Source organism: Miniopterus natalensis, chromosome 1 (assembly GCF_054644295.1).
Source record: "Miniopterus natalensis isolate mMinNat1 chromosome 1, mMinNat1.hap1, whole genome shotgun sequence".
Classification (NCBI taxonomy): Eukaryota; Metazoa; Chordata; class Mammalia; order Chiroptera; family Miniopteridae; genus Miniopterus; species Miniopterus natalensis.
Genome location: NC_142081.1, coordinates 47,962,964 through 48,107,142, shown reverse-complemented (window position 1 = coordinate 48,107,142; position 144,179 = coordinate 47,962,964). Strand labels below are relative to the sequence as shown.

Sequence of the window (144,179 nt, the reverse complement as noted above, 5' to 3'; positions counted from 1 at the left end):
TGAAAATACAAAATTGGTCAATATCTCTTCCTCCTTGAAATGCAAGGACTGATTTATGAGCCCCCACCCCCACCCCTTCCATGTTCACTCAGTTTCTTAGCTTCACCTTATTTTTTCCAGTTCTGTAATAGGAATTCTCCCTTTTCTCTTTATATAATCGGATATTAACTTGATTACTCACATTGTTTGCTCATATTATTCATTCAGCCCACCTCTTACTCTGGTTTAGACTTTCTAAAATATATACTTTTATAAATATTCAGTGATCTGATTGTTATAAATTTATTCTTTGCTTGTTGTAATGCCAAAGATCACCAGCTGTAGTGGGGACTTCTAGGGCCAGGGAGGGTCTCGCTAGATCTGGACAATCCGCAGAAAAGCGTGGAGCCAAAGGAGGAGGAGACATTCCCTTTACTCAGCTGATGAACAGGCTGATGTACAGAGAAACAAACCGTCTTCCCCGTGGAGGCCAGCCGGGCATACACGGGGAACACACCGCACCCCAGGGGACAACCCACAAACCCGCACCTCTGAAAGTCCCGGGCCGGTCTCATAGGACCGAGACAATAGCGGCTCTCAGCCAACCATGGGTCAGACATTAGTCAATGCACACAGCATCTGTTAGGACTCTGCTGTGTCATGTTTACATAACTGGGGCTTGGCCAGGAGAAGACGGAGAGAGAGTCTAAGTATTTTCAATTTCCCTGCACTTTAGAAGGGATTTTAAATTCTGCTTATTTTTGAAGACAGTTCGTCTGGGTATAGATTTATAGATTGAGAGTTATTTTTCCTCGATATTTTGAAATTACTATTCTATCATCTTTTGACTGTCAACACACCAAGTCTACTGTCAGTCAGTTGAGTCTTTTGCTAGTATGAATGCACTGTCTTTTCCTCTTTGGTGTCTTCTAAATTTTTCTTTCTGTTTTCTGTACTTTGATGATATTATGTCAACTTCTGCATCACATATGATTTACCCAGGAGGGGACTTGGAGTACCTTCAGTCTGAAATTGTCTTTTCTTTTTTCCCCATGTATTTTCTCTAATTCCAGAAGATTTGCAGCAATTTTTTTCTTCCAATAGTGATGCTCCTCTATTCTTTCCTTGCAGAATTGTTTTGAGGTGTATGTTTGACCTGTTAATTGAACCCTTCATATCTTATAGCCTTTCTTCTGTGTTTTTCAGATTTTTTATCTCAATTCTGTGCAGTATCCAGAGATCTAACTTTCAAGTCACCAATTCTCTTTTTTTACTATTTAAACATTTACTGAGTTTTAAATTCCAATGACTGTGATGACTATATTCATTTATAAAAATTTACTTGGTTCTTTTTAAATTTTGCTTCTTTGTTTTCCCAGTGGCTTTTATTTTTTATTATTGTGATGGCTATTACTTCTTTCATTTCTTTGATCATGTAAACAAATTTATTTTATAGACCTCTTGAGATTGTTGTTACCTCAAGTTCTTAGCTCCTTAGTTCTCTAGTTTTTTATGTCTAATAACTCCTCTTCATGCTAGATCATCTTATGTTGTAATTTTTATTGCTAGCTTAGCTTTAATAAAGGATTTGCTTTATACGTGTGAATTAGTGCATCATGGGTTGCGGAAATGTCTCCACGGAGCAATGGTTTCTTCCTTGCTGGATGCTCCAAATTACTTCAACAATCATAGGTAATTTTAAAATTATATCATGGGGTAGAATAAATTCAGATCCTCTCTACCACCCACAGCACTGGTGGAGTGATCTCAAGGTTTTAATATCTTAGAGGAAAATACACAGCCCCACCCTGACATTCCAAAAAAATCAAGCATATAACCAGCTACTATGCATCTTCTAAAAATTTCATGATTTAAGTTTTCCTAGTCTTCTTTTCATGGAGATAGAAACCCTTTGGGGAGGGGAAGGCTGAGAGAGGTCCTGGCTTTATTCAGGGGCCTCAGTCCCAGCTCCTTATTTGGGCTCAAGGCTATATCCCAAAGTTAGCAAAGTCTCTATAAAGATAGTAAACACAGTAAAAAGACAACCCAGAAAATGGAAGAAAATATTTGCAAATCATATATCTTAAAAGGGGTAAATATAAAGAATATGTAATTAAAGAACTTGTATAACTCAACAACAAAAAACAAACAACTCAATTTCAAAATGGGCAAAGGATTTGAATAGACATTTCTTGAAAGAAAATTAAAAAATAGTCAAGAAGGGCATGAAAAGATGTTCAACATTACTAATCACTAGAGAAATACAACTCAAAATCACAACGAGACACCTCCTAACATCCATTCGGTAGCTACTGTAAAAAACACACAAAAACAACAACACTAGAAAATAACAAGTGTTGACAAGGATGTGGAGAAATTGGAACCCTCATGTACTGTTGGTGGGAATATAAAATGGTACAGCCACTGTGAAATAGTGTTTGGTGCTTCCCATATGATGCAGCAATTTCATGTCTGGGAATATAGCCAATATAATTGAAAGCAAGGTCTTGAAAAGATACCTGTACACATGTGTTCATAGCAGCATTAATCACAAATAGCCCAAAGGTAGAAGCAACCCAAGTATTCATCAATGAGTGAATGGATAAGCAAAATATAGTATATATATATATATACAATGGAATATCATTCACCCTTAAAAGGGAATGAAACTCTAACACATGCTACAACATAGATGAACCTTGAGCAAATTATACTAATTGAAAAAAGGCAGCCTCAAAAAGACAAATGCTGTAAGATTCCACTTGTATGAGGTATTTTGCAGTACTTAAAATCATAGAGACAGAAAGTCCAATGGTGGTTGCCAGGGGCTAGGGAAAGTGGATAATGAGGAGTGACTATTTAATGGGTATAGACTTTCAGTTTTGCAATATAAAGAAAGTTCTGGATATAAATGGCGGTGATGGTTACACAACAATATGAATGCACTGAATAGCTTTGAACTGTACATTTAAAGATAGTTAAGATGGTAAATTTTATGTGATTTTAAAATTTATGTTATGTGGTATTTTACCACAATAAATTTTTTTTTAAATGCATTGGTCATGAATATATGGTTTATTTCTGGACCCTCAAATCTATCCATTGATCTATATGTTTGTCCTTATGCCAGTACCACATTGTTGTGATTATGGAGCTTTGTAGTAAGTTTTGAAATCAGAAAGTGTGAGTCCTCTAACTTTGTTTTTCTTTTTCAAGATTATTTTGAATATTTGGGGCCCCTTGCAATTCCATACAAATTTGAGAATTGGCTTTTCCAATTCTGCAAAGGCCATTGGAGCTTTCTAAGGATTGCATTGAATCTGTAGATCACTTTGGGTAGTACTGTTATCTTTACAATATATGTCTTCCAATCAATAAACACAAGATGTTGTTTCATTCATATAGAACCTCTGTATTAGTCTGTGTTCTCCATATAAACAGAACCAATAGGATACATGAGAGGAGAGAGAGAGATTGATTTACTATAAAATTGGCTCACACAATTATGGAGGGTGGGAAGTCCAAGATCTGCAGGTGGCAAGCTGGAGACTCAGGAGAGCTGATGATATTCTTCCAATTTGAGTCCAAAGGCCTAAGAACCAGGAGAGTCGATGGTGTTAGTTCCAGTCGGAGTCTTAGGATGAAGGAAGAAGATGACCAATGTACAAGTTCTGAGGCAGGCAGAGAGAATGATTTCTTTCTGACTCAACCTTTTATTCTACTCAGGCCTTCAACAGATTAGATAAGGCCCACCCATATTGGGGAGAGCAAGCTGCTTTACCCAGTTTACTGATCAGAAGGTAATCTCGCCTTGGCTGGTGTTGCTCAGTGGTTAGAGCATTGGCCTGAGCACTGAAGGGTCATGGGTTCAATTCCCAGTCAAGGGCATGTATACCTGGGTTGCAGGTTCGTTCCTAGGCCTTGGTTGGGGCTCATGTGGGAGGCAACCAATCCATGTGTCTCTCTCACATCGATGTCTTTCTCTCTCTCCCCCCCCTTCCTTCCACTCAATCCAAAACCAATGGAAAAATATCCTCAGTGAGGATTAAAAAAAAAAAAAAAAGATAATCACAACTAGAAACATCCTCACAGATACACCCCAAAATAGTGTTTAACCAAATATCTGGGCACCATGACCCAATCAAAATAACACATATGCCCAGCCGGGCGTGGCTCAGTGGTTAAGCGTCAATGTAGGATCCAGGTGATCAGGGTTCGATTCCCGGTCAGGGCACATGCCCGGGTTGCGGGCTGCAGCCGATCAACGACTCTCTCATCATTGATGTTTCTATCTCTCTCTCCCTCTCCTTTCCTCTCTCTGAAATTAATAAAGATATATTAAAAATAATAATAATAACACATAAAATTAACCTTCACAATTGGTTCTTACCTGCTGCGAAGGCTGAGAACCACTGCTCTGAGTACTGGAAAGAATGAAATGAAAACCTGCAACTGTCTTCAGGGAGTTCACAGTCATCTCAGTGGTCAAGTGCTTCTCATCATAAGTAGGAATACAAGATTAGAGAACGGCTAAATATGTCAGCTTGGGATGGAGAAATTAGAGGAATAATATTCTAACAGGTTTGCTTTATGTTGATCTAGAAATATATTCACTTTTCCCCCAAATCCCTACACAAGGGAAGCAGATTCTAAATATGTAAGCACGGTTTTTCGAACTCTTTTAAGCAATGAACTACTTCAAAATTCTAATGCAGGTCTGTTGCATTGAACAAGAAAGATGACTTTAATTTTCCAGCGTAATTTGAAAACTTGCCATTTAATTACTAAATATTTAAAAACTTTTCAGTACGTTCCCTCTTGTATTCTTATAAACCTTTTATGAGTTGGGGAAAATCAGCATAGCATTCATGAATAAGTAAGCACAAAGGCTGCACTGATGCAAATTCAATGATCATCACTATTTTGTTTTCTCATTTGGCAGCAAGAATAGACTTAACATCTAAACGTAATCAGCATTGAATTTGTGATGTTTTATTCTACAGCTCCAAATTTCAAAGTACAGAACTTGAATCTGTTTGTCGTCTGGCACCAAAGGCAAACTGATGAGTGTGAATTCTGTTTCTGAGTGGCAAAGTGTGGACCTGTTCTCCATTCAACTAAGCATCTTTGTCACAGCAACTGGGAAAACGTATATAAAGAGACGAGAACAGCCAGCGATGTATTCATATCTCAAAGGCCAATTTCTGACTTCTTTAAGGTTATAAGCAAGCTAAGTTCAGACCTAACCACCCCTGGATGGACAGAAAACAACCTCAGAACAGACTTCGACCACCTGAGCTCTGAACTATATTTTCTTATTCCATATGAATTAGCTAATTTTGAGAATGTTATCAAAGCTCTCCAGGTCTCTTTTTATTAATTTGTACAACAGTTTAAATTTATGATTTGTGCCTAACTCCCCAAATTCTATTAAAATTCTACTACCAGGGTAAAATGACAGTAAATGCATATGCCCTGTTCTCATCAACACCCTTCCTGTCTCTCCAAAGGTAACTACTGTACTGACTTTTTAAAAAAATTACGGTAAAGTACACATAACAAAATTCACCGTCTTTACCATTTTTAAGTGTACGGATCAGTGATATTACACACATTTACACTCTTGAGTAACCTACCTCCAGAACTCTTCATCTTGCAAAACGGAAACTTTATACCCATTAAACGATAACTCCTCAGTATCGCTTCTCCCTAGCCCCTGGCAACCACCTTTTTACTGTCTGTCTTTATGATTTTGAGTGCTCTAAGTACCTTATATAAGTGAAATCATACAGTGTTTGTTGTTTTGAGGCTGATATATTTTACTTAGCATAGTGTCCTCAAGATTCACTCATGTACAGTGGGTGAGAGTTTCATTCTTTTTAAAAAGTGAATAATATTCTATTATATGTATATACAGCAGTTCCTCAAATAACATTGTTTTATTCAATATCATTTCATATAATAAGATGCCATAGGAGCTTAACTATCATTCATAGTAATTAGCCTATGGTAAAATTGGTTTTGTTATACATCGTTTCGCTTACAATCACAAAACCTATCAACACAAAGTGAGGACTGAATGTACCATATTTTGCTTATCCATTCATTTATTGATGGACACTTGGGTTGCTTCCACCTTTTGGCTATTGTGATTAATGCTGATATGAACACGTGTATACAGATATCTTTTCAAGAGCCTGCTTTCAATTATATTGGGTATATTCCCAGACATGAAATTGCTGCATCATATAGTAATTCTATTTTTAATTTTTAAGGAAGCACCAAACACTATTTCACAGTGGCTGTACCATTTTGTATTCTCATCAACAGTGCATGAGGGTTCCAAATTCTCCACATCCTTGTCAATATTTGTTATTTTCTGTGGATTGTGGGGTTTTTCTTGGGGGGGGGGGGCGTTGACAGTAGGTATCCTAATGGATGTCAGGTGGGACCTCATTGTGATTTTGAGTTGCATTTCTCTAATGATTAGTGATGTTGTGCTTCTCATGTGCTTCTTGGTCATTTTTGTCTTCTTTTGATAAATGTCTATTCAAGTCCTTCGCCCATTTTGGAATTGGGTTGTTTTTTGTTGTTGAGTTATACAAGTTTTTAAATTACATATTCTTGATATGTACCCTTTTTCAGATACGTGATTTGCAAATATTTTCTTCCACTCTATGGGTTGCCTTTTTACTGTGATGCTAGTTTCTTTTGACGAACAAAACTAAAATTTTGATGTAGTCCTATTCATCTATTTTTTCTATTGTTCCCTGTGCCTTTGGGGTCATTGACTAAATGAATTTGGAGAAGAGTGTCAAGACCATTCAGTGGGAAAAGAAATATCTTTTCAACAAATGATACTGGGACTTGATATCACACACAAAAGAATGAAGTTGTACCCCTACTTCCCAGCATATACAAAAATTAAAAATTAATTAACTAAATGTAGAGCTAAAATAAAAATATCTTAGACAAAAACATAATAGTGCCCGGCCAATATGGCTTAGAGGTTGAGCATCAACCTATGATCCAGGAGATCCAGGTTCGATTCCCAATCAGGGCACATGCCTGGGTTGCAGGCTCGATCTCCAGTAGGGGGCGTGCAGGAGGCAGCTGATCAATGACTCTCTCATCATTAATGTTTCTCTCTTTCTCTCTCTCTCTCCCCCCCTTTCTCTGAAACCAATAAAGATGTATTTAAAAAAACAAAAAACATAATAGTAAATCTTCATAACCTTGGATTTGGCAATGAATTATTAGATATTACATCAAAAGCACAAGAAACAACAAAAACAGATAAAGTGGACTTCATCAAAATTAAAACCTTTGTGCACCAAATGACATAATCAAAAAGTGAAAAGACAATGAACAGAATAGAAAAGAATATTTGTAAATGATATACCTGACAAGGGACTAGTATCCAGGGTATATAAAAACCTCTTACAACTCAACAACAACAAAAGAGAAAACAACCTTATTTTTCAAATGGCAAAAACTTATATTCACATTTCTCCAAAGAAGACATACAAATGACCAGGGAGCGCATGAAGAGATGCTCAATATCTTTAATCATTAAGGAAATACAAATTAAAACTGCAATGAGGAACCATTTCACACCAGGATGGCAACAACAACGATGTACTATAACCAGTGCTGGTGAGGAAGGTGAGAAATTGGAAACCTTGCACATTGCTGTTAGTAAAGTAAAATGACCCAGTCACTGTGGAACACAGTTTGGTGGTTCCTGGAAAAGTTAAAAGTAGAATTACCATATGACTCCGCAATTCCACTCCTGGATGTATATCCCTCCAAACTGAAAACACATCCTTCAACATGTACACTCATGTCCATAGCAGCACTATTCACAATAATCAAACGGTGGAAGCAACCCAAGTTTCCATGGATGGGTAAATGGATAAACAAATCACGGTATGTACATACAATGAAATATTATTCAGCAATAAAAAGGAATGAAGTACACACTGCTATGCGGATGAACCTCAAAAATCTTATGCTAAGTTAATGAAGCCACCACTTGCATAGAAGCTTCCTCAATCCAGTTATGGATGGTGCAGTGGGTATTATTAGCCCAGGAGGGCAACTATTGTGCCATTGTGAAAAAAATACGTCAGTCCTGCCTTTTTGCTGCATCATCTCAGAGTCTTCACAGAGCATATCTGATTAGCAGAGTCTAACACAAAGGCCCACGTCCAGCTCAAGGGGGTTGGGAAGGCAAATACTTGGCCTTTTCTGCTCATACAGCGAGAGACAGTCCCCGCCTGATTTACTGGGCAAGAAATTCCTCAACAAAGAAATTATTCAGATGGTGAGTAGCCTTTTCCCTCCAAATGGTAAATGGGTACTACATAGTTTGACCTTGTTTTGGAAGTTTTAGGTCATGCAATAAGAAAATACTGGGAGCCCAGCCGGGCGTGGCTCAGAGGTTGAGCATCGACCTAGGATCCAGGTGACCAGGGTTCGATTCCCGGTCAGGGCACATACCCAGGTTGCAGGCTCTATCAATGACTCTCTCATCATTGATGTTTCTATCTCTTTCTCTCCCTCTCCTTTCCTCTCTCTGAAATCAATAAAGATATATTAAAAAAAAAATACTGGGAAAGGAGAAAAATACATTTATTTGCAAATGACATCTCAGTGAAAATATAGAAATGCTAGTGAAAATCTCTGAAAACCATGGAGAAAACTTATTAAAATGGCTGCATACAAGATGAGTATACAAATTCCAGTCACTTTTCTAATTCATTAGAAATGGAAATAGAAAAGTTCCCATTATCATAGCATCAAAAAACAGTACATATATAAGAAAACATCTGATAAAGAATTCTGTAATCTTACTGAAAGACATAAAACAAAGCTTGAACAAACAGATACACCGTATCTATCATCGATGAGAAGAGTTAACGTTTTATAAAACTTCAGTCCTCCCCAAATTAATACATAAAGTGCAATCCAAATCAGAAGGGTTGCTCATGGAAGGAGATAAATGTGCATATGAAAAAGACAAATGGAAACGTTCATATGGAAGAGGAGAAATCTCTAAGAATATCTAAAATGTAGAGTATAGCCAAAATTTTGTGAAAAAAACAATTGCCTTCAGATAGCAAATTTACTAAAAACTACTGTAATTTAAAACAGTTTAGTATAGGCATTAAGGTAGACAGTTAGTCGAACAAATAGAGAGGCAGAAACTTACCTGCATTATAAAGGTGACATTTCAATTTAGTTTTTAAATGGTGGCTTATTTAACAAGTTGTATTTTATGATAGTTGACTACAGAACAATACATATAGTGTGATTCTGTTTGACTAAAACAAAAGTGTGTGTAAATGCAAATCTCTTTGTGTGCTCACACACACATACATACATACAGAAAGCTTGGGAGCATACATGTAAAATTTTAACAGTGATTAATTCCGGGAATTAGGATTTGGAGAGGGAGTAGGGAAAAAATAGGCTTTCATTTTACACTTTCCATGCTCTGAGTTATTAGTGTAGGTTGTATTGTTTTGTATGTGTTTACAAAAGAGTGAAGGCACAGTTTGGAAGAATCGATAGCTTATTGAGCAACAAGCACTGAATTATTCACTGCTCTCTGCTGAAATGTGTCACAGTGGGCCTAATTTGTTTTTTAAATATCTACATTGGAGTGTTGCTTTTTTATAGAATTTAGCAATTCTAGGGCCTCATCGATTGTCTCCAATATCACCTTTCCATTTGGACCAATATATAATTTTTAGGCTCGTTTTCTCCAGTGTTCAATAATCTTAACTAATTTCAGACATTCAACTGGTTTTAGAGTCCTTGGAATAATCAATGTATTATATTTTTAGTCACTGTTTGTTTTCTCTGTCAATCAAGTCTTAATATACATGACATGTCTTCCCTAATAGGTCACCAAATGTTTTTCAATTTAGACTTTGATTTCAACTGCCTATAAAAAACATTCATTTTGGACCTCAGCTTCAGCTGTTCTGAGTTATTTAACGTGTCTAAGCCTTACTTTGCTCATCTCTAAATGATTATACTAGTCATACTTCTAAATAAAATTGTGAGAGATAATGGACATACAATACTTAGTATGATGCTTGGCAAACAGTAATTAGGTAGTAAATAGTATAAGGATCTTTTGTTTTCCAATATCTGAAAAAAAGTTTCTTTGAAATCCTTCCAAACAATAATCTGTTTACTAAAATAAATTAAGCATTAGGCATAAAACAGTAATATATCTGAGATAAAAACAATGGACTAGATTCTAAGAATGTGTTGCAAGAAGAACTTTACCCTTCATTTCCCCATGTACTCGTCCTTCTTAGCACCTCTGCTATATCCAGGCCATGTCTTTTGTATGGGGGATGCAGAGATAAAGTCACTGACCAAAGCTGTTAGCTGGCATAGTAGAAGACTGTTAATTATCCCCAGCAATTTCTCTTCTCTTTCTGGTAGGCACATGGCTGCTGAGATTAAAATTACATTTCCTGGCCCCTGATGCAGCTATGCATGGCCACATGACCAAGTTGCAGGCAATGGGTTGTAAGAAGTGAATGTCACTAAAAGAGGAGTGCTCTTTAGCTGTCTTTTTTGTGGGTTTTTTTTAAAGAATGCACTTTTTTACAGCAGTTGTAGGTTTACAGCATAATTGAGGGAGAAGCACAGAGATTTCCCATATACTTCCAGCTGAAAAACATTTTTAGAAGCTTTTTTTAGCATGAAGAATTAGATTACATTAAAAAAAGATTTAATGACTAATACTCTACCCCTAAGATGATTATTTTTGGTAGTTACATATGAAAACCATAGAATACTTTGACTGAGGCCACATTAACATTTGTTGGATTCTATTACTGAGTTTGAAATAACTTCAAAATTTTCTATTCATAGTTTTTATTGACCTAAACTGGCCACATTTAAGCTGCTAATTGTTCCTTTATTTACCAGATGAAGCAAAGGATGGGAAAATATTTCACTGTGAAATGTGTCATCCTCCAGGAGTTTCATCAGATTGTCTTTGCCCACCAGCTACAATAAAGCTAATGCATCTACTAACATAAAGTAGCGCACTGGCTTTGTTGAGGTTTATTTACTAGTATAATGGTTATTTCTGTAGAGCCAGGGCTCTAAATGACAACCACATGGATAATTACATTGTAATGTGTTTCCTTTTCTTTCTCTTTCTTTTCTTTCTTTCTTTCTTTCTTTCTTTCTTTCTTTCTTTCTTTCTTTCTTTCTTTCTTTCTTTCTTTCTTTCTTCTCTTTCTTTCTTTTGGAGAATGAATCGTCTTTGTTTTTAAATTTTTTAATTTTATTTTTGTGTAAAATATTACAGATGTCCCTTTTTCTCCCCAATGACCCATTCTACCCCATCTCATTCCCCTCTTCAGTCCCTCTCCCCACCATTGTCCGTGTCCTTGGGTTGTGCATATCTGCATATAAATTCTTTGGTTATTCTCTCCCCCTCCACCCACCCGCCCTCCTCCATCCCTCTGACATTCGTCAGTCTCACCTATGCTTTCATGTCATTGAATCTATTCTGTTCATCAGTTTATTAAGTTCTTTAGATTCCATATATAAGCGAGATCATGTGATGTCTGTCTTTCTCTGCCTGGCTTATTTCACTTAGCATAATTTACTCCAGGTCCATCTATACTGTCCCAAAGGGTATGAGATTCTTCTTCTTTACAGCTGCGTAGTATTCCATGGTGTAAATGTCCCACAGCTTTTTTATCCACTCATCTACTGCTGAGCACTTGGGCTGTTTCCAGATCTTAGCTATTGTGAACTGTGCTGCTATGAACACGGGGTACATATATCCTTTCTGATGAATGTTTCAGGATTCTTAGGATACATTCCTAGGAGTGGAATCACTGGGTCAAAACGCAGCTCCATTTTTAATTTTTTGAGGAACCTCCATACTGTTTTCCATAGTGGCTGCACCAGTCTGCATTCCCACCAGCAGTGCACTAGGGTTCCCCTTTTCTCCACACCCTCGCCAGCACATGTTGTTTGTTGATTTGTTGATGGCAGCCATTCTGACAGGTGTGAAGTGATACCTCATTGTGGTTTTAATTTGCATCTCTCTGATGATTAGTGACGTCGAGCATTTCCTCATGTGTCTCTTGGCCATCCGTATGTCCTCTTTGGAGAAGTTGTCTATTCAGGTCCTTTGCCCATTTCTTAATTGGGTTGTTTGTCTTCCTCTTGCTGAGAAATATGAGTTCTTTGTACACTTTGGAAATTAGCCCCTTATCAGATACATCATTGGCAAATATGTTTTCCCAGACTGTGGGGTTCCTTTGTATTTTGAAGCTGTTTTCTTTTGCGGTGTAGAAGCTTTTTAGTTTGATGGAGTCCCATATGTTTATTTCTTCTTTTGTTTCTCGTGCCCTAGGAGATGTATCAGTGAAAATTCCACTACATGGGATGTCTGTGACTTATGCCTATGTTTTCTTCCAGGATTTTTATGATTTCGTGACTTACATTTAAGTCTTTTAATCATTTTGAGTTTATTTTTGTATATGGTGAAAGTTGGTGGTCTAGTTTCTTTTTTTTTGCATGTATCTGTCCAATTTTCCCAGCACCACTTATTGAAGAGACTGTCTTTACTCCATTGGATACTCTTCTCTCCTTTGTCAAATATTAACTGACCATAATGGTGTGGGCCTATTTCTGGGGTCTCTGTTCTGTTCCATCGATCTATATGCCTGTTGTTGTACCAATACCAGGCCGTTTTGATTACAGTGGCTTTGTAATACAGCTTGAAATCCGGTAATGTGATCCCTCCCATCCTGTTCTTTTTTCTCAAGATGGCCGCAGCTATTCGGGGTCTTTTTTGGTTCCATATAAATTTTCGAAATGTTTGTTCTAGGTCTGTGAAATATGCTGTTGGTATTTTCATAGGAATTGCATTGAATTTATAGATTCCTTTGGGTAGAATGGACATTTTAATGATATTAATTCTTCCAATCCATGAGCATGGTATATTCTTCCTCTTGTTTAAATCTTCCTCTATATCTTTTTTCAGTGTCACGTAGTTTTCCAAGTATAGGTCTTTTACATCCTTGGTTAAATTCCTAGGTATCTTAGTTTTTTAGTTGCAATGGTAAATGGCACTGTTTTTTTAGTTTCTCTCTCTGAAAGTTCATTGTTGGTGTATAAGAATGCCATTGATTTCTGGATGTTGATTTTGCATCCAGCTACCTTGCCAAATTCGTTTATCAAATCTAGTAGTACTTTGATGGAGTCTTTAGGGTTTCCTATGTACAATATCATGTCATCTGCAAATAATGACAGTTTTACTTCCTCCTTTCCATTTTGGATACCTTTTATGTTTTCTTCCTGTCTGATAGCTGTGGCTAGGACTTCCAGTACTATGTTGAATAAGAGTGGTGAAAATAGACACCCCTGTCTTGTTCCTGTTTTTAATGGAAATGGTTTTAGTTTTTGCTCATTAAATATGATGTTGGCCGTAGGTCTGTCATATATGGCCTTTATTAGGTTGAAGTATGATCCCTTTAGTCCCACTTTGCTGAGAGTTTTTATCAGAAATGGGTGCTGGATTTTGTTGAATGCTTTTTCTGCGTCTGTTGATATGATCATATGATTTTTGTCCTTCATTTTGTTTATGTAATGTATCACATTTATTGATTTGCGGATGTTGTGCCAGCCTTGCATCCCCGGAATAAATCCCACTTGGTCATGATGTATGACCTTTTTAATGTATTGCTGGATCCGGTTTGCTAGTATTTTAGTGAGGATTTTAGCATCTATGTTCGTCAGGGATATTGGCCTGTAATTTGCTTTCTTTGTAGTATCTTGATCTGGTTTTGGGATTAGGATGATGCTAGCCTTATAAAAAGAGTTTGGGAGTTTTCCCTCCTCTTGAATTTTCTGGAATAGTTTGAATAGAATAGGTGTTAATTCTTCTTTGAATGTTTGGTAAAACTCGCTGGTCCAGGACTTTTGTTTGCTGGGAGTTTTTTGATTACTGCTTCAATTTCATTTGTTGTTATTGGCCTATTCAGGTTTTCTACCTCTTCTTGATTCAGCTTTGTAAGGTTGTATGCTTCTAGGAATTTGTCTATTTCCCCCATGTTGTCCAATTTGTTGGCATATGGTTGCTCATAATATTTTCTTACAATCCTTTGTATTTCTGTTGGGTCAGTTGTTATATCCCCTCTTTCATTTCTGATTTTATTTATTTGGGTCCTCTTTCTTTGTTTCTTAGTGAGTCTGGCTAAAGGTGCATCAACCTTATTTATCTTTGCGAAGAACCAGCTCTTGGTTTCATTGATTTTTTTGTATTGTTTTTTAGTCTCTATGTCATTAACTTCTGCTCTTATTTTTATTATTTCCTTCCTTCTACTTCCTCGGGGGTTTTTTTTGCTGTTCTTGTTCTAGTTCTTTTAGTTGTTGTATTAGATGGTTCATTAGATCTTTTTCTTGTTTCTTGAGATAGGCCTGTAATGCTATGAATTTTCCTCTGAGGCCTGCTTTTGCCGTGTCCCATAGATTTTGGGTTGTTGTCTGTTCATTTTCGTTACTTTCCATGAGGTGTTTGATTTCTTCCTTGATCTCACTGGTAACCCATTCATTGTTTAATAACATGCTACTTAGCCTCCATGTGTTTGAATATTTTTTAGTTTTTTTATAGTGGTGGTTTTCTAGTTTCATGGCATTGTGATCCAAGAAGATGCTTGATATGATTTCAATCTTCTTATATTTGCAGAGACTTGCCTTATGCCCTAACATGCGGTCTGTTTTTGAGAATGTTCTATGTGCACTTGAGAAGAATGTGTATTCTGCTGCTTTGGAGTGAAATGTTCTGTAAATGTCAATTAAATCCATTAGGTCTAGTGAGTCATTTAAGGTCTGTGTTTCCTAGTTGATTTTTTGTCGTGATGATCTGTCCAATACTGACAGTGGGGTGTTAAAGTCCCCACTCTGATTGTGTTGCTATCAATCTCCCCTTCAAAGTCCCCCAAGAAATTTTTTATGTATTTAGGTGCTCCTATATTGGGTGCATAAATGTTTATAAGGGTTATTTCCTCCTGTTGGATTGATCCCTTTAGTATTATGTAGTGACCATCTTTGTCTCTTGTTATGGTCTTTATTTTGAAGTCTATTTTGTCAGAAATAAGAATTGCTACTCCAGCTTTCTTTTCCTTTCCATTTGCATGGAATATTTTACTCAATCCCTTCACTTTTAGCCTGTGTGAGTCTTTTACTCTCAGGTGGGTCTCTTGTAGACAGCATATATTTGGGTTCTGTTTTCTTATCCATTCAGCTACCCTATGTCTTTTGATTGGGCCATTTATTCCGTTTACATTTAAGGCTACTATTGATATAAACTTATTTAATGCCATTTTCCCTCTTTATGCTGATATACCTTTCTCTCACTATTCCTTCTTTTTCTTAAAGCAGTCCTTTTAGCATTTCTTGCAATGCTGGTTTTGTGGTACTGAACTCCTTTAGCCTTTTTTTTTTTTTTTTTTTTGGTCTGGGAAGCTCTTTATTTCACCTTCAATTTTAAATGAAAGCCTTGCTGGATAAAACAATCTTGGTTGCATATTCTTGCTTTTCATTACTTAGAGAGAACTTCATGCCACTCCCTTCTGGCCTGAAGAGTTTCTGTTGAGAAATCAGCTGTCACCCTTATGGGGGTTCCCTTGTAGGTCACTGCATATCTCTCTCTTGCAGCCCTTAATATTTTCTCTTTGTCCTTGACATTTTCCATTATAATTATGATGTGTCTTGGAGTGGGTCTCTTTGGGTCCCTCTTGTTTGGAACCCTCCCTCTGTGCTTCTTGAACTTGTGTGGCTTTCTCCTTCGCCGGCCTAGGGAAATTTTCTATCATTATTTCCTCCACCAAGTTCTCTATTCCTTGCTCTCTTTCCTCCCCCTCTGGCAATCCTATAATGCAAATGTTGTTTTGCTTAATGTTGTCCCAAAGCTCCCTTAGATTGTCCTCATGCTTTTTAAGTGTTTTTTCTTTTTGCTGCTATGATTGATTTTTTTCTACCTTGTCTTCTAAGTCACTTATTCTATCCTCTGCTTCATTGAGCCTGCTTTTAATTCCTTCCAGTGCATTCTTGATATCAGATACAGCATTCTTTATCTCTGTCTGAGTTTTGTTTATGGTATGTATCTTTTTTTTCATGTTTTCACTAAGGTCCTCGATCTTATCATTTAATGTCTTCTTAAGTTCCTTGAACATCTTCATAATCAATACTCTGAACTCTGTTTCTGATAACTTGCTTAACTCCATCTCATCAAAGTCTTTCTCTGGCGATTTTTCCTTTTCTTTAATTTGGGGGTTGTTTCTTTGTCTTCCCATTTTGGTAGGTCTTAGTGTTTGTATCTACATATTAGATATATTTGCTGCCTCCTAGTCTTGTGGGATGGGATATTGTCTTGTGGGTCCAGTGGAGCCCAGACGTGTGTTTTCCTTATACTTCTGAGCTCTTTGCTCTAGGTGTGTCCCTCTTGTGGGTGTCCCTTTTGTGGTTCTTTATGTTCTCCTGTTGTGGTGGGGTCTAGATTGTTGTTGTTCAGTCCTTGGGAGGACCCTCCTCTCAGGTTGGCTAACTGTGTCTCAGCCCCAACCTTGTCTTGCAAACTGTTGTACGGGTGCTGGCAAGGCAGGGCAATATACAACTAAACTTCCAGAAAACAAGGGGTATCTTACAAAATATCTTGACAGTCACAATGAAAACAACCCATGTGAAAACAGAACTGGGAGAGTGAAGGGAGAACACACACACACACACACACACACACACACACACACAAAGCTTAACAAAAAGAAAGAGAGAAAGAAAAGTAACAGAGAGAGAGAGGGATGTATATTGTTGTTAATAGTGGTGAAAATTTAGAAAATAACAATAAACTAAACTGTAAAAAATAAAGAAGCTATTGGGAGATAACAGAAGCAGTGAAAAGATTCTGAAAGAAGGGCCAGAAAAAAATTAAGGGAGAGAATAGGAATAGAATAATAGTTGAAAATGAGAAAACAAAAATACAATAAAGAGAATAAGAGAAACTAACAACAGAACAAAAAGACAGGAAGACAGAAGGGAGGATAACAAAAGAATGAAAGAAAAGTAGAAAAAGAAGAAAAAAAAGTTATGCCAATGGATTGAGAGGAGAGAGAGAGATATAGCCCAGGCCGGGAGGGAGTCTGGTAAGAGATCTGGTGGAAACTATAGAGGAAAGCAGTAAATTTGGTTATAATGATAAAGTCCCAGTTGTTAATCAGGGATATCAAGAAAGTCTTGATAGTAGAAGCAAGGATAAAACAAAACAAAGCAAATAAACAAAACAAAACTAAAAACAAGCTAAGTAAGACAAAATTATTTTAGAAAAAAGGAGAAAAAAATTTAGTTAAAAAATGTTTAAAAAAAATTTTTTTTTTAAATTATTATAAAATTTATAAAAGAAAAAACAAATTTTCTGCCCTTTCTCTTCTTCCTAAGGAAAAAAGAGAAAAAACAAACACACAAACAAAAAACAAACAAAAAACCCCCCAAAACCAAAACCAAACCAAAACAAAAAAACAGAAGGAAAAAAGACAATCAGGTGAGTTTCTTCTGGGCAGCTTATGTTGTCTGAGGGTCACTGTGTTGTGTGCTGATTTCAGTTCTCCTGGGAGGTATTTGTGTATCACCCAATGTGAGGAGCCATCTAGGTTTGGCTCTGGTGTCCTTAGGTAGATGGTTGATCTGAGGCTCTCTGTGGACCACCTCCTCTTGTCAGCTATTTTGCAACCTTGTAGTTGCCTGGACTTACTCCAGAGTCTTCTGTAGAGTCTTTAGGGTGCAGGGTGGCTAGTGTAGCTCAAGGTATCACTCCCCTTACTTTGAGGTTTCTCTGTCAGGCGCTCACTCTGGAGGAGTTAGTCTCTGCTTCACCGCCAACTCCTCAGTCCCTACCCTGTCCTCTGATTCTAGCTCCCCAGGCTCTGTCCTGCTGCAGTTTCAGATTGATTTCAGCCTGTTGCCTTTTCTGTATGGGCTGTTTCAGCGGCCTGAGCTCAGTGGGTTTGATTAAAAAAACATTCTGGTGAGCGCTTTGCCTGCCCAGCCCCCAGCAGGGGTTTTCAGCATTTCCTCCAGTTCCCAAACAGTCCCTGAGAGTCTTGTTCTTGTAACGTCCTCCTGTGAGCTGCTCTCCCTTCCCCCTCAGAACTGTGCCCTGCGGGTGTGTCTGGGGCCTCAGTGAGCGGGACCCGCCCCTTTCCTGTTGGGGGCGGTGCTCCCGGCTGCAGGAGAGGCCGGTGGGCTGCGCCCCTCCCTGCTCAGCTCTGGTTGGCTGGTCGCACCAGGCCCGCCCCTCAGACCACCTACTGTGCAGACCCCAATCCCAGCCTCCGCTGGTCTGTGCGTGCAGTGCACGCTGGGAAGATGGGAGTCAGTTCTGCGATCAAACTCACAAATGCACAAAGCAACACACAGGCAGAGTGTCCACCCTGCAGGGTCCCGCCGCCCTTGCTCCAAGGCACCCAGCGGAAGGGGACCCAAAATCAGCTCCCTGCAGCTGTCCACACCGCTGGTCTCAGCAAAGATGGGGCGGCTTCACGCGCCACCACGGGGCCCCTCAGGGCCAGTCACAGGTCCCAGCCTCTCGGCACTGGGAGCTCAGGGCAGGAGGGCTCCTCCCCTCCCCCGTGACACGCAGAGTCAGCGCTTTCTGGGGCTCAACACAGTGCCCCACAGGGAGTCAGAGGGTCCCTGTGTGCGGGTGCTCAGCGCAGTCCTCTGGTCCCTTACCACTCAGGTGCCACACACTTTGGGACAGCCTTCCCTATGGTCGGCACCCCGAGCACTAGACGCCGGTCGCAGCCGCCACCAGAAGCTTTGTTTAGCTAGGAAGGCGCCGGCCGCCATTAGGGGCTTTGTTTCCCAGGAAGGCGCCATCCCCTCCTTGGGGACTCACCACTCCCCTGGGTCCCCTGCCCTGTGACGGGGCGCTCCTTCCCCTCTCGTTGCTCCGGGTGTGGGGTCCCCGCTTTTGGAGGCCGTCCGCACTCCCGAGGGGAGGGGGCTTTGCAGCCTCCACGCCTCCGGGCTCGGAGCCCAGCACAGGCTTCAGGGGGGATCCCCCTTCCTACGCCCCCCTCTCTTACCGGGCTCCGTGATGTTTCTTCAGGGCTCCCTCCTCGCACCCCGTCCACTCAGGTATGTCTCTGGTTTTTCCAAGCTGGCTCCGTAGGATTTTAGGAGTAAATCGAGTCCGTGGCTGGGGGCGGGGGCCTCTGCCGCTTCTCGCTGCGCCGCCATCTTCCCTCCCTCCTGTTCCGCTTAGTCAGGTTCGGTGCTGTATCTAACAGAACCAGTGCCTTACAAACGTGATTGGTATCATATGAACAAAAAACAAATAATTTATTTATAAAATGTTTGAACGTATTAGTTCTAATACCATCTATTGTGTTCTTTGCAAAGTATTGCTTTATAACATTAATAAATATCAACACATCATTTATTGCTCATTTGATAAATTAACTTTTGTATTTGAGAATGAATATTACAAATTCATTAGAGACTTAGAAAAGGTGAAATTGTTGGCTCTCTTTTCTGCAAACTTTGAGCTCTGTGATTGAAATGGAACTTGATACCTACGAGGGTCACTTGATTGAACTCTTGGTTGTCTTGGATTGACCATTTGAATTATAAAAAATTGTGGCTTGCTTTATCATTCTTTCTGTGGTATCTTTTTTACCAATAGATCTTAATTACAATGTATTCATATTTATCAGTCTTCCTTTATGGTTAGTGCTTTTCCTATTCTGCTTAGGAAAATTTTCTATACCCCAAAGTCATGAAGTCATTTTTCTATATCATCTCTCAAAATTTCATTATTTCATTTAGATTTATAATGCACCTTGAATTGTTTTCATGTATGATGCGAGGTAAGGTTAAGTTCACATTTTCCCATCTGGATGGACTTTCTCTCCACTCTTATCTGCAGTATCACCTTTGTCATTGATCAAGAGTCCACTATAACACAGCTATAGTCATTACATAAGAAATACAATGAATTGCCATCTAATTTGACAATACAGAGTGGGGCAAAAGTAAGTTTACAGTTGTTCATATGGAAAATAATACAATAATTAATAAATAATAATACAAGAATAAACTCTGTTTCACATACTCACAACTAATAAGCCTACTTTTGCCCCACTCTGTATATTCCACACTCCACTGTGCCTTAAAAACATGATATTAGAGTCCATTTTTACCTTCCTTACTTGTACTGACATGATGAGGATGCACTGGTAATAAATAAAATAAAATGTCGCACTATAGCAGTGCACATGACACCTGCGACGCTGCTCAGTTATAACTGCATCACTGTGATGTACAGTGACACCGGCCTGCAGTGTGAAATGATGAGAGTGCTACGTATGATCTCTGTTGCCACTACTCAACTCTTCTGTTGTAAGCAAATGAGTGTGGTTGTGTTCCAATGAAACTTCATGGCAAGCTAACTGAAATTTAAAATCAGGAAGTGCGAGTCGTCCAACTTTTTCTTCTTTTTCAAGATTTGAGGCCCCTTGCAATTCCATACGAATTTGAGAACTGACTTTTCCAGTTCTGGAAAGAAAAAAAATTAACATTTTGCTAGGGACTGCATTAAGTCTGTAGATCACTTTGAGCAGTATCACCATCTTAACAATGTTCAGTGTTCTAATCTGTAATTATAGGATGTCTTTCCATTTTTTAGGTCCTCTTTATTTTGTTTCAAAAATGTTTCGTGGTTTTCAGTGCTCAAGTCTTTCACCTTCTTGGTTTAATGTATTCCTAGGTATTTTATTCTTTTGAATGCCATATAAAACTGTTTTCTTCATTTCCTGTTTTCATTATTCATTGGTAATGTGTAGAAGCAAAACTAATTTTTGTGTTGATCTTGTAGCTTGCAAATTTTCTGAATTTTTATTAGCTCTAGTAGATTTCTTGTAGATTGAGATTTTTTATATACAAGATCATGTCACCTGTGAATAAAATAGTTTTAGTTCTTCCTTTCCAATCTCATGCCTTCTATTTAATGTTCTTGCCTAAATTGCTCTGGCTAGAGCTTCCAGTACAATGCTGAAGAGCAGCTGTAAAATCAGGCATCTGCATCTTGTTCCTGATCTTAGAGAAAAAACTTTCGGTCTTTCAACATTGAGTGTGTTTTGGCTGTGAGATTTTCATAACTATGCTTTCACTTGTTTCCCAAGCCATTTTGCCTATCTGAACAGATTTACTGGGCATTGGCATTTCCAATTCCTGACATATATTACTATTTAGGATGTGAAAATAAGGAATCAGATTTCTGGGAATTCTCAGGAATTCCCAAATTATACAGAATCACTGTGTATTATTCATAACACTATGCTTAATGGATTTTTAAGTAGTTGTGACCATAAATACCTAATCATTTTTGTTATACTAAATATTTCAGAAATTTTGTTCAAAAAGATGATTTTTTTTTTGTGTGAACAAGATTATATATTTCTTTTTTAAATTAAATGTATTGAGTTGACACTGATTAATAAGATCATATGGGTTTCAAGTGTACATTTCTAGGATATATGATCTGTATATTGCATTGTGTGCCCACCACCCAGAGTCAAATCATCTTTCGTCACCATGTATTTGGCCCCCTTTACCCTTTACTACCCTGCCCCCGACTCTTCCCTCTGGTTACCATTATACTGTCGTCTGTGTCTATCAGTTTCAGTTTTATAACCCACATGAATGAAATCACATGGTTCTTAAGCTTTTTCTGTCCGACTTATTTCACTTAGCATGATATTCTCAAGATTCATCTATGTTGCTGCAAATGGCAGGATTTCATCTTTTCTGATAGCTGAGTATTATTCCATTGTATAATTGTATATATGCACTTTTTTTAAAAAAAATTTTTATTAATCCTCACCTGAGGATATGTGTTCATTGATTTTAGAGAAATAGAGAGAGAGAGAAACATCTATATAGGCGTCCCATCAGGAGATGGAACCTGTAGTCTCAATATGTGCCCTGACCAGGAATTGAACCTGCAACCTTTTGGTGTACCGGATGATGCTCCAACCAACTGAACCATCCAACCAGAGCTGCACATCTTCTTTAATCAGTCCTCTATTGAAGGACACTTTGGTTGTCTCCATGTCTTGGCCACTGTGAATAGTGCTGCAATGAACATAGGGGTGCACATGTCTTTGCAAATAAATGTTTTCGAGTTTTTCAGGTAGATACCCAGAAGAGGGATTGCAGGGTCATATGGTAACTCTATTATTAATTTCTTGAGGAACCTCCATACTCCTCTCCATAGCGGCTGTACCAGTTTACATTCCCACCAGCAGTGATGAGGGTTCCCTTTTCTCTACAACCTCTCCAACACTTGTTATTACCTGCTTGATAACAGCCATTCTAATAGGTATGAGGTGTAGTTTTGATTTGCATTTCCCTAATAGCTAGTGAAGTTGAACACCTTTTCATATATCTGTTGGCCATTTGTATGTCTTCTTGGGAGAAGTATATGTTCAGGTCCTCTGCCCATTATATTATTATTTGGATTTTTGTTTGCTGTTGAGTTGTGTGAGTTCTTTATGTATTTTGGATATTAACCCCTTGTCGGAACTGTTGTTTGCAAATATCTTTTCCCATTCAGTTGCCTTTTTGTTTTGCTGGCAGTTACTTTTGCTGTGCAGAAGCTTTTTAGTTTGATGAAGTCCCATTCATTTATTTTTGCCTTTACTTCCCTTGCCTTTGGGGTCAATTCATAAAATCTCTAAGACCAAGTCCATATGTTTAAGATTATATATTTCAATACCACTATCTCTACTTGATGAAGATGTCTGATAACAGAAAACATTATATGAAGTAACATTACTATAAATCCAAAATAAAAATCATTTTAAAAATTGGAAGTACCACAAATATTTAAAAGTTATTCTTAAAATGAAATTTAAAATCACACTATGCATTAAATTGTCCTATCTGGTAGTCTTTATTTTATAACAAATACTTCAGACATAGAAAATTCTCCCATTTTTGCATTAGCAGCAATAGTCAAATAGTCAAAAAGTGAAAAAATAGAAATAGTCAAAACTGTCATAAAAATCTTCAAGTTTGCATTAGGTAACATGTGGCTTCACAGAAACTCTCCCTTTTTTACTGATAAAAATATTTTACCTGTTTGCCCTGATTTTAACTTCCTAGTTGAAACTGCTATTGCTTTTATTTTTTATCTTTATTGTTGAAAGTATTACAGATGTCCTCCTTCCCCCCCCATTGCTCCCCTCCCCCCTGCACTCCCTCTCCCCCCAGGCCTTCCCCACACTATTGTCTGTGTCCATGGGCTATGCATATACGCATGTAAGTTCTTTGATTAATCTCACCCACTTCCCAATCCCTGCCTTCCCTTGAGATTCCTCAGTCTGTTCCATGCTTCTATGTCTCTGGACCTACTTTATTCATCAGTTTATTTTGTTCATTATATTCCACACATGAGTGAGATCATGTGATACTTGTCTTCCTCTGACTGGCTTATTTCACTTAACATAATACTATCCAGTTCCATCCATGCTGTCCCAAAGGGTAAGAGCTCCTTTTTTTTTTTACAGCTTTTGGCAAATAATCATACACTGGGAAATGCCAACAATTTAGTAGTATTTGAATATCGTAGTTCCCCCCTTATCTAAGGAGAATACATTCCAAGACTTTCCGTGGATGCCTGAAACCTCAGATAGTACCAAACTCTATATACTACAGTACCATGTTTTTTCCTATACGTATATACCTTTTCAGTTAAAGGAAGCACTTTACGGGTTTTCTTTGGCATATCCAAATTGCCAGCATCACTATTCTTGCTCTTTGGAACTATTATTAAGTAAAACAAGGGTTACTTGAACACAGCACTGGGATATTGCAAGAGTTGATCTGATAACAGACAACTACTAAGTGACTAATGGGTGGATATACAAGTGTGGATACTCTGGACAAAGGGATGCTTCATGTCTCAATGGGATGGAGCAGGATGGCATGAGATTTCATCACGCTACTCAAAATAGCACACAATTTAAAATTTGTAAGTTGTTTATATCTGGGATTTTCCCTTTAATTTGGATTGCTTTTGACCTCAGGTAACATAAACCGCAGATAAGGGGTGTGGGGGTACTGTAATGTTACAGTTGGATCTCCTATCAAGGATAACAGCACCACACAGAATCACAAGTCAAAATTGTCCATTTAAGGTATTATTTTCCTTCCACATATGTAAATTTTTTGGAACACAACTGATAAAATTTGTAAAAAGTATAGCATGCATATAAACCTTCTAGCACTTATTTTACTTACAAGAATGACTGTTAGCAGCAGATACATGAACATACACTTATAACATGGCAATAGCTAAAAGTTAAGACTGAGAGACTAGACTGTGACCACTTCTCTTTTATGTGTTCGTGTTCCATGTCCTGGAAATGCAGGTCTTACTCTTGGAATCCTCCCGTTAGCATTCCCTGCTTTCTTCTGGGTTTGACTTCAGTGAGTTCCTTCAAACAAGTAATGGTTCTAAACTGATTACTAAGCTTTAATTCTCACAAGAGAGTTCCAATGCTTTTTCCTGTCTCACCAATTTCTTTTTTTTTTTTAAATATATCTTTATTGATTTCAGAGAGGAAGGGAGAGGAAGAGACAGAGATAGAGACATCAATGATGAGAGAGTCATTGATTGGCTGCAGCCTGCAACCTGGGCATGTGCCCTGACCGGGAATCAAACCCCGATCTCCTGGATCCTAGGTCGACACTCAACCGCTGAGCCATGCCCAGCTGAGCTGTCTCACCAATTTCTTGACTGATTTGTCTTTTTGGAAAGATATATAAATTTCCCAAGAAATTCTGTTAATGTATTTCCACAAAGAAATATGATTAGAAGTTTAACCTAACCTAATTAGAAGTTTAACCAATTAGTGTAATGACTGTATTATTGATTGAATTAATCTTAGTTGCTGAAAATCTTTCTCTTTTTACTGGTTGGGGATGAGACGTTGTCTCTTCCAACCCTGCAAGTATCTGAATTTCTGGACTTTTTCTCTTCTCTTTTGTTCCCATCTGCAACCGTATAATTTCTCATCTAAGTTCACTTCTTTCTTAAAATAACTTGTCAAATGCAGTTAATATGTAAACAAACCTTGCTTTTACCATTTTGTTACCCAAACTTCCAAGTGATACAACTTTATTATTATTTGTCTTCGAAATATTGCAAACAAATTTACCAAGTCTTTCACCGCAGCAGGATGTGGGTCACATCAGGTAGCCTAGTCATCTGTCTCCGAAGCCAGTGCAATATAATTTAATTTAGTTGTTTTTTTTAAATTTTTTTATGACAGCATTCTACTTTCAGAATTAATTCCTGTATTGGTTGGGATAAGATTATATTATGCTATAGAAACAAAAAGTTCCTAACTGCATAGCTTAAAACAAAAATTCTTATTTCTTCTTCAAAAATCCTTATTTCCATCATGTCCATGTGAGTAAACAGGGGGGCTTTGATCAAATTCCCTCAGGAACTCAGCCTGATGGAGCATCGCAACCTCAAATGGAAAAGTCACCATGGCAGAGAGAGAGGGGACTTCTAAAGCATCTCAGAACAACAAATGCTCCAAACCAGAAGTTGCTTGCTCTCTCAACTCAGCGGCCAGGAACTAGTTATATGGTCTCACACTAGGAATATTTGGTGAATAACAAAAGTAAAAATCACATTAAATTTTTTTGAAAGTTGATTTTGTTTGTTTGAAAAGTCCAAGAAAAAAATCTAGAGAAATAGACAGTTATTAGAAGTTCATGTTGGGATACGAAACTTTCCATATGTATTATGTGGACCAAAATTTATGAGCCAACAGTTTCACCCTTGTGTTTATAATACTGAAAATAAAAGAACAGTTATAAAATTATGACAGACCCATATAAAAATAAGGACAGGGGTTGGCAAACTTTTTTTTGAAGTGCCAGATTGCAAATCTTTAGGCTTGTGGGCCAGATGGTCTCTGTCGTGCACAACTGTGCTGTTATAGTGCAAAATCTCCAACACACAACATGTAAACAAACAACATGGCTGTTTTCTAATAAAATTTTGTTTAGAAAAAGGTGGCCAACTGTGAGTCATAGTTTGCTAGCCCTCAATGTAGAGCAATTAAAAATATGTTTTTATGGCAGTGGGTAAAATATTTTGAAAGTTTAAAACGATATAGTTCCCAAATTTTCCACACATGGCATGTTTCACTTTAATATTTAAGATGGGGGGCCATTTTTAAGAAGAGGTTGGTGAGCCTGAATAGCCAAAGCGATGCTGAGAAAGAAGAAAACAGCTGAAGGTATCAAACTCCAGTTTCAAACTGTATTACAAACCTATGGTCATCAGAACAGTATGCCATTAGAAAGTTCCATTTTTAACTTTTTGAGGTAATGCCATAGTGCTTTCCACAGTGGCTGCACCAATTCCACCAACAGTGGCCTTTTCTGCACATCCTCACCAGTACTTGCTGTTTGTTGACTTACTGATGATAGACATTCTGACAGGTGTGAGGTGATATCTCATTGTGGCTTTAATTTGCATCTCTCTGATGATTAGTGATGTTGAGCATCTTTTCATATGTCTATTGGTCATGTGTATGTCCTCTTTGGAGAAGTATCTATTTTGGGCCCTCTGCCCATTTTTTAATTGGATTGTTTGTTTTTTGGTGTTGAGTTTTGCAAGTTCTTTACAAATTTGGGATATTAACCCCATATCAAATATATCATTAGAGAATATGTTCTCTCATTCAGTGGGGTTCTCTTTTCATGTTGGTGATGGTTTCCTTTGCTGTACAAGTTTTTAGTTTAATGTAGTCCCATTTGCTTATTTTTTCCTTTTGTTTCCTTTGTTGGAGGAGATATATCAGGAAAAATATTGCTAAGAGAAATACCCGAGATCTTATTGCCTATGTTTTCTTACAGAATTTTTATGGTTTCGAGTCTAACATTTTAAGTGTTTAATCCACTTTGAATTTATTCTTGTGCCAGCAATTCCACTTCTGAGAATTTATACAAGGAAGCCCAAAACACTAATTTGAAAGAATCTATGCACCCCTATGTTCACTGCAGCGTTATTTACAATAGCCAAGATTTGGAAGCAGCCGAAGTGCCCATCAGTAGATGAGTGGATAAAAAAGCTGTGGGACATTTACACCATGGAATACTACTCAGCCATGTAAAAAAAAAAAAAAAAAAAAAAGGAAATCTTACCTTTTGCAACAGCACAGATGGACCTGGAAATTATCATGCTAAGTGAAATAAGCCAGTCAGAGAAAGACAAATACCATATGATCTCACTTATATGTGGAATCTAATGAACAAAATAAACTGATGGACAAATAGATTAGAGGCATGGATACATGGAACAGGCTGACAGCTGTCAGAGGGGGGGCGTGTTGGGGGGCTGGATGAAAGATGATGAAGGGATTAAGCAAAAAACATATATATAACACAGACACAGACACCAGTGTGGTGCTGGCCGGAGAGAAAGGGGGGTGGGTGGGTAGATAGGTAGAAGTGGGCAAGGTGGGGGTGGGGTGGTGGCTGGGGAACTGGGTTGAAGAGAGACTTTGCTTGGGGCAATGGGTGCAGTGTGCAGATGATGTTTTGTTGAGCTGTACACTTGAAATTTGTATGATTTTGTGAACCAATTCACTCTAATAAATTCAATTTACAAAAGTGTGCAAGATCTGAAAAGAGAGATTTTTACAGAGAAGATATACACATGGGCATGGGTACATGAAAAGATGGTCAACATCACAAATCATCATGGAAATGCAAATTAAAATCACAATATAGCCTCACACCTATTAAAATGGCTATTATAAAAAAGAAAAGAAATAACAAGTGTTGGTGAGGATGTGGAGAAAAAGGAACCCTTGCGCTCTATTGGTGGGAATGTAAATTAATGCAGCCACTATGGAAAAAAATATGGAGGTTCCTCAAGAAATTAAAAATAGAGGGACAGATCCAAGATGGGGGCTGATTGAGTGGAAGCTACACTGACGCTCTCCCAGGACCAAACTAGAGTTACAAATATAGAAAAGCCATCCTGAATAATTAACTGCAACTGAAGACTAGCTGGAGAGCACCCTTATAATCAAGGATGAAAAGAAGACGGCATAGACTGGTAGAAAGTGTGGAGGTGCGAGAGGGCTGGCTGGGCTCCCATAGGCAGCAGCTGAAGGTCCAGAGGGATATGTCAGCTGTGGGGGTTCCCACTGAGGACTCTGGGGCCTAAACCCCAGGCTGGGCTTCCCAGCCCAGAACACCAGAACTGAGAAAGATGTCCACATAACATCTGGCTGTGAAAAGCAGCTGGGTTTCTGTCTGCCAGGGACAGATGGCTGGAAATGCAGGCACCCTCTTAAAGAGCCAATGCACAAAGTTTCATGTGCAGTCACTCACCTTGGGCTCCAGTAGAGAGAGGGCAGAGTGGACTAGAGCTGTGTGAGAAGAACCCAGGGGGGCTGGCTGGGGGAATAGAGCTCAGAGGGCACCCATCTGGACCCCGGTGCTAAGTCATTCTCCCATACTGCAGAGGACATCTTTCTCAGACAGACACTTACCTTCTAAGCAGTTTTTGCTTGGGGGAGGGGGGGTGCCCCACCCTCTGGAAAACCTCTGGCCACACCTTGTGGACAGCCTGAGGCTTTTTAAGAGACTTGATAACAACCAGCCTCCCCACCCTGTGGAGTTTCTACAGCCTGAGGCTCATTAAGAGACTGAATAACAGCTTCTGGGTGCTTTGAGTCTTTGCTTGATTTGCTTCTGGACCCAGGGCTTAGAAAAGCAGAACTTGGTGCATATCTTGATCCTGTCCAAACACACACAGTGCCAGAAGAGGAAACCAGAAGCTGTGGAGCGTGGAAAACTTCAAACACGGGACTCAAGGCCAGTCACCAACAGCGTCTGACATTGGTATGCACCAGAGATCACCCAAAAGACTGGAGTCCTAGCACATCTACCTAATACATAGAAACAAATCCAAACGAACAGGCAGCCAAAATGAGGAGACAAAAAACAAGCCCCAAATGAAAGAACAAAAGAATTCTCCAGAAGAGCTAAGTGAAATTGTGATACGTAATCTGTCAGGTATGGAGTTCAGAATACTGATCATAAGGATGCTCAACAGCATGAGAAAAGATATGGAAACTATGAAGGAAATTAAGAATGGCATAGAAATATAAAGAACATAGGAAAGAATGAACAGCAGATTAGGGGAAGCTGAGGATAGGATCAGTGAATTAGAAGACAGGGTAGGAAAAATTCACGCAATCAGAGAACCAAAAAGAAAAAACAATTAAGAAACAGGAGGACAGTTTAAGGGAGCTGTGGGACAACATAAAACGTAACAATATTTGCATCATCGGAGTGCCAGGAGGAGAAAGCAAGGGTTAGAGAACCTGTTTGAAGAAATAATCACATAAAAGTTACCTAATGTCATGAAGGAAAAAGTCACCCAAGTTCAGAAGGCACAGAGTCCCCAGCAAGAAGAACCCAAATAGGCCTGCACCCAGACACATCATAATTAAAATGCCAAAAATTCTGGACAAAGAATCTTAAAGGCAGCAAGAGACAAGAAACCTGTTACCTTCAAAGGAGCTCCCATAAGGCTGTCAGCTGATTTCTCATCAGAAACTCTACAGGCCAGAAGGGAATGGCATGAAGTAATGCCAAACAAGGATATGAAACCGAGACTACTCCATCCTGCAAGGCTATCATTCAAAATAGATGGTGAAATAAAGAGCTCTCCAGACAAAATAAAGCTAAAGGAATTTATCACCACCAAACCAGCATTGCAAGAAATGTTAAAGGGGCTGCTGTAATAAGAAGTTGAAATGGAGAGAATGAGAAACATAAGCATAAAGAAATAAAATGGCAGTAAGTACCTATCAATAATAACCTTAAATGTAAATGGATTAAATGTCCCAATCAAAAGACATAGGGTAGCTGAATGGATAAGAAAACAAGACCCAAATATATGCTGTCTACAAGAGACCCACCTCAGAACAAAAGACTTACACAGGCTGGGGGGGAAAAACACCAAAAACAACTTCTGGAGGACTTTAAAGGAGAGATCAAGAGCGATACAGTCATAGTAGAGGACTTTAACACCCCACTGACTTTACTGAATAGATCTTCCAGACAAAAAAATCAACAAGGAAACAGTGACTCTAAATGACACACTAAATCAGATGGATTCAATTGACATTTATACATTTCACCCCAAAGCTGCAGAATATGCATTCTCCTCAAGTGCACATGGGACATTCTCAAAGACAGACCACATGTTAGGATACAAAACAAGTCTCTACAAGTTCAAGAAGACTGAAATCATATCAAGCATCTTCTCAGACATTTACACAATGGAATACTATGCTGCTGTAAAAATGAAGGATCCCTTATCCTTTGAGACAGCATGGTGGGATCTGGAGAGTATACTACTAAGCGAAATAAGCCAGTCAGAGAAAGTCGAGTGTCACATGATCTTACTCATATATGGAATCTAATGAACAAAATAAACTGATGAACAAAACAGATCCAGGCACATAGAAGAGTGGAACAGTGATGAATCTCAGAGGGAAGGTGGGGGTGGGTTGGTAGAGATTAACATAAGAATTTACATGCATATATGCATAACCCATGGACACAGACAATAGTGGGGTAGAGGGGGATGGGGATAAATAGGGGATAAAAAGGACATTTGTAACACTTTCAACAATAAAGACAAATTTTTTTAAAAATTAAAAATAAAACTACCAGCCCTGGCCAGGTGGCTCAGTTGGTTGTAGTCCCATACACCAAAAAAGGTTGTGGGTTCCAACCCAGTCAGGGCACATATCTAAGTTGCGGGTTTGATCCCCCGTTGGGGCAAATATGGGGGGGGGAAACCAATTGATGTTGCTTTCTCACATCATTGTTTCTCTTTCCCTTCCTGTCTCTTTAAAATTAATAAAAAAGTATACTCAGTGAGGATTAAAAAAAAAAATAGAACTATCATATGATCCAACAATTCCAATTCCGGGTATCTATCTGAAAAGAAAACACTAAAACTTGAAAAAAACACCCCCAAGTTCATTGCAGCATATTTACAATAACCAAGGTATGTCAAAACCTTAGTGCCCACTGATGGATGAACAGCTGAAGAAAATGTGATACATACACACACACTGGAATATTAATCCCCCATTAAAAAGAGTAAAATCTTGTCATTTGCAACAACATGAATAGACCTTGAGGGCAATATGCTAAGTGAAATAATGCAGACAAAGATAAATACCATATGATCTCACTTATATGTGGAATCTAAAAGAAAAAATAGCCCAGCCAGGCGTGGCTCAGCTGTTGAGCATCGACCTAGGATCCAGGAGATTGCAGTTCGATTCCTAGTCAGGGCACATGCCTGGGTTGGAGGTCCATCCCCAGTTCGAAGAGTGCAGGAGGCAGCCGATCAGTGACTCTCTTATCATTGATGTTTCTATCTCTCTCTTCCTCGCTCTCTGAAGTCAACAAAGACATATTTTAAAAATAAATAAAAGAAAAAACAAACAAAATTCCTGGGCTCATGGATATAGAGAACAGATTGGTGGTTGCCTGATGTAAGGACTGGGGGGTGGGTGAAATTGGTAATGGAGGCAGAAGGTACATATTTCCATTTATAAAATGAGTTAGTCATGGGGATGTAATATAATGCATGGTACTAGTATATGGCATATCTGAAAGTAGTGAGGAGAGTGGATCTTGAAAATTCTCATAAGAAAAAAATTTTTATAACTATGTATGATGTTGGATGCTAAGTAGGCTTACTGTGGTGGTCATTTCCAACCAGTGTAATGATATCAAGACATTACACTGTACACCTGAAACTAATGAAATGTTATGTTAATTATACCTCAATTTTTAAAAAAGATTAGATTGGGTAAGTAGTGCAATGAATTTTTCTGTTGTTTTGATCCCAGATATACCTGGGGCATTTTCTGGAAACCAAAATCCATGGTAACTTCTGTGATCAGCAGTTATTTAGGCTATTAATAGCTGCAGCTACAGCTTCATTTATACCTTGATCCAATAATCTTCATAATGATGACACCCTATGTAATCAAAGATGACTAAATTATGCTTAGTATATTCTTTTAAACAATGAAGGATATTTTATAATACATTTAACAATCAATTAAAAGTTATCTTTAGCTAACTGTAGAAGTAATTTCATCTAGGATAACTCAGCCCTTGATGTTGTCACCATTTTTGCTGCAGATGTGTTTAATTTCTTACAAGATAATATGAGTGAAGTATCTTTCAATTTATAGCTTTTAAGTTGAAAATTAAACATTGCCATGACTTTTAAAAAGATGACTATTAATATTGTCTACATGGATCTGCATATGTGCTTCATTTAAAAGAAAAAATTTAAAAAATAAGTGTTTCATTTCTTTGCTGAAAAAAAAGTCTTCCTGTTAGTAATCTAGTAAAAATGAAACGAAATACTTGCAATCCTTTTCTAGTGCCTATATACATAATACAAAAGTCCTATTTCATTGAAGTCAGTAGGAGTGATTGGCACTGGAGTAACAAGTTTGAAGAACAAAAATGTTTGTGTTAACCATGGAGTCAAAAAATGTAATGATGTTAAAACTTCTATAATTATTATATAAAGTATCTTTTTTTCAAAAATGTCTTTATTGATTTTAGAGAAAGAAGAAGGGAGAGGAAGAGACAGAAAGAGAAATATTAACATGAGAGAGAAATGCCAATCTGTGAGAGAGAAATATCAATTGGTACCCACAACCTGGGCATGTGCCATGGCTAGGAATCGAACTGGTGACCTGTTGGTGCACACTGGCCAGGGCTGTAAAGTATTTCTTTAAATTACATGCTGTCTTTCCTATTATTAAAATGATTATCTAACCGCTCCTCTGGGGGTAAAATTCTCCAATTCCTGCTAAAAAAGATCACTAAGTCCTTTTCTTCAGGTCAAGAAGTCCTCCATGCCATATGTATATAATCACTGTATAAATAATATAAAACAAACTATAATTATACCATTAATGGGAGGGTTATTTAAAAAAAAAAAAAAGATTTATTTTAATAGGCAACATTCAATATAAATGCTGAGAACTATAAGTATGACAGAAAACAGTAACTTTAGAATCAGATCAAATTGAGTTCAAATCTTGGCTTTATAACCTTAGGCAAATAATTGCCCATGTATTTGATTTCATCTTTTTACTTATAGCAAAAACAAGGTAATTAATATATCTTACCAATTCCTTTAAAAAAGTGTTTAGAACCTAATATATCTCACCAGTTCCTTTAAAAATATGTTTAGGCCCTAGCCGGTGTGGCTCAGTTGGTCGGGCGTCGACCCATGCACTGAAAGGATGGCTGTTAGATTCCTGGTCAGAGCACACTGCCAGGGTTGTGGGCTTGATCCCCAGTAGGGGCTGTGGAGCTGATCAATGTTTTGCTCTCACATCAATGTTTCTCTTTCTCTCCCTCTCTCTCTAAAAATCAATAAAAGTATTTTTAAAAGATGTTTAGAATAGTTCTTAAAATTTTTTATAGGGTGAAACAATTCTAATTTCATTCCTAAAACAATGAAGAGATGAAAGAGGAAGAAATAATACAAATAAATATGGCATTTAGATTTTCAATGTAAATTAAAAGTACACCCCACAAAATCAATATAATCAAATTAATGTACCTGAACTGTACTTTTAATCTATCATAATTCTATTGCTAGGTAACAGGGAACCATAATATATGAAGACACTAGTCAGTAGTTCTAGGCACGTTGTCACTAAAGTGCATTGCAGGCTTTCATAATCCTATCAAGGGAGTCTAAACACTCTAAAGCAGGCAAACTATGGTATATGGGCCTAATTTAGCTAACATTCTGTTTTTTGTTTTTACATTTACCTATAGTTGCTTTCATGCTACAAGGAAGGACTTGAATAACTGTGACCACATAGCCCACAATTATTTAGCATCTCGTCCCACAACAGAAAAAAGTTTGCTGACCACTGTCCTAAAGCACTGCGCCTTAAAGGTTGGGTTTGCACACCCTATTTGTTCCTGATCAGAAATGAGATAAGGATGCTGTTTGAGAACAGAAACCAATTATGTTACTAAGTACAATGTCTGTATTTCAACTACTTTTTTGTTTTCATTGCCACACTCTCTCAGTGGACAGGTATAAACAGTTCACTGATAAGCTACTTTGAATCCCACTAAAGGAACAGTGGAGGGAGAAGGAACAACTCCAAAGCTCAAAAGGAATTATGGTGTCAGGTGGAACTTACTTTGGCACAGTGCTCTCGGATTTTGTAGCAAAGGCTTGGCAACTAACTGAATGAAATTCAGAAAGTGATCCTTATGTAGACTTTTTTCTACTCCCTGCTCTTCTAAGATTTAAATTACTTCCAAAATCTTTCCTGCTATATATATTTACGTTTCAAGAAGGTGAAGGGTGACAGCTGAAGGGTCTTTTTCTCCCTATCTTTTCTTGGGAGAAGGAAAGATGAAAATATTTGCACCCCTAACCCCCAAATTTTCAAGAAAATAAGTAAATAATATATTTTGCCTATTTAGTCTCTTTAATGTACTGAGCAGACAGAAAACTATAATATTAAATTATGTTTCTCTTGAAGTGAAAGGATTTAGAAAACAAATCCACACTCTGTAAATATTAGCAGTATTTCCCCCTATACTTTAAGAACTAATTTAAAATATATCATACACATCAATTAAAGAATACAGAAAGAAATCCTACCACTAACTTTAACATGAAATTTCCTTGAACGAATATAGTTTCTAAAGGCGCCAAAGGTAATCTGACTCAAGCAGTTTTCTGAAAAATAAAATTATTCAGGGACAGATTTTTATTGCAAATAGTTACTCAAAAACTATTATATACAGCAGAATTTTAATAGACATTTAGAACATTTAATATTCAGTAAAACAAAATTTAAGAATTCAAAGCACATTTTAAGAAGTAAAAATGTAGCGTTTTAAATAAAAGTTTATTAGTACTTCAAAGCAAACTACCGTTATTCATTTACTCATTTCTAGATCAATTATTTTCTAGATGATAAAAAACTGAAAAATCAATTTAGCAGCCATCTTATGGATAAATTAGACTAAATATCCCAAACCAATTTTTACATCACTGCTTTAGGTCCCATCTGAAGTTTCTATTTTACAGTTAAAGAAAAAGTCACTTAAACATGGCTGAATTCATGTCAGGACATGTTTTCAGTTTACTGCTTTACAATATCTACATTATACCATACTTTGGTTTGGTTTCCAGACCATTTTTATGGGTCTATTTCTAAAGATCATTAAAACAATATTAAAAGCATAATGGCTATAGGAGTTTTAACAATGGGTTTCTACTTTATACAACTAGTACATCAAGGGATTTCTGCACAGCTCACACTGACAAAAACACAAATATAAATTTATGTTTTAATAATTTCACTTTCACTGAAAGTTTAATTAAGGTAAGCTTACAGCCTGGCAGGCTAACACTTGTATGGAGGTACATGAATTCAAATATTCTGTTTACATGCTTCTGACAGTCTGGAATGTTATATTAAATCCAAAATTAAGTTTATGTTCATCCAAATTCTTAATAGATTCATTAATTTCACACTCTAAACGTTTACCAGCATCATACCCCAAATAAAGCTTTCATTAACAATGCCAATTAAAATTCCCAAAAGGTATGTAGTTTCCAAATTTCTTCCTTTAATTAAGAAATATATAGGGAATAAGGATTTTTAGCTTAGGACTAGTGGAACTTTCACTGCTTTATAACTAATATTCTAATAATCAATTCATATTGGCAACCAAGTTCCATTTCCTTGAGAACTGTTAAATGAAGCTTTTCTTTTGTAAGTTTAACTTTCATTAAAATCCTAATTCATGTTTTAAAGCCTCCTGGAAATCCATACTAATAGTGCTATTATTGAATTGATTTCTGTAATAACCTAGGTTGCACATACAGATAAAAGGGTATGAATGACCTCCCTCACATTGTACTATTTCTGAACTCTACAACAGAACCACTGAGCTCACCTGATAGCACTGCTCTAAATGCTCTTACCGCTGGTACACTAAAAAGAATTATTTAACTAGTTTCAACTCCTTTCTTTTTCATCTGCCAGGTCGACTGTTGTCTCTGTTGTGCTAGGGCTATTTCCTCCAGGAACATCATCTGTTAGATCAGACACTACTTCATCAGACGTGGCTAAAGGATCACCACTACCTTTCTGAAGAATCTCTGTGGCTTCATACTCAAGTACCTCTGATGGAGTCAAAGGTTCCAGATGACTACTGCCTTGCTCACTACCATCAGAACTAACAGACTCAGGTTCATCTCTTTTTCTCAAAAACTTATCAATGCTAACATCACCAGATGTTAACCGCAAATCTTTAATATTCTTCGAAGAAAACCTAGCTTCATTGGAGTTTTGATCTTTAATCTGACAACATGAAATTATGTTTTCTGAACTTTGGCACATCTTCAACTCTGTTTCCTGATCAACGTGTTCTATTTGCTTTTCCTTTTCCACTTTTTCTTTACCAATATTTGAATCATAACTGAAGACATTCTTTGAGCCAGTTTCCTTGTCCTCAGGACAGGCATCGTTTTCTTTATCTGAAACTATCATTTTTTCTTCACTTTTTGTTGCTGATGAGCCTTCAAATGAATTTAAATCACATCCATTTTTTTCTTCTGAAGAAGCTTTATCACATTTACTGAAAAAATAGAGCCATTTATTATCTACTGCTTCATAATACAATGTTTTTGAACATTATCAAAATAAAGACATGCTGTAAAACTTTTTTTTAAAGCCAAGGCTCACTTGCCCACCAAAAAGGGAAAAAAACCACACAAGTCCATGGTCCTTGCCATGATGTTACAATTTAGGAGGTGGCCATTCTCTTAGGCAAGAGAGTAAAAAACTCCAGAATCACATATTAAAAGTAGACCTGTGAAGTCTATCAACTGGTTTTAGTCCTGGTTATCACTTTCATCTGTTAACATCCACACCTGTTTTTAGTTACAATTTAAGGTTTCTTATTAATTTCTGGGAGTACTTTAAATAAGGAATAAATATATATGGAAAAAAACCCTTTTTCTTTTATGATTTATATATACTCTTATGATTACAGTGTCTTTCCCTATGCAAAATCAGATAAGCATTCACAAATATTTCCCTAATTTTTAACAGCTTAATTTAAGAAAACACAAAAACATGTCTAAAAATTATATATGTAAATATACATGCATATAGACATAAATGTGTGTATGTTTGTATACATATATGTTTGCGTGTGTGTCTGTGTTTACTCTTACCCGGATGTGTTAACAGAAACTAGCTAGTGAATAATAAAACATTAGAAACAGAAGATTTCTAAGAAGATCTCCAGCTCCTTATCTAGATGTGACAATGCTTGTTTTAGCAAAAATTAATTTAATGATAACACATGTCTCATCTCTTACATTAATCTACCTGGAATTTAGACTTTTTCTTAATGAAACAACAAATATCAAAACAATGGTACCAAATATTTATTATTTACTAAAGTATATTTATACGGCGATTTCTCCGCTATGCATTTTGTTCTCATCTGTCTTTATACTATTCTTGAGCCAATACTACACAGTCTTAACAATTATAGATTAACAATGTATTTTATTATCTAAAGGAGCAAACTGCCTACGTTATACTACTCTTCTCCCTAAATTTAATCATTTAAAAATGTAGCCCGGCCGGGCGTGGCTCAGCGATTGAGCGTTGACGTAGGATCCAGGTAATCAGGGTTTGATTCCCGGTCAGTGCACATGCCCGGGTTTCGGGCTAGGCAGCCAATCAATGACTCTCTTATCATTGATGTTTCTCTCTCTCTTCCTCTCTCCTTTCCTCTCTCTGAAATCAATAAAGATATATTTAAAAAAAAAAAGTAAAGGATACTTATATAAGGATGTTCATTAAAATAATGTTTCAGTAGTGAATACAGAAACAACATAATATCTAATAGGGTAATAATTAAATTATGGTATTAATAAATAGAAAAATAGAAATCAAACTTTGTCAGTTTCCAAACCAAATGCCATTGGAATTTTCAACTCAATGTTTATTAAACCCATAAATTAATTTGGAAAATAGCCTATCATGCAACTTATTAATATATTATTTTCTATCTAAGTAAATTTTTGTTTTTCATTTAGATCTTGCGCATTTTTCATTTTTGCTAATATTGTGAATTAACTCTTTTGTCCATTATATTTTGTAATCACATGTTATTGGTATACAGAAAAGATTCTTGGCTCATTTTCTTGGATCTTGTAGGTCAATTACATCATCTGAAAAAAATTATATTTTTCTCATTAAATTTGTTAATTGTTATTTTTGTTCAGCTCTTATTGGACTAACAACAATTTGCAGAAAATGTTAAATAATACAGAAGGAACTAGTCCGCTTTTTCCCTTTAGGTGAATTTTAGTAAATTCTTTCCCCTTCCCTCCAGGATTTTAGGAAAAATGCTAAGTCAAGTCTAAGGAACACCTTCATAAGGCCTTATTCTATAATTAGCTTTTGAGGGGCAAAAGATTAATTAATCTCATAAGATTAACAAACAACCTACTGTAAAATATACAGTATAAAGACAGAAATGGAGAAATCACTTAATTTAAAAGGCAAAATATCTGGAAAAAGTTCTAATTAGAACACTGGAATTCTTTTACTGAAAGATAGTGAAATGTCTTGTGTTCTTTAGTGTGTATTCTACCTGAGCATTAAATTTTTATTAACCAATTCCTAAATTTTGAAACTTTTAAGTTGAGATGCCACCACATAAGTAAGTAGCTTTAGAGCTTTCTGAAAATACTTAAAAAAGACTTTAAAATTACCTATTTGCAATAACTGTCCCCATGTTGTAATTGCAGCATATTGTAATTGTTTTCATTTAACAGGGACAATAAAAATCTGTTAACATTTTAATTACTACCAAGTACTTTAAAAAACTTTAGCAACTTTATACTCTACATGTATAAAGGTATTTCAAAACTAAAGATCTGTAGTATAATCTTGCTGCATTAAAATTTCAAAATTTAATTTTAATTAAAAGCCATTACTGAAAACAATACCATATACAAACATTTAAATAGTCCTTTATTAACTAAAATAACACAACTCAAGTGTCATTTTATATACATACTTGGATTTGAGATTCAGTTTTTCCTTATATTTACCTTTCAGAATTTGATGTTTCTGTTTCTCCTTCAGCCATATTAGGTCTTGCAATTTCCTGAAATGATGAATAATAATTTTCTTTTATATTCATGGATAAATGACTATAAACTACTTTTAATATACTAAACTCTCTGGATAAAAGAAATTTAAGTGTGCAATCTTATATACCAAGGAACTAGAAAAACAGTTTCTTAATCAAAAGTATGTACTAGAATAATTTTCATTAACAAAAGTATAATTTTAAAAATTCTTTTTAAAGAAACCTGTAAGAAATTCTTTGTACCACAAGTTTCTGAATCAAGGTCATGAAACAGTTATCCAGTTATAAGAATACCTGGTTTCCTTAGATTCTGTTTCAAATATGGGTCATAATTACAATAACAGTTCCTTGAACAACACGGGTTTGAACTGTGCGGGTCCACTTATACGCAGATTTTTCTTCAATAAATATACAGTTGGCACTCTGTATCCCTGGGTTTCGCTTCGGCGGATTCAACCGACCTCGGATTAAAAACAGTATTTTCAATCTGCGGTTGGGAATCCACGGATGTGGAAGGCCAACTGTATGCAATGTTTTACACCATTTTATATAAGGGACTTGAACACCCACGGACTTTGGTGTGGGAGTAATGTCCTGGAACCAACCCCCTGCACGTACCTAGGAACAACTGCACTATAGTTAAATTTTGGGTAAGTCTAAAGTTATATATGAATTTTCAACTGAGTGGGGGTCAGTGCCCCTAACTTCCAGGTTGTTCAAGGGTCAACTTTACTTGAATAGAAAACTAGTTAAACACAACTTAAATTTGAACATGTTGCATTCACAGTATTTTTTCTTACACAAACATATTAAATACAGACACTTAAAAACATTTCAGAAATTATTGTTTCATGTTTGGAGTCATGGTAACCCTCCCACGGTCAAACTAAGTAATATTAAATGATAGAAAAATATTTTGCTGATTTCAAATCTTTTATGGGGAGGAAGGAATACAATAAAACCTCAGTTTGCCAGAGGACAGCATAACAGTTTATAACAATTACCAATTACTGAGCACATATGATGCATGTAGTATGTTAAGAACTTTACATTCACTATCTCATTTAATTCTCACATTAGATATATCATAAACTCTTATTTTTACAAATGAAAAATAAGACTGCATAGGTTAAGTAGAGAACCTAAAGGAATGCCACAATAAGTGGTAAAGATTCAAATTCCAATATAGAATTTAACCAGTATAGTGACCGACTCAAACCTGTGATAATAGTGTATTAATCACATACATTTATTTCCTCACTCTCCCAAAACCCTGCTAAAATGAGGGCAAAGAAATAAAACATTTTCACTCATAAAAACCAAGAAACCACCAAAGCAGACTTAATGTCAAAGAGATTTCAACAAATTTTTAAATGGAAAGTTGCTGGAGGAGTGGAAACTGACTTCACAGTGGAGGAAGTTACAACAAAACATCTGAGTGGGAAGTGTTAAGAAGGGAATCAACTTGCCCAGGCAACCTAAGATATCTGGTATTTGGGGGAATTCAGTACAATATTCAAACATAAAAGGTAAAAATGAAGCACACAGACTACTGAGAAATCGGTGTTTTTTCTACACAACAGACCTCTATCCTTACCCTACTACAGTGGCTAAAGGTTAACTCTGAAGTGCAGACAAGGAACAGCAAAGGGCAGGCATGTGATACTGAGAGAGAAAAAAATTAAGAAAAATCTATAAACTGAATAAAAGGACCCACAGTCCCTCTTCCTGCCTGGATCCAAGAATGCCAGCAGCCAGGGGAATCACTCTTCATCCTACCACCTCCAACTGGAATCTAAAAGATTTCCTCTTTGGAGAAAATTACCAGCCCCAAAGAAAAGATTTCCCATAGTGATTTTGAACAGCATATGCCCCATCAAAGAATCAGTCAGCTGAGCACCTGATTTTCTTATGTTCAAGTCTGAACAATTTCCATGCAGGCTGTGAAGGTTGTACAGCTCACTAATCCAGGGGGCAATCTGTACATATATAAATCCATGTCAGCAGTTCTCCAAATGTGGTTCACAGACACCTGGGGCCTCCAAAACACTTTCAGGAGGCACATGAGGTTAAAACAAAAGCAGTGGTGGGTAAAAATGCTGGCATGTTAACACGAATCAAGGGAGTGGCACCAAATCAAAATTGTACCAGTAATATTGTATTCTTTACCAGCACACACCAGCAGTAAACTTTAGTATATATTATATAATTTTATTATATAGCAATCCTTTAGTTTATGTCCTTTTTAATACTCTGTGTGATGAAATATGATGTATGTATAAAGACCTGCTATAGCATACTGAAAATACTTGGGTCTGTGATTGAGCTGTGAACTAAACCTAGCCAAATTTTTTCCATTTAACATCATTTTTACTTTAAAGAATGACTCTCAAACTATGGGCATTTAGACTTTGCTGTTTAGTAGACATTTTCTTGAAAATTGACAAAGTGAACCTGTCACACCAAAGAAAACAATTGATAGTATTTGTTGCCAATAATAAAATTCAAGCAAAAATTAAATTTTAGGAAAACCTGTATCTACCACTGATGAGATTGATAATCTTAATGAATGTGATAATTGATATTATATAATGAAATATGTCAACACTGTAAAGATTTAAGTAACTGAGTGAACCAAGATTTTCCAAATGAGCAATGCCTGACATAAAATCATCCATGGATAAAAGATTCAAAGTGTAAGACAGAATAATGTACTTTAATGTAACAAAGTACAAAAAGCTTAGTTATATGGAGTCAGATTCCACACAACAAATTTTTAAGAAAACTTCTACTTGTTGTTTTTTTTTTTTTAAATATGTCTTTATTGATTTCAGAGAGAGGAAGGGAGAGAAAGAGCGAGAGAGAATCATAAATGATGAGTCACTGATCGGCTGTCTCCTGCACGCCCCCTACTGGGGATCGAATCGAGATCTCCTGGATCATAGGTGGATGCTCAACCTCTGAGCCATGCCGGCCGGGCCCACTTGTCTACTTTTGATGTAATATCAAAGGAGAATAATCAGAATTCTCTGAAAAGATTTTTGAAGTACTGGATGAAGCTGGATATTCTTCATTTATTTCAACCAAAACAATATATCACAACAGACTGCAGAAAAATGAGAATTCAGTTTTCTTCTATTTAACTAGACATTAAAGACGTATGCAAAAGTGGAAAACAATGTCATTCTTTTAAGTTTGTTTTAGGAAATAGTATTTTTCAGAAAATGTATGTTATTTATGTTAACTTATGCAAGTTTATTATTTCTTAAGTAACAATAATTTAAAATTTTCACAATTTTAATTTCTAATATAAGTATCAATATTTTAGAGTACTAAAATAGTGCCCTTTGGAGTTCGGAGTGCACAACATGTATGGCTATACAAAACAGCCCTGTACATCCAAAACCATAGAGTTTTCGATGAACTTTTTAGTGTTTCATTCTTTAATATGTATGAACAGCTAAGGATCACCACACAATGAAGACATCCTTTAATATCAGAAAGATCAAAATCCACAAAAAGGAATGAAGCAGGGGGCTTGGAGACAGGAGAGACATTGCTGAGAACAGAAGAAGATATGTGTTTGTGTATGTGTGTGTATGTATATACACACACATATATATAATTATTAATACACATTTAATATCCCCAGAGAGGTATGAGGTATTGTTACATCCATTAAACAAGGAGAAAAACACTATGAAAACAGAAAGACTGAAAAACAAAAAACTCAGAGCGTTTCAAAATTAAATATATGGCAACTAAAATATTTTAGAAAACATTTTTTTAGAAGACTGAACTAAAAAGACAAAAGATAGAAGGCAAAAAGAAAATATCACACAATTAGAGGAGCTGATGCAGGAAGTACAGTATCAGATCAAAGGAGTTTCAAAAAAAAGAGAGAACAGAGAAAATGACAGTGAAATTTTACCAAAGAAATAATACCAAAAAACTTAACCCCCAAACAGAAATATCCCAATTACAAAGACTTATATAATGCTTGCCATAATGAATGAAAAAGGATGATGGGTGAACATATCACTAAGAAATTTCAAAACACCAGAGATACAGATAATTATTAAAGTTGTCAGAAAAAACAAAAGAACCTACACACAAAGAAACTGGAGCAAGAATGGCATGAGGCTTGCCAAAAACAATACTTTCAAAGCTGCACTGTAAAACTGTTTTCTGTATACTTCAGCCAAATTACCACTCAAGTAAACACAGTTTTAGATATGCAAGGAGTGAAAAAAGATATACCCCTTTAGAGGTACACATTTCATCAAAATAAAAAGTAAGCCAAGAAAAGAACTCATGGTTCAGAAAACAGAACATCCAACACAAGGAAGGAAAATCCTAACACAACAAACTGCATCAGGTTTAGAAAGCAACTAGTTTAACATGAAGCAGGTCTGAGAGGAGATCTACAGTCACTCCAACTTTTGTTTGTTTGTTTGAGTATGTGAACATTTGGAAAGAACACTTCCAAAACATTACCAAATACATACCAACATTTTAAAAAACAGCATTAGGCACACATAAAACTAAACAAATGAAATATACAGTACTTGTCTATAGGCTGCTGTATTTCACTTAGCATAATATCCTCAAGGTTCATCCATGTTGTAGCATATCACAGAATTTGCTCCCTTTTTAAGGGTGAATATTCCATTGCATGTATTTATCACATTTTGCTTATCCATTCATCCATTGATTGACCCATGGTTACTTCCATGTTTTAGCTAGTGTGAATACTGCTGCTATGAAAATGGGTTTACAAACATTTTTTCAAGTCCCTGCCTTGAATTCTTTTGGATATATACCCAGATGTGGAATTGCTGGATCATATAATTTTTTGAGGAACTGCCATACTGTTTTCCATAGTAGCTGTACCATTTTACATTTTCACCAACAGTACATACACAAGGATTCCAACGTCTCAACATCCTCATCAATACCTGTCATATTCTTTTTTATTTTATAGTAGCCACCCTAATGCTGTGAGGTGGTATGTAATTGTAGTTCTGATTTGCAAGTCCCTGATGACTAGTAATCTTGTGCATCTTTTCATGTGTTTAGTGGCCATTTGTATATCTTCTTTGGAGAAATTTCTATTCTAGTTCTTTAGCCTTTTTAAATTAAAATTTCAATTAGAGTTTATATTCAATATTATTTTGTATTAGCTTCAAGTGTACAGAATAGTGGTTAGACAATCATATACTTTTACAAAGTGTCTCCCTGATATTTCTAATAAACCAGGGTTTTGTTGTTGAGTTTGAGTTCTCTATAATTCTGGATCTTAATCCCTTAGCAGATACATGATTTGGAAATATTTTCTCCCATTCCTTGAGTTGCCTTTTTATTGTATGGAGAGTGCATTTTGATATGTAACATTTAATTTTCATGAAGGCCAATTTGTCTATTTCTCTTTTTAAACATATCCTCAAGATTTTATTGTCACATAATAAAACAAAATATAAAGCTTAGAACTGGATCACCTGGTCCTTTCTCTTATCTCCTCCCAGTTCAAAATGCTTGCATCTCTTAATAGCCAGCATTCTCTCAGATCCACAGTTGGGCTAAACACATTCACGCCTCAGTACTATCTTTGTAGTTTTAGCCTTTTTGCAGAAAATCAGCTAGTTTGCTCGCGTTAGGCACTCTGCTTCCTGTCATAACGCCGCTTTCCCTGGGCGTACAGAGAATCCTGGCCCATCTTGTACTGTGTTACTTTGTGGGGTTGATGCTGCCACACTTACTACAGAAAGTCCGGCGAGAGAGCTACTGGCACAGAAAGCCAATTTGTATATTTTTCTTTTGTTATCTGTGCCTTTGGTGTGATACACACACACACAAAAATCACTGCCATATCTAATGCTGTTAAGCATTTGTTCTGTTTTCTTCTATGAGTTTTATTGATTTAGGTCTTACATTTAGATCCTTGATCCATTTTGTGCTAATGTTTATATATGGTGTCAAGTAAGGGTCCAAATTAATTCTTTTGCATGGGAATAACCAGTTTTCCCAGCACCATTTGCTTAAAAGTTGGTCTTGGCTCCCTTGTAAAAAATCATTTGGCCATATATGTGAGGGTTTATTTCTGGGCTCTTTATTCTACTCCATGTGTCTGTTTTAGCCAACAGCACACTATTTTGACTACTATTAACTTTGTAGTAAGTTTTGAAATCAGAAAGTATATTTGTTTTTGTTTTCTTTTTGAAAATTGTTTTGGCTATTTGAGGTCCCTTGAGTTTCCACATAAATTTTAGGATGAGCTTCCCTATTTCTGCAAAATGTATCCCATAAGTTTTAGTATGTTGTGTTTTGTTTTCATTCTTACCTAAGTACTTTCTAATTTCCCTTGTGATTTCTTTGATCCATTGGTTGTTTTAAAGTGTGTTAATTTCCAGAATCTTGTAAATTTTTCTTTTGTTGCTGATTTCTAATTTTATCCTGAGGTGATGAGAGAAGATAGTCTACATATCTGTCTTTTTAAATCTTTTGAGACTTAATTTGTGGCTTCACATACGTTCTACCCTGGAAAATGTCCCATTTGCACTTGAATGTGTATTCTGTTGTTGCAGAGAGTGTCCATGTCTGTTAAATCTAGTTGGTTTATGCTGTTAAGACTTCTATTTCTTAGGTCTAATTGTTCTATTATTATTAGTTGGGTATTGAAATCTCCAACTATTATTGTAGAATAGTGCATTTCCCCCTTCAATTGTCAGTTTTTGTTTCATATATATTGGTGGTCTGCCATTAGGTGCATGTTTATAATTGTCATATATATATCTTCTTGCTGTATTTTAATAATACAGAGGTGGCCAAAAGTAGGTTTATAGTTGTATGTGTTTATTCTTGTATTATTACTTATTATTCTATTATTTGTATTACAACTGTAAACCTACTTTTGCCCACCCCTATATATAATGTCCTTTTTCTTCTCTTGTAAACTCTCTGATTTAACACCTATTTGGTCTGATATTAGTAAAGCCCTGCTCTCTTTTGGTTACTATTTGCATAGAATATCTTTTTCATTCTCTAACTTTTAAGAAAAAATGTTTTATTGACTTCAGAGAGAGGAAGGGAGAGGGAGAGAGAGAAACATCAATGGTAAGAGAGAATCATCAATTGGCTGCATCCTGCATGACCCCTGCTGAGGATCAAGCCTGAAACCCAGACATGTGTCCTGACCAGAATTGAATCATGGCCTCCTGGCTCAACCACTGAACCATACTGGCTGGGCTCATTTCTTTACTTTCAACTTCTGTCTTTGGATCTCAAATGAGCCTTCTGTAGACTGCATATAGTTGGATCAAGTGTTTTTTCCCACCCTCTGTCTTTTATTTGGAGACTTTATTAACATTTCAATTAATTACTGATAGGATGGGACTTACTTATGTCATTGTGCTATTTGTTTTCTATATGCCTTAGAGCTTTTTTGGCTTTCATTTCTTGTATTAACTTCTTTTGTGGTTAGTCGATTTTTTATTTTTTGGTAGTGAAATGTTTAAATTCCTTTCTCCTTTCCCTTTGTGTACACAGTATAGCACTTTTCTTTGTGGTTACCATGGGGATTAATTAGATTTAACATCCTAATGTAATTATTTGAACTTATACCAGCTTACCATCAATAACATACAAAAACTCTGTTGCTTTACAGCTCCATCCCCAACCCTTTCAATTGTTGTCACAAGATTATAGCTTTACACATTAGGTGCCTCAAAACATAGACTAATAATTCCTTTAAACTCATTAGTTTCCTAAATTATGTAGAAAACAAGATCTAGAGATATAAACCAAAGTTATAGTAAAATCAGCTTTGACACTAATAATTTTTTTCTTTAAATGTATTCATATTTTAACCATGTAGAAAACAAAAAATAATTAGAAGCCATTGTTACAATAATACTAGCTTTTATAATTGCCCATGTATTTACCTTTATTGAGATCTTTATTTTTCCACACATCTTTGAGTTAACATGTAGTGTCCTTTCATTTCAACTTGGAATTTCTCCCTTGAGCATTTCCTTCAGGGCAGGTCTAGTAATCACATACTCCCTCAGGTTTTGTTTATGTAAGATTGTCTTAATTTCTCCCTCACTTCTGAAGTACAGTCTTGCCAAATACAGGATTTGACTGAGTTTTTAAAATCACTCTGAATATAATGGTCCACTGCCTCCTGACCTCCATTTATGATGAGAAATCTACTGAAAATCTTATTTAGGATCCCTTATATGTGGTGATTCACTTCTCTCTTGCTGTTTTCAAGGTTCTTTAATATTGGAAAGTTTGATTATAATGTGTCTCAATGTGGGTCTCTGAGCTCACCTTACTTGAAGCTGATTGTGCTTCTTGGATGTTTACATTCACTTCTTTCATCAGCTTTGGAAAGTTTTCAGTCATTTCTTCAAATATGCTCTTGGTCCATTTCTCTTTCTCTTCTTCCTCTGAGTCTCTCATTATGTGTATATTGGTCTGCTTGACAGTGCCTCACAGCTCCCGTAGGCTCTGTTCACGTTTCTTCAATCTGTTTTCTTTCTTTTCCTAAAAGTCAATAATTTCCATTCCTATCTTCGAGTTCGCTGGTTCTTTTTTCTGTCTGCTCAAATTTGCCTTTGAATCCCTCTAGTAAAATTTTCATTATCAGTTATTGTACTTTTCAGCTCCAGCATTTTTTTCTGGTTTCTTCTTAGGTTTTTCTCTTTATTGAGATTTCCATTTTGTTCACACATTGTTTTCTTAATATTTCCCACATATTCCCTTAGTTCTTTGGACACCTTTAAGACAATTGTTTTAATTTCTTTATCTAGTATATCTGCCAGTAGGTCTTTTTCAGGAACAGTTTTTATTGAATTTTTTTCCTTTTGAATGGTCCATACTTGCCTGTTTGCATGCCTTGTGATTTTTTTATTGAACACTGGACATTTGAATCTAACAATGTGGTAACTCTGGAAATCAGATTCTTCTTATTCCCCAGCATTTGCTGTTCTTATTATTTACTGTTTTTGTTGTTGTTGTTATAGGCTGTCTCTACCCACAGGATCAGCCTGAGGTGTAATACTAAGGTCTTCTCAGGTCTTTTCTGAGCCTTTCCCTGGATATATGCAATCACTTTCCAATTTTAACCATATATGCAACAGTTTTTGAATGTCCTAATCTTTAATGTCTGACTCCTAAAAGGGAAAAAAGCAAAAAATAAAGCAGGAGAGGAGCAATGTTCTTTTAAATCCCACAGCAGTCACTTCAGGTGAAGGGGGAGGGGCATGCAACAACGGGGAGGTGCAACAACACTGACTGTCTACCTCTCTTGGTCTGCAATTCTGTGATAAGCAACAATCAGTGATAAGAGCACAGGTCCCCAGTATTTGGAGTACTAGGTCCTTTTTGTCCATTAGTTCTTATAAGCAGTGGACAAGATGATCCAGGAACATGTGCACAACTGTCTGCCATGTGGCCAGAAGTTGGCAACAGGTAGCTGCCACTGTAATTAATGCTTAAATTGACCAAAATTAACTACAATTTTCTGTCCAAGTCTTTCCCTGGAAGTTGCAAGCCTTCAACAGACTTTACTGAGTTCCAAAAATAGTTACATCAGACAGATTCTGCTGGTGCAATTATTGTCTAGTTGATGAGACGGATTTCCTGATACTTCCTACTCTGCCATCTTCCCAGAACCCTAGAAAAAGGCTACTACCCAGAAATTAGTTGAAAAATTGGAAAGCAGGTTTATTGAACTAACAAGAGTAGTTTAACTTTAAAAGTTTTATTTCAGAATTATCACTTTACTTTTCCGGCTTTAATGTAACCAAACACATCAATAATATTTTCAACATCTAACTCTCTATCTAATTTTCAATTTTAAATAACCTTCAGATTACTGACACTTCTTTTGCAGGATGCTGCTGTGGCCAGGATAATTTTATAATTCTGAATACCATTTTGTTAATAAGTTTCAAAAGACCCAAATATAGTGCTCATTTTATATTGCAACTTACTGATATTGTATATATACGTAATTAAATTTTAACAATTTAAATTCTTCCAGTTCATAAGCATGGAATATCTTTCTGTTTGTGACTTCTTCAGTTTCATTAATGTCTTATATCTTTTGGTGTACAGATCTTTCACCTCCTGGTTAATTTTTTCCTACGTATTTTACTCTTTTTGATGCAACTGCAAATGAGATGGTTTTCTTCATTTCTCTTTCTGATAATTCGTTATTAGTATATAGAAACACAACATACTTTTGTATGTTGATTTTGATTTTAAAAATACTTCTTTGTGATTAAAAATTCTTCCAATCTTTGAAACCATTGTCTGAGTTGCAAATATTGGACTCTGTTGTATTATACCTTAAAAGTATGCATGGAAAACAAAATGAAAGCAAGGATTCTTTGGAATAAATGAGCCAATCACAATAAATCATCTCATCATTAGACTATTTTTTAAAGACTCATCTTTTGAAAATCTTTGCTCATCAAGTGACACAGATACCCTAAAATCTGTATTTTGTCATTGGATGGGCCTATGCTCCATTAAAATCATTTTTATTTCATCAGAAATAGGTGGCCATGATAAAAAGAATTACTAAAATTTATTTCAAATAGCATATTATTTTTTTGCTCATGCTTATATTCACTAGCTTCTGAAATTTCTCATTTCAGCTTATTTTTTTTCCTTACAATTAGAAGAAAATTCTTTATTTAACTCCAAATTTTACGGTAATTCTATTCTAACAGTATGAATTGAGGACTTCATCATTTTAAGTAGCTGGAATATTGTGTTTTTCTAGACAAATTTGTTACTTTTGACAAAGTTCTGCCTGCATTTTTCTTCTTCTAAACAATGCACCACTTGGCTTCTTAGGTGTCATATTGGTTCTTAAGAATTCTTAGTATAAATTGTAAATATATATATTTTTAATTAATACATATTTAAATATAATGAACGCTTAATTGATTTATATGCATTAACATAATTCAAATAAATTATAATATTTAACAAATAGATGTACATAAACATTTGATTGAAAAATACAAAAGTAATAATTACAGACAACAGAAAATTAACATACCAAGTTTCCAGACAAATTTGGTAAAAAAAAAAAAAGTAGTGAAAAAATTTTTTTTAATATAAGGAAGTGAAAAACAGCAAACTACAATGGTTTTAAGTGAAGAAAGTACAAAATTTCCTGGTACAAAGTACTTTTTCAGAAAAATTTGATACTGGATCAAATTTCATTTGCCAAAGGTCAAATGTTACAAATAAATTTGTATTGTTTACCTTACTGCTCTTAATAATAATGTAAAAAGTCACACAGACAGGTATATATAATTAAATTGAAATTCCCTTTTACTTAGCAGTACTATGGATTGCAGATACAATGAAAACAACTTGTCAAACTTCCTTCATAACTGAACAAAGGCCATCAGAAAAAATGGCAAGTGAGACATTTTTGTGCCTGTAACCCCTATGTGCATGACTCTTAGGGTCAAAAAGTAGAGTTGGATCCCATTTTAATTTAAATTTTGATGTTGTGTTCATCATGGATTATTTTGCATTAATTTTGATTGTTTAAAATATTAAATAAAAATACTACTTATCTGATTATTGAAATTTTGGAGCCCCTTAAATTTTGTACCAGAGGTGAGGGACTCACTGGTGGTAGGGGAAAAAAGAAAGGAGGGATGATGCTCTAGAGAAGTAAATTTTTAATTGTAAGAAGTCAGTCATTGTGTCAAACAAATGACAAATCAATAAAATAATATATGGTTATATTATTTATAAATATGGAGATAAATATAAGATCAAACTGCTTAAAGAGTTGAAAATGGCTGCCTCTAAAGAGTTTGATGAAAAAGGGTGGAGCAGATTAACAACTGCTTTTATGATAAACATTCTAGCACAACTTTTTAACTTTTAATTTGATTTAAAAAAAAATAAAGTTTACAAATTCTGAAACTCTCAAAAGCCTGAAAAAGTTACAAATCAAAAGAAAGAAAAAAAAAGAACAAAAACAAAACTCTTAGAAATTCTTTATGGAGAATCAATCTCATGTAGTCTTATAAAGACTAAAGCTAATTTGCCATTTCATTAATGAAATAACAGGAAGCCTTTATTCTACATATTTATGTATATGTTTGAATTCACAGACAAATAATAAGAAAAAGAGAGAACATAATAAAGTCACCCTGAAGGGACTCCTGGTATACCTAGTATACCTGAGATACATGGTAATTAATCTTATTGGATTGTAATTCTCTCATGTCTAATTGTCCTCCTAGATTCTGACCACTTTGAGGTTAGGGAAATAATTTTATTAATCTTTATTTTCCAATATGAAGACTCCTGGAACATCACATCCAGTATTCCCTAATAGCTAAGGAAGGAAGCAAGGAAAGAGAAAATCATCTGTACCTACCTCTTCTCTCTTACATCCTACTTAGTTACAATGAAACTAACTAACCATCAGACTGGAGTGGAAGAGTCATGATATATAATGAGTTAAGAAATAAAAGCAGTATACTAGGCTCGATCCCCAGCGGGGATATGCGGGGGGGAGCCGATCAATGACTCTCTCATCGTTGATGTTTCTCTCTCCCTCTCCTTTCCTCTCTCTGAAATCAATAAAAGATATATATATATTATAAAAGCAGTATAATATTGCAGTGTATAGAATATACAGTGTAGCAGAAGAGGGGCTATTTTAGGAGCCACTGTATCATATGAATTCCAAACACTATCTAGCATATGAAAGGAATTAATTTTTAAATGGAAATGAAAAACTATACAAATTAGTGATAATAAGTAAAATATTACCAGAGGAGGACAACACTGATTCCACTACAATGCACCTGATAAAAATCTTGAAGATTTACTCAAGTTATCCAACATATCCCATGTATACTTAAACACCTGGATCTACCCAAGGGACTATTCACATGAGATATATACTTGAAAGAAGTATCAGGACCAACAATGTTCAATATGGCTTCCTTTAGCATAGCCGTTTTTCTTTTAACAAAAAATAAACATAAAGAAATCTGGTCTATGTATGAAATGGTTGGTTTTACTAAACACAGATGAAACATGGCAATAAAAGGATACTAAGAGTTCAATGACTTATTCTAGTCAAGTATGAATGCCTCAGGAAACAAGCAAAGGATGATGTTATGAAATTATGGATTCATAAATTTTCTTCATGTTCACGGCTTTACATATTTGGAAAAAAGAGAGACAAACCCTGTCACCCCATGAGTGTAGGGAATGGCTGTGGCTGCGGATGGAAGGAAAAAATCGTATCTTCAAGATCCAGAGACAATGAGTCATTTTAAGATGAAGCTAATTCAGAACAACAGAGAACATCACCCCATTCCCACTACCCACCATCCGGCTAGTAAACACCAAATAACAAGACAGAACACTACAGATGGAAGGCAGGCAAGAGTGGAGAGAGAGAGATCCTCTGAAGCTCAGTCTCACAGGGAAAGACTGAGAATGGAGCAAGGACATTAAGAAGAAAACCTCCAGCAATATAACGTCCACCCCAAGCACAAATAAATTCTGAGGGAGCTGAACTTTGTGGTACACTGAGGGTAACCACTGCAATAAGAAAATCAAAACCCAGGTCCACTCACTACTGCATGGATCCAAACCCCACACTAATGACCTAACCTAAGAAAAGGCATGCCCATTTTCAGATATAAATGCTTTTATCTGAGTCCTACATATAATGTCTACCTTTCAAACAAACATTATACAACACACAGAAAAGGGGGGGAGGGGGGAGGAGATACACTATCAGGAAACAAAGCAATGGGCAGAATCAAATGAAATATGACCCAGCTGTTGGAACTATCAGGTGGAAAATTTTAAATTACTATGATTAGTATGTTAAATGCTTTGGTAGAAAAAGGACGACAACATGCATGACTAGAATGGGAATTTTAGAATCAATGCTAATGCTAAAAAAACAAATTAAAAAATCCACAATGATAGATATAAAAAATGCCTTTGGCCCCGCCAGTGTGACTCAGTGGTTGAGCACTGACCTAGGATCTAGGAGATACAGTTCAATTCCCAGTCAGGGCACATGCCCAGGTTGCGGGCTCGATCCCCAGTGAGGGGCGTGCAGGAGGCAGTTGATCAATGACTCTCTCATCACTGATGTTTCTATCTCTCTCCTCTCCCTTCTTCTCTCTGAAATCAATAAAGATATACAGTGGTGCCTCGATTTTCCAACGTCTCCGCTGACGAACATTTTGGTTTACAAACACTGTAAACCTGGAAATAAATGCTTCGGTTTTCTAACATACCTCGGAAGTCAAACAAGCCACACGGCTTCCCACTGTGTGCAAGGTCCTGAGGTCTAGTTATGGTCTGTTGATCCCTTGGTTTTTGAACATTTCAGAACTCGAAGGGTCTTCTGGAACGGATTACATTAGAAAACCGAGGTACCACTCTAGTTTAAAAAGAAACAAACCTTTGACGGGCTCATCAGTAGACCTGACACAACTAAAAAATCAATCAATAGGTCCATAGACAGAAATTACCCAAATTGAAATACAAAGAGAAGTGTGTGAGTGTGTGTGTGTGTGTGTGTGTGTGTGTGTGTGTGTGTTGGGGGGAATGAGGGGGAATGGGGTATAGAAACCAGAACGGGCATCTAAGAACAGGGACTAACATCCAATGATATAACACAAGTGAAACTGGAACCCCAGAAATTGAATATACAAAACAGCTCAGAGAACACCAATCAGGACAAATGCAAAAAATAAATACAAAAACAGATAAACATATAAATAAACAAATGAACAAACCAAACTTAAGTCATATCGTGTTTAAACTAATGAAGACTAAAGACAAAATGAAGATAAAATTTTGAGGGCAACAAAAGAAAAATGACGTATTACATACAGATATAGAAACAAAGATAAAAATTACAGTAAGACATCTCATCAGAAAATATGCAAGCCAAGAGACAATAAAATGCCTTCTTTCAATTGCTCAAAAAAAAAGAAACAAAACTATCAACGCTTTATACTCACAAAAAATATCCTTAAAAAGTGGAAAATTTTTTTCATAAAAATAGCATGCAAGAATTATCAGTAGATGTGTAAAGAAATATAGCAAAGGAAGTTCTTTAGGCCAACAGAATATGACACTGGCCAGAAAAGAAGAGCTACATAAAGAAATGAAGACTACTGGAAATAGTAGACATGAAGGTAAATGTAATATTATTTTTAAAAGTTTTTAATTGCTCTACAAAATAAATGACTAAAGCAAAAACAGTAACACTGTATTCTGTCCTTATAAGTAATTTAAAATACATGACAACAAGAGAAAAAAAAGAACACAAAAACTACCAATATCAGGAATGAAAGAGAGGATTAATCACTGCAGAATCCACAGACATTTAAAATAATAAACAATTCTCTACACATAAATTCAACATCTCCGATTAAATGTTCCAATTCCTTAAAAACCACAAACTACCAAAACTACTCAAGAATAAACAGATAACCAAAATATCCTATTATCTATTAACGACATTTATTTGTAGTTAAAAACCTTTCATACAAAAGAAAACTTTCTGTGGTATAATAAAAAGCCACTTGGAAGGAGGCTGCTACTTCTGCCTGGGTTTCACTTATTCACTGTAGAAGACAAATGTTAAACCTGCCTCACTTCCTTATATTCAGGAAAAAAACCCACAAATAATATTAAGTAATATTTTTAAAAAGTAACATCAAGAAAGCAAATACTTGAGCAAAATTATTTCTAACTTTAGAAATTAGAAATTTCTCATTTATTAGACTAGACTGCCCAGTAAATAACATTTAATATGATAACCCTGAATGTTATATTCACAGTACCTCCTAAAGGTAGCTAAAGCATAGTTACTATATATCCAAAATATTTCCATTTAAAAAATTAAATATTTGAGAGTCTAAATTCCCCCCAAAATTATATCATCTGGAAAGATTAATTTTCCAGTGTACCAAATATTTGAGGATTTACTGATTTCAGGATTTTTAAATCATAAACTTACTTTCATTGCACACTAATTGAACTAAACAGGCAAGTGAAATATATAATGTCTTTGTCAAAATAAATCACCTTACAATTTTACTTAGGATTAGATATTATTATATCTAATGAAAATTTTTTAAAATCTCAATTTTTTTCCTGATAGCATGCCAATAATTGTTACCGAAGTATGCACATTGAATTAAAATGTTTTTTCAAATAATACACACCAATAATACTATCCAATGTATAAACTTTTAAGGTATAAAATATGATAAAATTTACCTCAGACACAGGTTTTTGTTCCTTAGTGGGAGCTTCATTTTTTAATCTTGAAAACAAAATAAGTATTGAATTTTTTATAATTACAATGGAAACATATAAAACAATACAATTTAAATAAACAACGTAACATAACTAAAACAATTTCAAAAAAAGATTTACTCTTTAAAAAATAAAAGTAGGCTGTATGGTTAATATATATGATATGCATTAGTATTGACTATTAAAGGACTTAAAAAGTGAGAAAATATATTTTATCTATGGTGAAATTCATTATGATTAGTCCATTTTAGTATCTATTACAATTAACTTACTTTAGAGGTGATAAAATCACAGAAATTTAGAATTTTGTAGGATATATTCTCTTAAAAACCTTGATAAGCATCGCTCAAATATTAACTATAACTTTTTTAAACTTCTTGATTTCTAAAACTATACTAATTGTAACTTATTACATTAACTAAGGCATATGCCACCTATAGAACCTTTTAAAATAATCAGTTCAATATAAAAGCTAACTTTTCAAAACTATTTTTATTTCAGAAACTATGATGAGTAAATATTATTTGCTGATATTATATATTAAAATTTGTATAAGTAGGGGGCCTACCTGATCTGAAATGTCATTAATACAGAGTTGAGTATTTCATAACTTTATGAAGGTTTAGTAGCTATTCTTAAGTATTAATATATTTAACATTAGCAACAACTATACTAACTTAAATTTCACGAATACAAATGAAGACATCTAGTAGGATAGAGTGTCAACCACGCTAAAAGCTACTCTCATAGTATTTGAAATATGGAAGTGGGAAACACCTCCCTTCTTTATCTATTCTCTGAGGGTAAATTTTAAAAATTAGGACTATAAAATGCTAATGCCTTACTAGATATTAATTAAAAATTTAACTGTGTACAATTACTTATCTGTGTTTTAGTTATTACGTGAAATCGCAAATAACTTAAAATAGAGCATATCCTTTTTTGCATAAGCACTATAATGGTAATACATTAAAATAATTAGAACTAAATTACTAAACAAATGTAAACAAATAAAGTCTGTACAGAAAATGAACAAAATGCACAAATGTCAATTGTTTTCAGGTTAAAGATTTATAAATTCTCTCAACAATAATTGTGAACAATAATATGCATAAAGATAAAATAACATCTAGAGTACAGTACAACTTCACTGCTTTAATGATTTTATATGGGAAAATAATAGTTCTAAGAATAACATGTATAAAGTAGTAAAAAAAAACAAAAATTAGTCTGATGAAACAAAAAGAAGGGATTAGGTTAATGAAGTTTTGAAATAAATTTATAAATTACAATTGATTTTTATTTCTAAGCATTTAATAATCTTAAACTCGGTTTGAAAAACTGGAACAAATTGGTCACAAAGCAACTTAAAAGTATTTTATAAAAGCCTTTTCTTTTTCAGCCTACTGTTGAAAATGTTATCAAAGACCTTGTATTCTTAAGAAATATTATCATGCTAACCATTGTGACAGATGGCTATTCTAATAAATTGATTTTATGCAGCAATTAAAATGAAAGCTATTAAGCATGTGTTACTATTACTGATTTCAACTGGAGACATTGAGTTCTTCTAATATCTCTGTAAGGGAGGCTGGTAACAAGACTTATTTTTTTATTATTCTTCATTTTACTGGCTAAGAAACTAATAAATGAGAACAAAATAAATTGTTGAAATAACTAGTATTAAGAGGCTTATCAAAATTGGGATGCCAATTTTGTTTGTGTTTTAACCATACTGGTACACAGTTTAAGGAACAGAATTATAATAACCAGTAAAACATTTAGGAAAATCTAAAAAAAAAAAACCGCATTAGAAAAGTATACTATACAAAATTTCATTGAGTTATCACATTCATCACTAAAATGTGTACAGTACTACATTTCTATAACTATAAAAGCATACTTAAGATTAACAAATTACAATACACTATGAATATATCATTAACATTTTTTGAAAAGAAAAAAGTTTTTACCTGTAATTCTTATTCATTAAAGATACTTGCTGGAATAGTTATCATTTGAGATATTCAGTTGCCTGGTAGAAGACAGTGAAATTTGCTAAGCTCAAAGTTCTGAACTAAGGACCTACCATTACATGGTTACACTTTTTACCTGTGAATGTTGCCATAATATTTTGTAGAAAAACATAGCATAGCATTTAAAACAAACACTACTTAAAACTTCAACATAAAGAAAACAGGACAGGTGATCAATTTCAACAACAAATCATTAGAGATCAAGAATGCAAATAAGTAATTTTTCTACCGTATATAAACCTGCTAAAATAAATCTTTCTGACCTATTTCTCAAGGGCAATCCTTTCCCTCTGAAGCTGAAAATGAAATAAATGTTCCTACTTGCATTATTCTGCAGGTCAGATGACCAATTCAAGGCTACATGTAAAATGAGTATTTTGGGTCAATTACATTAGTGTGTTATTTTGAAGTTTCATTCACACTCTAAACATACCATGGTATGGGGAAAGGAGCTATAAGGGGGGAAATGTTCAGATTCATTTCAGCCAGGCCACACTTTCTTTCCAATCACATTTAAAAGCCAAAAATTTCAATGCTAATTTTCAAAATTTAATTCTCAATTTAAGAATACTTGTAAGCATACTATAAAAAAGCTGGAAAGAGGTTGTACAAGTAGCCAGTAGTAGTCAACCAGTTCTCAATACCCTCCACTTAGACATTCAGGATTAAATTTAAGATACTGACCATCATACTAATAAATAATAGTAAAACATCTAGTACACCATTTCTGATCATTTGTTCTGAGAGGTGTTAATAGGTATTATGTATGGAAAGGGTAGCTGAGCTAAACATTTACCGGGTTGCACATATATCAGGTATTGTGCTAAGAGTTCCAGTCCAAAATTAAGACACAGTCCTTCCTTTCAAGAAGTTCACTGTCAAGAAAACATATTGAAGCAAATGTTTACAGAATTGTAAAGTGCTAGAAAAAAGACATCTCTATGACTCAGTGGCTGTATTAAGAAAGGACTACGCTACTATGAAGGTGAAAGAGGTGAGGAAGCAGTGAAGACACTACAGTGAACTTGGTTTGCAGCAAAAGCAAAGCCCTGGCCGGTGTAGCTAGGTTGGTTGAGTGTTGTCCTGTACACCGAAAGGTCATGGCTTCAATTCCCAGTCAGGGCACAAACCTAGAATGCGGGTTTGATTCCAGTCAGGGTGCAATACGGGACGAGGCAGCCCATCAATGTTTCTGTTTCTTTCTCTTTCCAGCCCCCCTTAACCCCCTCTAACAATCAATGAATATGTCCTCGAGTGAAGATTAAAAAAAACACAAGAGCAAAACAGGGGAAGGGGATTCAAGGCAGAGTAAAGGCAAAGAAATATAAAACAAGATGGCAATGATATGAGACCCTGAGTGATCTCATATGACTGGTATGTAGGGAATAAGGTAGAAAAACTTGAAGATGCAGAGATAGCAGGGGCCACTTCAGAAAAAGTCCTACTTGCCAGGCTAAAGTGTTTATGCTCAGAACTTTATTCTGAGGTTAACAGGAAAGTATGGCCAGATTTGTGCAACAGAAAGAAAAAGGACAGCATTAAAAGAGGGTAGGCCCAGCTGGCATTGCTCAGCAGTTGAGCACTGACCTACGATCCAGGAGATAGAGGTTCGATTCCCAGGCAGGATACATGCCTGGGTTGAGGGCTCGGTCCGCAGTAGGGGGAGTGCAGGAGGCAGCCGATCAATGACTCTCTCATCATTGATGTTTCTATCTCTCTCTTCCTCTCCCTTCCTCTCTCTGAAATCAATAAAAGATATATTTTTTAAAAAGAGGGTAGGCTCTAGTCTGGGTGTACATGTAAGAGACAGTTAATGACTGTCTTAAGTAAAGCAGAAGCAATATCATGGAGAAGACGAAGTTTAGACAGATGATAAATGGTAAAACCAACAGAATATAAGTACCAACTGGATAAACATAAATGAGAAGAGCAAATATGTGCCCCCAAATGTCTTCCTTGAGTCGCAAGAGAAATGGAATTCCTTTAACCAAGATAGAAAATTCAAGGGTAGAAAAGCATATTTTGCAGAAAAAAATGAATTCAGTTTTGGACATACTGAATTTGAGGTGCCTGCAGAACATTCATATGGAAATATTTATCATTCAGACCTGTTCAGTCTTGTATACCTCATCCTTAGAAACAACTCCAACCGTCACTTCTATACAAATAATTCCAAATCATCGTCTAGAGCATGACCCCTCCGAGGTCAAATAAATATTCTCTTCAATATTCACAGACCCGAAAATTCCCACATTAAAGAAACTATTTAACTTTAATTTGCATTTCCTAAGTTTATTTGACCATGGAAACTTTTTCCCTCAGACAATTTATAAATTACTGACATTAGTTCACAAAACAGAATTTGGAAAATACTAACCTAGTTACCTTCTTCTATAGAAATGTGAGAATTACTTTCATAAGAGTATATGTAGAATGTTAAATGTACTGAGGAACAATGTGAATGATTTAATTTTCTCAAGGTCAAAAAGCATCCTTGATTTTGCTACTGGAGATAAGGATATGTGGCATTCTGAATTCATCTTCTCAAAAGAACAAATTAGGACATGTAGGTATAACCACTACTGAATAATAGAATCTCAGAACTCTAGAACAAGTCAGCACTCATCTTTACAAATAGGGAACCAAGGCTCCAAGGGCACCTGAACTCCCTTGGTTTTCCTCCCTTGTCATTAGCCACTCTTCAGTTTCCTCTGACAATTCCTCATTTTCCTAATCTTTTATTATCAGCTTCCCCAGAGCTCAGTCTGTGGATCTTGTCTTCTCTCTAGCTCTACTGTATCTTTTGGTTATCTCACACAGTCCCATGACTTTTTTTATTGAATTTTTTTTTATTTTGGGACAATTGTATACGCACATGCAGCTGTAAGGAGGAATATAAAATTCCATGTACCCTTTGTGCAGTTTCCCCCAATGATAACATCTTACAAAATTATAGTACAATATCATAACCAGGATATTGACAGTGATTCAATACACCAGTATTATTCATGTTTCAACTTTAGTTGTATTCATTCCCATTACATTTAAAAATGCTAAATGATATTTACAGCCTAGAACAGTCCCCTAAACTCATACAGGTCAATGACAATGACATCCCCACTTGGTTTCTAATAGGTATGTCAAACTAAAACATGTCGCAGATCAGTCCTCATCTTCCCTCCCAAATCTATTCCTACAAGCCTTTCCCATTTAATATCAATGCCATCCAGTTGCTCAGACCAGTAAGTGTGGAATAATTCTCAACACTCTCTCTCATACTTCACATCCAAATCATCAACAAATTCAAAATATATCCAAAATCAAACCTCAGATGGCCTACATTGCTAGCAGCTTAGCCCAGGACCCAACCATCTCCTACCTGGATTATTACAACAGCCTCCCTAACTAATCTCTCTGATTCTGCTGTACGTCTTCTACAGTTAATTCTTAAGACAGCAGCTAGAGTAATATAAACACTTTGCTGTATTTAAGGGTTTATTGTTCATTGTGGGTTTTACTGAGTTATAAAACATTTTCTATTCAAAATCCTCTAATGGCTTATCTCAGAGTTAAAAGCCAAATGCCTTACAATGGTCAATAAGGTTCTATAGGACATGGTCCGCATTGCTTTACAGGCCCCATCTCCTACTGGCCTCCTTCTTGTTCAATCAATGCCAGCCAAACCAGTCTCTCTGCAGTTCCTTCAGGTCTTTCCCAAAATAACATCTCTCAGTGAGGTCTTCCCTGACCACAAAATTTTAAATGGCAGCCAACAAGTTCTCACACTGTACTTCCTTATCCCCCTTCCCTAACTTCAGTTTCTCCATAGTATCGGCCACCATTTAACAACTGGCATACTATATCTTTTAGTTACATTTTATTATCTTTCACCACAAAACCATAAGCTTCATGAGGACAGAGATTTCAGTCCATTTCTTTAGCACCTAGAACAGAGCTAGGCACAAAGTAGATGCTCAAGAAATATTCACAGAATAAATAAATGCAATCCAAAGAGGTGAGGTGTTTTACCAGAATGTGACAAAATAGGGCAAGGATCCATGTCTCTGTAGTTCAGGAGTCACTTTTTCTAAGAATGGAGTTGGACTCAAACTGACTCACTCTCACTTTTTATTCAGTGAGAAAAAATATTCAAAAGCACACATGCATGAAATAGCAATTTCTGATCAGGTGAATAAACTATTTAGAAGAACTCGATCAGACTCAAGCTAAAACTTGTTAGTACCAAATTAAAATTCAACCATCTAAAATAAGCAAATTTTGTACTAAGCACCTTAAATGTTTTATTTAAACCATATTTTTAAAAAAGTTATAGATGATATAACTTTAAGAGTTTAAATAAGAAAATAAACTTAAGTGCTAGCCATTTTGGCTCAGAGAATCGGCCTCTGGACTGAAAGGTCCCAGGTTCGATTCCAGCCAAGGACACGTGCCTCAGTTGCAGGCGCAATACCCAGCCCAGGTCAGGGCTAGTGCAGGAGGCAACCAATTGATGTCTCTTTCTAACATTGATGTGTTTTTTTCTATCTCTCCTTTACACTCTCTCCGAAAAGCAATGGAAAAAATGTCCTCAGGTGAGAATTAAAAATAAATAAATAAAAAGAAATTTGATAATACTATAAAATAAAGTCCTATGGAACCTATGGAAGAACACAAAGCAGTACCCTTACACTGTTATATCAAGAATGTATTCCAGCCCGGCCGGGCATGGCTCAGCGGTTGAGCGTCGGCCTAGGATCCAGGCGATCGGGGTTCGATTCCCGGTCAGGGCACATGCCCTGGTTATGGGCTCAATCAATGACTCTCTCATCATTGATGTTTCTATCTCTCTCTCCCTCTCCTTTCCTCTCCCTGAAATCAATAAAGATATATTTAAAAAAAAGAAAAAAAGAATGTATTCCATCTTATTTTTAAATTATAACCAAGGAAGAACAAATATCTGTAAATGAAAAAGGAATTTATGTTAACAATAGAAATATGTTGTTTCTGGGCAAAATTATAACGTATTTATAAAAATTGCATAGATAGAAGGTGAATGATAAAACTTTCCTAGAGAGAGATAAGGAAATAAAGACTAGTATATCACCAAGTCCACCTAAAACCCCTTTTAGAGCTGTTGGAAGATCATTCATATACAGTAGAAATTAGTCTGGAAGTTTAAAATTAATGGATTAAAAATTACTTTATATTTTTATCTTTATTGTTGAAAGTATTACAGGTGTACCATTTTCCTCCCAATTCACCCCCTCCCCCTCACTCCCACCCCCTCCCCAGGCCTTCATCCCATTATTGTCTGTGTTTATGGGTTATGTATATATGAAAAAACTTCTTTGGTTAGTATCTTCTCACCCACCCCTCCTTCCCTCTGAGATACAGCAAACCGTTGCATGCTTCAGTGTCTCTGGGTCTATTTTGTTTGTCACTTTCTTTTGTTCATTAGCAGCTTCTTAAAGAAGACCCTGCAACATTTCATGTAGTACTGGTTTGGCGGTGAATAACTCCGTTAGCTTCTTCTGATCTGTGAAGCTCTTTATCTGACCTTCAATTCTAAATGATAGCTTTGCTGGGTAATCTTGTTGTAGGTTCTTGCTTTTCATTACTTTTGATATTTCTTGCCACTCCCTTCTGGCCTGCAAGGTTTCTGTTGAGCAATCAGCTGACAGTTGTATGGCTGCTCCCTTGTAGGAAACTAACTGCTTCTCTCTTGCTGCTTTTAAGATTCTCTGTCTTTATCCTTTGGCATTTAAATTATGCTGTATCTTGGTGTGGGCGTCTTTGGGTTCATGATGTTTCAGACTCTCTGTGCTTCCTGGACTTGGAAGTCTATTTCTTTCTACAGGTAGGGGAAGTTCTCTGTCATTAATTTTTCAAATAGGTTTTCAATTTCTTGCTCTCTTTCCTCTCCTTCTGGCATCCCCATAATGCAAGTATTGGGACGCTTGAAGTTGTACCAGTGACTCCTTACACTATCTTTGTATTTCTGGACTTTTTTTCCTTTTTGCTATTCTGATAGGGTGGTTTTTGCTTCCCCATATTCCAAATTGATTCTTGGTGTCCCCATATTCCAAATTGATTCAACACCTCTACTGTTGATTCCCTGTAAATTATTCTTCCTTTCAGTTAGTATAGCATTCATTTCTGATTGGTACTTTATTATGTCATCAATGATCTCACTGGTTTCCTTAATAGTCTTACTAACATCCTTGAGCATACTCATACCCATTGTTTTGAACTCTATATTTAATAGCTTGCTTGATTCCACTTCATTTAGTTCTTTTTCTTGAGATTTCTTCTATTCTTTCATTTGTGACATGCTTCTTTTCCTCCACATTTTGGCTGCTTCCTGGTGTTTGTTTCTATGTATTAGGTAGAGCTGCTATGTCTCCTGGAATTGGTAGATGGGCAATGTGTAGTAGGTATCCTGTAGGGTCCAGTGACTCAGCCTCCCCAGTCACCAGAGCTGGACCTTCTAGGTGCTCCTTTGTGTGTGCTGTGTGCACTGTCCTATTGTAGTTGAGCCTTGGTTGCTATCGGCATCACTGGGAGGAAGTGACCCCCAGGCCAATCAGCTGTGAGGACCAGCTATAGCTACAGGCAAAGAGCTGCTGTTCTGGAGACTCCTCTATGGAATAGGATTTACTTCAGTGGAGCTTTGGTGTTCACCCAGTCTGCCCCTTAAGTGTGTCACTTGTGGATGTGGTAGGGTTGTAATCCAGCATGGTCAAAGCTGACCACCCATTGCACTGTCTCTGGGGCTTCCCGAGAGGTGCAAAGTCAGCCTCTGCCTGTGCCCTGCCCAGGGCTACCCAGCATGAGCTACACAACTACTTGTGCTGGGCTTGGAGGTGTCCAGGAGAGGCCAAGCTATGAAACAATGTAGGCTGCCACTAATGCCAGGCCTGGGGCCACTTATCAAGAAGTATGGGGCATGCTAAGGCTTGCTGCTGCTTGGTTGAGAGATTTTAGGAAAGTCCTAAGCCTGAGGCTAGAGAGGCCACTGCATAGAAAAGGCACTGGAAACAGCTTGCATGAGCTTGCAAATAGGGAGCGGCAGGGTCTCAGGGAGTCACCAGGGCTAGACGAAAGGTGTGAGTCAGGTTGATGGAGATTCAGAAAAGGTGCCCACCTACCTGCTCTGGGAGGAAAGGGCTGGTCACAGGAGCAATGGCCTCTGCCAGCTCTTCTGTCTGTGAGAAAGCTGCCCTCCAGCCCTCTCCCTGATTCCAGGCAAGTTAGTTCCTCCCTGAATGTCCCAGGTTCCTTTCAAGCTGCAGCCCTGCACTGGAGCTTAGAGGGAGCACGTCTGAATAAGTCCATGCATGAGTCCTTTAAGAGGAACTGCCTGGGACTCCCACAGCCTCCTCATCCCTCAGCCACAATCTCTGCTGGTTTTTACAGCCTGAAGTTGTGGGACTTCTCTTCCTGGCACTGGAACCCTGGGCTGTGGGGCCTGATGTGGGGCTGGAACCCCTCGCTCCTCAGAGAAACCTCCACCATCAAGATATCCCTCTGGTTTTAGCAAATTTTTTATTATTCATTGCAAGGAACATATTACATAATAAGTAGTCATCTAAATTGGCTTTGAATCTGTTGCAATGTAAAACAGTTCTAATTTTAAAGTCAAAAACACGACTGAGTCATACTTTTAGACTCTGCCTATCCTTATGGCAACTAAGATCACAAAAGGTGTTTTGCTTGTCTTTAAAGTTCAAGAAATCGGTATGAATAGTGACCTTTCACTTGTGCTGGAGGAAAAAATATAAGATGCACTAAGTAGATATACTTGTTAGTTAGCAAGCCAAATAATGAGGCTTCCCTAAAACAAAGCAATGCACCCATTTATATAGTAGATTCTACAGCATTTATATGAAACTATTAATAAATAATTCCTGAGGCATTTAAACAATACAACTTTTAATTAAAAGAAAATAACTTCAAAACTGTTTAGATCTTAATGTGATGTAACTAAAATAAACAAATGCCAATTTTTAAAATACATACAATGTGAAAAAAATATACATAAAAAAACAATTGCATTGTTAGTCCCTATATATTTTTTTCTATTTTTTAAATCCTCACCTGAGAATATGTTCATTGATTTTAGAGAGAAAGGGAGAGAGAGAGAGAGAGAGAGAGAGAGAAATCCATGTGAAAGAGAAATATGGATTGGTTGCCTCACATACACCCCCAACTGGGGATCGAACCCACAACCTAGGTATGTGCCCTGACCAGGAATTGAAACCACAACCTTTTTTGGTGTACAGGATGAAGCTCCAACTAACTGAGCTACCCAGCTGGGGTACCCCCATATTTTTTTAATGTTACCTTTACCCAAAAGAACTACATTAATGGCTAGGTAGATACTATGTGTTAGCCAGACAAACACAGAACTTTAAAACTTGTTTGAAGATCTACAAGAGGTTTTGTTAATTCTTTATACCTTAGAACTCACAATTATTAAGATGTTAATAATAGTAATCCCAAAATAAGACAGAGGATATAATAATGTCTAATGGTCTGAATAATAGCCAAATTAAAAAGCTCTAAGTAGGCAGCTATAGAGAATCTGTAGAAAGTTATCGGGAATCTCTTGGAAGTCTTAGCAAAACAAACAAACACTAAACAGTTTTAAAGCATAGAAAAGAATATAAATATAGACATCATAATATCAGTAAATTTGGAGAACATAAAACAATAAATAAATTTATTTTTAAAAAGCTGAGAATCAGTATTGTTGAAAAACTATAGAGCTACAACTGGTTACTATATTTTAAGTGACAATAAAAATAACTGCAATTTTGGAACATAATTGTAGAGACCTGTTGTTCCAAGGACATGAAAATAACTATTGCTTCCTAACAACCAAAGCGTTTATACTCCTTAGACTGCATTCATGCAAGAGGAAGATTAAAGGGCAGCAGCCAAAATGACTAAACTTCAACTTGGATGTTGAAGCACTGATTTGATGGGCTTTTCTTGGCCACAAGTTTAAGATCAAGAGCCAAAGTCCCCAGTGGAAATTTGTGCTCAATTTGGTGGCCTTTGAGACCATCTCTGGCTAAATTAGCATCAACCTTATGGGAGGCCAGCCATGAAGTAAGGGAGTCTCCCCAAGATCTGATTTCTTGAGACCACAACCTAGAGCAGGTCCCACTGTAAAATTATTCACATTCCTTGGAAAGAGTGAACAGGCACCAGTTGTGTCCATCGAAGGGGGACACTGTCCAGGTGTACCCTGGACATTTTTTGAAATCTCTGGGCTGCTTCTGCATCTGAAAAATAAGAAAAATAGCACAATGACAGACAACGAATGAGGAAAAAGACAATTATTGGGCCTAAACACTTAAGACTTATAAGAAATTAAGAAAGCAGACAAAACAGACAAAAAGACAAACAGCCATATCATCTGAAATGTATTATTCTGAAGGCAAGTACAGCAGAGAAAAACACAAATTATTTTAAGCAAAGTAAGAAATGACTATAGCAACAAAAGTTATTTTGGAAAGAGCCAACTGGAGAAAACAACATATGTTAAGATATGTCAACCTGACACAAAGATAAGGTGGAATAAAGAACCTAGTCCCATTTGAAGCTGAAAAAAGCTGAATAATGAGAGCTAGTGTCATGAACTTGGCTGCTTAACTGCCTTTGTGTAAGAAAACATCTCAGAACTTTGAACTTAGGAAATTCCAACTTGTCTTGCACCAGGTCATGAGCTCCATAGAGCAGGAACCTATTTCAACAAGCAGCTTTAAAAAAAAAAACACAAAAAAATAAAATACTTTAATATTTTTCATTTCTTTTAACTGTACATTTAAAAATGCAATAGTGCTAAAATCCATCAAAGTAAAATGCACCAAATAAAAATTAAACTTACTCAGAAAGATGTTCAGAAGTTGGGATATGAACAGAAACTGAAATCAGAAAAAAAGTTTTATATTTAAAACAGCAGATGAAATATGACGAGAATAACGATTTTATAAAGAACCTATATTGTGGGTGAGAAAAATAGTAAAAAATATATCAAAAATACAAAGTAACACAAATATATATATACACATACCTTTCTCTACCACAACTTGGCAAATATGAGTTTCCTGCTGACTCAAGTGTATAGCCATATTATCTGAGCCAGAGACATCAGCTAGGAAATCACAATTAAGGCACACTAGAGTAATGCCCCTAAAAAAGAAAAAAAAAGAAAATAGTATAAAAGAAAAAGGGTTTTTATCTTTTATGAAAATCCATATATAAGTTCAATAATTATTTTTTCATACTTTGCCTTTTGTGTCAAACTGTCAATCCCATTTTTGTTATATTAACTTGGCATAACAAAAATGATTCTCTAGAAAATGGCATAGCCATATCCAAATTACGTTATCATTTATTTATAGAAACTATTCTTTTTATAAACTTTTATTTTTCAGACCAGGTGCTAAAAGCTAGGAGTCAAGAGACTTAAAGCCCAGTGCTGGCTCCATTAACAACTTGTGTCACTTCAACAAGTCACAATCCACCTGTGCCTCTGCTCATCTGCAATGCAAGGGTATAGTAATCATTCATTCAATATATACTTACTAAGGCTGTCTTTACACACATACTACTACTGTACTGTATTGTGAATATAAATAAATAAAAATACAGTCTATGCTCTCACAAAGCTTACAATCTAGTGATTTAGGTGAGAAAAAAATTAGAAATGTTAAGGTTTTAAATATATAGGTCATGTTGTAGCTGTCATCAATTATGTACTATGTGTTAAAGGTTCTTCCATATATTATTTTGATTCTCATCACAACCACCCAAGTTTGATATTATTCTCATTTAACACTGAATTAATTAAAGTAGATAACTCACTACTAAAGTCAAAAGCTTGAGTTCCTCAGCATCCTTGCTCTGTGTAATGGTTCACTTGCTGGGGTCTAAACTACTCATTTCCTTACCAAACATTGAGTGCTGTAGTTCTTAAATGAAATAGGTAATGATTATAAATTTTTATAAAGCATAGGAAATAATTCCCACAGTCATCAATACTTTCTGTTGTATTCAGGGACAGTTTTTATACTCATTAGTTCAAATTGTGTAGCATTTGAAATATTTACACATAATTGGCATATTACAGTATGAGACAGTAGCCTTAAGATTATCATTAAAAATATGTTTAAACTTTTGATTTTTAGTTGAAAGGTATTTTAAAATATTAAGCTTGCAAAAGTATGAAAATGTTTCAGAAAACTTTAAAAAGCCACAATACGTTTATATTTGCAAGAGTTAAGAATTTGGGAGCTTGTTGAGTTAAGCATCTGAAGTACTGTTGAAAATAAAATATTTGTATAAATGATGTTAAGTTGTTTAAGGGAACTGAGTTGCAAATGAGACTGTTTAAAAAACTTAGTCTGTTCAACTTAAATGAACCTTATCAAACATTAATTAAAGGTCCTCTCAAAAGTGATTAAAATATACTTGATTTCTAAGTGCAATATTTTTAAGTTAAACTTAAAAGCTAAAGGAAAGTTAAGATTTAAATACTTAACTTTAATAACTATATAGTCTTTTCTATTAATAAATTGCCCTCACAGACACTAAAAGCAACCTCAAAAGTAAGTAGTAGCTAAATGCCTATTATACAGGATATAGTTAATTCGACCAGGATGGAATGCCCAACTCAAGTCTTCTCTAAACAGGGATTTGTAATTACAAGTTATAAGTATATAATAAAATTTATTGATCTGAGAAAATGGAGGCTGAGAATACTATGTTTGGGTCATCAATAGAGAGAGCTGGACTGCACAAAGAAAGGAGAATGGAACCCAAGTCTAGAGAAAATAATAAAGATAAGATCCTCCTCCTCAGCGGGTTAGACCAGAGAGAAGCCATGTCAGTAAGTGATGGCTTTCTGTTTCCCATTTTTGTTCTGGCTGTACCTCCTCCTCTTAGGGGTCCACGAGATTCTTTAGAATTCTGCTAATATATTATTTTTGTGTAGGTAAAAAAAAGGAAAAAAAATCATGTAATGCTATCAGTTATTGTCAATTTAACAAAGTATAAATTCATTTTTGAAATTCTCCACATACTTTAAATATTTAAGCATTTTACCAATATACAAATACAAACAAATAACATACCATAGGCTGACTTCTCCCCTGAAGCTCTAGTCTAACAGTCTGCTGTGTTTTTATAACTAGATTTCACACTGGCACATCAAAACTGACCATAAAACTAAAATCGTGTATTTCTTCCCCAAATCAACTCCTTCTGACTTGTCTTTCTTATGATGCTAATTCCTCTAACAACAAAGCTCAAACTACAGTTATCTCTGTATCTCCTTCCTTAAAACAGTCAATATGACAAGCATTTTATAATACTAACAATTTATTGAGTACTTATTCTGTGCCAGGCTAACGAATTTAGACATATCATCTCATCTAAATCTTACAACAACCCAAAAAATGTGCTATAATTCATTACCTTTTTATAGAGGGCAGTTAGCTTAGTATTCTACCAAGGACATAGAGATGGTAAAGGTCAGGACCACGTTTTAAATTGAGCACTCTGATTCCAGAGCTCATATTCTTAAAGATGATGCAATACCACCTCACCATTTTAACTCAAGCCCTTACTAAATCATTTAAAACTCTCACAATAGTCCTAATCTATAGGATTCACACATATCTAACTCACATGACTGCTGAAGGTGAGAAGGGTATCTTCAATTCAACCTTCCTTCAGTATTACAGAATCTTTGATGTAATATTCTCCAGTGCCCTCCAAATTAAGCCCAAACTCCTCAGTCTTATTTTCAATGCTTTCACTGGCTCTCAGCTCAAAACCACTGCCCCAGACTTCAAACTTACTATATGAACTTCATGCTCCATTCATCTGCTACTAGCTATTCAGTCTGTATGACTTCTACTTTTTCATTTCTGCACCTTTATTCATGCTATTTCTTCCAACCTGAATGCCGCTGTGTCTCCTCTATCAGTATAAACAATATTCATCCTTTAGAGCAAAGTATAACTAACACCCATCCAGAACATTCCAAGTAATCTCTCCCTCCTTTTAAATAAATAACCCTCACTGCACTTATTAAAATCTTCCTTGCATTATTAGTAATTTATGTTCACTTATATCCCCCATCCAATGAACTGTATATTCCCTGAAGACTGGTTCTAAGACTTTATCCACTTTCATCTTTATAGGAGCTGTACATTATATGCATGATAAAAGAATAATAAAGAGATAAAGAATGAATAGTCTATTCTAATAAAGAAGTAATTACAAAAATTATTGTTCTACACAATTATAAGTATGCTATATTCCATTCACAGGAATTGACCAATTTTTAATGATACCTATTCAAGTGGAGAAAAAAAATCCCACATCTTTAAAATAATATAGTTTACTTAAAAACAGAACAATTAAGCTTGACAACAGTGAGATAAAAATCAAACTAAAATCTCATCTTTTGAGTGCAAAATTCTTTTAAGCCTTATAAAAATTTTCAGCTGTCTAATATAGCTTAATCTACTTCATTGAACTTGGTAAATGTTTTAAAATTAGCACTAAAATACTTTTTAAACTGAATCAAATTTTATTTCCCTGTAAGCTACTGGCCCAACATCACAGATGGGACCTACTGTCCACATAAATCATTTTCAACATATACTATAATTTATTCAACAAATATTTACTGAGTGAACTCATCAATGCACGGAATAGACAAAAATCCATACCACACAGATTCTAGTATGAGGACACAGAAAATAAAAAAAGTAAAGTATAAAATATACCAGATGATGAAAGATGATGTAGAGAAAAATAAAGCGAAAATGGAGGTAGGGAGTGCTGCAGTGAAGCACAGGGAAAAGAATACAATTTTAAATTTTTGTTCTTTTACAAAGTAAATGTATGATGACTTCATCTTGACACTACTTGTTGCCACTGAAACAAATCTAGCAAGAGAATAAAGGCTAGCCATACCCCTAGTCTAAGGATATAATAAATGGAACTAGGTAATATCCAGTAGCAATCATTTAGATTTCCAAACTGGACATCCCAACATCAGGTTAAAAAAAAGTTATAACAAATCACAATGAGTTAACACTTTATGCCCATTAGGGTAGCTATAAATCAAAATGAGATAACAAATATAGGCAAAGAAGTGGAGAAGCTGGAACCCTCATATGCTACTGATGGGAACATAAAATAGTTGAGGTACTTTGTAAAACAGCCTGGCAGATCCTCCAAGGCTCAACACAGTTACCATATAACCCAGCAATTCCAAGCCCAGATATATACTAAAGAGAAATGAAAAGACATGCCCGGACAAAAACTTGTACACAAATGTTCATAGCAGCATTATTTATAATGGCTTCAAAGTTAAAATAACCTAAATGAATAAACAAACTATGGTATAGCCAGACAATGAAATATTATTTAGCAATAAAAAAATGAAGTACTGATATACATATATGAACATGAAAAACATGCTAAATGGAAGAAGCCAATCACAAAAGATCACATATTGTATCATTCCATTTATATGAAATGTCCAAAATAGGCAAATCTATAGATACAGAAGATTAGTGGTTACTTAGGGATTGGTAAAGTTGGAAGGAAACAGGGATGGCCTTAATGGGTACAGAGTTTCTCCTTGGAGTGATAAAAATGTACTAATATTACCTGTGGTGATGGCTGCACAACTTGGTAAATAGACTAAAAACTATTAATTGTACAATTTAAGTATGTGAATTGCATAGTATATGAATTATACCTCATTAAGGATATTATATAAAAAATGTTAAGTCATAAAATCTTTCAACAGAAAGAATAAAAATAAAATCAACTAGTTACCTGAGATTTTCTGAATGCTTCTTAAAAATACAAAACCTTTTACTTGGACGATTACTGTGAAAGCTGGAGAGACAAAACAGATTTTATTAATTTTATTCTACAGTAGTCACATTAACTTATAGCTATATGTCAAGTCTAAACTTAAATTTAAGTTTCTAGTTTTGAGTAAAAGATCATGACATAAATAAAATAATATTTGTCATTCCTTGTAATTCAGAATTTTATCTTATATTCCATTTTATCTATTTATTTTCTAATAACACAAATTTCCCTAAACATTTGCCTATATGATTAGTACTCTCATCATCACACAAAAGGAAATATTAAAGTTTTCTAAAAATTAAAAAACAAATTTTTTAATCTGCTAAAGAGTTGAAAACAATTTTAATTTTTTGCTACTATTTTTGCTATAATATAAAAGGTTATCATGAATAATCATTTTTTAAATCATTTCCCAATCTTAACATCCTCACGTTAGGGAAGGGGGATAGAATCTAAATGATCTTGGGAGTAAACAGTACTCAAACTAAATGCCACTGTTTACCACTTATAAAATCAAACACTTAAGGAGTTCTTTGCAGTTACTAGCAAGGGTTTAAAAAAAAAACTTAAAGCAGAACTCATGAACTAAAACAGTGCTTCCCCTAAGCACAGAACAGAAAACCACTAAAGAAGCTTTGTAACCAATCATAGCTTTTATATACCCTTTTAAGTCTGGTAAGGAAAGCTACCCTGTACTAGAGAAAGACAGGGTTAGTTTAACACAATGTAACTAAAAGTGGAGTCATGGATTTAAAATCAGCATCACCTGGGAGTTTATTTCGAAATGCAAAGTCTTGTGTTCCCTCACACACCTATGAATTAATCTCTGGCAGTGGAGCCCAGGAATATGTTTTAACAAGCTTTTTCAGTAATTCTTATGCAAGCTAAAATCTGAGAGGCAGTAGCCCTAGCTTGCACTGACAGCCTCTCCCACTCCACCTTGACCCCTGCCAAGTAGCCAAGTAACCAGGTCACTTTCAGATACAAGGTAACTATTACCAACACAGCATGTATGTATGAGAAAAGAAATACTGACTAGCTATAATCCCCAGAAAATATGCTCACATATCTAAGTCATTTCTTCAATTGCGGATAGCTACTATTAAGAGTATACAAATTTAAGACAACATCACAGAAATAATTAAATAGTATTTTTAGAAGAAAACATCATGGTGTTGGTAAACACACCACTGTGTTTCCTCAGAGTAATGAGTCCAACATTTTATCTGACTGCCAAAGAATGTGAGCCGAAATAAGTTATTTTTTTAAAAACAGCGATTTCTTCGTTCTCAAACTCAGACTGTTTTGGTTTACTTACTATGGGAGGGGAAGGGAGGGGAGATTACATTTTAGGGCTTTTATGATGTTTTCCATTTCTGTCTGTAACTTGTACCTTATTAAAACATTGGTACTTTTAAAATTTGTTGTCTGAATCCAGTTTTAATTTAGCTCCCTATCTATAAAAAGAGACATAATGCACCTCTTTATTTGTATTTATTACATGAATTGCATACTTACAACTTCGTGTATAATAGGAATGAATCTCTAGCTAAGAAATAAAAACTACCCTTCTTACAATTAGATCTGTATAAAGTTACTAACAATATACAAATAAATCTAAAGAAGAGAGAAAAAACGTTAGGCTTTTTATTACAATGTAGTTAAAAAACATGATGTTAAAGTCTAGGTTTTAAAAATTCACCACCTGGTTATATGACTATATAATTATCAAAACTCATTAAGCTATTCTTTAAAAATAGGTAAATTTTATTTTGTATAAATTATACCTCAGCCCTGGCCAGTGTTGTTCAGTGGGAGCATCAGCTCACACACCGAAGGATCTCTGGTTCGATTCCCGGTCAAGGGCATGTACCTGGATTGCAGGTTCGATTCCCCAGCCCAGGTTGGGGTGTGTGCAGGAGGAAACCAATTGTGTGTGTGTGTGTGTGTGTGTGTGTGTGTGTGTCTCTCTCTCTCTCTCTCTCTCTCCCCCCACCTTCTCTAAAATTAATGGGGGGAAAATATCCTCAGGCGAGATTAACAAAACAACACAAAAAAGTGGCCTGACCAAATATGCCTACTCTAGAAACATAAGAAAGAAAAGAACAGAAGGGGGGGGGGAACTACAGACAAGAGACCAGGTATGATGCTATCACAATTATCTAACTAGTTTTCTGATGACTATTATTGAAGTCAATAAATCTATATAAAATATATATTAAACTCAAGCATATCTTATAAAAATTGAGTACTTTTTTTTTTTAATCCTTTGCTTTTCAGAGAGAGAGGGAGGGAGGGAAAGAGGGAGGGAGGGGAAACACTGATGTGAGAGAGACACGTTGATTGGCTGCCTCCCGCATGAGCCCCCATGGGCCAGGGATTAAGCCCGCACCCGAGGTATGTGCCCTTGTATGGGAATGAATCCAGGACCCTTCAGTCCAAGGCTCCAACCACTGAGCCAAACCGACTAGGACAGTACTGTCATATTTATTGTATAGGAATAGATTATTATACCAACATTCTTTCTCCTTGGAAATTTTTTAAATCACCCTTCAAAGCCTAAGCGAAATATCATTTATAGGACACCTTCCCTTATTCTTAAAGAATTCATTTTTACCTCCTCTATGCTCTCATGGCTGTTTGCTTATCACATTAAGTTAGGTAAATAGTATATCTTTCCTGCTAAATTGTAAAATTAAAGGCAAGGACTTTATCCACAATACCTAATATTGACAACTTAGAAAAAATAATAGCTCTAATTACTTGAAAACCTCCTAAATGCAAATTCATATTATTAAGCACTTTAATTTTACATTTTCTTTAATAATCACAGTAACTTTCTTTTGAAGAAAAGGAAACTAGGAGTCAGGTTAAGTAACTTGCCCAAGTCACAAAGAGAATTAATAAATAAATGATGAAGCTTAGATTAAAATACAGATTTATCTGATTATTCACCACAAGCCTGCCATACTTCTTAGCAAAGAGCAAACTCGATTAGAAAAAGAGATAATAAAATATTTATGTCTGTTGGCTTAATTCTATATGTTAAAAAAAAAAGCCTTCTTAAACATGATATTGAAGAAAAATACCAATATTACATAGCAATTTGTCTGGATTTTCTTTTTTTACGGAGACTCCTATTGCTACCTAAAAGCTATAAGTAAGAAGCAATAAAACCACCAAATCCAAATAATGCTTGTCTTTACAAACAAAAAAACAAAAATCACTTAAAAATTACATGTTTAATGATGTTCTTCTTTGAAAAAAGTCTTATTCCAAAAATATTCCAACTCCATCACTACTTTTGAATATCCTCTTTTGAGGTTTTATGTAGAGCCTTTTATAATTACAACAAATGATGACTATCACTTTCTGTCTGTAATGTTGTAGGTGACATGGTGAATACAAAGAGCCCCTTCTTTCAAGGAGATATGAAGACACATACAAATGTAACAAAAGGCAGAACTGATGGATGGTACACAACTCAAAGTAAGGAATGATCCTTGTGAGTGGCTGTGGTGATCAAACACTTCAAAGAAGGTTAACTGAAAGGAAGGGCAGGGATATTCCAGAGACTAACAAAAATAAGGAATGCCACTGTCAAAAATGAGTATAGGAAGCCTGGCCAGTGCTGCTCAGTGGCTGAGTGTCAACCCATGAGCCAAGAGGTCCCCAGCTCGATTCCCAGTCAGCATACAGCCGGGTTGTGGGCTCGATCCCCAGTGGAGGGCATGTGGGAGGCAGCTGGTCTATGTTTCTCTCGCTCCCATTAAAAAAAAAAAAAAAAAAAAAAAAAGAGTACAGGAAAAGACTTCACTCTGAAGAAGAGTAGTCAATTTATGGGGATGGGAGTCTTTCCAGAATGATTGGGGCAAACAGAAGACCAGAGGGGAAAAGACGAATTGAGAGTACAGAAGTGGTATGGGTAGGAATTAAAGGTACTCATCCTCTGGAGAAAATGTAACTTCTGTACCTACAGAACTCAAGCTTATAACAAGAATCCAAACTTGGCCAGAGGGACTGGTGGTCATTCAATGGGAGATACCAAACGCAGTGAGACAAGAGTACCAGTGAGGCAGAGAAAAAGGGAAAGGTTAGATCTACCACACCCTAACAGTGACAATGGAAACCTTCAGTTCCACATGAAGCTAACGTTGAGTAAACACTTAGCGTGTGGGATGACAATGAAATGCACGGTTGGGGCTCAGTGGGGAATTGGGAAAAGGGTATGGAGGGAGTCAGGTTAAATGGAAATGTTTTGGAATAGAATGGATTTGGAGGTTGTATGAGACAAGTGGGAAGCCTATGATAAATGGAAGCTAGAAGAGTGGAATGACCCTTGGTTTAAGAAAACACAAAAGATTTTCCAGTTTGATCCCCTGTAAATTAAGGGCAGAATTAAAGTCCCATTTTGGGCAGCAACATATTTGTCACAGAATAAGAGACATGCCACACAGAAGTATACTGGGAGAAAGAATGCTTGGGCCTGGTTTAGAGGAAATGGAATGTAGGTGTAGACCACTGCAGTAATTGGGAGGCAGAGGTGCAAAATGCAAAATGGCAAATCAAGAGACCTTCATGAGCTTAAGAAACTCAGGACAGTGAGTTATTTCCAGGTGGTGTTCCAGTCACACAGATGATGCCCTGAAAGAATATCTGGGTGGTAGTGTGTGAATTCTGCAGATTATACAATGTTTGCCTTACTTGTGTTTCTTTTAGATGCCAGTGAGTCAAAGGTAAAAATATCTATAAAATAATTAAAAGCATACAGTTGGATCTCAGGAAACTAAGGACTGAATTGGGAAGATTTAAAGTTGAAAGGTAAAAGTGACAGTGATTAAGTTACCAACAAAGGAAATGTAAGAGGTAAAAAATGTTGAAGGAAGAAAAGGCAATGAAATACAAGAGCAGCCAAAAAGGAAGAAGAAAAATAGTGGCAACAGTTTAACAGAAGCTGAGGAGAATAGTTTCAAAAGTGAATGAGCCCAGCTGGCCTGGCTCAGCAGTTGAGCACTGACCTAGGATCCAGGAGATCGTGATTCGATTCCCAGTCAGGGTACATGCCCGGGATGCGGGCTTGATCCCCAGTCGGGGACGTGCAAGAGGCAGCCGATCAATGACTCTCTCATCACTGATGTTTCTATCTCCCTCTCTCTCTCCCCCTCTTCTTCCTCACTCTGAAACCAATAAAGACATTTTTTAAAAAAGTGAATAAAAACAATGTCAAAAACTATGAAATTATGCAGTAAGATTTTTAAAAAGTGAATAAATGTGGTGCATAAGTACATGACAGATAAAGGGGTTAGTTGGCAGGTGGGATGATACTCAAATTTAAGGGTAAAGAAATAAATCACAAATAAGCTAGTAACAACACTTTTTACCAATGTAAAACAGTGAGAGAAAGGCAAGAAATAAGTAGGCAGTAGGGACAACTCTCCCTCATCTTAAAAAACCCCTCAAAATATCTGTAAGCAAAAGAACCTAGTTGAGAGAAGAGATGAGGTAGCAAGTTAACTGAAAAAGGTTGTGGAAGAACTAGAAGAGATAAGGGACAGGGTTAACTTTGTAGAAGTGGAACATCATTGATTTCTGAGATCAATGTGTGGATGAAGGTAATGGGAAAAACATTTGTTCAGATATAAACTAGCTAGGAAAGAATTCTAGAACAGCCAGGATGGTGTGGTTCAATTGGTTGAGCACAGTCCCATGTATCAAGAGGTCATCAGTTCGATTCCTGGTCAGGTCACATGCCCGGGTTTCAGGCTCGACCCCCCCGTAGAGGGGCATGCAGGAGGCAGCTGATCGATGTTCTTTTCTCTCTCTCTCTCAAATCAATAAGAACATTGGGGGAAAAAACAAAAACGAATCCTATAACAAAAACAAAGCAGCAATTAAAACAGATGACCCTGAGGATAAGGTTGACTATAAAGTCAGATGAGTGCTATTGGACTTTGGAAAATGAAGTCAAGCCCTGGCGGGTTTGGCTCAGTGGTTAGAGCATGGCCTATGAACCGAAAGGTCACAGTTTTCATTCCCAGTAAAAGGCACATACCATGGTTACAGGTTCCCCATCCGGTCTGGTCCAGAGCACATGTGGGGGCAACAAATCGATGTGTCTCTCTCACGTTAATGTTTCTCTCTGCACACCCCTCCTCCCTCCCTTCCACCTTCTCAAGAAATCAATGGAAAAAATATCCTCAGGTGAGGATTAAAAAAAAAAAGGAGTCAAAGCCCCAAAGTGATAAGGAAATAGTCATTCAATAGAAATAATCTGTGTATATGAGAGTAAAATGGTACGTGGTAAGAAACGGGGTACAATAACTTAAAAGTTGATGTGAAGTACTGGCACTAAAGAAGTCAGGTACATAACGTTAGGCTAACCAAGTGGGAGGGACGGGGGGACTGTGAGGGAGGCACTGAAGCCATCAAGAAAGGAGAGAGAATTCTTGAAAGGAGCAGCTGATAATCAATTTGGGAGGCAACCAATTGATGTCTCTCTCAAATCAATGTTTCTCTCCCTTTCTCCCCTTCTACTCTCTCTAAAAAGCAATGGAAAAAATATCCTTGGGTGAGGATTAAAAAAAATAAAAAGTAAAAATAAAAATTCACCCTGAAAGATATTTCTGCTAACATAAAGTAACATAAAGGTTATGTTATAATCTATGAGAAAATCACTTTTATTATACTTTAATTCTAACTTAAAACAACAACAACAAACAGCTAGTTTATATCTGAACAATTTTTAAAAAATAAAAATCCAGCCCTCACTGGTTTGGCTCAGTGGCTGGAGCATCGGCCCTCGGACTGAAGGGTCTCAGGTTTGATTCTGGTCAAGGGCAGGTACCTCCCTAGCAGGCTCGAACCCTGGCCCCTGTTGAGGAGCATTTGGGAGGCAACCAATTGATGTCTCTCTCAAATCAATGTTTCTCTCCCTTTCTCCCCTTCTACTCTCTCTAAAAAGCAATGGAAAAAATATCCTTGGGTGAGGATTAAAAAAAATAAAAAGTAAAAATAAAAATTCACCCTGAAAGATATTTCTGCTAATGAGATACAAATGAATGTGGATTGTGAAGGCTTTCTCTGCATAGAGTAAATACTAAGTACTCAAATAATCTTAAGTTGAGTGAATTAATGAAAAAATTCCAACAATGGCATCATAACTAGAAGAGTCTCTCGTTTTACTGACTGAAACAAGGACAGATAGCTTGACAAATAGGTGGACAGACAGATTAGAAGAGAGAGAAAAAGAGAGAGAGAGGGAGAAACAGACTCAATAAAGTTCTTAGCACCGCTGAAAATCCTGGAGTCTCTCAAAGTGACTGCTTTGAAGAGAATAACACTCATGAGATTACATGTATTTGTTTGGTAAATATATTTAAAATATTTACATTTTTATCTTTAAAAATGTTTTTGAAAGTCCTATAGGAAAAAGAAATTCCCATAGAAAATGTATATCTTTAACAGACCTATCCTGATTTCATTAGTCTAAATGTTCTTACAATTTTAGTTACAGTAATTTTATGAGTTACTATGCTGGATACCAGTACCAGGCATTACTGCTATTGCTAGAAATAGAAATTCTCTATTGCTAGATGTTTTTTAGCTCCTTGAAGAGAAAACTTGGTTTCTAATAGGATAACTGTTTTCAAAAACCAAACTTGCTGAATTATAATTCAATTGGTAATTACAGATGTTTAACTCATCTTACCTCATCATATGATTTACATAGGCTTTGCTACAGCTAGTGTTGTATCTGCAAAAACTACAGTGGACATATGTAGGAAAGTGGTTTGCAAAATCTTTTATTTCGGAACAACACTCAATGCACTTGTGAACTCCCCGACGAAACCTTATGGAGATATAAAGAAAATGATAACAATATATTTTAAAACAAAAATAATAAGGGAGTACTTTATTAATGTTCTGTTAATTAAAGCCAAGCTGTTTAAATTAACATATTTTAACACAAACTTTTAACTTGAAAATTTGCTATGGAACAACAGCTAGAATAAGTATAAACAATCTAATATCAGTTAATACTTGTTACTGAAATAAAAGGAATTAACCAATTCAAATGTCACAAGATATAAGCACAACACATAATAATACCAATGTAGTAGATTAATATTATAGGAAAAATATAGTTAAGTACTGTTTAACAACAGTTGTAAAAAAAATACTTTTATTTGCTTGGCCTTTATGCCATAAGTGATAGCATATGAATGTATGAGAGTTGTGTAATACGGTACATTTATAATAAAGGTTTTATTCTTTTATTTAACATTAAATTAGTACTGTATATCAGGAATAAAAGATTACCTTAAGTTCCTCAATGCTGTATTGACTTTACTTTTTCTATTGCTACTAGCCAAAGTGCTTTGTTTTTTTTGCATATTAGAGATTTTTGATTTGAATTTAGATTTACTTCCATTAGGCTTACTTGCAGTAGGTTTACTTGCATTAGATTTAGTTGTAGTAAGTTTACTTGTGTTAGATTTTGTGGGATTTTTAGCAGCTATACTTTTTGTCCTTGGAGGTGAGGCCTGAAGGGTAGAAGTGTTTGCACTAATGGAAGGTGTAGTTGAAGATCCTGATTGAAGAGGTCCAACTGAAGCTCGAATAGTAACCTACAAAAATGAAGATAATATTCACTTTAGAAAATTAACCCTTGAATTAGTATTAAAATATCACCATATAACAAAAAGTTAAATATCAAGTATTTTGAAGAGTAAGTATAAACTATAATTGGATAAGTCTTTCATTTATTTTAAATGTTTAAATGAAATTAAATTTGATGTTTATTTACTTGTAATATTATATTTTTATACTGATATCAGTTAAATGTTGTTATTAATGGGGTAATTAGGAATTATACGAATATTAAAGAGCACATTCTACAGCTATCTTTATGCTCTGTTATAACTAAAAAAATTCACATAGAGGTCAAAATTTAAATCTCAAAGCCTGAAAAGTAACTCTAGAAAGGCCTGTGTTACCCACTGCCCTGCATTACCCACAGTAAATGTGACCTCCTCTTTCCAGGAGCTCATTTGGCAGAATTATGTTTATAAAGATTATGGGAGGGTATCAATTCAATATACTTCATGGAGAGTTTAATAATATTTAGAATTTCCTTAAAGAGAACTAATATAAAACTTATGATTTAGTATTCAAAAATTAAATTAATTGGTTGACAATGGAAAACACAAACACCTGCCAACACTGTCATTAATCGTATGACTATTTTCCCCCCATTTGTATTAGGAACAGCCTATGAGGAAGTCCTATAAAACATGTTTTGGTATCATACAAAAGCAAAGCACTAGGAATCAGAAGACTTGAAGTTAAATCTCTTACTACTCCTTCTTAGCAATGTGGTCTAGAATATGTAACTTACCCTCGCTAAGCTTCTTTACCTATAGTATGGGGCAGTACCTGCCTTGTCTACCTCATCAGACTGCTGTACGAATTAAATAAAAGAATCTATGAAAAAGTATACTGAGAGCCTAACTCTAAGATACTATAAAAACATTTAGTATCATTATTATTAATATTATTATTGCTATTATCATTAATAAGGGAAAATATGAGAGAGGACTGCACTGCTTACATTCGTGTTATGCATGTCTAGTCCCAGCATGGAATGAATGGATTGCAGGGAAGGATGCTGGATAGCTTCTCTTGCTCTAGGTCTTCAGAGCATGGCTTTATATTGTTTAGTTAATTCAAATAACAGACATACCCACATTCAAAGGTAAGTACCCAAAGCCAAATATAAATGTTTTGGGGATTATTTCACTTTGGATTATCCATGCCTCTGTTTCCCTCCACTGGAGCAAATATTCAAGAGCTGACTGTATATAAAGAAGTCAGAAAAAACAGGAATATAAGGCAAAAAGGGAAAGGTAAATTACAATCATCAGTATGCAGTCAGACATGTGTTTGCTCACTTAAAACACATCCAGCAGCAGAACTTACTTCTCTGAGAGTAGACTCAGTAATAACTTCAATAAATATCTAAGAATCTATGGCATTCAAAGCACTATACTAGATGCTGAGGACACAAAGATAAATAAATCATGATTCCTGATCTCAAACAGTTTAGCAAGATAAAACCAATATATACACTGCCCACAAGAATAGCTCAAAAAGCTGCCCAATGGTCCAGGAAACACAGTATCTAGTTGCACTTTTTACAAAGGAATACCATTCTACCACAGCACACACCAACCACCAAAAAAACAATGGTTAGCGTTTTTTCTAAACATAAGAATGAACACTTGAAATTAGTCTTAATAAAAATCAGAAATCATTTCTTAAAGTACTATATTCAATAGATAAAATGAGGGAGGAGTTGATTTCTATTATCATACCATATGTTAAAATACAACATATCTGAACTCACTTTTGTTCCAGGAGGTAATCCTTCCAGCTGTTTAGGTTTTATAAATGTTCGATGATGCTGAGTCTTGTGATCCATTTTCTCTTTGCCTGTCAAAAATTGCAGTCTGCATTTTGTACAACGATGTATTCCTTTTTTCTATTTAGAAAACAGAAAAAAGGAAAAATTTCTACAACCACAAGTCCAGTGTCCTGAAACTGCTCTGATTTAACTTTAATGAAACCTAAATAATTTTTAAAATAGCATTTTATATCTCTCATCATAAATATTAGCAAAGTATTATTTCATTTTCTAAAACACACTTTGCATTAGTATTTGGGTTTCAAAAATGTCTGTTACTGTACAGAAGTTGAACATGAAAGTTTATCAATAGGTTTAATGAAAGTTCTCTCAATAGTGGTATGAAAGCTCTTTTAGTTATAATTTTAAAGTATTTAGACACAGGATACTATGAAAATGAGCCCAGAAAAATATAAATTCTTTCTCATTTTTGCTCTTTCCAGCTGGTTAAAGAAATTCAAATATCTAACCAGACATTGAAAGAAAGTTTTTATGGAAATGCTTATATAAAGCAGTGCTATCTAATAAAACTTTCTTCAATAATGAAAATGTTCTAGAGCTGCATTGCCCAATAAAGTAGCCACTAGCCACATGTAGTTTTACTGAACACCTGAAATGTGCCAAGTACATCTGAGGAACTGGATTTTTAATTTATTTAATTTTAATTTATTAAATCTTAAATAGTCACACATGATTAGTGGCTACTACACTGAACAGTGTGAAAACGGAGAGAGATAAATCAAAACTATATACTTACTGACTGAGATACCTTGACTGAGTCCCTCCTCAAAACCAATCCTGTCATTATGCTATAGATGGGAAACAGGACCCAAGAAACATCTAAATCATTTCCCCATAACTAGTTAGTAATATTGTCAGACTCCTGACCCAGTGTTCCTTTGTACTACATAATATTGACTACAATCTCTACCTATATGCTCTCATTAATTTAAAAATTCTGTATGTATGTACATAAAATTATATATGTATACACATACATACAAACTTAAAATAAATACAAAAGAATGTTTTCTCTAAAGTTGCAATCTGCCAAATAAATCATTACCTTTTAAATATAATCAATCGTTTATAACATTCAAATAAGGTAACATACTGGGAAGTAACTAGCATAGTTACTGGTACACAGCAGGCATTTCATAAGTTCTTTACAAAGTTCAAAGCAATATATAAATATAATGTGTTTGTATTACTATTCTAGCTGCATCTTGAGACTATTTTAGAAGTGTGGTACATTGGATTATGTAATACGTACAGACACCTTAAAGAAATTCACTTATATTTGGCTCAAGGAAGAGGAAAAAGAGAAAACTTGGGCAATAAACAGATACCAAGACAACATCAGGAAGAAAGTTCTCCAGAATCCAGTTCCCAGGAATCTTTTCTATATCTATAATCACTCCTTAGGTTACCTCATCCAGTTTCATGGCTTTAACACCATCTATCCAACTGCTTACTTGACATCACTATTTGATGTCTAATATACATCTCAAATCAACATGGACAAAACTTAATTCTGGATTTCCTCCCTATGCCCCTGGCCCCAAATTTGTTCTTCCCTCAGTCTTCCCCATATGACAGTATGTAAAAACTCCACCCTTGACCATTTATAAAACTCCATTCTTAAGACAAAAAAACTTGGTCACTCTCACACCCCATTAACAAAACCTGTTGGCTTCACCTTCAAAAACTTTCATAATCTTTCCATTTCTCATCACCTCCAACCACTGCTACCGTATCAGTCCAAGTTATTCACCTGGGCTACTATAATAGCCTCCTATCTTCTCCCTGTTATATTCTTTCCTCCCTATAGTCTATTCTCCCCATAGCTGCCAATGCAGTGATATTAAAACTTGGCAGACCTTTCAAGTGCTTATAATGCTCTGAGTCCTGATTCTGGTTGACAAGGCTCTACATGAACTGGCCTACATTCTATTGCTACAATCATATCTCCTACTATTCCTCTTCGTTTACTCTGCTCTAGCCACAACTGGCCTCTTTTGTTTTCTCTGAGTGCCCCAGATATATATTCACTTCACTGCCTACATAATGTTACCTCTCCCAGATTTCCATATGGTTTCCTCCTTTATTTCCTTCAAAGAGGCCTTTTGACCACTCTCTATACAAAACAGCAACCACTCCTCCAACACCTCCTCAATCCATGGCACTTCCTATCCTCTACATTTCCTTCCACAGTAACTATCACCAGCTAGCATGCATATACACTCAAATATAAACACACATATATTTATTATCTTTCTCCACTATAATACAAATTCCAGAAGGTACAAACTTTGTTTTGTTCATTGTTATAAAGTACCTAAAACAGCACTTGACACATAATAAGGCAACAAATAAATATTTGTTAAAGGGATAGTGAGGCAGAAAACAAGAGAGTGGCAGAGAAAATGCGTATGAGCAGCAGGTACAATTTAATTAATTCAAAATGTCTGATGCTTCATTCAATGAACATTTGTCCAGAGTCCTGAGAGAGAATACATTAATCTATTATTCCCTTAGTTGGACACAAGTGTTGAACATCTCTCATGTGTGTGTATGCATTTCAATGTGCTAAGGCTGATAAAGATACTGTACATATTTTTAATAACATGATGTTCAGTCAACAAAAGAAATAGTGATCATTCCGAGGGTAGATAAATAATTGTTTATGCTGAACTTTTTGACAAGCATACTACATTGTTTGGGAGACTTGAGGGATTTAAGGTAATTCTGACTGTATGTATTTTCTGCCCTAATACAGTTAATACCAATGTGAAATCTGACTCTGTGGTAGAGCAACAAAAGGGTGGGCTCTGAAGTCAAATTTTAACTCTGTTTTTTATTAGGTAATGTGACATTGGGCAAGTTACTTTCTCTAAATCTTTGTTTCCTTATCTATAAGTCAGAAATAATAATATACATAGGGTGATTGTAAGGATCAAACAAGATAATGCATGTAAAACACCTGCTGCTGCCATAAACAATTGTATATCTTAACTGCCTATTGTTTTCATTCAAGATCTAATGAGTATAACACATCCAAAATCACTTTCACTATTCTTAGAAGTCATACAAACTGAGTTGTCAGCTCTAAAATCACCCAAGACTAATAATACAACCTCTTCAAGAAAAGTTACAACCAAAATCTTCAAAGACAATATAATGAGCCATAGAGTCAACAATTCTTACTGTCTAGTATCGCACTAATAATGTGTCATCTCAATTACAAGTTTATAATTCTGCTCAGCTAAGGTTTTCCAGTCTTTTGTAAATAATTATATAAATTTTAAAAACCCTGAAGGATGCCTGATTATCCTTCTTATTAACAGATTTTCCCCTCTCTACTGCTGGCTATCTACCTCCTAGGTACTTCAAACAAACAACAACAAAAAACTGGGAACCCAAGGCAAATTAAGACATAAAACTTAGAGTATAAAAACTGACTATAAATCACATAGCCCACATAGTGGGCCCACACGTTTCTTTCATAAGTATCATTCTCCTCACATCTATATTTTACTCTAGAGCTTAGTAAAGCATACGGAAAAAATTGTGTGAAAAACCCCATAATGAAATAGAACTACTATCTTATATCTCATTTTCCCTTTCAAAATTAAAGGCCAAAATTAAAGATTAGATAGAGTTCCAAGAACAGGGTTTCCCAAATTCCGTTCCTCAAGAAAAGTTAATAGGTATTCTGCAAATAAAAGATTCTGTGGCCAAATAAGTTCGGGGAAAAATACATACTTATATCCCTTACTTGGAAATTTATAATGTTTTAGCATATTAAAAGCTCTGAAAAGTCCTGTTTTAAAAAACAGAAAAAACTGTTTTATTTTATAAATTTGGGCATTTACCAAATTTATTTACCAATAACAATGTGGGGGGAAACATCTATTAACACCTGATGGAACATTGTTAAGGAAACCTAGAACAGAAAAATCTTGACAGAGCTTCTCAAGGATGGATAGCATCCCAGTCACAACATAGGTAATTCCAAATTCATCTGGAAATTCTACTTTTACAATCTTTCCCAATTAAAAACCACAAGTCAATTTTTTTATGATTACCTAATGACTGAAATGGAAAGCAAACTGAGCAACCAATAGTGAATAAATTGGCATTCCAATTTAATCAATAATAAAAAATGTAATAGGCTGATTAATGAGGTGCTAAAACTTGGTTACATGATCAGATTCAGTTACATGTTCACCCATTAACTTCTGGGTTTGGCAAAGGCACTAGTGCTCTTTCAAACACTAAAGAACAGATTCAGCATTGCATCAAAATTTTCAGCCCAAAGGATGGTTTAATTGCTTCAGGAAAAGAACCAGTAAGCAAAAAATCAGAATTCAAGAGAAGGGTATAAGCACTAATGCTGGGTCCCAAAAATTACATAGCAGAACTGGCAGAAGTCATGAACAAAACAAGTTATGACCTAAACATAGTTCTTTGGCAGTGTTCATATATCCAGTATAAACATCATTACTGTTTCCTTTATCACTGGCAGCTATAAAAGACAACTCCTGGTCAATGATGACAACATGTCTTCTCATAATAAGGGGGCTAGAATGTAGAAACAAAGTAGTAAGAGAAAGAGGAAAATAAGATTATGAGTTCCCCCTCTTTTCTTTCTCAGTTCAAATTCATCTTTTCCCATGCTCCTGTTATCTACCTTCAAAATTCCATAGCCACTCTTAGACCCTGAAATATCTGATCTTTTGGATATTCCACTCATCTTCCCTTTTTTCCTTCAATCCTTAAGTTTCCTATTTCTAGCTACCTTTCAGAATTTTCAATTATGAGCCACAACACCACCAGAAATGAAGCAAGGTAAAGTAGAAGTTTCATAAGTAATTCAACACAAACTGCAAATTAACAGTGTCATTTGGAACAATATCACTTCCCTTGTAGAACAAATATAACCGTGTTTCTAAGTCATAATCTATCTTTTCGCTAAAACAACATGAACTATGAACGGGTAATCTCACCTGATGCTTCATATAATGATGCATATAGGGTGTCGCAATTTTAATAACTTTGAGGCAAAATGGACATAGCAAGTTCTTAGTGTTTTCATGGGATGCTCTGAAATGAGTTTCTACATCAGAAAATGATGACGATCTATAATTGCAAACCTACAAATAAAAAGAATGTTTAGCTTAAAGTGAAAATTTATATAATACACAATTACCAAGTAACAATAAATCATTTATTTATAAAAACATTATGTACAACTAATTCAGCTGTGATGCCTACACAACCAAGAATCCCATTAATGCAAGCACTAGAAGATAATCTCTGAGACAGAAAAGTTATCTTTCAAAGTTTAGGAATATTTCCCAAAATATAACTAGAGTCCCTTCTTTTCATTAGATGTTTTTATCTATTACCTCCTATCCTGACTTGAATTTTCAAGCTCTGACACCTCTTGTCCTATAAAGTTTTTTCTGCTACGTAAATCAGCATCTTCCTTTAGATTATAAATTGCCCCCAGTCTGTGGCAATGGCAATGGCAATGGCAATGGCAATTTATTTTTATCTTGCTTTCCTATTCCTTCAAATTCTGGAAAAATACTAGGCCCAGAGCATTTTGTAGTACCCTCTGTATCTAAAATCATTTATTTCCCTTGTATACCTATATTCTTCCCTATATGGTAAGATAAGTCCATATGTTTATCTTTTCCCCACAGGGCTTTTCTTTGTCCAGTACAGGAATGAGTCAACAATGGTTTGTGGGACAATTCCAACTCTCTACTGACCCCATATACAATACATGGAATTATGTCACAGGGCTTTCTACTAATAAGTTATTTACAGGAGGGATTTTAATTTTAATAACAAATTTTATCTAAATGGTTAGAAAAATAAAAGAATGTATTTCATGACAAAAGAAAATTACATGAAATTAGAATTTCAGTGTCTATAAATAATGCTTCATTGAAACACAGACACATTCATTCATTTACTTATTGTCTATGGCTGCCTTTGTGTTATAATGGCAGAGTTGATTAGTTGCAACAGAGATCGTATGACACTTAAAGCCTGAACATTTATTATCTTCCCCTTTATAGAAAATACTTGCTGACTTCTGGCCTAATAGGTTTAAATCTTATAACCAAAACAACAGAAACCAAACCAAACAAACACTAAGTACACAATAAAAAATGTGTATACCTGGCAAATATATGGCATTTCACCGGGTTTATGATTGTCCTTCATATGTTGTAAAAGAATATGCTCTGTTTCAAATGATAATTCACAGATTTTGCAAATGGCTAAAAGTGTGGGGGGGAAGACATTACATCATTTCAAGATATATATATATGTATACACACGCGCAAACACATATCAAATCATCATGTTGTACATCTGAAACTAATCTAATGTTATGTCAATTATACTTCAAAACATTTTTTTAATTTTTGTAATAAAGTATCCTCGTGAGGCAAAGATAGATATATATATATATATATATATATATATATATACACACACACAATTATTTTATGCATCTAATAACAATAATAATAGCAGAATTGGTGGTGGTGGTGAACAGTCACTTATACAGTTAACTATGTTCTAAGCACTTTACTTATATTACCTCACTTAATGCTCATAACAACATATGAAGTAGGTATTTCTATTATCCCCATTATTTAAAATATTAAGAGTAACTTGCCTGAAATCACACCGCTGTATTAAGAGGAAGATCTGGGACTGGAACCCAAGTGGTCTAGCTCTAAAATCTATGATTTTTAACTACCATGGTAGTTACTTTTCTCATTCAAGTTTAATAATGGGCACTGATATCATATTTTAAAATTAGGATCTGAAGCTCCTAATTTAGCCCCCCCACATATAACGCTCAGGTTATTTACCTTAATTACTTACAAGAGTGACTATAATTTTTGTAACTAATTTTATTTAAAATTTATATTCGTTGAAATGTAACGTTTTCCATTTTACCCTCAAATTCCAAAGTCTTTTTCTTATTCTTATTCTAACAAGCTTAAGGTTTTCTCAGAATTAATACTGACAAAAATCAATATATTCAATACTTAAATGTAACTTACTAGAAAATTCATGGGGGGTGTGTGTGCTTTCAATGTGACACTGCAGTTGAAATGGTGTGGGAAACTGACGGTAGCAGTGCTGGCAGGTGGTGTGGTTTTCCCAGCTTTCACTGCTCTGCTTCTCAAGTTCCAAATGGTGTTTCATGTGGTTCATAAACCTATAAATGATTGTCAGCAGGTGCAAAATTCAGATTTAAAAACAAAAGTCTCACAAATAAGCATCTGAATCTTAGACTATAGATATATCACTCAAAATAAAATCTCGAAAGCCTTAAATTCCTCTAGAAAAGTGTGCACTTTAGTCACTTTCATTAAGTGACTAAATAAACATCTTATCTTTGTTTTAAAAATCCATTAATGTAATTAACCTGAAATATCACTAATTTGCTCTAACTTAATTTCAGATTATCAAAATGTTTTCTTAAGGTGAAACAGCAGGCTTCTTTTCCATACATGAAACACTATTTACATTTTTCAATAAAATACTGAAAGGAAGGAAACCCACCACCAAAAGCAGCTAGGGTCATGAGAGTAATCTTTTAAGGCTGTGAAGATATACAATAGATTCCATTGCTTAAAAGACAAATTACTGGTATTTTTACTTGTGTCTTCGTTTCTAAATGCATGTAGTAGCAATTTTAATGCCTACAATTACAAGAACCTTTTGTTTTATTTAATGATACTGGTTTACTGTTAGCACAGACTGTTCGTTTTAACTTGCAGACTGTGCCCTTTGTAGGCAAAGTCCATTTTTCAGTTTTACATTCTGCTATTTCAGCTTCCCTAAAAGGCTTCTTATGAGCAGGAACTATGACCTTCAACAGCAGAGAGTGCAATATAAAAGGGAATACCCATTTAAAAGAGCTTACTAAAGCTTTTTGCTGTAGTTGAAAGTAAAGTTATTCAATCAAAATAGCAATTTTTAGACTGGGGAAACTATTAACAATTATTCACTTTGAGTCCGTAAAAGAAGTAATCTTAAAACAAAGTGATGATGTCATCAATCTGGATAGCAAGCATCATGAAGGCAGTAACATTTACCATAACACACCCACAGCACTACTTCTCTCTAGACTAGGCTAAGACATACCTCAAAACACCTTTTTGCCCTCCTTTGGTTTTAATACAGCTCTATGAACATCTACAGAAAATCCTAGTCTTGGCTAAGTACACAGAGAGAAAAGAGAGCCATTAAAATTTCAGCTCACAACTTTCAGCAATGAAAGTGTATCTATATAAAATAATCTCTTTAACTAGCAAGCTTTCTCTGAATTATTATATGAGCCCCCATCAGGAGCTCATACTACTTAAAACAACATATGGAAATGAGGGAAACAAAAAAATCCAAACTTCTTGCAAGGATGTTCACAGAATAAAATAAACCTAAGTGTTTTTGGTGACAATGTAGGGGGGGAAAATACCATACCACACAATATGTTCATAGGGCAGAGAGGAGGAACCTATATCTATCAGTTTCTCACCATTCTCTACAAACATCAATTTGCTTTCCATTTTTTTACTATTAAGGTAAAATACTATTTAACATATGTAACTTCTTTTATTACCATGTGTTTCAGTAAGGTTACATTTACTAAACAATCAGTATTTCAAAAAATGCTCAATTCCTGGATGTTATCAAATGTCGTTGCTTAAAATGTCTATATATTCTGATATTCTAGAAATATGTAACTAGCCTTCTGAAACAATAAAAAAGAAATACTTTAAATGGGATAATCTTAAAGGAAAAGCCAAAAAACTGTTGCTGAAATAACTTCCAACATAAGATACATAATATTTTGGTACAACAAGGAACTAAGTCAGTGAACCATATTTCTATGCAATTTACTATATTTACTAACATAACTTTTCTGGTGTACTTTACTATTAAAATGGTAAGAATAGGGAAACATGTAACCTAGTTCTAGCGTAATATTGTTTCAGTGTTATATGACAAAGTACAGTATCTCTTCTGTTAAAAAGCTAGGACCGTTATCTATTGATGGCTGTCAAAGTTTAATGAAACGAGATAAATGTGAAAAGTCATATGAAATAATATATGTGAAAGAATTTTGAAAATTAAAACACTACCATAAACAAAGCATTAATAATTGCTATAGAAGTATAGCACAGTGTATTTCAGGATTTTTCTGTTTCTTTTTGAAACCAAGAGGAACTGACAGAAAAATAAAATAGACACTGGGTCCAAAAGTAACCTACTGATGCCTAAGAATGCTAATTATAAATAATAGTTATCAAGGGTAAAGATAAAAAGGCATATTTATATATGTTTGTGTATACACACACAGCCTCACCTAAGGGAAGTACACTAATGTTTACAACTTACTTTGAAATGCATACACAAAAAAATAGTTTGAAGGAAGGATGAATAGATATTTGTTAAATGTTAATGATAGAATCAAGGTGATAAGTATACAGGTGTCCACTGTAAAATTGTAAAAACGTTGCTGAATGTTTAAAAATATTTTATAATAAAATTATGGAAAAACCACCTTACCTAATATACATGTAAAGCTATATAACCAATGAAAAATATTGATCAATATATCTTGTTACTTTGCTCTTGTTACTAACTCATTTATAGTATGACAGCTACTAATTTGCCATGTAACACAAAGATTACAAAGTATGAGTTCCTAAATTTTAAAGCATACATGTATAAAATCTTCAAAATTCCACTGAAAATTAAATCTCTACTATTTAAAGGGGTTAAATTTTAAAATAAAGCAGATATTCTTCCTAGAACTGCTACTTTTTTAAAGAAGGTCACTTTTTCTGCAAGGTAAATGTTCTAAAAATTATAAACATCAACTGAAAAATTTGAGTATTAAATAAAATTCATATGGAGAAGGCAAATTGGGCAAAACATAAAGAAGTGGTTCTGCCTGGCTGGCATGGCTCAGTTGTTGAGGGTCAACCTATGAACCACAAGGTCACAGTTCAATTGCCAGTCAGGGCACGCACCTGGGTTGCGGGCTCAATGCCCAGTAGGCGGCACACGGGAGGCAACTGATCAATGATGCTCTCTCACCACTGATGTTTCTCTCTCTCCCTCTCCTGCTGTCTAAAATCAATAAAAAAATTTTTAAAAAAGGTTCTTATAAAGAATAAAATTCAAAAGCAACTAAAAATAAAAATTATCTCATAAAAATTCCTAGATCACAGATAACATAGGAGAAAAAAGTTAATTTTGCTTTATTTGAAATAATATTCATCCTTTCTTAAGTTATTTTAAAGAAAAACAAGTAACTCCAGGAGTCAACTCTAAAATAAGAAAGGACAAAAGCTTTTCAACAGCTTTTGTTCTTAGTAGAAAGTGTTAAAAATCTAGAATGGCACAGAAAAATATAAGATGAACATAAAATTTTTACCTGCAGCATTCCAATTTTCAAATAGAAATAAAAATAAGTATTTACATACCTAATATTATTTTTAAGAATTTTCAAGCAACTGAAGCATTTAAAGGTTGTATGAGTCTTCTGTTCTTCCTGGGCATCTCCTTCATGCTTTCCATAATAAAAGTCATTAACTAACATGATCAATTTTCCTTTCTCTGAATCAATAGTCTTATTTTTATTTTCTGTACTTGAAAATTCTGTTTTAGCCAGTCCCAAAAAGTTATTTATCATGTCTGGACAACAGTACTGAAAGAGAAAAAAATAGAAGCCTTATTTATCCTTTAAAAAAAACAGATACCAAAAAAATTTTCTGTGTTTACATTTAAGGCCAGATCATGTAAAACTATGCTTGGTAATATAGCTGGAAAAATATTCACCAAAAGTTCGTGGTGCATATACATAGTCTAAAAAAATTCAAACAATAAACATCTATGACCTTCAACAAAAAAAGAAAAACCTTTAAGTCAGGACTTGCCTAAAAGTGTTTTCCTTGCAATTTACCGTTTCAGATGTATTTTTTAAGTAATAATTTAAATACTGAAATTAACTAAACTAAAAATCATTCACTCCATGTCCATGTCAAGATATAGAAAGGAAAATGTATATGTTAATTACCAAGTGACACAGTAAATTTCATAATATCTGGTTGGAACTGGACATTGAGCACAGCTAACCTGCAATTCCTCATATTCAAGGTGCTATATATAAAATGTATGGGGGAGAAAAGAAAGAAGCATCAATTATGTCTTGAAAACTTAGTTACATCTTGAAACCTAGAATGATTAAATATTTGATGGGGAAATTTAGTTCCTCATGAGTAAAACAAGATGTTACATAAACTGGTTTTAATGTGGAACACTTTCATACATGAGCTTTTCCCCCCAACAAAATGTAACTAATTCATTTACATAATTTTTAAGTGTAGAATTTCTTTATGGCAGAGTTTCTCAGAGGAAGACCTGCATTAGAAAAACCAGAAGTGCTAGTCAAAATGCTAATTCCTGGGCCTACTTCAGACCAATAAACCACACTATCAAGAGGTAGACCCCAGAAATCTTTATTTTTTAACAGCCATGCAGGTAATTCTTTTATAACATAAACCAACTGACTTAAACACTTCCTAAATGCGTTATTTAGTAAATCAGTAGTTACATCAGAGAGTTTGAAAATCTAAAAGCAGCTCTATTCCATTTCTAAGACAACAACATTCACTTCCTCTCCTGTCACAATGAAATGTTAAATCATCAGTAAACATTCTGCATCACATGAGAAGCTGGGCCTCTGATCCAAAACAGACCTATAGCATTTCCTTCAATTGCACTTATTTTGTTCACTTGTCAATTTTAAATCCTATAAAAGAAACCTCTGGCCCCCCAAAAAAGCCCATGAAATCTAAAATACATCGGAAAAAGAGGGGGGAAATAATGAATAAAATAGACCTAAAATGGGGGATAAAATTTACATTTAAGAGTTAGGTTGCACCATAAACTAAATCAGGGTAGATACATTAGTTCTCTAATACAATATGATCCTCTGCAGTCCACTACTAAGAATAAATACAACTGAAATGAAACCACAACAAAAAGAGGAAAATGAAAAAGGCTTTTCTGTATTTTCTAGATTCTTCTTGAGACACATAATATTTAAGAGCTCAAACTTAAGAAAGTCAAATTATTTCTAAGGAGACTTTTGCCAGGCTAAGTTTCTTCTTAAAAGTACTGTTTTGACTTTAGGTATAAATGGAGAAAAAGGTGGTTCAGAGTAAATCTACCAGCACCATCAGAAAAACCATTCAAAATGTATGTCTTACTACAAATGATATTATCAGTAGCATCAGTCTGACGAACTCTTCACCTTATCTAGTTTTACTAGAGAGGATCTCAAACAATGAGAAAAAATTACAATGCATAAAAATGATGTAATACAGGATAGTCTTCCCAATTAGAAATGTGGAAAATCTTATATACTCAAACATTAAATCTGGCTTTCAGACTGTAAAAGTTATTCTGAGTCATATCTGATACTTGATCCTTTTCTGAAATCTAAACAATAATCTAGTAATCTATAGAAGAGTGTGAAAGGTTTACATTCTTTAAAAATGTCTAGTTTGGTCCATCTATAAAAGTTAAATTTACCCTAAATACCCATAAATTATGATATGTATAATAGATGATCGATTGCTTGCTGGTTTGGGGGTTTTTTTACAGAAAAGATAGAATCGGATTTTTAAAATAAAAATACATTCACAGTATCTTTTAAACAAGGTTTCATATTCCTATAAAATAGCTAAATTGATAAACTACTGACAACTAAGAATGGACAAGATGAATTGAAATAGGTTAAAGGATTAATAACTGAGAGGACAGCAAAATATCCTAAACAAAATATTCAAAAGGGAAGGCAGCAACTGAATAAATGAGAACTAGTTTTAGATTTAAGGTTTTATAGGACAGGGTAAGTTATGGATGGCATGCCTGACCTATAGTCCAGGATCAACTGGTCATCTTGATAAAGCCCTAGCCCTTCAATATTACCCCTGGTTTATCCCTTCTTTTCCTGGGTTAGACATTCTGCAACATTAAAAACTTTATTGCCATATTCTACAATCTGACAAGTAGCAGACACTATCTAAACATCATTCTCATTTTCATTCCTCCCAGTTGATAGACCATGTTCTGTTGCTTTGTTAGTACCAAACAATTTAGGTAAGATTTTCAGAGCAAAGAAGGTGGACACCATTTTTAAATAGTAAAATAGAACTTCCCCATATGATCATCCTACATAAGTCAACATTTTCCCCTTTCCTTCTGGGATTCACCCAAAAGCCACAACAACCAAATTCTAAAAATTGTATTTTCATTGAAACTAAGCAGCAGATAAAATCCAGACTCCACAATATATGAAAGCAATACTCAAAGCAGCCAAGTTCAGACAGAAAACATGGAGTCTGAAGTAGATCAGAGCAGTCAAAAGAGCCCAATAGTGACAGATCTTAGAAAGCCTCAGCAAAAATATACATTCTAAAGGTGAAAAACACATACTAAAGTACAAAGCTATATCCTTTGTTTGCAAAAATGGGTATAGAAGCTGGCACAAGAAGGATGGCAGAAGTCCCCCAGGCCTCATTTGGTACAGAGAAGTAAAACAGGCAATGCTACATATAAAATCAAACACACAAGTCACACTTTCAGGAAGCCTTTTATCCAGCAAAGAGTAGTACGCTGTGAGATTATCCTGGTAACCTATGCTTTCCAAAAGGAGCCCTGCACAAAACAGCTAGCCCAAGAAGTCTAATTTGTTCAATGATAGGAACTTATAGCTAAACAAAAATATCTTAAGATACAAAGGAGGAAAATGTAAATTTCTGACAAAAAAACTACAGAGCAGATGCTACCAGGCTAACATTTTTGCCTCAATTTGTAAAAAAAAAAATAAAGCAATTATGTCTATTTGGAAGATCACAGGGGCAAGAGGAGATGGCAAGGCAAAAAGAAGATATAAAAAAGTGGCAAAATTGAGGGGGGAAATCAACTTAGAGAGATAGAGACAAATTAGAATGGAATATAGTGGTGAATACACACTGGAAAATAAAATAAAATAAATGACACAGGCTAGTAATAAGAAAAGCATATAATTTTTTTTTTAAAGAAAGAGTTAAAACTATTAGAAAGAAAATGACAAATATGCAAGACCAAAAACATCAAACAAATATACTGGACTACACCCCCTGCCAAACAAAAGCAAAAGATTATGTAATAAATATTTAAAAATACAAATCAAGAAAACTGCACTAAAATAAAGGAAGACACCAGTATACAAGTTGAAAGAACATGTCTTTTGACATGTTGAAGACTGACACAAAATTCCCAGCACTAAGTCAGGTTAATATAAAACTATCAGTCTTCCAAAATAATAAATCTTGTGAACAGCAAGGCCAAAACGTCAAATCACTTATGAAGGGCAAAATAATTCAGGCTTATCCCGGATTTCTCAACAGCAACATTCAATGTTGTAAAACTGGAGCACACCACCAAGATCTTCAGATTGGGATCCAACTTACTTTATATCTGACCAAACTTTTATAAGAATGGACTACAGTGAACACGAAAGAACTCAAAGAATGCTGTTCCCAGGAACTTCTCCAGGAAATTACTAGAGAATAAACTTCAGCCAAACAAGAAATAACCAAAGAAACCATGACAAAAAAACTGATGATGAACACTAAAGGATTCAGACAAATGTGGAAATAAGGTTAAGAAAATCGAATGCAAATGTAACATACCCTGACAACGGAAAAATGATACATCCAACAAATAAAAACTGGGAGGAGGTAAAAGGACAGTGAATATGAGGTTGAGATAGTTCAGAGACTGTCACATACATGCTAGCAGCACATTAAGGAATGTTATTTAGAGCTATCAAATAAAGTAGTATAAGTATGAGCATTTTTAATAGTACAAAGGTAGACTCTCAGGTAAAATCAGGTAGGAGAGGAGATGTAAGGATAATCCAACAGGTTAAGAATAAAAAATTTAATGCTACTTTAAACAATTTTAATAGTAGAGAATGGCCAAAGGATAGAAGACTACTGGAATTATATTAATGTTAAAATTATGAGGATAAACAAGAGAACAAAAACAAAACTTCCCTAAAAATCCAAACTACATATATTTATACAAAGCGACCACACAGTGAAGAGACTTTTTCAAAAAACAGGATAACAAAAAAATTGTGACAGAACCAAGACCAAATAAATCTATCATATCAAAAAGTATGTTTAATAAATAAATTTAACTCAACTACTAAAACAAAAAAGATTTTTATATAGGATCACAAAGGAAACAACAAATCTGCTGAAGCAAGATATACTTAAAACAGTGATTCAGAAGTTTTGAAAATAAAAGGATAAACAAAGAATGTATGTATCAGCAAATGGAAACCATAAGGAAATAAGAATTGTAAACCTAAAAAGGCATTAAACATTATGACAAAAAAAAGACATTTTATAAACATGCTGAAGGATGCATTTACAACACAGTTATGAGTTAGATTTTATTGCAAACAGCAGCAACAATCTTAAAATGGAAGTATACAATATAGCAAAGAAAATACTGGTAATTAAAGATGTAGACTGAGATATTGTGCTTCTCAATCCATGACAGATCAAGCAGGAAAAAATAAATGAAGATATAAAAATATAAGTAATGTAATTAATAAGCTAGATCTGATTGATAATATAAAATTCCATACCCCTAAAAAAAATACAGTATACCTACTTTTAAGTTTCCATGTAACATTAAATTGCCCATACACTTTTCAAAATGGAAAAAGTTACTTGTGAGAACTTGGGCTTCATTTGCTAGCTATAAAAAAATGAGAGAAAAATGCCTATCTCAAAGACTTTTCTAAGAATTAAATAAAATAATGTATTTAAAGCTTAGTAGTCTCAGATTATTCTTATTACTGTAGAATATTTGACTTATGTTTTATATATTCTTCATTTAAAAAACATTTCTGTGGTACAGCAAAAACCATTTACAATCTAAAAATTATTTTTTCAAAATGGAAATTATTTATTTTAAATATTTATTTTTATTTTTTATTTATTGATTTTAGAGAAAGAGGAAGGGAGGGGGGAGAGAGAGAGAGAAACATTGATTTGTTGGTTCCACTTACTTACCCAATCATTGGTTGATTCTTATATGTGCCCTAACTGGGGATTGAACCCACAACCTTGGCGTATGGGGATGATGCTCTAGCCAAATGAGCTACCCACTCAGGGAAATTCAAAATGGAAATTATTATAATACTAAAACTTTAACTGATATATAAAATGCGTAAGCTAGAAGGTAAAAACTCTACATACTTTTAAACCTCCCTGTCCTAAGGTAACTATGATATAAACACACAATAAATTATCATATTAGAGTCAACTTAGTTCAATATATCTTAGAGACCTTCTGATATCATTATCTATTATAGAAATTCATCTTTTAAAAAATGCTGCATAAGGTTCTATTATATGAATATTGTATGAAGTTTTTATTGTTTCTAATATAGTAATCACAAATTATGTTATAATACATTTTGGAAGTAAAGCTACATTTTGGAAAACAATTGCCAGTTTCCCCAGGTACAGAATATGTATAATATGGTACAACTTGTATAGGTACATAAGAGACGGGTAAGATTTTTCATTTGTATGCCTTTGTAAACTGTTATAGTTTTAATCATATGACAATTATCTACTCAAATAATTAAATAAAGATAACAAAAGAATTTAACCCTTCTATTTTTATCCCATCCAAATTGCAAAATATTAAAAAATCAGGTATCTCATCAAAACGTAACATAGATAGGAAAACTGAAAGCACTTGTACAGGTTAATTCTCATATAAGAACAAAGCACAATGTACAGTTATCAGGGATTACTCTAGGAGCTGGAATTACTGACAGTCAAAATATAGTGTTGAACATGAATAGACTGTATTTATAATTCTAAAAATGTTACCTTTTTTCTACATTTTTAATAAAATGTTAAATTTCAAAAAAAATTGTCAATGTCTGAAATAGTGAGCAAGAACTTTTCCTTAGTTATTTCTCCGGCAACTGCATCCTTCTCTTTCCTTTTCTTCATATGATCTACACTGCCTTTTTTTTTTTCTTTTACCCCTTCCTGACATTTATACTGGGCATGTAGAGAGAATATAGGCTATCTTTACACAGAGAGCAGAATGCTATATCTAGTAAAATATTTTAAGTGTTATCTAAACCTCGTGTTTCATTTGTACTTTGAAAATTTCTTACAATCTAATTTTAAGAGCTTCCTATACAATAAAAAGCTCAAATTATTTTGTAACAATTACACAAACAATATTCTGGACTGAGTTTAAACAATTATTTCATATGAAATGCTCCACCACTTGGATTTTATGTTTGAGTGTTGAAAACTAAATGTAAAACTCTTGATTTTCATAGTGCATTGTGACATGTACATGTTAGCACAGAAAAAAATAACTGATGAAACTGTTAAGTTATATAAAATGTTATAACAAAATGCCTGTTTTTTAAAGTTTGAAGCAAGACATAATCTAGCAAATAAAATAATCTGATTAATGCATTATTTCCATTTAAGTTAGAATACAATAAGCTTACATAAAATGTATATGAACTTAATTTTTAAAATTTAATGATTCAGAAGGAATTTTAGAATCTATAAAGATAATCATTATGAATATAAATTGTTACCGGTTATATGGAAATATCAACCTGAGATTTCTTATCTAAAATAGCTGAACCATTATTTACTATAAATCAGTATTTTAGGGATTTGCAAATCTTTTTAAAACCAAATTTTGAAAAAGTTGTACCTTCATGTGATTTTTCAAAGGATCCAAAAGATTGAAATGAATATTGCACTTTGGACAAGCTCTTGGAAAAGGTGTTCCATTTTTAGATTGATTTGATGAGTTATTTGTACCTAAAATAAATTCAAAAGATATGATTCAAGATTTAGCACTTTTAAACATTAAATACCCACTAGTAGTTTGTAAATTTACTTCAATTTCTAAATTATATGTATACATTTCTTTTTCATATGCGACATTTCATATTTACCTTTTGATGACATAGCCTGGGGAGATGTCACTGAAAGAGATTTAGCTGAAGGAAATACAGCTGAGGAATTTGCTCCAGAAACACCTTCACTGGGCTTAGGCTTTTTTGGATTAACACTGTTTACTTCAGAAGTAGAAGGACGTTTTGATAAAAACGAACTTTCGTTAACACCTACAATAATTTAAACAGTGGGGGGGGAAATTTAAACACTTTAGAATATTGCTTACAACTAAGTAAAAATACTTTGAAGCTGAATTAAAGGTGTTATCATATTACAAATGACAATAAATGATAAAGATTGATGTGATTAAGTCAGGGGATATAGAAAAATTGTGCAAACATCTATTTTGGATTATATATACTCAAATAATTCATAAAATAATCTTTCTACACAAGAAAATACTAAATATGGCTCTGAATAAACACATAAACAGCTACGATGAAAAAAGTCAAACCAAAACATCCCCAGCAAAAAAAAAAAAAATTAAAGCACAGAGAATACTCTGAACTAAGTTTCTACAAATGAATTACCTTTAGATGGTTAAGAACATTAACGTTTGTTAAAAAATATAAATATATATTTATTCTAAAAATTTAGAGACCCTTGCCTGGGCCAGTTTGGCTCACTGGTCCATGCACCGAAAGGTCTCAGGTTTGATTCCTGGTCAAGAGCACGTACCTGGGCTGCAGGTTTGATTCCCCCCCCCCCCCCCCCCCCCCCCCCCCCGCTCCAGTCAGGGTGCGTGCAGGAGGCAACCAATTGATGTGTGTCTCTCTCACATTGATGTCAGTGCCCCCCGCCCCACACAGTTCCCTTCCACTCTCTCTAAAAAGCAATGGGGGCAAAAATACCCTCCGGTGAGGATTAACAAAAAGAACAACAACAATTTAGAGCGCCTTTACAAGCTTTTTATTTAACAACTTAAAAGGTTTAATGGAAAGTTATTCTTTTCCCAACTAACAAAGAAGTGGTCTATTCATGGTCTTAGGTTACATTATCCATTTATTCTCATGTACAAAGTGGAAACAACTAATCTTGAATGATAATAACTCATTCATTCATCTATACAAAAGGGATTAGAATGGAAGGAGTTAGGTTTTCAAATTATGTTTCCAGAGCCTCAGGGGCTCCTCTTAGGGACTACTGGACATGCCTGACAGAGAAGCTGTCCTTTTATATTTTCTTAGACCATTGCACAAAATTTTGTTTGTACAAGGATTTCATTTCTAAAGAGTTTCTAGTTTACAAACCATTGCCTTATACCTAAAAGGTATTAGTCTTATTCAGATCATTAACAAGAGAAATGGGGATATTTAGGCTATAACTAGGCAGGCAAGAGTTCTTTCTGAAAGTGACACACAACTGTACTTGGTAATAAGAATTTGAAACCTGAACATCATATTTTAATGCTCCCACCTGTACACTAAAAGTAGAATTCATAAAGTAAATATATTAGGAATATTCTAGTCTTGCTCCCATAAGACTGTCAACTGATTTCTCAATAGAAATTTTGTAGGCCAGAAGGGAGTGGCAAGAAATACTCAAAGTGAGAAAAAGCAAAGACCTACAACCAAGATTACTTCTACCCAGCAAAGCTATCATTTAGAATCGAAACACAGATAAAGAGCTTCCCAGATTAAAAAAAAAAATAAAGGTGAAGGAGTTCATCACCACCAAACCAGTACTATATGAAATGTTTAAGGGTCTTCTTTAAGAAAAAGAGGGAAAAAAAATGATAAAAATATGAACAATAAAATGGCAATACATACATATCCATCAACTGACTCTAAAAAACACAAAATAAACAAACAAGCAGAACAGAAAGACTCATAGATACAGAGAACATTTTGACAGTAGCCAGATGGGAGTAGCATTGGGGTAAAGGGTGAAAAAGGTAAAGGGATTAAAAAGTACAAATTGGTTATCAGAGAATAGTCATAGGGATGGGTGTAAAGTACAGCATAAGGAATATAGTCAATAATATTCTAATAACTATGCATGGTTTCAGATGGGTGCCAGATTAATTGGGATGATCACTTAGGAAGTTAGGTAATGTCTAATCACTGGGGTGTACACCTGAAACTAATAATAATATAAGTCAACTATAATAGGGAAGGAAAAAAAAATTTTTTTAATGGAAAAAAAAGCCCTGGCCCATGTCCTCAGTGGTTAGAGCATCAGCCTGATCACCAAAAGGTTGTGGGTTTGATTCCCAGCTGAGAGCACGTATCTGGGTTGCAGGTTCAACCCCGGGCCCTGGTGGGGGCCCACACAGGAGGCAACCAATTGGTGTCTCTCTCTCATATCAATGTTTCTCTCTCTCTCTCTCTGTCCCTCCCTCCTTCTCTCTCTCCCCCCCTCTCCCTACCTCCCTCTCTCCTTCTATCCCACTCTCCCTAAAAAAAACCAATGCAAAAAATATCTTCAGGTGAGGAGTAACAAAATTAAAAATAAACGAATAAAGTGGGGGAAAAAATATTCCAGGTTTTTAAGTCAAACAGCATAAGTTCAAATTCAGGCTCTGTCACTGACTAGCTAAGTATTCTTGGCTTATTTCATTAACTTCTCTGAGCCTCAGTTTCCTCTTTTGTTATTATACCTTGTTTTACAAAGTTGTTTTAAGATACAAAACGATAGTGAATTTAAAGCACCCAACACAACATCTATCACACAGAAAGCATTCAATAATAAATGATAGACATAATCAATACTTTAAAAATATTTTATATCTTAACGTACTTTAGAAGAAAAAAATTCTAATAGATTCACCTGTCAGCTTTTTAATAAGGGAAACATGTCAGAAAAATAAGCCATTATATTAGTTGGCTTCTCTGTTTCATCCTTTGTGATAACATAAAAATGGTTTCTTCCCCCCATCTTCAAAGCACATGATTACTGATGGCTATACTACAGGGACTTCGGAAAGGTTTTTGTGTAATCACAGTAGCATTCTTGTAAAATGCTCAGGTTACTTGAAAAGCCAATGAGTACTGGCATATTTGGATTAAATATCTGACTATATAACAGGCTGGACAATAGAAATAAACTGTTTTATAAAATACCTCTGCATTTTAAGTTTTAAATTCTGTTTAACTTATTTATCTGTTATGTTTGGTTTATGTTGTTTCCTACATTGAACAGCCCTTTCTCTACTAGTAAAAATCCTATTCTCATTCAAGACCGAGCTCAAATCTAATCTCCAGCATTTGACAGTGGTCAGTTAATCATGCTACTGAACACATAGCACATTATCATTCATAACAACTATTTGTTGTCAAATACTTTAAAGCTCATAATGCATTTTCACATTTTATCTTATCTGGCCTTCAAAAAGCTCCAACTAAAATAGAGCAAGAATTAAAAATATATCTTCAAATGGCTGATTCCAGGTCTAGAGAATGAATGCATTAAAAAAGAAAAATAAAAACTCAATTTTAATAATGTGACAAAACTGAAGTAAAAAGACTTGATAAAGACTCAAAAATGGTTAAAATAACATTTCTAAATTATCCTACTTACTGCTCAGGCTGAAGTCTTTATCTCTGCAGTAGGAAACTAAGAGTAGGAACCACTGTCCTTACTCCAAGAAGTTTCAAGAATTCAGACCTTTCCTATGAATAAAGTCCATGTGTTCTGTAAAACTAGACTTAAGACAACTATTTTTTTCTCCTTGTTTCTTTTGATTCCTACCTATTTTTAAATTTTTTTTATTGATTGATTTTGGAGAGAGAGGAAGGGAGATGGAGGGAGGGAGGGAAGGAAGGAGGAAGAGGAAGGGGGCGGGGATGGGGGAGGGAGGGAGGGAGGGAAGGCGGGAGGAAGAGAGAGAAAGGGGAGGGGGAGAGGGAGAGAGAGGTTGACTTGCTGTTCCACTTACTCATGCATTCATTGGTTGATTCTTGTATGTGCCCTGACTGAGTGTCAAACCTGAAACCATATTGGGACAATGCTCTAACCAACAGAGTACCTGGCCAGGGCTGGTTCCTTCCTATTTTAAAAACTAGATTTTTACAAGTGTCACAAATAAGTGATACCAAAAGAAGTGCGTATTAACTAAGTATTATCTAAATAGAAAAACATTTTAGGCACTAATATTACTATTAAAAGACAGGTAGGTTTGGTAAATTCTCTATATTGATTTGTTAGAAAACAATAAAAATAGTCCCAAAAATTTTTGTGTATCTCTGTTTAGTCAAATATTTGAAATATTTTGAAATTGCTAATATACAAAGCATAACTCCCTTGATTACAGGTAATTTTCAATTAGATAACATTTTTTCATAGCAAACTTTTTTATTGTAGGTTAATGAAGAGGTTTGTTATTAATATACAATCAAAGAACTTTAACTCTTCTTCAACAGGGAAATTTCATTACTCCTTGAAAGGGCATTTAGTGAGTACTGACTACATACAAATTTATTATAATCACTCTATAATAGCACTCTGTAATCATATTTAACTATCATATGTAAATCATTAAACGAATAGAAAGACACTAAGCTAATTAAGAAATCCACCATAATCATATGCTTTTTCACACTTGTCATCATAGAAGCTAATTAATACTTCTTTTAACAGAATAGTATTCAGGTCATCAGAGGACTTCTCTAACTTATGGAAATTGTTTACAGATTTTTGAGCCCATGTTTAGTGCAAGTGAGAACAATCTCAAAGTCAATTAGCCTACTTAATTAATAGAAAGAAATAAAACATTCTATCATTAAATAAGATTTAAAATTACCCAAGAAAGGCATTCAAGATTAGCAGCATTCCACTTTACTATATAAAACATAACATGAAGACAAAGACTTCAAATCAGAAATTAAATTCCATATACATATTCACCAAATTTCTTTTTAAAGTTTGAAAACCAACCTGCTATAGAAAGTGTTGGTCCCCCTTGATAATGTGATAATCCTGTATCCTGGGTCAAGTCAAACAGTAACTCTGTAGAATTACTAGATGCAACTCGTGATGAGTTTGTTATGTAACCCTGTTAAAATATTTTAAAGGAAGAGTATTACACTTATTCAACAGAGTAATACTTATTTTGTTTCATAAACTTTTATAAAAGTAAATTTAGCTGCATGCAATATTTTAAGAATAATCTTTGATGACTCAATTACTAATAACTTACAAAACACAAAGGTAATTTTTACTATCTGCCAAAATTATCATCAAATAAACCTGAAAGCAAACTTAGAGCTGGCTTATTTCTGACTAGTTAATTAAAATGGGGGGCAAGTTCTAATATAACTTTTTCAAGGTGAAAGAAACATATAAACCCATTTAAAATGAGTAAGATTACTATCCTTTATAAAGCTACTAAAAATTCAGTATTTCTATCAAAAAGAAAATCATAGAACTTAGCAAAATATTTGGCTAAATGTAAGAAAAATAAATACAAATTTTAAAACTTCTATACCTCTATAAACCCCACAGACAAAATATCAGGGCAAACAAACAGGGAATCAATCTGCTATATTATGCATCAGGGTTAGGTATGATTATATCACATGGTACAAGTTTTAGAATCATCTTTATTGGAAAAATGTATAAGCCAAGGGTCAGGAAGAGAAAGAATAGGTCCCCCACTCTCCCTACCATCCCACAGAAAGCCATGCTGGGCCAGAGAATCTCCCATCTCATAGGGCAGATAGGAAAGCTGCCTGATAGGTAAGGTGAACAAATAAGAAAGTCAGGTAGACAGAGTTTATCTAAGAAGCTGTTTATAGGAATGATCTCAGCCAGCTGAAGGCCTTAGGGCTCAAGGGAAGTTTCAGCCCTTCATCAGGATGGTCCCAGCTAGCAGAACGACCTCAAGAAGAGTAAAAAGTATGAGATGAATCATGTGGTCAAGTACAGGCAGTATAAATTTACATTAAAACACATATGTTTAGTATAAATAATTATGAAAAATGTGATCTACATAATTTAGGGATATATACTTCAATACTATTATATATTAAATACACTGATACACACAAAATATATTTTGTGCTATTTATAAAAGATCATCAATGAGGAAAGTAAGCTCTCAGTGACTTCTGGGTCATTCTATACATCATAATATGTAACATGCAAAAGCTTTAAGATTAACAATGCTTAAAAATCAAAAGGGAGAAGTCACTTTAAGAGAAGAATGGGTAAAGGACATCAACTGAGACACTTCAAAAGCAAAATACAAATGACCAATACATAATAAAAAACTTTTTTCCAACTTACTTGTCAAAGAAATGCAAATAAAGGCAATGGCAATTTTAAACTACTGAACTGGCATTGTTTTAAAGTTGATAATATCTAAAACAAAAAGTATCAAGTTCATGAAAGACAGAGTCAGTAACTGCAGAAAAACATGAGGAGACTAAGAAGAAATAACTAACTGCAATAATGACCTGTGATCCTGGGAATGAAAAATGACAATAATGGAAAAACTGGTAAAATTCGAATAAGGTCTGTAGTTAGTTCATGTTAGCTACCTGATTATGATAAGTGAGATGTCAGCATTAGGGTAAACTGGGTTAGGGGTATAGAGAACTTTTATTTTTTAATGGAACTCTTTGTATTATTTGCCCTGTAAGTCCAATATTCATTTGAAATCAACTTAACATTTAAAAATTTAAAAGTAATGATAACATTCATTATTGGCAAAGTAAAGGTTATGTTGTGGTACAACTTTCCTGTGTGAAAATTCTGGCAGTAGCTACCAAAGGCTTTGTATAAATAAATTCAGAACCTTTGGTACAACTATCCCACTTTAAAAATTTATGGTAAGAAAATAAAAATGTTTAATGGAGAATTTTTAATAGCAAAAATATTAAAATCTACATGTCCAACAATGGAAGAAGAGAAAGAGATGGGCCTTCCTTACCACAGCCTCTACAAATTGCAGATGTTACTAAATAAATGGCGGCTGTTGTTTAAAAAATAAGTTATGAAAATAGGTATTGAAGTAACCCAAACCTTTCCTAGTGCCTTGAGGCCTAACAGAATATACGTGCATTTGAGCCTTAACATACAGTATTAAAAAAAAAAAATCAATAATGCCATAGTCATATGACTTAATTGTAACCAAGCACAATCCCACTTCAAGATAAATATTTTCTCCAAATATTTGTTCTTCAAAAAAATGGAAAATATTCATTTGCATTTTCCAAAATAGTACTTTAACAGAAATATAAAGTTAATACTAATAACACTTTCCTAGATAACAACTCTGGTTAATTACCACAGTTTCAGAGACCAGGTACATGTTATTCAACATTAACTGATTAAAATAATTCTGCAACAGGGAATTTTAATGTCTTATAAAACAGTTTGGAAAAATATTAAACACAATAGTAAGGTACTAGACTGGAATTCAGAAGACATGCACACTTATTTAACTATGTACCTTGGGCAAGTCACTTTTGAGCTTCACGTTATTCACCTTTCAAACTTAAATGTACTTACACTTTAAATATACTTGTACTACATAGTACACGTTTCAAATGTACTTGCACTTCATAGTACATGTATGAATTAAATCATGCAGCTGTCACAACAGCACTAATAAAGACCAAATATTATACCCCATTCTATAAATTTATAGACTGGGTATAGTTATGTAAGATTCCCAATACAGCCCCAACTTCTTATTGGTGGAGCTGTAATTAGAACCAGGTCTGATCACAAAGCCTATGGCCTTAGGCTATATCACACTACACCACACTGACTTTATAAGTAATAAGAGATCCCTGCTACCTAAAAGAGATGTTGAAGTATAGAGATATTCCATGTATTAATTTTATTTTAAATAAAAATAATAAACCCACTGTAGATTAACATGAGTAATTTTTATGAAAAATGGCTATCCTGCAACACAAAAAATTAAAGAGTGGCATTGTTTTACATTCTGCAAATCTCTTTAATGTCTAGCTTAATCAAAAACTGCTATAGTCTCATATCTGCTCCTGCTTTTAACTTGTTAGGAAATGTTGTTTGGTTGACAAATATAAAGAAAATATGGCCTTATAAATACTTATAGTTAAAAAGGGAAGTATTTTAATAGCAATTTAGGATAACTGTAAATGTACTTCTTTGATACTAAACCAAAACTTAACAGCTGGTATTTTCTTAAAGGTTTGTTGGAGTGTGAAATCTTACTCATCACGCAACTTTTTGTACTTTGTTATATTAAAATCTATTAGTCTTACACTCTGAATGGATTTTTCTTTCGAGCATGGTTTTTTGACATCATGCATTGATTATACGGAAAATACTGGTATCTTTGAATTATGCAGATCTTCCAAAGCTTGACAGAGTTCATTATACAATATCAAAAAATCATAATTATTAATACCACTACCCATCAGAAAAGTCTTTTAGTAATGGAAAGCTGTCAAGATTATGATAGCAGATACAAGTTTTCCAAAATTCTAATTTTTGCTTGAAAGCTCCAATTTTATGCTTCACAAGAAATACTACCAGCTGTTTTCCTTTACATAACAGCTGTCCTTTTCAATTTTGCATAAATGTTTACCAAATAACCAAGATTAAGTAACTCACTGTGTGTGGTGAACAGACTCAAAAATGGCCTCCATGACCCTAACCAAAAGAATACAGCAAAGGTGATAAGATATACATGATTTTATCTATCATATTACATAAGATTTTAATGCCACCCTGCTAAGGATTCTCTTTCTTTTGCAGCCTTTGAGGAAACAAAAAGCCATATTGGGAAGAGCCACCTGAAAAGAAGCCAGCCAAAAGCCAGTAAAATTCTGAGACTCTCAGTATGACCACCTTTAAGGAATCGAATGCTGCCAATACCAGGAGAACTTGGAAACAGATACTTCCCCAGTTGAGCTTCAGATGAGACTGCAACCTCAGAGACCACACCTTAACTGTAGCCTTGTGAGATCTTAAAGCAGAAGATCCAGCTAAGCCATGACCTGACTCCTAAACCATAAAAACTGCGAGATAAGAAATCTGTGTGGTTTGAAACCACAAGTTTGCGATAACACTGATACTACACAGAAACAAATAATACACCATGGTTTGTCAGTCATTCTTTCAAGTACAAATGGTCTTTTGTTTTCAAAAAGTGTGTTTAGCTTATAATTCAATACACAAGTGGTTTTCCTCAACACACATCATACTTCAGACACAGAAGTGCTTTATGCATACTACCCATTTCACTACACAAAATATTTTTAAAAGACATGTATTCAAAAGTAGAGCATTAACAAAATTAATAACATTTCAATAACTCCTCAAGGAAACTGGGTATGACTGTAATAGTTTTTACTGTCAATGCATGGTGGTGACTAATACAAAAACTACCAATGCAGCTTAGTACCACTGTCTTGAGGCACCAGCAGTTTACCCACCATTGCTTTTGCATCATCAGTGCAAATGTCAACATGGTGAAAAAGGCAAATAGTGTCATTGTAGTATTATGACAATAGTGTTGACTCTCAAACCCATGAAAGAGTCTCAGGAGAAACTCCGGGGCCTGAAAACTGCACTTTGAAAACCGTCATACTAAGGCAATGCTCCCATTTTTTTAAAGTATACATTTATATACGTTATATATGTATGTATGTATGAAAATACATATGAACTATGGGTTAGTCTGGTATGAAATCCCAAATCTATCATTTGCCAGCTGTGTGGTGCAGTGAATTATTTAACCTCTGTAAGCCTCAGTTTCCTCAAATATAAAACAGGGATAACAAAAGTGCCTACTTCGCAGGGACATTTAAGAATTAAATTAGCCCGGCTGGCATGGTTTGGCAGTTGAGCATTGACTTATGATCAGGTGATCATGGTTCGATTCTCAGTTAGGGCACAAGCCTGGGTTTCGGGCTCAATCCTCAGAAGGGGGAGTGTAGGAGGCAGCCAATCAATGACTCTCATCATTGATGTTTCTCTCTCTCTCTCCCCCCCCTTCCTCTCTCTGAAAGCAATAAAAACATATTTTTTAAGAAATTAAAAAAAAAAAAAAAAAAAAAGCCCGGCTGGGCGTGGCTCAGCAGTTGAGTGTCAACCTAGGATCCAGGCGCTCGGGGTTCAATTCCTGGTCAGGGCACATGCCCTGGTTGCTGGCTCAAGGCAGCCGATCAATGACTCTCTCATCATTGATGTTTCTAGCTCTCCCTCTCCTTTCCTCTCTCTGGAATCAATAAAGATATATTTTTTTTTAAAAAAAGGAATTAATTTATATATAGATAGCATTTAGCACAAAATGTTACACATATTAATAGTTCAATAAATGTTAACTATTATCATTAACTAGTACTTTTTGTTGAGTTTTTTTATTAACAACTGTGAAGGTACATTTCAGAATAAAAAGCTATGATAGCCTCTCAACAATTTTCCCAATAAAGAACTAAGAACACTTGGCGCAGCTTAAAATCTTAAACAGTTTATCATTATGTAATATTCATTACTGGTTATACTTTTACTCATGTTTTGATAGCACAGTTTTTATTACTGTACCTATTTAATTTAAGCATATTACTGACTCAGAAACAGGCTGAGTAGTTAATTCCTACAGCTGTTACTTTGGGTACTGGTTGAGCTATTATAAAGATGGTAACATTTTCTGATACTGGTTATGCTTCTATTGAATGACTACCAGAATTTTAACTGGGTATTGCTGACAATGATAAATAATATCCAATCTATGCCTGAGCTGACTGTGTAGTTTCAGAAACACTTACAGGTTTAGACAAAGGCTGAACAATAACAGAACTATCTGAAGATCTAGATTCAGGATGAAAATTTACTGGCGAGGCAGCCACTGGATTTGATGTTGGGTTCATGTAGTGTTGACTTGTAGGCTTGAATGCAGCAGTAATACCTGTATTTCAAAATTACACAATATATTGAATATATTTCTATATAATCAACGATATCAAAATACTTCACTTTAAAATTAAAATAGTAAAATAATACTGTACCTCGACTGAGTGCGCCATTCTTTATTCCCCTTGAATATGAGCTGGGGTTTACTCTATTCAAAATATCTATAAAAAATTATATTTATTTTAAAATTTATTGTTTGAATGAAATAAAGATTAAGGTAATAGAAATCATAAATGGAAAACAAATAGATTCCTGGAAGGAGTTTATAAGTTATCACTGATTTAAAAATACAGTTAATTTAAACATATATATATATTTTTTATCTACTAAAGGAACAAGATTACAAGCTTTGTTTCACAGAATTAAAACAACCTTCCTAACTATAACTCAAAATCCAAATGCCAGCAGTAAAAGACTGGTAACTCAGACTACATATAAGTCAAACCATTTACATGGCAAAGAAACAGTCCACGTAATTAGTAAAACTTTCCCAAAAGTACATGCATATACTAACTATAATTGAAGTACATGTCTTTCTTTGAGTGATGATAGGGCTGTATATACACTCAGGTTCCTATTACTCAAAATCAAACCCTTGTCCAACCTCCATATCCCACTCACATCCCTAAAAGCCTTGAAGTGTCCTTATAAGGTATCTCATTCAATTATCTGCACTGTACTCTTGAGTTCTAAAAGGTAAACTATCAAAGGCTGCAGACTAAAATGAACCTACCATTTACCAGAGTATCTTATCACTTAAGGAGTTTCAAATCTACCACTATACCAGGAGTCAATGTGAGCCTAATACGATTTTCAGGATCAGTTTAACATTCCTAATTCTTACATGCATGTGAACTCTGTAACTCCTAGATTACTCAATAATCAAACTAAAACTTGGAAGAGTGGGGTATACCTAAAATTGTTGGTTAGAAAAAGGTAAAAGCACAAACACACCAAACATCATTAAAATGTCCTCTTCACAAAAGAACCAGATCTTCCATAAAATAATTCTATAAAGTGAAGGGCCACACAAAAGTAGGGTTATTATCTGATAATAAAAATGTAGTGTTCTGTATCTAAGCACTACAGATGACTTATTAAAAAAATAACACTCCCCTAGCCAGTGTGGCTCAGCAGTTAAGAGTGTCAGCCCTCATGCAGAAGGGCTGTGGGTTCGATTCCTAGTCAAGGACACATACCTGGGTTGCAGGTTAGATCTGCTGGCCCCAGTCGGGGCTCGTGTGGGAGGCAACCAATCTATGTGTCTCTCTCACATTGATGTTTCTCTCTCCCCAACCCCCTTACACTCTCTCTAAAAAGTAATGGAAAAAATATCCTTGGGTGAGAATTAAAAAAACACACAACTCTGCTCCAACTTAACACCATTTTCATTCAGTAATTCACAATTAAGTGTTTACATAAACCATCAAAGAACTATTGCTAAAGTACTTTTTAGTGGTTGTACTCTACAAAACCCAGGATTTTACCCTTCTTCCTGGCAATTCTATATAAACATTCAAAACCATTCTCCATGTTAACATACTTTCCGGCCTACACATACCCAACAATACAATCATTTAAATTCTTCATCTTAACAGTTCAGAAAAGAAATTCTACTGGAGTCAATCTCCTATTTCACATAATTATTTTAAAACTAATATACATTGTTCTAGTTGAACACTGTTAAATCATCTACAATCAGTGTAAATTCAACTTGAATCTTAACTGTCATGTTTTCAATAAGAGAATCTCAATAACAATTTTGCAATATGGTAATATTCCAGTATAAAATAATCACAAAGACTAGAAACAATAATTAAAGATAATATACAATTATGTTCTATCATCAACAAAATCATTCAATTTATAATCAAAGTGGCACTCCACTTAGAATCTCCATGACAGATTATCAACCTGCCAGAGGAAATGGTATTGAGAATTCAATTGATTAAGTTATTCTCCCGCTGATAAAAGTGAATAGAAGTACCCTTACAAGTTTAGGGGCAATAGAAGAAAATACCGGGCTTTTTGAAATTTTAAAGTAGTCTCTTAATCACACTTTTAAGCACTGCCTTGGTAAGAAAATCTAAAATTTGTACATTATTTCTCTGCACTTCTATATATTTTTGAGTGGACATTTTAACGGGTGTCATTACTCTTTGCTTTAACATTATAACTATGTTAATTCCAATTACTCTAACTGAAATCTAGTATATACAAAGATATCAAGGTGTTCTGCTAAAAAGCCATAAAGATTTAAGTTTTAACCAACTGCTATATCATCCAAGTATATTAGCTGTAGACAGTGCCTTTCTCTTTCATAGAATATAAATACAAATTGCTGGGAAATGAGTGTGATCAGAAGCATCTGTCAGCATACAGGCCAGAGATTGTGCAATCATTCATCACCTATACATTTTGTAACTATGAATGGATGACACCACAATAAGGCAGTTGCCTGGATTTGAGAACCCCTATCTGAGACTGACACAAATTTATTTAGTACATTCTGACATTTTAAAGTATTCTAAACCCTTTTTTCCCTATACTTCTGAGTTTAAGTGGAAAAAAAAATAAGAGCACACATATAATAAAAAATTTGGCTCCACTGAAAATTATGACTTCTAATAACAAAAGACCTCCAATGTCCCAGCTGATCTTACTCCATTTCTTTTTCTCAGATCTGATATTTTAACACATTACCTCCTTTCTCAAGTACCCAATCACATCTCCACCCTGTTTCTAAAATTCTTCCTTATCTCCCACCCAACCTTTCATCCCCAACTCTTTACAGAGAAACAAGGACATAAGTACCTCTAAGCCAGTTTATAAATTTTTTCCATTAGAAACAGTATCTTATAAAACTTGGCTTCACTAAAAGCAAATGCTTACTTGAAATTGCTGGTTTTGAACTTGATATCTCTCCAACAAAGATCGGCTCATCATCATCATCATCCTCAACTTCTTTTACTTTCTTCTGCCAGGGTTCCAACTCTTCTTCTTCACATTCCATAAAGAGTTCTGCCATTTTTGATTTATCTAGTTTTCAAAAGGAAAGTAAAACTTATTTTCAAAAAGAAAAATAAATACAGTTTTGTAATATACAGTATATTTAAGATCTACTTTAATAATCCTAATAGCAATTTCTGAATTGATATTTGTAGTTAGTACACGGTAGCAACAGTGATTAACTCATCACTCACTCTCTTAGATGATAGATAACTAAGTAGATATATAGGTAGATAGTAGATATAGCTAGATAGGTAATGGTTGACAGTAGTTATTTGCAGCAGTCAGAAAATTTAGGTACAGTCAAAATGAGTTTCAGTCATATGCCTGGAATATGAATAATTCTACAAAAATGATTTCACTTAACCATTATCTAAGGGGGGAAAGTATTAACAAAAAGGAGATAAACTAAGCCTAAGAGGCAACAGGTGGGGCTGTCTCTCCCTCTTGGGAGCATGCATGCATCTTTCCCATCCCCCTCTTCTTCACCCACCAGGCATATTACCTTTACTTTTCTCCCTTTCTCCTAAGCTCCAAGGGCACCTCTTTTGCATCTGTTACTTGTTTCCTTGAACCCATTTCTTCTATGGCTCACTTCTTCTACCTCTATGACTTCTAAATAAACTTTTGCTTACAGTTTGGGGGAGGGAGAGAGGCAATAGGTGCGAGATAAACTAGAAAAACTGAGCCGAATTCAGGAATGCCAGGCATAGAGCAAAGCAGGAAAGGGGAACAAAATGAGGCTTATTTCATTCAGGACAAATTTCTCACCTGAAGATACAAAGAGCATACAGTAAATATCACCATCCTAGATGTTCTGACCAAACAGAGTTCCCAGGAAGCATTTTAGTGCCTCACTCTTAAATATGGATAGACAACCAATAAGCACCAGTAATTTCAGGAAAACCTCCTGTCTTTCAGACCAAAATCAGTAAAACAGATAAAAGAATCCTAAGGAAAAGAGGCAATGCAGAGAGCAAGAAAAATATTAGAAAAAAATATAATTAGCATCTTTAGAGATATAAGACAAGAAAGAATGTTATAAAAAGTAATACTAAGAAAAAAATATAGGATTAAAAATATGATAGCCAAAATTTTTCAACTCAGTTATTAAAATATTGAAATGTTTCCAGAGGTGGAACTGAGAGAAAAGAAAAAAAAATAGAGAAGACACAAGGTTGTTAGAAAATCAATTTCAAAGATACAACATTCACCTAATTAACAGACAGAGAACAGAGAACAGAGAAAAAGTAGAGGATAAGTAATAAAGAAATAATGCAAGAAAATTTCCAAGATCTGAAAATATAAATCTCTGTGTTGAAAGGCTCTACTAATAAAAGAACAACGATCAAGAAAAAAGTTGTATCAAGACATAACATCATGAAATTTCAAAACAAAAGAGTTAAAGAGAATATCCTCAGATCTGCAGGGGTGGGAGAGCAAAAACAGGTCATACACAAAAGATAAAAAATAAGAATAAGAACAACAGCTAAAAAACAATAGAATGCTTTAAAAATTCTTATCAAAATTACTTTTCAATATAGAATTCTATCCCAGTAAAACTTTTCATCAAGTGTGAGAGTAAAGACTAGCAGTATCACCAAGGTAGCCAAAGCATGCTTTCTCAGGAAGCTACTACAGAATCCAGCAAAACATGAGTCTTAATGAAGAAAGAGGAAGACACAGATGTAGAAAACATGACATTCAACACAAAGTCCCAGGACAATGTAAGTTCTGTAGGCCTAGAGAACAACCAGTCTAGGCTAGACCAGGAGAACAGTACTTCAGGCAGAATGTCTCTGGAAGATCAAAGAAAAGATAATTAAAATGTACTTTCAGATTACCTGCCAAGTTTTACTGTGAAGAAAATTGAATTGAGAGGCTACTAAAGGGTATGAAAAGATTTGACTACAGATTCAATAAAACTTAGCAAATAAAACATGAAAAGGGTAGCTGTAAGAAAGCAAAAATCCTCATGATAGAACATTATTAGAAAATGGTTAGAACATTACGCAACAGCACACATACATATGCACACAAGCACTCTTCAAGAAGCTATAGTTAAGCCATTTCAAGTCTTTTCAGATTGTTTGACTTTTTGAACTATGTGAATATATTGCTTTAAGCTGAGAGGGAGGAAAAGAACGAAGAGGAGGAGGAAGAGGGGAAGGAAGAGAAATATAATAATGAGGGCCTAAACTAAAGTAACAGCAACTGATGGATACAAGTGGTACTTAACTAGATATATGGAATGAGTTGATAGTTGATAGGAGACTACAAAAGAGAAAGGTAACTTTTTATTATATTACAGTAATGCCATTTCTATTTTTAACTCAAAATTAAGATACTGTTCTACCATGGTCTCAAAAGATACTGAGTGAAACAATGCTTTGAGGATGAACTACAAAGGAAAAACCTTATTGAATTAGGTGCTATTTTTTATAAATTTCAAAACAGATGATGTATTATAGAATTGTACACCTGAAACGTATATAATTTTATCAACCAATGTCACCCCAATAAATGGGAGAAAAAAAAGAAAAGGCAACGCTATAGGAGAAAGAACAGATCAGTGGTTGTCAGGACTGAGGGTTAGTTATAAAGTGAAAAGAGGAAATTTGGCAGGTGATGGAACTGTTTTATACCTGTATGGTGGTGGTGGTTATATGGCTGTATGTATTTGTCAAAACTTGGAGAAATGTATACTAAAAAAGGGTGAACAGCACTGTATGTAAATTATACCTTAATTTTTTAAAAATTATAGTCTCTCTCCCTTGCCCAGAAAAAAAATTTTCCTTCTATAAAACTGTCACAAATCATTTCTTAACCTAACACTATTTAAATGTTTAGTTGTCCACCTAACAAAAAAAGGCCTTCTCATTTTCCCAAATGCTGCAAACATAATGAACTGATCCCTTTCTTTTCTAAACTATATTGTTTTACTAATTATGTAAAGTTCTTCAAGTCAAATGATTAAAAATATTACATGTTCAAGGCCAAAATGAGCTCCTTGAGAGTATATTTCCCTCTACAGTTTAGATAGGCATTAGGTACACAGTATATAATAATCTATGGACTAGGAAGCTAGGCAAAGTCAGGCAAGCCCTAATTTTTTAAAAAATTAGGGAAACTATTTGTATACTGATAATAAAAGTATCATTTATTTCCATTTGGTATATGTTATAGGCTGACTTGTGTTTCTCCAAAATTCATGTATTGAAGTCCCCAATGCCAGTACCTCACAATGTGACTATATCTGGAGACAGGGTCCTTAAAGAGTTAGTTAAGTTAAAATGAGGTTATTAAGGTGAGAGCTAATCCAGTATGACTGGTGTCCTTAAAAGAGATCAGGACACAGGTACATGTACGGAGGTAAGACCACCTGAAAACACAGGAAGCAGATGGCCACCTATAAGCCAAGGAGAGAGGCCTGGAACAGATCCTTCCCTTGGAGCCCTCAAAAGAACTACCCCTACCAGCACCTTGATCTTGTAGCCTCCAAAATTGTGAGAAAATAAATTTCTACTGTTTAAGCTATCTAGTTATGGCAGCCCTAGAAAACTAATACAAAAGACAATGGATGGACTTCCTCATTCTTTTTAACAGGGCACTGTCAATATCAATACAGTAATTCCCCCTTATCTATAGGTAATACATTCCAAGATCCCCAGTGTATGCCTGAAACCGAGGACAGTACCAAACCCTATATATACTATGTTTTTTTCCTATATATATGATAAAGTTTAATTTATAAATTAGGCATAGCCAAGAGATTAACAACAATAACTAATAAAACAGAACAATGATAACTACAGTAAAAGTTATGTGAATGTGGTCTTTCTCAAAATATCATATTGCACTATATTCACCCTTCTTCCTTTGATGTGTTACAATGTCTACTGATGAGATGAAGTGAGATGAATGACATAGGCATTGTGACAGCAACAGGCTACTTTAAAAGGGTTACTTGAACACAAGCACTGTGATACCTGAACAGTTGATCTGATAACTGAGACAGCTACTTAAGTGACTAACGGACAGGTAGCATTATGCAGTACAGATATACTGGACAAAGGGATGATTCTCCCAGGGCAGGATGGAGCCGGACAGTAAGATTCCATCAAGCTACTTAAAAAGGCACTTAATTTAAAACTTAAGAATTGTTTATTTCTGGAATTTTCTATTTAATATTTTCAGACTGTGGTTGACTACAGGCAACTGAAACCAGAGAAAATGAAATGTCAAATAAGGGGCAACTATTGTACATCAAGGATATATTGTTGGGGAAAAAATTTTAAAGAGACATAATAGCTTTATGATTTTTTTAGAAATAATTAGTTGTCTATGCATAGAAGAAACATATGTGATTATGTATACCAAACAGATAACAGTAGTTATCACTGAGCATAGTGAGAAAACATTCCTTTCTACTTTACTCACTTTTTAATTTCCATTATTTGTTTTTAGGTGAGCATTTGTTACTTTAACAATTCTAAGCGTTTTTATCTTTAAGGAAATGTGCCTACCTCTCATCCTTTCTCCCGAAGCAGTTATCAATACATAAGCCACGTATACTAGCATCAGTCGTGGCAGCAACAATTACTTTCTTGCTGAAGTCCTTACCCATCAAGTTGCAGAACTGACTTTCTGTAAATTGTCACTTAAGTACTGACACATAATATTAGTCTATTATATGAATCATTCTATGTAATACCAAATATTGAAACATGAAACTTGGGACTTAGAAATTCTTGGATCTAATTTATCTCCAAACTCACCATGTGACTACAGACAATGCAGTAAGTTATATCTCAGTTTTCCTTCCTATAAAATAAAAATACCTAATATAAAAGTGAATTTCATTAAATTAAATGTACACATATTTATTCTTTTTTCCTATGAAAAGCTCAATTTTTAAGTTTGAATATGTTTGACATTTACATATAACTCATTTACAAACTGATTCATTCCTGAATGAACCCTAGTTTAATAAGTAAAATGGTGATTCTATTAAGCATTTACTACTTGAATAAGTCTGAATTATTACATTATAAGTAATTTTTATTTTAATATATCTTTGTTGACTTCAGAGAGAGGAAAGGAGAGGGAGAGAGAGAGAGATAGAAATATCAATGATGAAAGCATCATTGATCGAGCCCACAACCCAGGCATGTGCACCGACCAGGAATCGAACCCTGATCGCCCAGATCCTAGGTCGAAGCTCAACCGCTGAGCCATGCCCAGCCGGGCCATTGTGAGTAATTTTTAAATGTGTCCTTTTATAAAAATGAGGAATCATCTCATAATGTATTGTTTAAGTCTGAATTTTCAAATGCTAGGTGATATTAATCTTTCACTGTTGGCTATTCTTATTTCAGATATAAATAAAATTTCCATAGAACACGTAACTTTAAATAAGTTTCAGTTTATATTTTCTGGTTTTTGTCAGTGAACTTTAAAAAAGGAAAATTAGTTGGATATATTTTATCACAGATTAATTCATTCAAAAATAACTACTCGTTGCCTTCTATATGCAAGGTAATGTGCTAAGTTCTAGGGAAAAAAACAAAGATGAGTATTTCATAGTCTATGCCTTCAGAAATTTACAGTCTAGTATGTAACTGACTTATCAAAGACTTTTTAATTCACTCACTTTGAGACTGCTAACATAATTATAATTCCTATTTTATTATTTTTTGTTTCAGCTTTTATATTTCTAACAATAAACTATCTTAATTTTTCTACTAAAAAGTTTTTTAAATCAATGGAAGACCACAAGTTAGGGCACAAGGCAAGTCTCTACAAATATAAGAAGACTGAAATCATATCAAGCATCTTCTCGGATCACAATGCCATGAACTAGAAAACCACCACTATAAAAAAACTCAAAAATATTCAAACACATGGAGGCTAAATAGCATGTTATTAAACAATGAAGGGGTTACCAATGAGATCAAGGAAGAAATCAAACACTACATGGAAAGTAACAAAAATGAACAGACAACTCAAAATCTATGGGACACGGCAAAAGCAGTCCTGAGAGGAAAATTCATAGCATTACAGGCCTATTTCAAGAAACAAGAAAAAGATCTAAGGAACCATCTAAAAGAACTAGAACAATAACTAAAAGAACTAGAATGAGAACATCAAGAAAAGCCCCGAGGAAGTAGAAGGAAGGAAATAATAAAAATCAGAGCAGAAATTAATGAAATAGAGACTAAAAAAAATACAAAAAAATCAATGAAACCAAGAGCTGGTTCTTCGGAAAGATAAATAAGATTGATGCACCTTTAGCCAGACTCACTAAGAAACAAAGAGAGAGGACCCAAATAAATAAAATCAGAAATGAAAGAGGTGATATAACAACTGACCCAACAGAAATACAAAGGATCGTAAGAAAATATGAAGGGCAACTATATGCCAACAAATTGGACAACATGGGGAAAATGGACAAATTCCTAGAAGCATACAACCTTACAAAGCTGAATCAAGAAGAGGCAGAGCCCAGCCGGGCCTGGCTCAGCAGTTAAGCGTCGACCTAGGATCCAGGCAATCAGGGTTCGATTCCCGGTCAGGGCACATGCCCGGGGTGCGGGCTGCAGCCGATCAATGACTCTCTCATCATTGATGTTTCTAGCTCTCTCTCTCCCTCTCCTTTCCTCTCTCTGAAATCAATAAAGATATATTAAAAAAAAAAAAAGAAGAGGCAGAAAACCTGAACAGGCCAATAACAACTAATCAAATTGATGCAGTAATCAAAACACACCCAGCAAACAAAAGTCCAGGACCAGATGGATTTACAGGCGAGTTTTACCAAACATTCAAAGAAGAATTAACACCTATTCTAGTCAAACTATTCCAGAAAATTCAATAGGAGGGAAAACTCCCAAACTGTTTTTATGAGGCCAGCATCATCCTAATCCCAAAACCAGATCAAGATACTACAAAGAAAGAAAATTACAGGCCAATGTTCCTGATGAACATAGATACTAAAATCCTCACTAAAATACCAGCAAACTGGATCCGGCAATACATTAAAAAGATCATACATCATAACCAAGTGAGATTTATCCCAGGAATGCAAGGCTGGTACAACATTCGCAAATCAATAAATGTGATACATCACATAAACAAAATGAAGGACAAAAATCATATGATCATATCAATAGATGCAGAAAAGGCATTCAACAAAATCCAGCACCCATTTCTGATAAAAACTCTCAGCAAAGTGGGAAAAGAGGGATCATACCTCAACCTAATAAAGGCCATACATGACAGACCTACAGCCAACATCATACTCAATGGGAAAAAACTGAAACCATTTCCATTAAAAACAGGAACAAGACAGGGGTGTCCACTCTCACCACTCTTATTCAACATAGTACTGGAAGTCCTAGCCACAGCTATCAAACAGGAAGAAAAAATAAAAGGTATCCAAATTGGAAAGGAGGAAGTAAAACTGTCATTATTTGCAGATGACATGATATTGTACATAGAAAACCCTAAACACTCCATCAAAGTACTACTAGATTTTATAAACGAATTTAGCAAGGTAGCTGGATACAAAATCAACATCCAGAAATCAATGGCATTCTTATACACCAACAATGAACTTTCAGACAGAGAAACTAAAAAAACAATACCATTTACCATTGCAACTAAAAAACTAAGATACCTAGGAATAAACTTAACCAAGGATGTAAAAGACCTGTACTCGGAAAACTACGTGACACTGAAAAAAGAAATAGAGGAAGATTTAAACAAGTGGAAGAATATACCATGCTCATGGATTTTAATATCATTAAAATGTCCATACTACCCAAAGCAATCTATAAATTCAATGCAATTGCTATTAAAATACCAATAGCATATTTCACACACTTAGAACAAACATTTCAAAAATTTATATGGAACCAAAAAAGACCCCGAATAGCTGCAGCCATCTTGAGAAAAAAGAACAGTGGGAAGAATCACATTACCAGATTTCAAACTGTATTACAAAGCCACTGTAATCAAAACGGCCTGGTATTGGTACAACAACAGGCATATAGATCAGTGGAACAGAACAGCGACCCCAGAAATAGACCCACGCCATTCTGGTCAGTTAATATTTGACAAAGGAGGCAAGAGCATCCAATGGAGTAAAGACAGTCTCTTCAATAAGTGGTGCTGGGAAAATTGGACAGATACATGCAAAAAAATGAAACTAGACCAACTTTCACCATACACAAAAATAAACTCAAGATGGAAGAAAGACTTAAATGTAAGTCAGGAAACCATAAAAATCCTGGAAGAAAACATAGGCACTAAAGTCACAGACATCTCACATAGTGGAATTTTCACTGATACATCTCCTAGGGCTAGAGAAACAAAAGAAAAAATAAATATATGGGACTACATCAAACTAAAACGCTTCTACACAGCACAAGAAAACAGCCTCAAAATACAAAGGAACCCCACAGTATGGGAAAACATATTTGTCAAGGATATATCTGATAATGGGCTAATTTCCAAAGTGTACAAAGAACTCACACTACTCAGCAAGAGGAAGACAAATAACCCAATTAAGAAATGGGCAAAGGACCTGAATAGACACTTCTCCAAAGAGGACATACAGATGGCGAAGAGACACATGAGAAAATGCTCAAGGTCGCTAATCATCAGATGCAAATTAAAACCACAATGAGGTATCACTTCACACCTGTCAGAATGGCTACCATCAACAAATCAACAAACGACTCGTACTGGCGAGGTTGTGGAGAGAGGGGAACCCTGGTGCACTGCTGGTGGGAATGCAGACTGGTACAACCACTATGGAAAACAGTATGGAGGTTCCTCAAAAAATTAAAAATGGAGCTGCCTTTTGACCCAGTGATTCCACTCCTAGGAATATATCCTAAGAATCCTGAAACACTAATCAGAAAGAATATATGCACCCCTCTGTTCATAGCAGCACAGTTTACAATAGCTAAGATCTGGAAACAGTCCAAGTGCCCAGCAGCAGATGAGTGGATAAAAATGCTGTGGGACATATACACCATGGAATACTACACTGCTATAAAGAAGAATCTCGTACCCTTTGGGACCTGGATCGAGAAAATTATGCTAGGTGAAATAAGCCAGGCAGAGAAAGACAAATATCACATGATCTCGCTTATACGTGGAATCTAAAGAACTTAATAAACTGATGAACAGAATAGATTCAATGACATGGAAGCATAGATGAGACTGATGAATGTCAGAGGGATGGAGGAGGGCAGGTGGGTGGAGAGGGAGAGAGTAACCAAAGAATTTATATGCATATATGCACAACCCAAGGTCATGGACAATGGTGGGGAGAAGGACTGGGAAGGAGGATGGGACGGGGTGGAACGGGTCTTTGGGGAGAAAAGGACATCTGTAATATTTTAAACAAAAATAAAATTTCAAAAAAAATCAATGGACATATGGGTGTAAATTTAACTATTTGAAAATTTTATTTTTCAAATAAACCACTCATAGATAGATGTCACCAGATACAATGTCACTGTGTTAAATAAAAGGTAATGCATTTGATCTAGTACACTATAGCATAGATGTGCTATGTACTACATATTGTCCTAGTTAATCTCTCATAAGAGAAAAGAGCAAGCACTTCTACAAACCACAACTATAGAGTATGAACATAAAAAAGAGCAGTAAGCTAGTAGACAGAAGAGCCTAGTCATAGCCCCAGTACTGCCACAACTTTTAGTCAAGACACCTTACAATTCTAGGTCTAAGCTCTTAATCCAAATGAATGATCTCTAAGATTCAATTCAGCTCTATACTTTATACTTCACTGTATATTTTGTTTCTTTAAAATAGTAAACAACTATATTAATTTTTTAAAAACATCAAACAGATCTGTCAATAGCTTAACATGGTAATCACAAGAGAAAAAGTTTCAACCAATTTCCCACATTTCCAGAACATAGTGGCCTCTAGTTGTGTTCCATAAACTGTATATTTTAAACATTTATTAACCACAAACAGTAAAACTTGCTGAAGAATGAATGTCAGGTTCAAGTTCTGACTCAACCACTTATTAGCTTTATGGCATTGGGCAAGTTAGCTAATCTCTGTGCCTTACTTTATTTTATTACACACACACACACACACACACACACTACAGAGTTATAATGAAGGTTAAATGAGATAATATACATAAAGCACAAGCTCAGTGCCTGGCACCCAAAAATCACTCAATAAATCTTAACCATTTTAGCCCGGCCAGGCGTGGCTCAGCGGTTGAGCGTCGACTTAGGATCCAGGTGATCGGGGTTCGATTCCCGGTCAGGGCATATGCCCGGGGTGCGGGCTTGATCAATGACTCTCTCATCATTGATGTTTCTATCTCTCTCTCTTGCTCTTCTTCCCTCTCTCTGAAATCAATAAAGATATATTAAAAAAAAAGAAATCGTAACCATTTTAAACTCTAAGCTAAATCCCATTTTAAAGAACTCGAAGAACAGACCACAACTTTGTTATTATAATGGAATCTGTAAGTTATCAACTGAGCATTTAGGAATCCTTTTGTTACTTAAGATCTTCATTACAGTTGTATTTCTCACGATGAAATTTTTGCTTTATATGCCCTCATATAAACACAGCACACACACCTACAATTTACCAACATGGTTAAATTATATACTACTAACCTCATAAAATAAAACAAGTATCTAATTAAAAAATACTAACATATAAATGCATGAAAATTAACAATTAAAGGATTCATATCATTTTCATAAAAGAAACCACACTTTCATTCAACATACATTCCTGTATTTTAATTTCTAAAAAAATCCTTTTTAAAAATGAGTAAGTGGTAAGTGGAATACAAAAGTAGATGTGAGGAACATAGAGAATGCTAAAATTCTCCATCTCCTCACACTCTAAAAATTAGTGTTAGTCAATGAAATAATCCAAGAAACCACATTATAAAGTCAATCTTTCTTTTATTCATCATAAAAATGTTCTAATTGAGGGTTGCATTCCTAACCAAGAAGCGGGTAACACCAAAACCAGATATGATTAACTTAACACAAAAGGAAAAATATAAGACAAGAAATTAATATAATCATTTCAAATAGTGAAATTTTATATTCAAAATGAAGTATAGCATATAAAAATAAAGTTCAACTACTTCAAATTAATCTAAGATTAACATGCTAACTGTAAGAAACATTAAACCTTTTAACAATTTTGCTTACTTAGAAGAGTTTTTTTTAGTGGAATGATTTGGATGACACAGGGTCATTTAAACATTATTCAGAAAAGTTTGATCTGTTACTTGTTTCCTCTCTCAAATTTCCCAAGAAATCAGGCATTCATATCATTTCACTAACATTAAAACTTTATGTTGTTTCATTTTACAAACAATTCTTTAGTCTTTGTCACTAGTGGCATATTGAAATGGAGGTTTATAATTTTAGAATTCTAATCCCAAATGAACAGAGCTTTACAGATTCAAAGTGGATCCTCAACTGTAAGTAACATTCTAATATTTCCAACCCTAGTTTTGTGACCTCAAGAATTTCCAACTATCTCAAGGAGATACAAGAAAATTAAATTTAATTTAATGTCCATTATCTTTAAAACATACAATCTTTTGAGGAAAAAGAATCAGTTTTGAAAGTCCAGTTTTATACCACGTCAGTATCACTGACTGATTTCATTGTGGAAATTCATATTACCAAGATTTGAAAAGCAGAGAATGTTGATGTCTACTTTGGCATTTGAAGACAAATCACACAAATACAAACCTTAAATTTTAAACAATAAATCCATATATAATTGAGAGATCCACAACTAAAATTTGATAAAATTCTGGTCTTTGAATATGAAATTTTATAAAGGAATTAAGTTACTAAAATGTTTCTTCACAAACATTAAGTAGATCAGTATCTCCTTTTATGCCTGTTATTTTTAAGAATGTTCTAATGTTAGAAAAGTATGTTTTTTATTTTTTATTTTTTTGTTAATCCTCACCCGGGGATATTTTTTCCATTGATTTTTTAGAAAATGGAAGGAAGGGGGAGAGACAGAGAGAGAGAGAAATATCTATGTGAGAGAGACACATTTATTGGTTGCTTCCCGCAAGCGCCCAGACTGGGGCAGGGATCAAGTCTGCAACTGAGGTACGTGCCCGTGACCAGAATCAAACCCAAGACCCTCCAGTATGCAGGCCAACACTCTAACCACTGAGCCAAACTGGTTAGGGCCTAAGTATGTTTTTTAGATTAAGTTCAGCTGTTACTGTTAAACACCAGACGTATATTCTGAAAAGGGCATATTCCAACCACACAAAATGCACAATTAGAAACATCAGATCACTAGCAGCTAAAATACTACAGACAAAATACTGAGGGCGGGGTCACAGAAACTTTAGACCATACCTCATCAAAGCTCATTCAATTTCGGAATGAATCTAATTTTTTCTTAAGAAGAAAACTCCCTTCTGAAAATAGTCACTCCAAGAAAAGAATAGAGAGACCTAGAAAGGGAGAATATGGATACATACTTTTATTTTTTAAGTAAGCAAGAATATGGATATACAGTTTATTTTTTAAATAAGGGAGAATATGAATATACAGTTTTATTTTTTAAATAAACCAAAAACTTCAAATGTCATTTTTTAAAAAGATTATACATTCAGGAACCTTAATAGGCAAACAGAGAAGGGCTGAGACTCAGTCTTGGAAAAAAAGGGGGGAGGCCTACAAATGAGATCAGAACTAGGATAGAAAAAATCCAGGTCCTAAAAGTAGTTGCCCTGGCTCTTTCCAAGAATAAAGCTCAATTCTCCTGTCCACTGCCCTAACTTAAGAAACCTTCTCTGAAGGTAGGTACTCAAAGAATTACCACTTTAATTCTCTGAAATTAGGAGAAATTCTGATGAATTCCTTAAAGCCTGAAGGAAATCAGAATATGCCACCCCAAAATATGTCACTTTGGCATAAAGATTGTTTTTATTCGAAGGCAATTAAAAAACAGAAAGAGCTCTCTGCCCTACCCCTATCTGTTGATTCTAAAAGCAGGACAAAATTTTCCTGTTGTGAAGGTTTCCCCTTCCCCTCTCCCATACCAGGAGGAAAAATCACCATTATCACTGGAAACAGAAAGTCAGCACCAAGGTGGGTCTACACAAACAAATCTTACTAAAATAACCCTTATCTTCCATGAGTTTCCCTTATATGTTTACTTTCCTTCAAATTACCACTCCTTACAAGCCCAAACCCCTTTTCCTTTGTCCTGCCACTTCTCCGCAAATTTGTCATCCTTCCTTAAAATGGTACACATTAGCCTTAGTGTCTAAACTTACCTCTTTATGCCTTTTTTTTTTCCATGAAGACCTCCATGAACATAAAAATTAAAATACTGACATTAAATAAAATTTGTATACCTTTCCTCCTGCTAATTTGCAGGTCCTAGGCACTTAACCGAAGAGGATAAAGGAAAGGGTTTTTTCCCTCACTAAAGGCAAAACAATCCTCCAAATTAGTGAGCTCAATCTGATTTTCTAAAGACAATAAAAATACTTCATAATGTACACAATTAAGACTTTAAAAATAATACGCTCAATCATTTTCTAACACAAGGCCCAATCCTCAATGCTGCATAGAATATGAAAAAAATCCCTACCTCAAGAAACTAGTAGGGGGATTATGATAAATACATACAAACAGCGCATGGCAGGTGTAATAATAAAACTATGAGTACTATAACAGAAGCTCTTGACAAGGTGTTAGAGGAACCACAGAAGAAATGTGCAAAATTTTGTGCACACTTGTACATTTTCTGGGAGCATCAAATTCTCATGAGGGTCTATGAACCAAAAAGCCTAAGAATCTCTAGTTGAGGGGCTTAAAAAAAATCACATCTAGCTGGGGGATTTGGATATGCTCCACATGGAAGAAAAATACACATTAATCCTTAAGGGAAAGATGTTTTTGCTAGTGTTTTTTGTTGTTTTTTTTAAGTAAAAATGTTCATTGAAAATGATTCAAACATACAAAAGTGTATGGAGTAAAAAGTATGAATCCTCGCCCACCAACATCACCGCCTCCAGAAATGAGACACAACTGGTTGAACTGAACTTGTCTCAAGACTAAAACTAGTTTAATGACAGAACAGTCTATCATCCCAACTTCTGAAATGTGAAACTTCCAGGGAAGTTTCAGAGTGTGGAACTGGGAGCGGTTCACAATGACCTATACCCCAAGATCAGTCTCTGTGATATACAGACTGTTTTGAGCTAAAGGCAATTTTAGCTGCAGGTTTAAGAGAAACTTCTGCTCCTCCCTTTAACTACCTAGAACTTGAATTAAGGGCCTCCCCATAAGACATTATCAAAGATAACTTCTTTTGACCGATCTATAAGTGCAGGGCAAACTTCTATTTACTAAATGTCTGTTCTTGTTATCATCATGCAATGACCCTTTGAAGCCCCCAAGGTGTGTTATTACCTCATCCCTAGCTCAGGATATCTTGTGTATTTCAATCCTCCTTTCTATCTTCAACCTCTCAGGCATGTGGGGTCTCTGACTCTCTCATGTATGTGGGGTTCCCATATATACGTATGTATTAAATTTGGTTATTTTCTCTTGATAAAAATAAAGTATGAATCCTTATTTCTTCCCCTGCCCTACCACCAATCCTGCTCATCGAAGTTTGGTGTGTAATGCAAAGTATAATAATAGTGACTGAAGATACAGTTAGGGTTATAGTTCAGGGATAAAAAGGACATTCCAATGCCTTATATGTCTTAACAAAGGGCAATATTCATAGCAATGATTCAGACAAAGACTAAACTGTGTGCAGATTAAATTTACAGATAAGTAAATAGTATAGTGCATGTTAAACAACAAACAAGGCTTTCTAAAGATCTCAACAAACTAGAATGAGTGAATGGTAAAATCTAAAATTTTGTATTTGCTCAAAAAACAAAATTTACAAAAATCTAAATTGAAGATGTACTATTTATCAGTTCTGGTTACCAGAGATCCAATGAGTCAGAAGGTCACTCATTTAAAAAGCATACTTATTAAACATGTGCAAGACAAGAATATAATGATGATCAAAAATTAAGACACGGGCCCAGTTGGCATGGCTCAGCGGTTGAGCATCAACCTATGATCCAGGAGCTCGAGGTTCAATTCCTGGTCAGGGCACATGCCAGGATTTCGGGATCGATCCCCAGCATGTGGCATGCAGGAGGCAGCGGATCAATGACTCTCTCATTGATGTTTCTCTCTCTCCCTCTCCCTTCCTCTCTTTGAAATCAATAAAGATATATTTAAAACAAAATTAAGACATGAGTCTTACACTCACGAAGTTTATGCAGTAGAAACAGGGACAAACACTCAAAGAGATGTAAATTGACAATGGTAAGTGCTATGAAGGCAATGGACATGGAATTTAAAAACAGAGTAAGGAAACTAGGTCTAGTTCACATACTCAAAACTGGTTTCCTTAAGAAAGGAGTGAGAAGTTGTTATTTGAAGAATGAGTTGTAGTTAACTAGAAACACAGGAAAGAGAAGAAAGCATTCCAGGCAGGAAACGGCATGTACAAAAGATCTATCGCACAGCAAACATGAGAAACTGCAAAGGAATCAGTGTGATTGGAAAAGAGAAGCAAGGGCATATGTGGTAGGAGGTTAAGATAGAAGTCAAACAAAGCTGTACCTTCGAGGTCAAATTAAGGAAATTTGTCCTTATCCTAACAGCAATGGAAAGCCAACAGAGGGATTTTTAAAAAATCCTCACCCAAGGATATGTTCTTATTGATTTTTAAAGACAAAGAGAGAAACATCTATTGGTTGCCTCCCATAAGCACACCCCAACCTAGGTATGTGCACTGACCAGGAATAAAACCTACAACCTTTTGGTGTAGGGGAAGACGCTCCAACCAACTGATGAGCAACCCAGCCAAGGCCCCACCTCCTCCTTTTAAACTCTACAGATTTTCCATATTCTCTTCCTCCTTAAATAATGTAAAATCCAATTTCCCATAAAGCTTAGACTTCAGCCCTACATAAATTGCTTCCTAATTATTATCTAATAATAAATTCCATAGTTTTAGCTATCAGTTTTCAGAAGCGGGCTATCAAATATTAAACTCTAATGCTAACTTCTCAACTACTTCCCAGTCCTTCATCTCTTAATTGCTGAGAACTGCTATATGGATATTTAATATTTCAATATTAAATTCCATATTTCCAAAGTGAGCAAAACTTCCCCCCAAAAATTAGTTCTACAGCATTATTCATAAATGCTACCAAGTTACACACTTTAAAATGGTGCATTTTGTTATGTGAATCTTACCTCAATTTAAAAAAAAATTTTTTCTGCTCTGACAAGTGGCTCGGTTGGAGCATCATCGCATAAACCAAAGGGTTGTGAACTCAATTCCCAGTCAGGGCACATATCTAGGTTTCAGGTGCAGTCCCTGGTGGGGGCCTGTATGGAAGGCAACCAATCAATAAACATATCCTCAGCTGAGGATTAAAAAAAATAAATAAAATAAAAAATAAGTTAGTTCTACCTTTGCACTTTTTTTTCTACATATGAAAACTGTCATCCTTTTTTTTTTTAATCTTTATTGATTTCAGAGAGAGGACAGGAGGGGGGAGAGAGAGAGAGAAACATCAAAGATGAGAGAGTCATTGATCGAACCCGCAACACGGGCATGTGCTCTGACCAGGAATCAAACCCCGATTGCCTGGATCCTAGGTCGACGCTCAACCGCTGAGCCATGCCAGGCCAGGCAAAAACTGTCATCTTTCTGATCTTAAGTCCTTGGAATTTTTTTTCAATGCCCCCTTCTTTTACTAATCATATCTAATCAATTCCCCAGTCTTATAGTCTTCCTTCAAAATATTTCCCACAACCACCCTTGAGTTTCCATTCACTAAATATTTGTTCAGGTCCTTACCTCAGAGCTTTTGTATCAGAATTATAAGATCACTTTATACTCGATCTTTCAGTATCCAGATTTATTTGCTCTCGTCCATGTAATACAGAACCACCAAATCAACAATTTCCTAAAATGCTTTCATTGTGTCACTTATCAATTCCAAACTCTTCAATAACTTCTCACCAACCCATGCAGAGCTGGTTTATCATAGTGCTAGAAGTTTCTAGAATGCAGTAAGGTACATAGTAGGTCAAAAACTTTAGAAGCTGGTGAGCCACCTAGCGCTGCCAGGCTGTCAGGCTAGTACTGCGCTATCTAGCTCAAGGAGAAGGAATATATAATCCCAAAATAGAAAGGCTCAGATTAAAGCGACGGAAGGCCAAGGCATCACATCTTACAAAATATATATACAGCATCTGGAACCCAGTAAGTAGTACAATAAATGAAATCAACTTTTTCTGAGACTCAATTTCCTCATTTATAAAGGATGGATGATGATGATACCTATCACCCGTCTCAAAGAGGTATTTGGGTGTTTTTTTAATTTCTTTTTTATTAAATATATCTTTATTGATTTCAGAGGGAGGAAGGGAAAGGAAGAGAGTTGAAACATCAGTGATGAGAGAGTTATCATTGATCGGCTGCCTCCTGCACGTTCCCCGACTGGGGATGGAGACCACAATCTGGGCATGTGCCCTGACCGGGAATTGAACTGGGAATCGAACTGCAATCTCCCGGATCCTAGGTCGATGCTCAACCGCTGAACCACTCCCGCCGGGCAAGAAATATTTGTTTTGACAATGAAATATGGTAACTGTGAATACATTTTATAATTTCTAAAATACTACAATAAAGATTAGAAAGACATCTCTTGGTTATAACTTCTCAAATGAACACAAATACTAACAATGTAGTGTCAAAAAAGTAGTGCCAATTTTCTATTTACATTTTTCCATTCAATAAAGTTGGAAGATCTATTACGTATTTTCCCCCATGTAACTTAAAAAAGCCATTTCCATGTTTCATTTTGTTTAGAAGGGACTTCCAGCAGTCAGCAATCCTGTAGAGTTGAAAATCAAATAATCTACACCTTGAATAGGAAAAGCAAACTGAGTGAGTAAACAAAGCACAAGATGGGGATTATAATATACCTAAAACCCTCAGACCCCTCCTCAAAGCCCCTCAACCCTCTCAAAGTTTTGCATTTCAAACTTGCCAAAGTAACAATTACCCACAAAACAAGGAAAACAGTGGTAAAGCCTAGAAGTAAGGAGCAAATTATTTCGTAGACTAATGGTCTCTGCTTTGGTTAACAGCCCTCAAATGAAAAGCATTCAGGAAGTTGTCATACTGAAGAAATATTAAACTTGGCAAAAAAAAAAAAGCAAGTGTGTGGTTGATTAACTTCTACAGATGGAATCTTCACCTTTGAGTCCACAAACCTCAATCAAGAAATTTAAGAAATATACATTAATTTACTTTAAAATGACTATAACAAAACCATTAAGTATTAACATATTTTTATGAAAAGTAACTATATTTTCCAAAACAAAAAATTTAGAGTGCCACTGCTTTACATTTTTACAATCTCATTAACATTTGTCTTAATAAAGACAGCTGGACTCTCTTATCTGCTTCTGCATTCAATCTGTTGCACTACATTGCTCTGTTGAACTGAAGAAAATTCAGCCTCACAAGACAGACAGGCGGTAAAGGGAAATCTTGCAGAGCCCTTGAAAGCATCTCAAGTCCCCAGACCACACTTAAAGAACTGCTACAGTAGATAAACTAAGTCAAAGCCTGTTTAAAATGCACAGCTAAATCACTATAGTAGCTATATTGGCTAGTCAAAAATGTTGGATATACCAACCAAAAGAGTAAAGTAGTAATTTTAAACTGTTAGGGAATATTCAGTTGATGGACACAACACTAAAAAAAGCACTTATTAAGCAGTAATTATGTATAAGGCATTGTTTAAAAACACAAAGCAGCAAAACGAACATCATTCCAAATATCACATATTGTTTATCATGATATACTAAATCAGAAAAGCAGCAATGTTACAATGAAAACAATTGAAATAAAAAATATTTTTGGTTTAATCCAGTTCACTAAAAAGGTAAATATTATACCCTGATCCTGCAGGGTCCCATTTAATCATTTTTTACTATGGAGACTCTCTGAAGGTAAAGTTTGGAAGGGGGGAAAAATGGTAACAACAAAAAAATTTGGAACAGAAACCTCAAGTAATAATTTTCTAAATACTACCTGCATTCATTAGAGATGTAGTACAAAAGGCTGACAAACCTATCATGATAGTAGAAGAAGAGGCAGACAGGTTTAATGTGTGTGTTGGAAGAGTGAATCTCTATTGTCCAAATTAACTATTAACCTTCAGTATACTATCAGAGTCCATTGAAACAATTTTAGTTTTTTATTTTCTTTCTTGAGCAGTTCTAGTTGTAAAGACTGACATTTTATGACTTTTATTGTTTGCCAGAGATCTTCAAACAGCAAAGGAAAAATTTATTACTTTAAAAAAACACACACAACTCTATCTTACAATTACTATGAGTCTACAGAATCCTTTTATAAATCTAAGGTACATTATGGGACCTTAGTGATTTCCATTTTCCTACATCTTGAAATATTTTGCTTATTCCATCATCTTAGATTTCACCATTGCAGATCAATTATTCCCAACTATGCTTTAAAAAAATAAAACTAAAGTAATAAGAAAACAGAAGAACGATTTAGTTGCCTAAAAGGATAATCCAAGGATGAAATAGTCACTAATGCATTATCATTCATTTTCTTATCTTTTTTTCAGTTTATTGTTTTGCACAAAATATTGCATCACCTTTCAAAAAGGCATAGAAGACTGAAGACATCATCTTTGTGGTCTGTGTTGGGAAGAAAAACTTTACTTCTACCCTTTTAGGTTGCAGTAGCTGGGGACCTGCAACTTGAACTAACAAAAGACAGAAAAAGCACAATTTTTATTAATGTTTACATACATGAGAGTTCACTGAAAAGGAGTAAAACTCAAAGCAGCAGTTAGACTCAGGGACTTACATACCATTTTAAAGAAAAGGGAATTTGTACACTGAGAGACAAATCATAGGAAAGTAGGAAACATGAAAGATAATGAAATATAATGAAAGATAAGGATTACTTTAGTTAGGTCTGTTTATGCAAACTCATCTCAGTATCAACGCTCCATTTCAGGTGATAAAGAGTCTCTCTTTCCTTCCTGGTATGGGGAGAAGGGGGGAAGGTTATGGCACAAAAGGAAATTTATGCCCTACTTTAGGCAGACAATGGGAGGGCAGAAAACTCTTCTTACACCTACTGATTCTCAATTGCCTTCTGCTCAAAATAATCCTTATGTTAAAGTGGCACATTTTTGGATGGCATAACCTGATCCTCTTCATTTGTTTTTAGTTTTCACTGAACACAGTTAAGAACTCAGAACTTTTTATTTTCTACCCATGATGGGACAGAAGAAAACTGACAGAGGAGACATTTCACAATTATTAGATGAACCTAAAGACCAAGGCAAAGATGGATGATAGCAAGCACTTCAGAGAAATCTGGGAAATCTCAGAGTGAGTCATGACGTATCCAAGACAAATTTTCTCACTCAACAATCAATGAGTGAACAATGTTTCTAAAAACTAAAAGTAAATAGGTATTCTCCTTTAGCAGAAAGGACTTCATCATGCAATATTTTTACAAGCATGTATAATGTGAAATACACTATGACTTATGAAGTCATCCTGCCAAAAATATTAAGGCTCATCTACTCAAGGAATACTAGCAATTGAGGGTACAATGTAAACCCAAAGAGAAGGACACTGTCAATAAAATACAGAATGTGGTTTATAATACAATGTCGATGTCATCACACACAAAAAAAGAGAACAACACTAAATTAGAAGAAACTAACAAATGTAATGTATGATTGGATACTGATAAACGATTAAATAGGACATGTGGGGAACCACTGGGAAAATGTGAATACTACATACATATACTTGATTGTAGGAATTATTCTTAACTTTAAGTGTGATTGTGGTACTGTGGTTACATAGAAAATTGTCCTCAATTTTATGATATACAACTGACACGGATATAGTACTTCGGTGTGAACTGTCATGATATCTGCAGTGGGTTTTGAGAATGTTCACCGAAAAAGAATGTGAAATGGGTAGATAAAGCAAATGTGGCAAAATGGTAATAACTATTAAAACTACGGGGTAAGTATGTGTTCAAACGTGCTATTTTTCAACTTTCCAATGTTTGGGAGAAAATAACATGAAAAATTTTAAAAAAGGTTGCAAGGGTCAGAAATGAATTCTTAAAAATAAGTAAAACAAGGGGCAATTGAATAGTATTTCTTAAATTTTATAGGTGAGCCTCCTTGCCTCTTCTCATTAACCGCACTCTGTTAAAAATTAAAACATAATACAGTGAGAATTGCACACTCAATGAGTAATCAGAAGACCTCAGGTTCTAGAACTGGCTCTATCACTTCCCAGCCTTGGCCTCATCAAAGAACTCTCCCGGAGGCCCTTTCCTCACCTTCGTTTTGTGGTAAAAATCAGCGTCTATCAATGACGATACAAATGCTAGATACTTGTAAGGGTATTTGCACTGATTTTTAAACATCCAGAGCACTTAATTTTCTATGCAAACCAAGGCCTTCACAGGCACTGTAAGTTTCTGCTGAGAGACACCCTGAGTTGGCACAGTAATCCCCCAATGCAGGACACCTCGCAAATGCCCAAGGACGGCTTTTGTACTTTAATAACTCTCCTTCTACGTTTCAACTTTCTGTTTAATGGCACTAGAAGAACGTCAAATTCTTAAGACACAATCCAAACCTGAAAACCAAAGATAATAGATTAGATAGATAGATAGATAAGTAAATAAGTCTTAAGTGCGCAGAATTTTTTTTAAAAACTCAATCTTCAAACACAAAGAGAGAACCCCTTGAACGAAGGTCTCCCGTGCTTGAGAAGCGGGTTTCCTTTGACATTTCTCCTCTCTAGCAGATTTTCTCTTTAAAGCGTTAAAACTTGAGACAACTTGAGAAGAACTCCTTCCATCTCTACAGCAGGATAAAATCTCAGAGTGAGATCATTCCTTCCGTCTCAAGCCTGAAAGCTCAGTTCAAATACTGTGGCTCTAAGTCCACGTTTCCCCTCAGGGCCCTTTTTCTGGAGACAATAAAACGGGACGTCTACCGCAGAGCAGGAAAGTCCCAGTGACGGGAGGGAGGGTGTGAGCTGCAGCGACTGGCACCGGGCGGGGGAACCTGGGCCCTAGCGTGTCCCACGCCTGCGAGTTCTGAGCCGCTGCGCTCTCCCTGCCTACGACGAACGAGACTCCCGGGGGGACTCTAGTGAGAGCAGCATGGGTCTCCGCCAAACATCAGCACAAAATGCGCCGAAGACCACGGGGAGTTGGCTCCACAGAGAAAAGCCAAAACCAGGCTGGGGACAAACAGGCGCACGGGCCTCGGGAAGAGAGGAAGAGGAGGCGGAGGAGGAGATGCAGGAGGCGGCGGCGGCCTGCGCGGCCCCGGCCTGCAGCCCCGAGCCGGCTGCCGCGTAGCGCCGGGATCCCTCCCACGCCGGGGCCGGCGCAAGATGGCGGGCCGGCAGCCGCCGCGCAGCCAGTCCCCTTCCCCGCTCTCTGGGCGCTCTCGGCGACCCGCGCCGGCCTCGACACCCCCAGCCCAGCGCCCCCGGAATGAGGCGGCGCAGGCCGCGCGGGAGGGCCTCTGCCTGCTGCAGCGCGGGGCGGGCGGGGGCGGGGGGCGCTTACCGTGAACGGAGCGGATCGGCCTGACTGGGGCCCTGAGGAGGAGGAGAAAGAGGAGGAGGAAAAGGAGGAGCACGAAAAACTACACGGCGGCGACAGCGGCGGCTCCCATTGCGGAGTCGGCAGCCGAGCCGCGGGAGGGGGCGCGGAGGAGTCTCGTGGAGCCCGCGCGCTGCCTCATGGGTAGACTCCGGGTCAGCCTGAGCGGGTCCGGGTTCCCTGTCTTCCGGCCGACCCGGAGCCGGGTGGGCATGTGCGCCGCTCGCAGGCCCTCGAAGGCCCCGACCCGCCGCGCGGGCCTCCAGCGGGGCCCTGGGTCCGCGGCGCGCCCGTCGCTTCCCGCTGGTCTGCTCGCCAGCCGCCCGGGGCAGCGATCCCGGGATCGGGGCTGCACCGAATCTGAAGGCGTGGAAACGTGATTTGTGGGTTCTCTTTATGCCCAACAGCTAGTTCTCCGCAGGCTTGGAAAGAAAGTCTAGGAAGAGAGGCCCCACTACACAGAAGCGCAGCGCCTAAGGCGCGAAGACATAAACCAGATGAGAAAAATACGTGGAGTTAGGTTCTTTTCATCACTGGCTAATTTTGCCAGATTTGTTTCAAACAGACGGTTTTGCTTGTGTCTCCTTTAATTCCTAACCCTGCCGTATGGTTGCCCGTCATAACGAGAGGAAAAAAGTTCAGGTAAATGCCTTTCCGAGAGCACTTGCCAAGATCCTGCCTGCATGAATACTTAACAAACATTGTATCTGACCTGAAAGGAAAGTTTCCTCCCAGTAGGCTTCGCAATACAGTGGTAGCAGTGGTCCAGCTTTCAGGAATGACCTGGATTTGAAATGTTGCCTCTTGTTAGATCCTGAACACACACTATCACTGCACGAAACACTGAGTCGCTGGATACTAGTATTCTTTCTGCCTATTTGAATCAGCGTCTTCCTCATGACTGCTCCAAGCTCTTCTCTGCTGTTTATCCTTATGGCTGCTTCCTTTCCCAGATCAATCTTCCCCAAAGGCCACTTGCACCACCCCTAGAGGCCTGGTATGGCTGCAAATAACCATGACCTCTTTTCCCAACTGGGCCAAGGATGGTCTAATCCAGCTTTCCCTTTCTTGCTCGCCTTGAAAATAAGCTTTGCAGGAAAAGACACAGAATAATCAAAATAACAAGCATGGAAACCTAAATGTTCAAAAATCTCTGTGCATTCTTAAAGTCATTATATTTCAAATATAGCTCCTAATGGTTAGCAAAGCATGTTAGAGTATGAAAGTGAACTTAAGAAGATTTCAGTCTCTGTTCTAGAGCCTGGTCCTCAATTTGAAGAGACAGAAACATAAAGTTGTTAGCCCACAGAGCTGGTTTAAATCCAAGGGGGTGATCCATGCCAGCCAAACTTACTAGAGACACTGATATGTAAACCGAAATCCCAATTTATTCTTTTTATTTTCTCTCATGAAAAACATAACTGCCATGAAAACCAGAAAACTCTGGTCATCACATTTCACTCAAAAGGAACATTTACATGAGAATCCAAATTATAAAGGATGTCTGATGAGTATGAAATCAACACACAGGAAGTAATTTGGATGATTTGACTACTCCATCCTTAAAGCTCCTCCCTTGGCTTCTAGAACACAGCTCTCTTGGTTCTCTTGACCTACTGTCCATATCTTCCCATCAGTTAAGAACTTCTCTTCTGCCTGGGGGCGGTGGGTGGATGCAGGGTGGAGGGGATCAATGCTGGGCCGGAAGGGGGACATCCATAGTATTTTCAACAATAAAGATAATTTTTTTTAAAAAGAGCTTCTCTCCCCCTGACTTGTATTTCCTGCCCCTTTCCATCCTGTACACACTGTCTAAGTCTCCTCATAGTACTCATTCTCCGTAAGTGAGATCATGTTCCACACTGTTCCCTGGCTGTCACAGAGGTGATTTCCCAGCTTCCATTCCACAACTCTCGTTGTGCTCACTCACCCAAGTTGGGTGGAATAACCACCCCACCCCCAACTCCAAGAAGGATCACATTAGCCTGAAACTATTGGAATCACCCTTTCCTTTGAACCAGTTTTTGCTTCAGAAGCAATCAGAGTGAAGCACAGGATTTTTGTGCGGGGGAAAAAGAGAAGGTTTTTTATTTCTTTCCTTCTTTCTCTGGATGATATGGTGTTCAAATGTGAATACTAGAAGAACCACAAACTTTTTTTTTTTTTTCTACTTAGGGGAGCCAACTGAGAATAATACTAACGTGGAGGCGGGAAAGGAAGTCAATCCCAGAGATCATCATAAACTTTCAAATCAAACCCAACATAAGCCCATGCTACCTCTAGACTTCTCTGTTATATAAGCCAATAAATCCTCTTTCTGTTTAAGCTGAAGGAGTCCAGAATAAGCCACTGTAGCATAAAAATTATTTTTAGCTGAAGGCATTTGAATTCCTGAAATCCCTTATCTGCCTCACCACAAAAAACTCAATTATCGTAAATCTCCTCCCAGGGAGCAACCGGTAAAGAATGACCCATATCAGTAGAAAACATGAGAGTAGTTACCATACCTAAACCACAACATTGTCACAAAACTAGCATCTCCATTCTATTCCCCTAAGGGCCCATTTATCTTTCCTAAAAGTTACTTGTTTTCCCATAAGTTCCCTCTTTCCCCTATCCCTCTTCTAAAAAGTGCTTTGTTTTCACATAAACGTCCTTTTACCCTTCTCCTTCATATATTGAAAGGATATAAAGCCCCAAATTCTAATCACCCCTGTGAATTCCCTTTCTTTGTCAACTTCCCTACATAGTATGTAACTAAAATGTCTTTTCTCTTGCTAACCTGTCTTTTGTCAGTTTAATTCACAGGCCCCCCAAAACAAAATCTAAGACAGTAGAGGAAAATATTTTCCTTCCTGACAGAGCCTGTTTGAGTTGGGTTTTCTGTTACCTGCCACTGAAAACAACTGTGGTGTAGACAATAATAAACATTTACCATCTTATTTTCTTCTCGTGTACCCAGGAAACCCACATTTCCTAGCTCCCTTACATCTGCATCGGGTCATGTGCCCACTTCTGGCCAGTGTAATGTAGACAGAAGCAGTAGTTGCCCAATCTAAGCCTAACCCTTAAAACTTCCAATGATTTATAGTTCCTTTTTGTTGTTTACACATCAGTCTGCCAGATACAGAAAACTGAGGCTGAGGAGCTAAGGGATGGCAGCAACGAGATAGAAGGATCCTGGGACTTTTTCGTTTTTTAAATCCTCACCCCAGGGTATGCTTTCATTAACATGAGAGAGAGAGAAAGGGGGAGAGAGAGGGAGAGAGAGAGAGATGTGAGAGAGAAACTTTGATCAGTTGCCTCCTACATGCGCCCTGACTGAGGATCAAACCCATAACCTACGTATGCAACTTGACCAAGAATTGAAGCTGCAACCCTTTGGTTTATAGGACAATGCCCCAACCAACAGCTACCTGACCAGGGTGACACTGGGGCTCTTAATAATTGCATGAGCACATCCACCACAGTCACTGGACTGATTAAAGCAAAGTATAAACCTTTTACTGGGTTATGATACTGAGATTTTGGGTTTGTTAAGCGAACATAAGAAACCTTCGAACCTGTAGAAAATTTTATAAGAGCTTATTTGAGCCAAGGTGACATATACTGGGAAGCAAGATGTCAAATGTTCCAGAGAATAAACAGTTTTGCAGCTTCCTTTATGCATTTGAAATTTAGGAGGAAATGTATGGAGGATTATATGGAGGTGGGAAAAAAACAGGCAGAGATTGGATTACAGGATAGTTAACAAGATTATGTGGTCTTTTGAGGGTGGTTATTTCAGAGGTGTGTTAACCTACTCAGAGGTAGGGAACCTTTTTTCTGCCAAAGGACATTTGGATATTTATAACATCATTCCTGGGCCATACAAAATTATCAATTTAAAAATTAGCTATGAAAAAAAGCTCCTAGATTTATTGAATTTCTCTTTTTTCCTTTCCATAATATTTTTCTTCCTCTTTTTTTTAAATTCTCACCGAGGATATTTTTTCCATTGGTTTTTTAGAGAGAGTGGAATGGAGGGAGGAGGAGAGGGAGAGAGAGAGAGAAACATCAATGTGAGAGAGACGACACATCAATTGGTTGCCTCCTGCACACACCCTGACCAGAGCCGGGGATCAAAACCTGCAACCCAGACATATGCCCTTGACTGAGAATCAAACCCATGACGCTTGAGTCCACAGTCTGATGTTCTAATCACTTAACCAAACCAGCCAGGGCTCCTTCCTCTTTTTTTATACCATTTTCCTAGTCTTTATTCTTATTTTTTCTTTCCATTTTTTCCTTTCATATTCATTTTTCTTCCACTTTTTTCCTTCTCATATCCTTTTTCTTTTCTTTTTAATATTCTTCTTCTCTTTTCTATTTCCTAATTATCTTTTCTTTTGTGGTTGTTTTTGTTGCTCTTGTTGTAGGAGCAGTCTTTTGTATGTTTTTGTCTTGTTTCTTGTTTGTTTTGTTTTGTTTTGTTCTGTCAGTACCTGCACAACTGCTCACATCATGTGGGTGGGATTGAGCCTCATAGTCAGTCAGTCTGAGGGAAATCCCACCCATGAACAGGACAACAAAATTCAAGACCCAATTACATAAGGAGAGACCAAATAACCCACACAATGGACACTTCTGGAGCATCCAGCTCAGGAGATCAAAGACTGCACCACTGGATCCCAAAGGACACTTACTACATAAGGCCACCCCATGAAGGCTGAGGGGCATAGCAGTTCTATCTAATACGGAGAAACAAACACAAAGAAATAGCAAAAATGGGGAGAAAAAGAAACCACCCCCAAATGAAAGAAAAGGAAGAAGCTCCAGATAAAGATAAATGAAATGGAGGCAAGCAATTTATCAGATGTAGAGTTCAAGGTCATGGTTATAAGAATGCTCAAGGAACTTAATGAGAATTATAAGAAACTTAGTGGGAACTACAACAGCTTGAAAAAGGAAATAGAAACCATGAACAAGAACCAGTCAGAAATGAAGAATCCCATATCCGGCATCAAGAATACAGCGGAAAGAATTAAAATTAGATTGAATGAAGCAGAGGACCAAATTAGTGATGTGGATGACAAGGTAGAAAAAACATCCAAATAGGGCAGCAAAAAGAAAAAAAATTAAAAAGTAGGAGGGCAGTTTAAGCTTACTTCGGGACAACATGAAATGTAACAAAATCCACATCTTAGGGTACCCGAAGAAGAAAGTGAGTAAGGAATAGAAAATCTATTTAAAGAAATAATGATAGAAAACTTTCCTAACCTGGTGAAGGAAAAAGTCAGACACGTTCAGGAAGTATAGAGTCCCAATCAAGATAAATCCAGAGACCCACACCAAGACACAGCATAATTAAAATGACAGACATTAAAGACAAAGAAAGAATCTTAAATACAGCAAGAGAGAGATTGTTACCTAAAAATGAATTCCCATTAGAATGTCAGTGGATTTCTCAACAGAAACACTTCAGGACAGAAGGGATTGGCATGAAGTATTCAAAGTAATGAAAAGCAAGGACTTGAATCCAATATGACTCTATCTGGGAAAGCTATAATTTAAAATTGAAGGCAGCCTGGCCAGGCGTGGCTCAGAGGTTGAGCATCGACCTAGGACCCAGGCGATTGGGGTTCGATTCTCAGTAAGGGCACATGCCCGGGTTGCGGGCTTGATCAATGACTTTCCCATCATTGATGTTTCTATCTCTCTCTCTTCCACTCCTTTCCTCTCTCTGAAATCAATAAAGATATATTAAAAAATAAAATAAAAATAAATAAAATTGAAGGGAAAATAAAGAGCTTCCAAGAAAAAAACAGGACTAAAGGAGTACATTACTAACAAACCATCACTGTAAGAATTGATAAAGGGACTACTTTACGACAAAAAAGAAACAGAGAGAGAGGAACATAGGTATAAAGAAAAAATGGCAATAAATAAGTACATATCAATAATAAGCGTTAATGTAAATGAACTAAATGCTTCAATCAAAAGACATAGGGTAGCTGAATGGATAAGAAAATGTAACCCTTATATAAGTTGCCTACACAGACCCACCTCAGAACAAAGGATTCACATAGACTGAAAGTGAAGGGATGGAAAAAATATTCCACGCAAAGGAAAACAAAACAAAAAAAAGCTGGGGTAGTAATTCTCATATTTGACAAAACAGATTTCAAAACAAAGGCCATAAAAGTACAAAGAAAGTCACTACATAGTACTAAAGGAATTGATCCAAGAAGAAAATATAACCCTTTTAAATATATGTGC

The 144,179-nt window shown here is 35.5% G+C and overlaps 1 protein-coding gene and 1 pseudogene across 2 annotated transcripts; both read right to left on the bottom strand.

The window, feature by feature from the left end:
• Positions 1 to 34,919: 34,919 nt before the first annotated feature.
• ZNF280D (zinc finger protein 280D) lies at positions 34,920 to 137,961 on the bottom strand. 2 transcript variants are annotated; one of them, XM_087821311.1, is made up of 20 exons: positions 137,886 to 137,961; positions 114,999 to 115,145; positions 112,202 to 112,267; positions 111,962 to 112,101; positions 106,131 to 106,248; positions 101,255 to 101,425; positions 101,008 to 101,117; positions 93,660 to 93,883; positions 90,222 to 90,379; positions 89,323 to 89,423; positions 88,137 to 88,283; positions 83,071 to 83,205; positions 80,985 to 81,292; positions 80,374 to 80,514; positions 72,624 to 72,686; positions 67,834 to 67,952; positions 67,648 to 67,684; positions 55,678 to 55,723; positions 39,320 to 39,375; positions 34,920 to 36,819 (listed from the first exon to the last, which is right to left on the bottom strand). In XM_087821311.1, the coding sequence occupies exons 2-20, from the start codon at positions 115,132 to 115,134 to the stop codon at positions 36,198 to 36,200; spliced, it is 2,898 nt and encodes a 965-aa protein (XP_087677437.1). In that variant the 5' UTR covers positions 115,135 to 115,145; positions 137,886 to 137,961; the 3' UTR covers positions 34,920 to 36,197. The 2 variants fall into 2 exon arrangements, with proteins under 2 accessions (XP_087677437.1, XP_016064008.2); XM_016208522.2 differs by lacking the exon at positions 137,886 to 137,961 and adding an exon at positions 134,914 to 135,829.
• LOC107533704 (large ribosomal subunit protein eL42-like) lies at positions 42,957 to 47,823 on the bottom strand (annotated as a pseudogene).
• Positions 137,962 to 144,179: the final 6,218 nt, after the last annotated feature.

Coding starts and splice junctions, on each gene's coding strand:
- ZNF280D (XM_016208522.2), bottom strand. CDS start 134,947: ATGATGTCTTCAGTCTTCTATGCCTTTTTGAAAG. Junction 112,268..114,998: donor TTCAAAACCAGCAATTTCAA/GTAAGCATTTGC, acceptor AATTTTTTATAG/ATATTTTGAATAGAGTAAAC. Junction 89,424..90,221: donor CACCCCCCATGAATTTTCTA/GTAAGTTACATT, acceptor CCACACTTTTAG/CCATTTGCAAAATCTGTGAA.